Source organism: Natator depressus, chromosome 3 (assembly GCF_965152275.1).
Source record: "Natator depressus isolate rNatDep1 chromosome 3, rNatDep2.hap1, whole genome shotgun sequence".
In the NCBI taxonomy this organism is placed as follows: domain Eukaryota; kingdom Metazoa; phylum Chordata; order Testudines; family Cheloniidae; genus Natator; species Natator depressus.
Window position 1 is genome coordinate 31,848,456 of NC_134236.1, and position 144,179 is coordinate 31,992,634.

General features: G+C 42.7%; 1 protein-coding gene across 1 annotated transcript; it reads left to right on the forward strand.

Moving 5' to 3' along the window:
* Positions 1-3,686: 3,686 nt before the first annotated feature.
* On the forward strand, positions 3,687-96,931 carry NOL10 (nucleolar protein 10). The gene is made up of 21 exons (XM_074947658.1): positions 3,687-3,864; positions 13,303-13,348; positions 15,986-16,084; positions 17,236-17,313; positions 18,713-18,750; positions 22,596-22,732; positions 24,333-24,398; positions 25,002-25,062; positions 25,645-25,730; positions 26,112-26,190; positions 28,172-28,321; positions 32,144-32,210; positions 37,532-37,584; positions 73,362-73,488; positions 77,571-77,650; positions 77,792-77,890; positions 78,942-79,028; positions 81,397-81,570; positions 81,991-82,238; positions 89,198-89,300; positions 95,571-96,931. Exons 1-21 carry the CDS (start codon positions 3,799-3,801, stop codon positions 95,685-95,687), a joined length of 2,061 nt encoding a protein of 686 aa, XP_074803759.1. The 5' UTR covers positions 3,687-3,798; the 3' UTR covers positions 95,688-96,931.
* The last annotated feature ends 47,248 nt before the right edge of the window (positions 96,932-144,179 follow it).

The following is a 144,179-nucleotide window of genomic DNA, read 5'->3' on the forward strand; positions in this document are numbered from 1 at the left end:
AAGAATTCTTCCATCGACCAAGCTACTGCCTCTCATGGAGGTGGGTTACCTACGACAGGAATACTCCTCCCATCACTTTAGTGTCTACGCTGAAACACTAAAGCTGCGCAGCTTCAGCTGTATCCTTCTAAGTGTAGACATAGCAAAGTGTGGTGTACTGCTTTAACTATCCAGCATAATTAAATCAGTACAAGTTTTGGGTGTAAATAGCCCTTAGTGATAGCATTACAATAGCATTTAAGACCCTAATTCTGACTCAGAACAAAATATGTTAGGTGCTTCATATACATTAGAGTCAATTCCTGTCCCAGAGAACTCAGTCTAAATAGACATGACAAAGAATGGGAAGAAGGAATTATCTCCATTTTGTAGAAGAGCAACTGAGGCAGAGAGAGTAGTAAACTTGGCCAAGCTCAGGCATGTCTGTGGCAGAAATAGGAAGAGAGGTCTCCCTACTCCTACTCGAACACTGTTCATAAAACTATGTTTCCTCCCTCATCTTTTTTAGGATCATTTTCCTCAGGCGGAAATGTTGGAATAAGACTTCAAAAGGGACCAACCAGTCTTATTAGGTCAGATCTTGGACATTAATTGGTGTTAGAGCATTAATTTAAAGTGGCTTATGTTGTTACATTTTGGACTTGTCTGTGTAGATGGGAGAATACCTATGTTATAATTATGTTACAGTCTTAGCAAACTATTTGATAGCCACACTGGGTACACTGCTTTGCCTGGAGGCATCATGATAGCTGTCCTATTTTGGCATATGGTACACCCTTTTGTTCTACTGAATGATACAAATATGGGAATGATCAGGCCCTAAATATTTCCCTAGATGGCAAATAAACCTAGATTAGACTAATCTTCACATCAACTGCTGAACATTTTGAAGAGCTTCTTTTCAGTCAAGAATTTAGCAAGAACAAACTTTACTTTTTATATATTTCTATGTGGATGCATCTGCACTCGGGTAGATCAGAGACCTCTGTTTTCAAGATCAGCCTAGTATAGGAGCTTCAAAAGACTGAAATACCACAGCACATTTTAGTACCAGCAGCAGCCTCTTTTCCAGTGCTATTAAACATGATTGCAAACTTGAATTCATGCACCTGAATGCTAGCAGTGATTGGACATTCTGGGTATCAAACTCTTTCTGTGGAGAGAACTGAACTGCATTTTTAAATATGTTCTATGTGCAGGGGCATATACTAACCTTAATAATATAAAAAAGATCTTTCACATGACAATAGTTCACTTGTGCATTCAGATATCCTAATTACATGTCGTCATGGTAAGCTGTTTATTGAAAGAGAAATATCCTGAAGATTAGACTCCTCATTAGGAGTCCTTAGCACTATTGAAATGAATATGGCAAGGAATGTCTACATGGGGAATTTTACCAGCAGAATTATACTGGTGTAACTCCCCACATGCATGATTATTTTGGAATACGCGTGTTCACATGGAGAGGTATACCAATATACTTATACCCCTTGTGGACAAGCCCTAATGTCTGGTCTACACTACAGAATTAGAGCAACGCAAGGCAGCTTACATTGACCTATGTAAGTGTCAACAGTTAAATTTCACTCCTGCTGATGTAATTGCCCTCCTATACCAATGTAGTAACTCGACCTCCATGAGCGGCATAGAGTCAAGGTTGATGCGGCTAGGTTGATGCAGAGTCAGTGTAGACACTGCATTGCTTATATTGACTGTTACTGGCCTTCAGGAGTCATCCCATAATGCCCTACACCAACAGTACAATTGATACAAGTGCTCCTGGTGAGGATGCACACACGCCAACACAAGAAGCAAAGTGTAGACATGCCCAAGAAATGTAATTACTGCGGTACCTGTATGCTGACATAAATTAGGTGAATTTAATTTTGTAGTGTACACCTGGCTTAAGTCTTACATCTTTACAATACTGTGTCACTCTATTTCCTGCAGGAGTGAATTGGAGCCGGATCAACAACCTCTGGTTGCCAACCTGTGCTCCTGGATGTAACTTTTTTTTAAAAAAAATTAAACCTTATGGTTGCAAGATTACATCTGGTTACATTTTTGAAGGTTAACAGACAACCTGAAACAACAGGTCACAGAAAAGTGTGAACTGCTCCATTTATCTCACTAGGTGTTAACTCTGAAGCATAATTATGGCATTAACAAGTTCACCAGTGATCAAAGCACACAAGAAAGAAAAGGAAGTTGCACTATGGAGTTCTGCAGGCTCTACTGTCAGCAGTATTTTGTTATAGTATCAGGAGTGGGTAGAACTGGAATTGTAGAAACTGAACATTGGGAAAGTAACATCGCCCACACACAATTTGACCTCTGGTTTCTAGCAATTTGCATGTCAGGTACTCTGATCTCTTTCCTCCCTGTACTTGGCTTGTTGTTTAAACTCTTGAAGACACTTTGTTTAGGTGTCAAAAATTTCCATTAGTATGTTCTCCTCTTATCTGTTCCTTCAGTGGGTACTTTGGAAGATCCTCCTCATCCTCCCATCAACTTTCTGAGGGTGTTCCTGCAACATACTTCTCTCTGGCCTTGACAAACATAACCTTGCCATACTCATATCCATTCAGAATGGTTCTGCAAAGAACATTTTCCTAACCCACTGCTTTGACCATTTCACCATCCTTTTGCATCCTTACAGTGGCTTGATCTTCTCTGCTGTATCAAAGGGCTAATCTGCACCCTATCATCTCTCATTCACTTCAATCAGCTCATGATGTCAGCCTCCATAGCTTGACATAGACTATCAGGGTTGGAAGGGACCTCAGGAGGTCATCTAGTCCAACCCCCTGCTCAAAGCAGGACCAATCCCCAATTTTTGCCTCCAATCCCCTCAAGGCTTGAACTCACAACCTTGGGTTTAGCAGGCCAATGCTCAAACCACTGAGCTATCCCTCCCCTCATTTGTTAAGTTTTTCAAACAAGTTACTGTGTGCTTTAATCCACCCTGCCCCTCACACTTGGGAAGAGCTGCCTGTAAATATCCACAAGTCTAATTCATTATCCCTCTTAAAATTTTCCTGTTCTGTGATACCCAAAGAAAACCCCTGACAACAGTAAAGCTGTTAGCGGCCTGAGGCCGCTGAGCAACGCTATTTCCTTGCGTCCTATCTGTCATTTCCTCTTAGACTGTAAACTCTGTATGGCAGGGTCCATGCTCTTGGTCTGTGTGCATTTGTACAGCCCCTAGCACACGGGGGTGCTGGGCCGTGACTGGGGCTCATTGGCCCTGCAGCAATGCAAATAAGGAGACAGGCGCGCTCTTTATCCCGCTGCCGCTTCCTGACTCGCCCTTGGGGCTGCAGGCGCCTCCACTCTGATCCCAGTGACTTGTACCCCCTGCTTCGCTCCAGCTGTTGCGCTCTCAGTTCCCGCCCGCGGCCCCCCACTAGCGGGCTTCCCCCGCTCCGGCTCTGACTCCTCTAGCGCCCTCCCCGCCCTCTGGTCTCCCCCGCGAGCCCAGCCAGCCCCAGCTCGGCGGAGCGGCTCTAGCCACAACCAGCGGCTCAGGGCCCCGGCCCGCGCTCCGAGGCACAAGCCGCCACTAGGCCTCCCCGGGAGAGCCGGGCTGGAAGGAGGAATCTGGAGGACCAGCACCTAACGGCTACTTTCCGCCCCCTCGGCGCGGGGGGGCGTCACTCGTCACTACCGGATCAAAGGGCAGCCGGAAGTCCCGGCGCGAGGGATTCCTTCCGGGTCGTTGATCCCGTCGCGTGCGCTGACTGCAGCTTGGCCGAAGCGAGAGGCGCGGGCCGGCAGTCAGAGAAGGCGGCGGCCATGCAGGTCTCCAGCCTCAACGAGGTGAAGATCTACAGCCTGAGCGCGGGCCGGAGCCTCCCCGAGGTGAGATCCGCAGCGGGATCCTGCCTTTTCTCCGCGGGTAGGGGGTGGGGCGCAGTCTCTGCTCCCGCGTGGGGGGCGCGGGGGAGGGGGGAGCTGCACGGAAAACACCCCCGTGCTCCCCCTCCAGGACCTGGACAGGCGTGTCTGCGGCAGGGGAGCCGCTGCCTCTGCTCCGTCTCATGTCCCCTCCACAGCCGCCTGGGCGCTCCCCTCCTGGCCGGGCCCACGTCGGCGGGGGAGGGGGCGCTCAGGCTGGGAACACGGTTGCTGAAACCCCTTTAAACTTTGTGCGTGAACCTGACAGAGCGACGGAGTTTCGTCTAGAACGGCTGTAGCTGCCAGTTTGGCGGGGGGGGCGTGTTCAGGCCTGTTTTTCTGACTCTAAAGCCTGCCCCTGTCCGGTTGAAGATCTGCTTGAACAACAGGCGAAACGGTGAAACTTTCTCGACAAAACCTGCTGCCAAATGTGCAAACGGGCGGGGGAGAGAACTCCCTACATCAGTGGTTTTCAACCTTTTTTCAGTTGCAGATCCCCTAACAAATTTCCAGTGGAGATGGCGATTGGGGCTGTGTACACACTACAGTTTAAGTCTGTATAAGTTATGCCACTCTGGTGTGAATAAGGGTTTGTCTGCACTGGCAATTAACAGCGCTGCAACTTTCTCCCCCAGGGGTGTGAACCCCCACCCTGGAGCGCAGCAAGTTGCAGTGCTATAAAGCGCCAGTATAAACAGAGCCCCAGTACTGGGCGTCATGCTCCTTGTTGAGGTGGGTTTTTTTAGAGCGCTGGGGGAACTCTCTCCCGGCGCTGCGCCGTCACCGCACAAGGCACATTAAAAGTGCTGCCAGTGTACGCTAGCCCTAATAAGCTACCCCCCTGAGTGAAGTACATTACACCAACGTAAGCACTGGTGTGGACAGCGCTGTCCCGACGACATAGCTGTTACTGCTCATGGGGACTGGAGTAATTGAGTTGATGGGAGAGCTCTCTCCCATCAGCTTAGCGCGTCTGCACTAGCAGGGGTGCAGCTGCAAGCTCTGTAGTGTAGCCATAGCCATAGTCAGTGAACTTGCAGGGGTGTGCGGACCACAGATTGAAAGCCGGTGCCCTAGAACTTTCTTCTCTAGTCTCTCTGGGATCAAGGTTTCAGTAGCCTTCAGAAGGAGATTAGACCTGTATGCAGATAATATTAATATGCAGAATTATATTAGTAAAAACCTCTAAAAAGTAAATGTTTATGGGGAAATATAATACCTCAGGCTTCAGAGATTAAGACAACCTCTAACTATTAGAGGCTGGGGAAAAGGTGAGCCGGGGTAGATTATCCCCTTTTTTATGCCTTCCTGCATCATGGTTTTTTTGCAGCGCTTCCGAAGCTCATGGTATTGACTACTGTTGGTGATAGGATACTAGGTTAGCTGTACCTGTGGTCTGATCCACCTCTGCAATTCCTCTGTTCATACAGATGTTATAAATTGTGGTAATAGGTCTTAAAAATTGGGTTTTAAGTTGATGGTGTCCCCTTAATATTTTTGTCCGTCTCACACGGATATCTGAGAAACAGAATCATAGAATATCAGGGTTGGAAGGGACCTCAGGAGGTCATCTAGTCCAACCCCCTGCTCAAAGCAGGACCAATCCCCAATTTTTGCCCCAGATCCCAAATGGCCCCCTCAAGGATTGAATTTACAACCCTGGGTTTAGCAGGCCAGTGCTCAAACCACTGAGCTATCCCTCCCCCCAAGGAAAAAGTGGAGTGGACAAATAGGAATAGGACAAAGTGAAGAAAACTGAAGAAAAAATATTTTGTCTCATGACAAAATTGTAATAATTTTGAGTGAAGTCTGTGCTTGTTTTACCTAAATTAACTGCCCCAATAATAACCTTTTACATATTTGTGGATTATATCATTCTCTCCCACCCCATTCCTAGTCTCTTTCTTGACTGCTATCCTAATCCTTGGAATTGTAACTTGTAGGGCTTTTAGACTTAGATAAAAGTTGTGTTGCCAGTATGTTAGCTAGCACATGCTAACTAATACATGTGAAAAGTTTAGTGTAGACTATGAAGTTTATATACTTTAACGTGTGCTAAACTGTTAGAGTTACAGCTAGGTAGGAGCCTTGTCTACACTAGGCTGTTAAAACTTGTTAGTTAATTAGTTAACGTGCTAACAGCACATCTTAAAGCCTCATCTAGACAAGGCTAGATTTGATGGCAAAGCTGGTTTTGGGAGTGTAAAGGGGCTAAGCCAGGGCTCGACCATCTCTGGGGCGGCGGGGAGCCACACCGGCTCACTACACACAGTTATCTTTGGGGAATTTGTCTGGCCACTGGAGTCTCCCTCGGCAGCCCTTGCGGTAACTGGACTGAGCACTGTAGGTCTGGGCGGGGAACCTAATAGTCAGTAGCTCAGGCCCTCAGGTAGGGGCTGAGCAACATAGCATGTGTGAATTAGCCCAGGCCTCCAAGGACCTGGAAGAGGGAGAGATTGCCATCCATGAGTTGGGTGGCAGGAGGGACACAGGCCCACCCACTCCACTGCGTCCCAGCCCGGGGCCCTAGCAGCAGCAAACAACCCGCTGCTGGGTCAGTGGGGATCCTGACCGCAACACACTGACATGGGTTCTGGCAGAATTACAGCCAGACTAGGGTCGGCTGTCCCCAGGCTACTTCCTAACTCCCCTCCTTCTGGTACCTGGGTCCCAGCAGTGGTCTCCGGGGAGGTCCAGCACCATTGGTTCCTTGGGGCAGTGGACAAGCAGCCGGACTGGTAACTCCCCTGGATAGCTGGCGCAGGGCAGATCCGGCCAGTCTTGGTGTGGACCTGAGGCCGTGGGGTTTTCCCAGTCGCGGGCTAGTCTGGCTACATCTGGCCTCCCCGGCGGCTGGTCCTGTAGTGAGCTCTGAGGGCCCACCTTTCTACTTCTGGGTTGCCGCCTGTCCCTCTGAAGGGCGAGCTCAAAGCTTCCTGGCTCCGTCCACTCTGGTGGCTGGAGGGGCTCGACCCTCTCCGAGGAGCCACACCACCTTGATACCCCTCTCCCCCAAGTCTGGCTCCCGCTCGTCGGGGTCAGACTCTTCCATCCCTCCTAGGCGGGACAGGAAGTCTGCGTTCGCATGGTCCTTACCAGCCCTATGCCGGATGGTGAAAGCGTAGGGCTGTAAGGCCAGATACCACCGCAGTAATCGATAGTAGTTGTTTTTCATTTTTGTTAACCATTGGAGGGGGGGGGCATGGTCCGTGACTAATGTAAATGGAGCCCCGAGGAGGTAGTACCGCAGGGCGTCACAGGCCCACTTCACGGCGAGTGCTTCCGTTCAGATCACGGCATAGTTCTTCTCGTTTGGGAACAGTTTTTGGCTGAGGTATAGGACCGGGTTGTCATCTCCATCCACATCCTGGGATAGGACAGCCCCGAGCCCCACCTCCGAGGCATCGGTGTGGAGGATGAACGCCCAGTCAAAATCTGGACTGTATAGGACTGGCTCCTGGCAGAGACATGTCTGGAGTGTCCGAAAGGCCTCTTCACAGTTTTGGGACCATTGCACTCGCTGGGGACTGTTCTTCATCAAAAGTCCTGTTAAGGGGGCTGTGATGGAAGCAAACTGTGGAATGAACCGCTGATAGTAGCCAGCGAGCCCCAGGAACTGTTGTACTTGGTGTTTCGTAGTGGGAGGCGGACAGGCTGCCAGGGCTTGCACTTTCCCCACGAGTGGTCTCACTCGTCCTTTCCCTATGATGTACCCAAGGTACATGGCCTCCTGCCACCCAATGCAACACTTTTTCGGGTTGGCTGTCAGTCCCGCCTGCTGCAGTGATCTCAGGACCACCGCTATGTGTTCCAGGTGGTCCTCCCAGTGGCAGCTGTATATCACGACATCATCCAAATAGGCCACCACATAGGCTTGACGGGATCGCAACAGACGATCCATCAGTCGCTGGAACGTCGCCGGGGCCCCGTGGAGGCCGAAAGGCATCCGGGTAAACTGGTAGAGTCCCGAGGGGGTCGCGAGTGCAGTCTTCTCCCTAGAGGTGTAGTCGAGCGGGATCTGCCAGTACCCTTTACTGAGGTCGAGGGTGGTAATGAAGTGGGCCTCCCCCAGGCGGCCAAGCAGTTCATCTACACGGGGCATAGGGTAGGCATTGAACCGTGAGATGGCGTTCGCCCGCCGGAAGTCTATACAAATGCGCCGGGTGCCGTCGGGCTTGGGCACAAAGACCACCGGACTACGCCACTCACTCTGCGATGGCTCAGTGACTCCTAAGGCTAGCATGGCCTGTACCTCTTCCTCCACCTCCTGTCGCATTTGGTATGGCAGCGGCCTGGTCGTCTCCCAGATTACCTTTCCCGGCTCGGTCTGGATGGAGTGATGGACCAGGGTCGTATAACCGGGTAGGGCCGTAAAGGTTCTCCAGAACGCCTGTAGCAGACATTGAGCCTGCTTGTGCTGTTCCTCCATGAGGGTATTGCCGAGCTGGGGGCTGGCAGGGTCCTCGGTCAGGGGTGCGCAGGGACCCAACTCTGGCTCTGGCGGGCAAGGGTTAATCAGCAGACCCTCCCGCTCTCGTCATGGTTTCAACAAATTCACATGATACAGTTGGGTCTTTTTGCGCCGGTCGGGCTGGTGGATCTCGTAGGTGACAGGCCCGACCTTCCGAGCCACTCATAGGGTCCCTGCCAGCGGGCCAGCAACTTCGACTCGCTCGATGGCAGGAGGCGCAGGACCCGATCCCCTGGTTCAAAGGCATGCACCTGCGCGTCCTGGTTATAGGTTTGTTCCTGTGTCTCCTGCACCGCCTTCAAGTTCTTATGAGCTACGGCCCCAGCCTGAGCGAGGTACTCCTGCAGCTGGAGAACATACTTCAGGAGGCCTCGGGTAGGAGAAGGGGACTGCTCCCATGTTTCCTGCATGAGGTCCAACAGGCCCCGTGGATGGCGTCCATATAGCAGCTCAAACGGGGAGAACTTTGTCAATGACTGGGGTACCTCTCGAATGGCTAGCAGCAAGGGAGGGAGCAGCTGGTCCCACCGGCGTAGCTCCTCTGGGGGGAACTTCTGCAACATCTCCTTCAGGGTCCGATTGAACCATTCCACCAGCCCATCCATCTGCGGGTGATAGACGGAGGTGCGTAATTGTTTCACCCCTAGGAGGTTGCATACCTGCTGCAACAACCGGGAGGTGAAATTGGTGCCTTGGTCCGTTAAGATTTCCCGGGGCAAGCCCGCTCGGGCAAAGACCTTCACCAGTTCACCAGCGATGGTCTGGGCTGTGGTGCTCCGCAATGGCACGGCCTCCGGGAACCGGGTGGCATAGTCAACGATGACCAAGACATACCGGAACCCTGAAGCACTTTTCAGAAGCGGGCCCACCAGGTCCATGACCACTTGCTCGAATGGTGTCTCTACTATGGGCATGGGAACTAGAGGGGCCCTGGGTACTCGCGGGGGAGCGGCTAACCGGCACTCTGGGCAGGAGCTACAATAGTTCCTCACTTCCTGGTGAACACCGGGCCAGAAGAACCGCGTCAAAATCCGGGCGAGGGTCTTTTCATGGCCTAAGTGCCCGGCAGTGGGGATGTCATGGGCAAACTTCATCACAGCCCATCAGTGACACCGTGGTACCAGCAGCTGCGTTCGTGGTTCCTTCATGTGGGGGTCGCAGTCAATCTGGTACAGACGGTTCCAGCGTAGCTCGAAGTGGGGCCACCTGATTGCGCGCTGAGGGTTGACCATAGTCCCATCAAAGGCCGCTAGGTATTCAAAGGCCTGGCTCAGGGTGGGGTCGGCTTTTTGGTCCTGGCAAAAATCAGTATGGAGTTGGGGTTCGGCAGAGGGCCCCAGCAGGGGGCCGTCTGTTTCCTCGGTCCCTCCTCCGGGTTCCGGGGTCCCATCCTCCTCCTCTGGTAGGGCCTCGGGAAATTCTCCTTCCAGCGTCGGGGTAGAGCGGAGGATCTCCTCGAAGGCGGGCCAGTCCTGCCCCAGGATCACCGGGTATGCAAGTCGAGGGGCCAGGCCAACAACGATTCGTCGGGTGACCCCGGCCACTGTCAATGGGATCCAGGCACTGGGGTAGGGCCGAACATCGCTGTGGATGCATTGCAGCTGAATTGTTCCCAAGTGGGGGTCCACCCGGGGTCCCAAAGCCTGGCGAATCAGTGTCTGCCCGCAGCCGGAGTCTAGCAGGGACTGGGTGGGATGGTCCCCGACAGCTACCGGAACTGTGATCTTGGGAGCCTGTGGTAGCCGGGCCCTGGTTTCCCCCGCACAGACATGGCCGAAGCTGCAGTCCATTTCTGTGCAGTCCCGCTGCAAATGTCCATACTTCCCACATAGAAAGCAGGGCCTGAGTTCAGGGCGACCACCCCGGGTGGGGGCTCCTGACGGGCTCCTAGGTGCACTCCAACTGGTCCCCGGGAAATTCAGCATAGTGGTTGCAGACCCTTGTTGAGGGGGGAGCTCAGGGCGTTTGGCCTGAGGCCCTGAGCGAGCCTTTTGCCTGCGGGGGAGGTTCCGTCGCTTGGTCGGGGTGCCCCCTTTTCTTTCGGTGTTAGTGCGCTCTGGCCCAGGGGTTTGGGTTCGGATGACGGGCCTCACCAGCGTTTCAGCCGCAAGGAAGTCTTCCATCAGCGTGACGGCGGCTGCTAACATTGCTGGCCGATGGTGGAGCACCCAGGCCCGTCCTCGGGCCGGGAGGATGTGTACGAACGGTTTTAAAATGACTTGTTCCGTGACCTCCTCTGCTGTCTTCCTCTCCGGTTGTAGCCACCGCTTGCACGTTTACTTCAGGGTTTGGGCCACCAGCTGGGGTCGGGTGCCTGTGGGGTATGTCTGACTTCGGAACCGCTGTCAAAAGGTGTCTGGGCTGACATCCTGTTGGATCATATTAAAGAAGTTCTGTATTAAAATCACAAATGAGTTTGATTCCCCATAGTTTAAATTCCAGGGTATTACTAATTAAGAGGTCTCTTGGGTTGCAAGCTGCTAATTGTGTTAGTACATTCTAAGACAGAATCTGTTCTCAAAGCAATTCACAGAGACTCAAAGCAATACTCTAACAACAGAAACAGCACCCAGAGACTCCCCGCCCTTTTGTTGTATTAACAATTGTGATTAAAATAGAGATAGAGGATGTATGTGGACGGATGCTTGGTGTGGATAACAACTGAATGATCAGGGAGGTGCCAGCCTAAGAATCCAGTGTCCATCGGCTGAAGAAGGCGTCAAGTGGAAATAACCAGAGGACCCCCGGAGGGCAGACTGGAATCCACCCAACAGCCTCAAGAATGGGAGAACCAAAGAACAAGATAACATCTAGCAGCACGGAGCCGTCAGGAATGTGCCATCTGCTGATTGATTCAGCAACAGCATGATGAAGCAATTCCCACAGACTGGCCTAGGAAGAAATTCCTATAAAAAGAGACTCTAAAAAGTGAGAACTTTGGGGTCTGATTCTGCAAACCAACTTCCAGGAGCATCAGATGAGCATCTGACAAGGCCCTGCTCCCTTCTCATGTCCAGGCCACCTGGCCAGTGGCTTGGCATGAGCAACTCTAAGGCTGGTAACTATGATGACAACCTTGCAGAACCTCTGTGTGTGTGTGTGTGAATGTGTGAATAAATATGAGATTGAATGGAATGTTATAGCTATAACTAACTGCTTACTATGATTCTTTCTGTATTCACAATAAATGTGGTATTTTGCCTTTTTCCCTTTAATAAGATCCTGCTGGTTTTTAATTTATTGGTACAACAATCCAAGGCGTCCAAGATCACTGCTTTTAGCTGCTTATAATCCCTTGCCTCATATGTAGCCAGCCCCCGGTATGCCGTTTGGACAGTTCCGGTCAAGTGTAGGGCCAAAAGAGTGGCCCATTGGTCAGGGGCCCACTCAGCAACCAGTGCCACCCGTTCAAATGTCACCAAGAAAGCCTCAGGGTCATAGTCAGGTCCCATCTTGGTTAGCCGGACTGGCACTGTGGTGCGTGAGGACCCGGCCGCATTTCCCAGCTGCGGCTCCGCGGGGCGTGGTAATGCCATCACTAACTGCTGGAGCTGGGCTCCTAGCTGCTGCTCGAGCTGGGTGGCGGCTTGCTGTCGCTCCTGGGTCTCCATCAGGAGCTTAATTAGTCGATCCATCTCCATGGTTCTCTCGGGGTGGCTCTCCCCCTCAAACCCCTTCTCACAGGGGCTGAGGGATTGTGCCTGCATTCTCCACCACGTGTAAAGGGGCTGAGCCGGGGCTTGACCCCCTCCGGGGCAGCGGGGAGCCACACCGGCTTGCTACACACAGTTAACTTTGGGGAATTTGTCCGACCATGGGAGTCTCCCTCGGCAGCCCTTGCAGTAACTGGACTGAGCACTGTAGGTCTGGGCGGGGCACCAAATAGTCAGTAGCTCAGGCCCTCGGGCAGGGGCTGAGCAACACAGCATGTGTGAATTAGCCCAGGCCTCCAAGGACCTGGAAGAGGGGGAGATTGCCATCCACAAGTTGGGTGGCAGGAGGGACACGGGCCCACCCACTCCACTGCGTCCCAGCCCGGGGCCCTAGCAGCAGCAAACAACCCGCTGCTGGGTCAGTGGGGATCCTGACCGCAACACACTGACATGGGTTCTGGCAGAGTTACAGCCAGACTAGGGTCGGCTGTCCCCGGGCTACTTCCGAACTCCCCTCCTTCTGGTACCTGGGTCCCAGCAGTGGTCTCCGGGGTGTCCAGCATCATGGGTTCCTCGGGGCAGTGGACAAGCGGCCGGACTGGTAACTCCCCTGGATAGCTGGCGCAGGGCAGGTCCAGTAACTCCCCTGGATAGCTGGCGCAGGGCAGGTCCGGCCAGTCTTGGTGAGGACCTGAGACCGTGGGGTTTTCCCAGTCGCAGGCTAGGCTGGCTACATCTGGCCTCCCTGGCAGCTGGTCCTGTAGTGAGCGTGGAGGTCCCACCTTTATACTTCCGGGTTGCGCCTTTCTATTTCCGGGTCGCCACCTGTCCCTCTGAGGGGCGGGCTTAGAGCTTCCTGGCTTCGCCCACTCTGATGGCTGGAGGGGCTCGACCTTCTCCGGGGCAGCGGGGAGCCACACCGCCTTGGTACAGGGAGGCTGTGATTCTTAAAATTTTATGTGGGGAAAAAAAATGTATAACTGCTCTGATTGCAGAGATAAACGTTCTGAATTTAAAAGCTGTAATAATCAGGTGAGTGTTGAGAGACTCACAGCACACTCAAGTTTTCAATTACTTTTTTTCTTAAGTGTGAAATTATTAAATATCTTCATGGAAATGCTTGCTTTGCTATACATAGCACGATAAACAGAAAAAGAATTAATTTGACTGTTAGATCCCAGCATTGTTTCACTGGCAAATTTGATAAGTCTAACTCACACTCTCTTTTCCTAGCACTTTAAATTAATACTGACAGCAATTATTTTCCTTTTCTTACAGTGGCTTTCCGATAGGAAGAAGAGAGCACTACAAAAGAAAAATGTGGGTAAGTTGTCCTTAACACATACTGTTCAGTAAAAATGGGTTGCATTTACATAGCATCCTAGTCCAGAAGTAGATCAAAAAACTTTACAAACTGATTTAAGAGCTACAATTGTATCTTGCTTATGTACGTAGATAGTTGGCAGCCACCTTTGGATTGAAGAGGCACAGCTGTAAATTGTTGTAGATTATGGGGTCAAGAACTAAACTTTCTCATGCGCAATATTGTACAGTTGACTGGATGAATTATGGGTTGTTCTTGAATTCCTATGAAGCATCAGGTGTTGGCCACTGTAGGAAGTGGGACAGAATATATGCTGGACTCCTTTTACATATACATTTTGATAAGATTATATCTGCATCAGAAATGTGACAATTATGATCCTCAAGGACCATGCAGTTGGTTATACTCACATTTCTCAGCACTGAGTACTGATATCAGAGCATTCTTTTCTGGCAAGAAGTCCTGTCACCAAGATCTGTTGTTTAATTAAAATGTGGATTTTACATTTTGAGTTGAAGCCTCCTCTTCTTGTCCCAGACTCTATGCTGTTAAAAAATGCCCAGCAAACAAAAAAACCTGCAAACAAAAATTCCTACCCATGCGTAGTCATGCTCCTCTGCCTAGAGATCGGGAGAAAAACAAAACACCTTTTTACTCTGGATTTTTATGCTCTTTTGTTTTTGGTATAAATACCATAGTGATAACTGCCATACGGAAAGCTAAAATAGACATATATATTGGATTTTATTGCATGAATCCATAACAGAGGGCAATGTGATACACTATATCATGGTTTCTCAGCCCGTGGGTCGGGACCCAAAATTGGTTCGCCAGAATGTTTCAGAGGGTCGTGTGGCAACTCCTGTGGCTACAATCCTGTGAAGCTGGCTGGGCTGCCTCCCTACTCCAGGAAACCTCCGGGGTCCCGGTGCCACTCAAGTTCACTGCAACCCTAGAAGTTGCAATGCCTGGAGTGGAGAGCCATGCCCAGCCAGCCCCACAGCACAGGAGCTGCAAGAGCCGCCACTGTGGGGTGAGTGCTGGGCAGAATCTGCCTGAAACTACCCCAGGGCCTCCATCCCCAGATTATTTACTGGGTCATGACAGGCTATAAACATTTACAGCCCAAAAAGGTTGGGAACTACTGCACTATACAATGTCTCTGCTATATAAGGTAAAAAGCTATTTAACATACTGTCTGTACTATAATTATACTAATGTACCATAACTGAAATGACATGATTTGTTCTATATTGATATAGTCTACTTCTGAAAATTCACAGAATTTACTGATCTGTAAATGTATCACTCAGCATATTTTTGGAAGCAGTATTAATTACTCCTAGGGGAATTCTGCGCATCTGTGGACTAGCAGAATTCATTTGTCTCTCATAATTTTGTAAAAAGAAAAGGAGTACTTGTGGCACCTTAGAGACTAACAAATTATCCGATGAAGTGAGCTTTAGCTCACAAAAGCTTATGCTCAAATAAATTTGTTAGTCTCTAAGGTGCCACAAGTACTCCTTTTCTTTTTGCGGATACAGACTAACACGGCTGCTACTCTGAAACCTGACATAATTTTGTATTTTCCCACATAAAAAGCACTTCGCCTAAGAGGTACTGAAGTTCCGCCTTTTGCCCAGAAGAGGCCTCTGTGGCGCTAGAACAGCCAGCATGAAAGCAGCTAGCTGTTCTGGCGCCACAGCGACTTCTGGTGGACAAAAGGTGGAACTGCAGCACTTCTTAGGCAAAGTGCTTTTTATGTGGGAAAATACAAAATTCTATGCCCAGTGCTGCAGAATTCTCCCAGGAATAGAGTTCATCACAGCACCCTGCCCGCAGAGCTAGGTTAGGACAGAGTGGGGCACACAGGGCTGCTGGGGGTCACAGACTGGGGTTCAGAATGGCTCGTGGGGGCGGGGGGACAGACTGGAGCATGGGCTTAGGAGCTAGTGGGGTGACAGCGTTGAGCCTGGGGAAGGGGCGGGGCGGGGTCAGGGGCAGACATGCCTGACTGAATGAGAGAGGCTTGGGGTCAGCCAGGGTCTGCATGGTGGAGGCTTCCCAACACCCTAACAATCTTTTCCCCCACCCCTGCAAAGAAAAACCTCTCATCAACACCCTCCAGGTTCACTCCTAGGCTCCTTCCCTCTCCCTCAACTCCCTGACTCCCCCAAGCCTTTGCACTGCTTCTGACAGGTGCAGGAAATACAATTCTGTATTGTAACTTAAATGACTTACACAAAGTTCTGTATTAATATGCCTCATAAGGAATCTGTCAAAAAAAATTACCAGAATCTTTTTTCTTTTGTCTGTGTTGTTACAGACATACTTTCTGACAGATATTTTGAAACAAATTACCAAAATAATTGTAACTGGCTTAATTATATTGTGTTATTTTGACAAATAAAATATGCAGAATTTCAAATATTCTGTACCAAATTTTAAATTTTTTGGTGCTGAATTTTTAATTTTTTTGCCCAGAATTCCCCCAGGAGCATTATATTAAATGTTAATCATGCTTAAAATGAGGATTTTTGTCCTTTGTTTAGTTACTAATGATGTTGCCTTAGAAAACTTTGCCTGTCAAACAAAAGATGTTACCAGTTTTCTTTAATAGGAATGTTTTCTCTTCAGATGTTCGCAGAAGAATTGAACTTATTCAAGACTTTGACATGCCCACAGTTAGCACAAAGATTAAGGTATCAAGGGATGGACAGTATATTATGGCAGCTGGTGAGTTAACTAAATGTTTATGTATGCCAAAGGCTAAAATATTAGAAAACCTTGACCTGGAGCTACCTTACTGAAGGAGAGAAGACTTTCTAGATAATTTTTAAGTGTCAATGTATAGGTGCTTTTTCAGCTTACTGTTACCAGGTGGTGATCCTGGTAGCTCACATGTCATGATGCTCCGTGAAGCACTTCTTTGTAGCACATGGGTATTTGTAGAATTTAATTAAGTTATTTTTTACAAATGGAGGCTGCCCTTGACACTTCTATTACATGTATATGAATCTGGCTTTCAAAATAAGTTTTTAAAGTTTAATTGATTGAAAATCCCAGTGGCCACCAAACTATTTACTGATCCAAATTTGCATAAATAATGAAACCTGGTTTTGATTGTTTTGGTTTTTTTTTTCCAAATCAAAAGTAAAAATCAGTGAAACTCTAAATATTTAATGGATTGGCCCAGGTAAACCATATATTATTTGATATTAAATGTACTATTTTAAGACATGATAGCTGCATGTCTGACTTGGTGAATGAACAGTAAATGTTGTCTTTAGTTATGAATCTCACTTTAATGGTAAAGTGTAAAGAAAATGTTATCTTCCTATTCCTTTCTATGGGTACTTCAGCCATTTTGATTAAAATGCTCCTGTTATGATTATTATTCTTGTAGAATAATCATATCTTCTTTTAAATTAATCTGGTATTCTTTAAAAGGATGGAGGTATAGTACTACAACTAAACTTCACAGAGAGAACAACTGAGAATTAGTTATTTAAGCAGACCTGGGCAATCTAATACAGTACACAGGCTTAGCCTTTCAGACTGATTAGAAGGTACTATTGTTAAATCCAGTCACAGAGACCGTTATCTTCAGCTTAGATGTGTTTGTGTGTGGTTTTCAGAATAAATCTGCAGCACCAAGATCAAGGTTTCCAAAAACGGGTCCCTAAAGTTATGTCCCTACGTGGCTTGATATTTAAAAGTTGCAAGCTCTCAGCAGCTACCATTGATTTCTAGGGCTAAAGGTCCCAACAGCTGAAATAATGGCAAAAGTAAACACTGTGCATACTTTAGACCTGACTCTGTTTAACTGATTGTTTTGAAAACATATTCTCTGGTTTGCTTATGTCAGTGATAAAACTGTTTTGCAGGAACATATAAGCCAAGGATCCGGTGTTTTGATACCTATCAATTATCCCTGAAATTTGAAAGATGCTTGGATTCTGAAGGTCAGTAAATGATATGGCTTTAAACTGTATATGGGAAACAGTGTAGACCTGTGAGTAGAGCACTGAAGTGGAGTAAAGAGACCTGTGTTCTGTCATTAACTTATTGTGATTTATGCAAGTCACTTTTTCGTACCTCCATTTTCCCATCTGTAAAAGGGGGATAATGTTACTTAACGTATGTTGTAAAGCATTTTGAATTCTGTGGGAACTTAAATAACATATCTAAAGCAAAGCACAGGCTATCTGATTTACCTTGTAACTTAAGTTTGTAAGATCATAAGGTTTTACATTGCACTTTTCTTGGTAATTGTTAGATCCAAATGTCCTTGTGTATCTTTGGTCAACCCAAATGGGATTTCCGTAATCAATAAGATTGCTAGAAAGTGAGCCATCAATCCTAGATAAACATGCTTTTATGGCTGGCTGGCCTTTTACAAATTTTTTTTTTTAATTACAAAAAAAATCTAATCAAATAACCTTTATCTAATCAGCTATCAAGAAAAGCAATAAGTACAGAGTAAAACTTACTAATTTGCCTACTCCTGTCTTGAATAGTAGAAACTGTCACACCAGTATTGCAGTTTCTTCTTTCCAAGTGAATCAATCTAGTTAATGTTCTAGAAAACTGTAAAAAGCTTTAATTTTTTTTATTCGGTATCAAATTTAAATCTGTAAGCTAGTTAAGGTTATTAATTATATGTTAATTGCTTACATTCTGAATGGAATTTGAGCTTATTTGCCTTCTTTCCTATCTGAAAAGCACTTTACATGTTGTGAGTGCTACTAGAAATGAATAAATAATTTCATCTAAAAAACTAAATTAAGATATTGTTAAAGTTGTATGGTTAAGTGCTCAAGATATGACAAAGGCAAGGTTGTACTTTGTGCATATTCGTTATGATAACCTTTAATTTCATGATTACATCTCCATTTGTTTTAAACACGTGTATAGTCTTCTAGTATTCCAGAAAAAAAATCTGTGAAAGTCATTAATTTACAAAGAACTCCTTCAGAGTAAGTACAACAGTTTAATAGTGGACACCTGCTGGCATATAAAAGCTGCCTAAATTCACCAAAAAAAATTGCCTTTCTCTGACTTAACTAGCATCTAACTAGACTTGAGTCAAAAAAGATATACTTGAGTATTATTTTAAGGAAAATACATTGTTTACAAGAATGATAAAACATTACGAGATGCTACATGTGTATCTCTAAGGCTTTAGAAAAGTATATGAAGATTGTATTTGATCATGTAATTAAAGATTGCATACATAACGCATTGACGTCAGTGTGAACTACTTACATGATGAAAGTTAAGCATCAAAGATCTAGGTCACTGTTTGTAAATCATGTTTACATAATTGATTCTTAAACTTCCTTTATTCCTCCTCCTCCCCAGTGGTTACATTTGATATTTTATCAGATGATTACTCAAAGGTATGTTTAATATTTTATTTTTAATGTCTATTGAGAACTGAATTATTTTAGACTTCTGTATATTAAAGGGATACTGCCAATACAAACTTTTGAAGTTGATGAGTTAAAAAAATGAAAGTCCAGTTTCTTTAAATAGCATGTCCTGACTCTTTAAAATGATCTTTAAAATGTTTTATTTTTTTCTGCCTCTGTTGTTTGGATGTCTTCTCCTGAATAGTCAGGATACAGGACAAAGAACAAAACTGGAAGTTAATGCAAAGTTTGGTCAAAAATACAAAAAAATGAAATGTGAAGAAGGAGGAAATGTCTTTACTAATTTCTTTCAGTTATAGACATTTTAGGCTTCGTCTATATTAGTATCGGGTATGTGTACCTATATGCCTCAGTGACTAGCAGGCTGCATCCACACTGCAGTGTACAGCTACACATGACAGTGGATGGTCCTCTCCTCACTGCTTCTCCCCTTTCCCTGCTGCCAGAGCCTTCAACTTTGACAGGGAAAGGCTCCCACAGCAGGAAAGGGGCAAGGCAGTACACTGCTAAAAATAGCAGGGTAGATGTGGGAGGCATTTCTCAAGTGTGTAAAGAGCTGTGTAGGATAGATACTCCCACGATTCTGGTGCGTCTTTACTCGCCTAAGCAGTTCCTCACCATCTACAGTACTGTTTATACCCATGCTAGGGGGCTATTCTCTACACACCACTGTAAATATAGACATTGCCTTAGTCACAGTCATTCACAACTACAAGGTAGGTACAAATTTTTCAGACAGAAATGTGATTTTTTTTTTTCAAATTGACTGTTCCTTTAAATGTGAATGTATTTAAGGTGCTGATTGATCAAGTTGTTAACATGTGTCTAATGTTAAGCATGTGAGTAATTTTGTTGACTTCAATAAGACTACTCAGATGTTTAAATTTAGACATATGCTTAAGTACCTTGCTGAATCAGGACCTCCGTTTCCCTGGACAGACATTGCCATTTTATTGGATACGTAATCTTGTTGCTTTTCTAGATTCAGAATGTCTAAAATTCTGCCACCTGCTAGATAACTAAGAATAACTGTGTCGGCATTGAAGGGGAAAAGGAGGGAACTGATTCTATGAGTTACAGCAGTCTTCCACCTGCTTTCTCTCTAAAGGTACGTCTACACTATGGAGACTATAGTGGCATAGTCCAGTAGTGTAGACGCAGCGTATGTTGACAGAAAGGGGTTTTCTGTTGGTGTAGGAATACCGCGTCCCGAGCGATGTTAGCTGCATTGATGGAAGCACTCTTCCATTGACGTAGCTGCGTCTACACTGGGGTTTATGTTGGCATAGCTGTGTTGGTCAGAGGTGTGATTTTTTTCATACCTGTGACCAATGTAGCTTTCTAGACAAAGCCTAAGAGAAAATGCTGGCCATCTTAAGGACTGAAAAAAGAACTTGTGAGGTTATCAGAAGACATTTTTGTTTACAAATTAGTTTCCTGTCTGGTTACTAAATATAGTCTTGCTTTTTTGTGTTTAGCTGAAATTGCCAATATATTCAGATGTAGAAAAACTATCTAGAGAACTTGTCTGTCTTTTTTTAACTTTATTATCCAAAAACATACTATATAATCAATAAGGAGAAAAACTGAAAACCAGTCCAAATAATCCTACCTACTTTAAATTAGCAAAAAAAACTAGGAGTACTTGTGGCACGTTAGAGACTAACAAATTTATTTCGGCATAAGCTTTCGTGGGCTAAAACCCACTTCATTCGCCCACGAAAGCTTATGCCCAAATAAATTTGTTAGTCTCTAAAGTGCCACAAGTACTCCTAGTTTTTTTTGCTGATACAGATTAACACAGCTACCACTCTGAAACCTGTCACCATTTAAATTAGTAGTGCATTCAAGATATTTTTAATCAAAGAGGCATTACTCTGGAAGTATTTACTATTTGATGTTTTTATGACTCACTGTGTAGGTTTAGTAAGGAATGGTGTTTTTGTTCCATGACCTTTTCAAAGAAGGTTGTCTTTCCATTTGTCTGTTACCCGTACCAGTAGCCAGATACATTAGGGAAGTTGGTCTTGTCATCCAGTGGTGTTTTATTTTCTAGGAATAACTCAGTGGTGGCAGAAACTGACATGATGCTAAGGGAAAACTAACATAAAAAAGTTCCACTGAGTTGGATCTATTTATTAATAAAGGAAAACCTGAGTGTTTTCCGTTCCAGTATTGTAGAGACTTTCCAAAAATATCTAAAACAACAATTATTAGAGATTGAGGGAAACTTCAACATTTGTATGTCCTTTAATTACTCTAAGCTTACTTTATAGAGGCATGAAATTTGATTGTGTTTTATTTTTTAGGTACATTTTGAAAAGTCTTTAAAAATTCTTTTTGTGTGGGAAGTAAAGGAGGATGAATATTCAGATTTGTCCTTGAAAATAAACTGCATCTCTGCTCCCCCTGAGAGTGATCCTTTGATGTCTTTCCCCCTGTCCTTCTGTCGGTGGACTTAGAACATGCTGTTAAAGCTTAAATTGAATATGATCTCATTTTGCGTTAATCTCTTTAACTTATTTTCTGTACCACTCCATGCTTCAGAAACTTCCTTTAGTTTTACTAGACTGTCGAGTTAGAACAGAAGAGATTCGAGTTAGACTAGAGAAGAGAATTGACCTGGGCATCATTGTAAAAAGCTGAATGAAGAGCTCTGCTTAATGTGCAGTTGCGGTCAAAAGCCAAGCAAGATGTTAGGCTGCATGAGGAATTGGATGGAGAATAATTTGGAAAATGTTGTTATGCCATTATATAAATGAATGGGGTGGCCTCATTTGCATCACCCACGTTGTAAAAAAATAAATAAATTGCAGAATGATCAAGGATGTGGGAAAACTATGTTGAAGAGAGATTGAAAATATCTGGATCCTTTATGTTAGAAAGGAGATGAATAAGAGGGGACATGATAAAATTATGTAAAATAATTAATGGTCTTGAGGATGTAGATCAGGAATTTCTGTTCTCCCTGTCTCATAACTCAAGAACAACAGATATTCAATGAAATTAAAAGGTGGCAAATTCAAGTAATTTTTCGCACAACCTGTAATTGAATTCTGGAACACATTGCCACAGGAAATTGTTGAGGCCAAGAATTTAGCAAAATTCAAAATGGGTTTGGACTTCTATGTGAATAACATGAATATCCAGAGTTGCTATAATTAATGGTGGTAAATTGTGGGGAATGGATATTCAACCTCTAGCTTCTGGGTTTAAGTCAGTCTCTAGTTCTTGGATCATGAGACCTAATGTATGGGGCAGATTATCTTGCATCTGTCTGCTGCAGCATTCTTACACCTTCCTCTCAAGCATCTGGTGCTGGCCACTCTGAGACATGAAACATGATATCAAAGGTGCTCATCAGTTAGACATCGATCCTTCCCTTCCCTTCAGGGAGTGGTGATGGTAGGGGAGCTATTCATATATGCATACAAATTTCAGACAAATGAACAGAAAATGCCACCACCATTATGCAACTTTTTAAACGCATGTGTAAATTTCACTAAAAATATTGATCAAAGGCTACAGAAATCATTTGGAAAGATTCTCTTCAAATTAATTTATCAAACTCTCTCCCCATACCCAATGAAAATAGCAAGTTAGGATCAATGTTAGTAAATTTTACCATTGTTAGTGAAATACAATGTTATTTAAAAATAATAGCCAAATCAGTTGGTTTTGATAAAAACCTGTGAGTTTGAAAAATCACTGGAGTTTTCTTTAAAGAAAAGAGTAACGAGGGTGGGGAAGGGGAGGAAACCATCAGGAAAAAACCAACCAGCCCCCAAATCCTTTCTGCTTTGTGTTTTCAGATTGTCTTCTTGCAGTGTGACAGATACGTTGAGTTTCATTCACAACATGGCCGTTATTACAGGACAAGAATACCAAAGTTTGGTAGAGATTTCTCCTACCACTACCCATCATGTGACCTGTATTTTGTAGGAGCAAGGTATTGATCCAGATGGGCCGGTCTTTGTTTTCATTTTTCTTAGGACTGTTTTTTTTTTCTTCAAGTATAAAATGAAGCTAAAAATATACTGTAAAAATTGACAATTCCATCTACATGCATAGTGGAAAATACTATTCTTCGGTGAAGAGTAGAAAATGTTGGTGATAGAAAATCTAAGTTGGTTCATTAAACAGAAGACTTTACAAAATTAATTGCAATAACACTCAGGAAGGAAAAACATACACAAATACTAATTTGGGAATAACTCTGTAGACAATAATACTGCAGAAAAAGATCGGGGGGGGGGATATTGGATCACAATTTGAATATGGGCCAACAATGTGATGCAGTTGCAAAAATGGCTGATATCATTCTGGGGTGATATTTACAAGATTATCATATGTAATATATTGGAGGTAATTGGCTCTTCTTAGCACTGATGAGACCTGAGCTGGAGTATTGTGTCCAGTTCTGGGCGCCATACTTTAAAAAGATGTGGACAAATTGGAGAGAGTCCAGAAGAGAGCAACAAAAACAATAAAAGGTTTAGAAAAACCTGACCTATGAGGAAAGGTTAAAAAAACTGGATACATTTAGTCTTGAGAAAAGAAGATTGATATGTCTTCAAATATGCTAAGAGCTGTTATAAAGAGGATATTGATTGATTGATCTCCATGTCCACCGAAGGTAGGACAAGAAATAATTAGCTTAATTTTCAGCAGTGGAGATTTAGGTTAGATATTAGGAAGCACTTTCTATAAGAGTAGTTAAGTTCTTGAATAGGGGACGCCGTGCAATCACCATCACTGGAGGCTTTTAAGAACAGGTTGGACAAACACCTAGCAGAGATGGTGTAGACATACTTGGTCCTGTCTCAGCACAAAGGGCTGGGCTAAATGTCCCCTCAAGGTCCCTTCCAGCCCTGCATTTCTGTGATTCTTTAAGTCCCTTCATTTCCTTAGTCTGTTACCATTGGATAGTTCTCTGCCCAGTTACGTTATGTTTTTGAAAATAGCTGTCAAAAATTACAACACAACATACTGTCGTTGAATCATGTGTATTATGTAATTTAAAAATCAGAAAAATCCAAAAGTCAATTTATATTTTTCCATGTTTATCCTTGTTGAGGATTTTGTTACAATTTAACTCAATTTAGTAAAATTATGTAAAAGCATGAATTGTAGAGTCTCTAGGAAGGCAGGGGAGTGAAAGCCATATGTAGACCTTCAAAGTTTCAAACCAAGATGAATAGTAGGTTGTGGGTTTTTTTAAGGAAATAATTTATATTTTATCTATAAAATAAATAACAAACAACAGAAAATGCTGAGAGTTGCTAAGATAACATGTTAGAAAATTAACACATTCCTTATCTGGGAAGGTGTAGTTTTTAGTATAGTACCCACACTTTTTATTGGTGAACATTTGGAGATGGGAAGAAAGATTAGTCGGGCATAGGAGTTTCCCTGTGCTATTCAAATTAAGTTCTGAAAATTTATATTTGCTGTAAAAATGAGATCTAAACAAGAATTGTCTTATGGTTTTCACTCATTTAAAATATGCAGCATTTAGAGAGAAATAATTAACTTTAGCTTCTTTGTAGTTCTGAAGTATACAGATTAAACCTGGAACAAGGAAGGTACCTGAATTCTCTACAAACAGATGCTTCGTAAGTAACTACAATTTATCATGTTCATTACAATTTTTTCCAGCAGGGGGAGCCAAATATTTATCTTGCTCATTATCAATAGCACATTCCATGCGCAATCCAAATGCACTTTAATGTAAATAAAAGTATAGTCTGGAAGAAGCATGGTCAATTCTGAGCTTCATACTTTAAAAAAATCTTCACTCTGACAGTTAGACGTGTTCAGTTTATTTCTATGGATATTTTTTAATTGTCTAATCTGCTCTTTAAAATAGATTTTATGAAACTTCCTTTTGATTAATGTGCCCTCATATAACCATCCCCAGTGCTCTTCTGTCTAGCGATCGTATGTTGGCTGATTTCTTGCAGTCTTCATGGCAGAAGTGGGTCTTGAGAAGGGACTTGGAGGAGGTGATAGACTTGTAAATCATTTCAGGGAAAATTTCAAGTACAAGAGGGGATGAGAAACAATAAGATATTTATGGAAGGAATGAATAAGCAGGCAGTTGAGGGTGGGATTGCTGGTAGGATCTTGGTTTTGGGATAAGCGTGATAATTAAAATTGTTGAAGTTCTTCTAAGTCATTTTGTGGGTCATTAAACTTTGCCCCTCTTTCTATTCTAGGGAGAATAATGTCTGTGACATAAATCCCATACACTGCTTATTTGCTACTGGGACAGCTGAGGTAAATGTTTAAATTAACCTTTCTAAGAACTGTGGTAGTATTTCTTTCTCATTTCTTGGAGATCATATGCAGATCATAGAAGTAAATCATAATATATAGCTGAAGAATTAATTTGATCTAATGTATTACGTTAAATGTGAATTGATTAAGATGTTGGACAGCATGGCTGTTTTCAGAGCATAATGCAAACACAATTTCTTGCAGTCTATTGGATGTGGAGACACTTATGATTCCACAAGAAAACAAAGAAAATAATCATCACATTTAATTTTAAAATATAGACATATGTATAACTTAAGTAACCTACGCATATCCTGTTACTATTTTAGGATTTAACATTTTAAAGATATTCAGATCTGATCGTATTTTTTAGAAAAAGAAGAAAACTAAAATGTGGCAATTAGCATGTTATCACTTAAATCCAATTCTTCCATGAGCTGTTCGCCTTTACAATTAAAGTGGCTTGTCAATAGATCCAGCATCCTCTATAATTTTGATTTCTGGCTTCTGACAGGGCTAAATAATTGCACTGTAATCTTGAATTATATATTTTTTGTCATTGATTGTTTATACTGTATTTAGGGGAAAGTGGAATGCTGGGACCCTAGAACAAGAAATCGAGTTGGTGTGTTGGACTGTGCTTTAAGCAGTGTAACAGCAGATACAGAGTAAGTAATGATTGGCTGTTAGTGCATAATGTTAGGTCCTGATCCTATATTCCAGTCCTACTACACATCAGTAATCTCATCAACGTTAGTGTGTAAATGCCGTAGAATTGATCCTTTATCTGGAAAGTTAGGTCTCTTATTTCATTGGTCTGACAGGCAAAGGCTAACTATTAAAAATGCACATCAACACAATGCTTGTGAAGAAGAACAATAATATTTCTGAAAAATGCATGTCATTGGTGTCCCCATTAGTTTTTGTATCTAATTTCTGAGTACATAAACAAACATTCAGTATTTTAAGCCATTAACTATAGGCATTTTAGCAAATATTCACAGTCTTTACTAAAAGGAAAATATAATTATAAACATTGTTCTTTTCAGGATAGATGGCTTACCATCTATTTCAGCACTGAAGTTTAATGGAGCTTTGAATATGGCTGTTGGCACATCCACTGGGCAGGTAGGCATGCTGTTGAATTAACTTTCTTTGCTGTAGATCTTGAGAGATACAGTTCTTCTACCAAAGACCTGGATCTTTTCAGACATTCAGTATAGTTGTTTTGAAGCCAGTTTGTACTAGCGAAGGAGTAAAATATACACAAACAAACATTTTTGTTTGCATACAAGATAGTAATACTCAACCTTAAGGCACAGAGTAACTTCATCAAGAGGAATTAAAGAGCTACAAAATAACAATGTAGTGATGTCCTGATGGGATGGCGCAAAATCCCCCCCACGTGTACAACATCTCAGTGTAACTTTCGGTTGACTCAGTAGTGTGAGGAAGTTACTGTTTTTTGTGGTTCTGCAGCTTTTCAATTCAATATATCATATCCACTCTCCTCCTACCCCACCTCCTGGCTATTGTAGTGAAAGGGGTTATTTTTCATCTTTCTTCCAACTGCTCCCGGGTGAAGTTAGGGATTGGCCAACTCCAGTTCATTGATTCAGTATTACTTTGGCTGTCCATGTGTAGTGCAGTGTTACAATTTCTTCTGTCTTCAGTATTCTGTTTGACTGTAGAGCCCCAGGTTGAGTATTGTTTGTGTACATCTGCTTTCTGAGTACCTGTTCTGTATGTTTTGAGAGAGCCATTGACCTGAATGCTTGGGGTGCAAAGTCTAATGTTGCTGAACCAGAAGAATATTTAGTACTAGCATAGCTCTGCTCATGTGTAGAACTGGGTGCTTTACAAAGGTAAGTTAGCATTAGTCTCCACACTTTACATTTAGGAAATTGAGACACTGTCCAAGGCCCAATGACAGATCAGTGGGAGAGCCACGACTAGAATTTAAGTCGCCTGAATCCCAGGCCAGGGTTCTTACCTACTGGACCACATTACTTCCCATAAAGGGAATGTGAACACTAATGTTTTCAATGAAAGAGTGAAAATGAAATTCCCAGGTAGTAAGTTGATTAAAAATTGCTAAATCCCAAGGGGCTTCTAAGAACCTGAGTTACATATTTTACTTGAAGTTACCTTGCCTTATCACCATCTTGTGCCATAAAGGAAAAATAGCACTGGAATACACTAGGCAGATGACAGCACAGATAACACTTCATTTTCGGTATTTACTAGGAAGTATGATAAATGCTTACGTTCATATATAATTATCATAGTACTGAAGCATCCGTGTGGTATTGGTTTAAGACAGAGGTGGGCAAACTATGGCCTGCGGGCCACATCCAGCCCGCGGAACCATCTTGCCCAGCTCCGGGCCGGGGAAGCTAGCCCCAGACTCTCCTCTGCTGGCCACGCCGCCACGTGGGCAGTGCTCCAGGCGGCGGGGCTGTGCGCTCCTGCAGCGCAGAGCAGCAGTGTGTCTAGCTCTGGCCGGGCGGCGCGGCTGCCAGACATGCTGCTCTGAGCAGCATGATAAGGGGATGGGGGGTCCTGTGGGGCAGTCAGGGGACAGGGAGCAGTTGGATGGGGGGCAGGGAACAGGGGGGTTAGATGGGGGGGTCCCAGGGGGTGGTTATGGGCGGGGGTCCTGGGAGGGGGCAGTCAGGGGACAAGGAGTGGGGGGTGGTTTGAATGGGGGGGATTCTGAGGGGGGCAGTCAGGGGGTGGGAAGTGGGAGGGGGCAGATAGGGGGCGGGGCCAGGCTGTTTGGGGAGGCACAGCCTTCCCTACCCAGCCCTCCATACAGTTTCGCACCCCAGTGTGGCCCTTGGGCCAAAAAGTTTGCCCACCTCGGTATAAGAGATTAATTCAGAGTAAACCAGGCTTGTTTCATAAACAATAATCCATTCAGAACTTCAACTGCTTCTTAGTTATATTTTTACAGACTTGTCTAAATACAAAAGTTGTACCAGTTTAACCTAAAGGTGATGTTGTACAAATTTAGTTTAACCGGTACAACATTGAGAGTAGGCCAGGTCTAGATTGAACCCTCTTGATTAGATAGTACAGGGAATTCCTGTTGTCTTTATTTTTCCAGGTTTTGTTGTATGATCTCAGATCCAGTAATCCATTAATAGTCAAAGATCACCAATATGGCCTGCCTATTAAATCAATCCAGTTCCAGGATCCATTAGATTTAATAATATCTGCAGATTCACGAATCGTAAAAATGTGGAACAAGGACACAGTAAGTCTATTAAATTATTTTTCTTAATTTTGTTCGTGATTTGAACTTATGTCTTATGTCTGCATTTCAATATAGTGAGGTTTTTTTGTGTATCCTAATTTGCTTAGTATTGTTAGATTCTGTTTGACTTTACAAACGCAGCCTTGGGAAAATCTTCAGTAAGCTGTTGTGTATTCAGATGCACAGACTGTTTTCAACGATTATATATAGTTGCTTATAAGCCTTTTTTTAAAAAAGTAAAGGTCTAAAACATATGTAAAATTGGTGAGACGTAAAAAAAAAAACAAAACACAAAATGTTTTCCTTCCTCTGTCCTTTTGGCACAAAGTCTGTTTTGCCCAAATGCCCTTAATTCATTTCTAACCCCTGTGATCAACATTTTGTAATTCAAGGAGTCAGATGCTTATATTTATATAACTATGCCAGTACAAAGAAGGAGAAATTAAGCCTACACTCAAATTGCAATGTGCAATATGTTATATATTGCATTAACTGACTCATTTACAGTAGATCTTTTTAACCTTATAAGCTTAAAAGGCAGAGATACAGTTGAGCTTTCAGCCTGAATATCCATATGATGCAGGAGATGTCATGTTTGTTGGATGTTTGACAATCTCTTTGTCTTAATCTGTGCATTCATACTAATGTTTTGTATGGAATTTACTATGCGCAAATTAGCAGATCCATAATAGTGCTGTTGTAACTTAGTTTCATTTCAGGGTCTTGCATTATTTGCTGTTTTTCTCTTACCAGTGCTTGCATTACACTCCTCAATGACTCACTAGCTGTTCTGCTCCTGTACACCTCTTCTGACTTGATGATGGACTTTATCAAGAGACGTCACAGCCCATTCAGTAGTTTCCAAATGCTTTATAGCCTATTTCAGTCAGTCATCTAGGGTTGCATTATTATTTCTCCACCATAGGAAAACTACTTGCCTTTACAAACACTGAGAGGCCTTTTAGGTTCACCAGCTTTCTTACAGTTTTCTATGATCACACATGGGTTGGTTGGTAACAAGCCCCTTTGCAGTAACTGTATAGTTAGTTACAAGACTTGATAAATCCTTGACTAGTGTGTAAACACCAGTGCTAGCCTCTCTCCATTTTTCTTAATTTCATACATTTCTCTCAACGACAGTTAAGCACCATAAAGCTTAGTAGGTGGCTCCTGAGGTGGGAAAGAGAGAGTTTCTTACTGCAGGAGGCAGCGCTGGGTTTGGACTCTTTCCTAGAGTGGGTGCCAACTGGCCCCACCTCCACCAGATGTTGGTTCCTGAATATCTCTGGCTGAGTGCCAACTGTGCAGAGGGAGATTGGGGTGGAGAGTCTCTGGCTTTGATACCAGAGTAGCCCCGTGCTGAGACGTGCCTTCAGGTGGGGAGCGGGAGGCTTTTGTCTGCTGAGATGGGGGTGGGAGAATGCTCTTCTATTAATCATCAGGGAAAAGACCAGAGGTGGGTGGGGTAACAGCATTCGCCTGGGAGGTAGGTGCGACTGCTGCAGGGAAGGAAGAAGAGACGAGAAATGGGATCCAAGTTTGCTCTGCTTTTGTCCCTCATTTTAGAACACTGAGGACGTGTATGATCATGCTTTTAGTACCATGGCCCAAGTCTTAGAGGCTTCTTTCTTACTGGCTGTCTTATATGTTTGCTTATAAAAGCAAACATATAAGTTTGTCAGGCTTGACAAAGCCCTGGCTGGGATGATTTAACTGGGAATTGGTCCTGCTTCGAGCAGGGGGTTGGACTAGATGACCTTCTGGGGTCCCTTCCAACCCTGATATTCTATGATTCTATGAAAAGCACCTAACTGTGCTGTCTGGGTTTTCCCACTCTTAAAATAGTCTTGCTTCTGAGTCCCTCTAAATTTGCGCAATAATTCTGGATTCAGTGCAAAACAGGTTCTGACCATCGTGGTCATTAAAGCTCACTTGGCACGTTTCAGGTGAGGAAGAGTAGATGTGCCATTTCTTCAATGATAACAGAAAGGGAAAGAATAATAGGAATAACTATAAGCTGGCAAGGAAGGGTATGAACCAAATGGGTGCCAAATGGCTATTTCAGAGCTACAGCTGCTTTTCTCTGTCCAACTCAAAGGACCAGTCATCAGAAAATTATGCTGGGAAAGTTTTCTATGAACGAGTGACCCTGTACTCTGTGCAATCGGAGAGAGGTGCTTGCAGAGAAGGGACTGAATTCCTACATTTTCAAGCAAATCCTTTGCCTTTAGACATCCGCATCTTTGGTAGTAACCTAATGCTTGAAATATTTTTATATATTAGAATTTCAAGCGCTATGTTTCAGTGTGTTTTTTGCTGATGTTTCTATAATGAAAACGGAGACTGACATCAACTGCTTCCCTCATTCAGTGCCCTGCCACACACGGTAGTTTCATTGTCCCGGCACCATTCTAATTGGTAATCACATTCTTCCTAGCTAAATTCCCCCTGTAGATTCTACATACGGTTTTCTTCACGTTGTCTAAATTGATGTGTAGTGTTGCTATGCATTGTTAAACAAATCACATTCCACTCAAGAACAGGCTGTCTTTCAGTTACGGGTGAAGTGATCGGCATATATCACTCATGTATCTCAGTTCGTGGTTGAGGATTTGAGATCCTCAACTGAATGGCATTGTATAAATGCCAAGTGGTATTAAATGGCTATTTATGATATAAGATTATACCCAGAATATACTGTATACCTAGTTTTCACCTCAGTGTAATTAAGAAGCAGGTTTGGCACCCTTCTATGTCAATTTGTTAGAACAGGCAGACGCTCATTCCTTCTATGCTGTCAGTAAAGGGATCCATTTTAAAATATTTAAAAACAAAACTTTTTTTTTTAATTAAAAAACCCAACAATTTGGGTCACAAAATTATTTTAATGCCTATCTTGCCTATCAGTGGGATTATGTGTAGCAACATGAACTGAAAATGGCAAGGTTGTTCAACAACAGATCTTACCCTTTTCTTAATGTTGTGCAGCATTGTTTCCTGTTTATCTTTTTCTCCTGTTCTGTTACTTTGGATATTTTTTAAAATAGTGTCCTCTTGTCTTACTTCACTATAGTAGTTTGGCTGTAAACTGAGATGTCTTTTTTTTTTCTTTTTTTCTTGATATATCGAGTCAAATTCCTGAAGAGACACACAATCCTTAAACTGCGTACTTTTAATATCATTATTAAATGACTATTAACCTCTATTCCAGTCTTTCTAAGTTACTTACCACTGGATCCTTTTATTCAGACCTCTTTAATACAACGTTAATAAATTACAGGTAGTGTAAACTGCTATGCCATGCCTTGTGTTACACACAAGAATAGGGTGGGAGAACCAAAGCCCACACCCAACCTGTCATTTCAGCTCTCTAGTATAGATGGGTTACTTATTAAAATGAGACTACATAGAACTGGCACATTCAAACTTTGCCGAAACGAGGGCTACATTGGCAACTTGCCTTGAACCTGCGAGCCCCATCCAACTTAAATAAAATGGAGTAGATTGCTGACATCCCCATCTTCAATGCAGCAGTTCCAAAAGGGAGATTACAAGTCCCAGCATGCAGTGTTGTATTTTGAGTTGAGCAACCGGTAGGCCACGTATTCTTATTGAAGAGCTGGTCAGCCAGGGGCTACAATGTAGAATTCCTTGAGCTGCCTTTGCCATCATAGTGCAAAGCCGTGTTTGTACCATGCCTTGCCTGCTGTACTCTTCCACTATATTTTTAATTTCCATAAGGGCTACTTTTTAATCGGTTTGTTTTATTGAACTTTGTAATTGCATCATTTGAAATCTAATGTTTTCTTCCTACTATTTCAGGGGAAAATATTTACTTCCATGGAGCCAGAACATGATATCAATGATGTCTGTCTTTATCCTAATTCAGGTATTTAAAATACCCTAAATACCTATTACATTCAACAGGTAAAGCACCTCCTGCCTCAGGCTGTGATCTCCTTAGCTGTCATAGTGATGGAGAGTCAGGCTAGGTTGACTTTGGTTGGTAGACTTTTTATGGAGCTTCATGCGGTCTTATTTGTATCCTCCTTTCCTCTGAGTCGGTAATGAATCAGTGGACACTATGGTTATAGGCCACTGTACTGTCATTCGGAGGATCAGCTGCTTTTGGCCATTGAAAATCCCATGCCATTTTTCATAAGAGTAGCGGTTTTAGCTCTGTGTCCAGGCCAGGACCTAATCTGAGTCAGGAAAGTTTTCTTTTCAGAACTGGACAAGTTTTTTTTTTCATTAGTGTTTTGACAAAAAAAAAACAAAAACATGTAAAATGTTTGGGTTTTGTCATAATTTCCCATTTTAAAACCGACAATTTTGATTGTTTTGAAAAAGAATAATTTATTTTCCCATTCTGTCAATTCTCCATTCCCACAGATGTTTTTTCACTGTGTGTGGGAAGTTAGATGGGTGGGGGAATCTCAAAAAATTAAATGTTTGAATCTCAAATGAAAGGTTTTTTAGTTTTTTGTTGTTGTTGTTGTTGTTGAAAAACAAAACAAATTTTTGAAAATTTTGATCAGATTGGTTCTCTGGCAGCGGGCATATCCTTTGATTCGCTATTGTTTTGCGGGAGGGTAAGAGGACTGACTGTTTTCACAGTAAAATCTGCTTTGTCATTGGCGTGTTAAGTCATGACTATGACACTACTGTCTTACAGTTCAGTTTGGTCTTGCCTGTTATACGGCAAGCCAGCTCTGCTATAGTTAAGATTCAGGTGCACTTTATAATCTGCATGTCTACTTGGATTATCTTAAAATTTACTATGCTTCATAGAGGTGTAGGTGGTGTTAGTTGTCCTTGTTTGGGCTCAGAAGAGTAACGGGTTCCTGAGATACAGCCCCCTTGGAAAAAACAGCATTTTACAAAATCTGGTTCTTATAATATTTTTTGCATGCACACCTGGGACTCTACCTACATCTCTGATCATCCTCCAACTGATCTTAGTCTGTATTTATCTCACCTAGTGCATGGCACCCATTGCTTCTTTGGGGAAGCAATATTGACGAAGTTATTAAAGAAGAGTTTAGATCTCTAGAATGGCACATACCAAAACTATCAAGTCAACAAGACTGAAATACAGATGTGCAGCAAAAGTAGGACTAGAGGGTTTCCAGATACCTTGTTGACAGTATCTGGGTAGCTCAAGAGAAGATGCTGTGGTTATTGAACAGAGCTACACCCATGCACTGAGAGTTCAAACCCTAGCCTTATCAGGAATCTGAGAATGATCTGTAGGCATACTGCTACTGTCTGTTTCTGTCTCTATTAAGGGTTTTTTGACTTTTGGGAAATGTGCCCAGTAAATTTAGAAGGAGCTCTGTTTTCTGAATGATAATCAATTACACATGCGCTGCGTAAATATATTAGAGTAATTGCTGGATACTTGCTACTTTTCCACCTGGGGATTATTATAGCAGAGTGCTAGCATTGATTAACTGGAAGGAAGATGAAAGGCCTTTAGGATAATGTAATCATGTTTCCTGAACAATGAAACTGAGTGTCATTAAAGGAAACCAGGTCACAGGATCATTTGATCAAGGTGTACCTGATACACAGCCCTCTCATACAAGGTGCTTATAACATTGTTACATTCTCATAACTTTGTTGGTGCAGAGCTAGGGAATACAAGGGGTCAGAGCAGTAAGGTGGAATGTAGGAGGGTGTTGGAGTATTGCTGGAGGTGTGGGGGATGAGAGGGCAAAGAAGTTGGGGGAATAGGAGGAGAGAGGTCTAGGTGATGAGGGGGATAAATGGAAGGGCGGTAGGGACAAGGGATTGTGGGTGTCAGGCCAAGAGGAGGGAGTGGGGATTAGGGGTGGCAGGAAGTGGGTGGGGGATTAGAGGTTGGAGGCTTGTCAGCTTCACATTCTCCCCTTCTGTGTTCTGAGTCCCCACTGACTCCATGCTAGTACCTATACTGTTCCTGCAGCCTCTCCCCAGTTCCTCAGTCTGCAGCTCCCACCCTGACACCTGGCTCTCCACGGGAGGACTCTTGTGGAGGGAGAACCAGGCTGTCTTGGACAGCAGAGACGGACAATGAGAAGATAGCACAGAGGGAGTGAAGGGATTAACAAGCAGCCAGTGCATTCTGTGGCCAGAGTAATTGTTGACAGGAATCCAGAGGCAGTGCAAAGGGAGTGCTGGCCTGTGGTACATGGGGATGCTGAGAAATAATTTTTTTTATAAAAACAAGGAAATTAAATGTCCCCAACGTCCATTACCTCAGAATTAAGATTGCCTAGTGGAGCCTCGTACCTTTCTGGAACATGGAGGCTGGCTAAACTTCTGAAAACCAGGAAATAGAGTTACAGTAATGCAAACTTCTGAAAACTAGGAAGCAGAGTTAAGGTGCAATCCATTGCAGTCTTAACTCTGCCCTTGGAGTGATGCTCCAATGTGCCCATAATATGCCTACTAACAATCTGCCTTTGCAGTTAGTGTAGAACACTCGGGGAACAGGGCACATGATTACTGTAGCACAGAGTTTAATACCTTATGTTTGCTAAGGCAAAACTTGTATTCGGGTGAGGGGTACTAGCCAGGAGCTACCTATACCTGCCCTGCACTCAAACACAGCCTTCTCCACAGACACAACAAAAAACTTGCTAAAGTGTACAATCCCTTTGTCCTTATGCACAGGATTCCATCAAACACTGTACTTTCATTTACCCATCATTAAACCTACAGACCACTTTCACATCCCACCTCACTATGGCAAGAAGGGCCCCTATGCACCACTACTCACACAACTTCAGAACTAGTGCTGAAATGAGGCATACTGCGTCCCTCAGGCTACACATGCACCTCTTTCCTTTTATATCACACACAGGGGGTGCCTTGGAGAGAGGCTCAGATCACTCCTTCTGTATATCTCCTTACATCACAATCACAGTTTTGCCAAGCTACTCAGCTAATCCCTCCGCCACTCAATATAACTTCTCATAACACAATGAAGGCAGCTGGAACACATGCACATAATTCCCAGTGACTGTTGCCATCTCAGGGGTGGGGGTGCAGAGTTAAGGTTGAGTTGGCATGTACCTTATCTGTACTTCCTGGTTTTCAGCGGTTTATATTCGGCCATTCTCCACGGTTTTGGAGGGCATGAGGTACCACTGGCCACCCTTAACTCTTCGTTATCTAAGTTGTGTTAACTAAGTTTTTGGGTGTATAATATTGATTGAGACATAATCATATTTCCATTGAGTAGAAGTCTCTCTGCCCCATCTGCTTCTGTTCATTGCAAGTTTCTAAAGAACTTGTTTTTTTCAAACAGGCTCCAAATTAATACTTCCCATTGAAAAGAGAGTTCTTGCTTATTCCAGTCTGTGAAATCTCTTGCATATAAGAAGATTAGTCTGGTCTGTGGTTTGATAGGTGTGTCTCTGTTCTCATGAAAGATGGTCAAGGCTAACAAGCTGAGACAGCAGAAACATGCATAGGAGACTTCTTTGATCAAGACTTTCTTTTTGTGTTTCTCAAATTTCCCCTGTGGTATACACCCAGGTACTGTCCCTGAGACAGTTTCCTCCTCTAATTGTTGGTGGAAACTTCCCAAGATGCTTACCTTTACTGTCTTCTTTGAAGCATTAGGCATAATTGGTAAACTGCTTCTACCGTTCTGTCTTTGGGGTTTTCCCTGTTCACTGAATGAACGGTTTTTCCTTTTCTAGTGGTAGTGAAATGCTAATGCTCCAAGGCACTGTTAATCCATGAAATAACCATAAATCGTTCTGGTTTTGTTTAGGTTGCCCATAAACTTTTCTGCGCTTGGTTTTTAACCTTGCTACTGTGACTCTCTTGGTGTTCCAGAAATATTCAGCCCTTTTTCGGTCTTCTAGAGTCCAACTGCATTGTGTATTTTTAATAAAGGGATTGGCTGGAAGGGATTATCCCCACCCATATTAATTGTGTACCTCTATTTGGGTATAAATTGTATTTCTCCCCTCTGGCTACATGATGATTGATTGCATTATTCATAGTCTCAGTGGAATCTTTTAGAATGTTTTTAGGTCAGAAAGTTATCTAAATTGATTGTCCCGTGTCCCCCCCCCCCCCCCCCACACACACACACACATACTCCCCTTCATGCTTTTTCTTACTTGTATTATTTAAAGGTCATTTACGTAGGAAAGTCAAATGACATAAATGCAGAAATATATGCTGAATGCCCTTACCTACTAGTTTGGGGGGGAGGGGAAGGGAGGGGAGAAGTGTAGCATATCATTTGTCACATCAAATTTGTACAAAGCCTGTTGCCAGTTCCGGGTTTGCTTAGATTTAATAATACTTGACACTTGTACCTCACTTCTTGTCTTCAAAGCATTTCAGTTTGCACAATACCTCTATAAGAGTAGGTATTTCCCATTTTAAAGTTGCACAAATTGAGGTACAGCGATAAACTGGCTTGTTCAACAATACCATAAATACAATTGATATCTGTGTCACAAGATCCTGGCTCCCACTTCTGTACTCAGACCATACATCTGATTCCCAGAATGATGTATTCTGGGCCATCACCAATACTGTAAATGGCAGTTGCTTCACTGAGACGGTCTATAGATCCCCAAGTAACAGGAAACTAAAAATTGCTACCGATGAGGACCCTATCAATGCGAAGGAAATTTTTCGAAAATTTCACCCCAGAATTAACATTGTTTCATCTCCATTGGTGCTGACCACCAAGTTAAGCACAGTATTAATTAGACGCCCTCTGAGCAGAGTGAGAGGACTGTAGCAGCCCCTGGCAGCCCACACACAGTAGGGCTCATAACAGTGCTCACATCAGTGGAGATGAACCAGTATTAACAATAATGGGATTTTTTTTAAATAGGGCAATGAGGCAGGGATAAGCAACTTACTTGGGGCGCAGTTGACAGGCTCTATTCAAGTCCTAATCAGTTCTGTTTAGATATGCTGTAGTTAATGCTTTTTTTTTCCTCAAAGATCTTTCATGTTTACTCAGATTGCTATTCTAATAACTGTTCCTTTTTAGTCTTATTTTATTTTAATAAAATTTGCAATTACAGGGCTTTAGGAAAAAATAATTTAAGGGAAATGGAATTGATGTACAAATTTGCTTTGTACTGAATAGGACCTATTTTCTTAAAACACTTCTAAATAAAACAATAAAATAGATAAGCTAGTCTTTTATGGCCATTGGTTACACCATGTAATTCTCTCTCTCTTTAGGAATGCTGCTGACGGCCAATGAAGACCCTAAAATGAACATCTACTACATTCCAGTAAGTAATGCAAATAAGTTTGGCCCTGCTAGAAATATTTATGAAATATTGTTTTAAAACTGTCAGCACTTTAATGTAACACATTTTCTTGTCCAATTGTTCTATAGTAAATTTTGTGTGCAGACTGAATTAATTCTGGAAATCTATAAATAAGGCTTCTACGCATGTGTAATAATTTGTAAAATCTATTGCGTAATCTCATACTAAACTAGGTATTGGAAACAAAGTGTGGTGTATTTATATTACATCATTATTTTATTGAAAATCAATCCTGAATCTTGCCACACTCTTAACAATTCCTAAATTGACTAGTGGCAGTGGGGAAATTCAGTCAGAGCCCAAGAGAGAGAATCTATCAACTTGTTAAGATAGATCATTAAATATAAAATGTGGAACTTACCGTCAAGATATAAACTGTCTTTTGAAATAATTACCCTAGCATCATAGTTCAGCTATAAGCACTATATCCATGGCTGCTGCTCTGACAGCCATCTTAATTTTGGTGGCAGTTCTTAGCACCTGGTTACCCAATGTCCTATTTGAATTGGAGCTTTTGATTTCAGAAATTTACGTATATCCTCAATCTTGAGGTATATTTTAACCAGGCTTGTACCCAATCTCTAGTTGCTCACATACAGCTTCGCCTGCATTTTAGTCTAATGCATGCGTGTTTGGATTCTCTTTAAAGTGTATGCACACGTCTTTATCTCTACAGTGTTCAGGTGCTAATATACATGTGAACAATTTTACATGCAGAAAAGGAGGCCACCTCTGAAAATAGATAGGCCTTTCACCAATCATTATATTCATGTTGGCTCTATATCATGCATATAAACCAAAAATGTTGGTATATGTGACCACAGAGAGGGCCACCAAGCCTTTTCAACATTCTGGCAACGCTGCCCTTCCACAAATCTGACTTGCTCTACAGATTATCATTGTTCATTCAATAATTTGTTCCTTCTGAGTCCAGCATGTAGTTTGAAAGCTTTCTGTGGTAGCATATGAGTTATTGCAAAGTTCTCTCTTTAGGAAGATTGAAGTTGTGTTAAAAATGTTTCAATCTAGTGTCTTGTCAGTGTTTTCAGTTCAACTGAATAATTTGGTGACTGTACTTCTTGTCTCTAAAACAGCTTGAAAATTTCCTGAGTATGTTGCAGTATCTTTTTTTGTGCATGTTATGAATATCACATGTGCTTTACAAATGTAGTAACTTACCTATATTCTGTTGTGATGGTGCTGGGTTTTGGAGTGACAAATCCAATGTTGTTTCATAATGAAAACATTTGCATGTATGCCTTCTTTTTCATAGACAGGCATGCTATGTTACAAAATGCTATACTCAGACTTATTTTGGTTAATTTCCTTTTCAATGAGTACACACGTATAAATTGTAAAACAACTAAAAAGAATCCATTTTGTCCATCTCAAAAGTCTGAAATTTTAAAAATCCTCCTAGGACTGTTGAATTTACACAGTGTTTCTGAATGCAACATTTTGCATTATATTTTAGATTATATCTGAGAAATGTAAATCACACATAGCCAGACATTCCCTAGTGTAGAGCATTTGTACTTCTACTTGTGTAGAGCACAAATTATTCCAGTTACAGTCAGCATTAGCCTAGACTCAGAATATTCTCCTTTGCCCCATTTTCCTGTTAGCATATGTCTTAACTGTGTGTGAATCTATCCACTTTTGATTAGACCATGCCTTCTTTTGGAGTTTTCCCATCACAAATACAAAATATGGTCCTGGAGAGAGAGACTAGCGCTTAGACACCCAAATGATAAATGTTCTATAAATACTTGTAATAGATGAAGTACGGGTTTTGCAGGACTGTAGCATTAGAGGAAATTGAATTTTGGTGTGGAGATCGTTGTCCAACCATATAAGAAATTTAAATTGAGTTCTCTCTTTCACCTCAATGAGGCTGTTGAGTTTGAGGTCTACTGAGGATAATTTAAATACCAACATATGTTTTTAGTACAAAAATCTGATCCATTTAAAATGGAAAGTTCTGGTACACCATAAAATATGTTTAATTTAATATCGAAGTAAACAGCTGGACTAGAGGGGAAGAAAGCCTGGAAAGGCAGTGCCACATAATTCAGGGGGTCCATGATGCATATTGAATCTAACGTGTCACGTGCTGAATTTGCGGTGAACTATTTCTTGAAGTTAAAAATGTGAAAATGTTTTTACAGGCTTCATAGTTAGCAAATGGAAATATAAAAGACAGAGATCAGGTTAGTCCTAAAATATTTCATGGCATTTATCACCAGGATTAACTCTGTCTTCATGCTATAGCTTTACTTTTTGAGCAGTCTGGCTCAGAAACAGGCGGATTCACATATCCATGTTTCCTGTAGTTTGCATGTCAGTAGATGATTTAAAAACAAAAGTATTTTTTCATTTTTCTTTACACTTCTGGCGTCCTAAGTAATGTGATGGTTCCCTTGCAGAGAGACAAAAATTGCTTTAGCCCTGTGGCTACTCTGAGCAGATCTTAACCTCCAAGACCCAGCAGCTTGCTGTTCTAATTACTCCAGTTTTCCCCAGGCAAGTTTTTTGACGATTCTGGGATTGGTTTGAGCCAGGATTCAATTTTACCAACAAATAAGGGCTTAATTTATTTGTTTGTTTGCTGCAAGTTAGGCATGAATAGTGCTTCAGATACCCTGTCTTTTTGAGATGCAGACAAGAGCTGATTTATTATCCTTTAGTTTCACAACCAAATAAATGCCCTCAGAAAGGGCTTACTAATGTACAAGGCAATGTTCCTTCAGAACCTTTCGGGATAATTTAATGTGCCACACTCGAATAAAATCCATTCAACTGATCCTGTCTCTTAATTATTTAGCATGTGCATAGTCATCTAGCCAAGTGATGGCATCTTCAGTGGCGTGATCCCATTCTTCTACGCCACCGCTGAAGCTAGTGAGCAGGCATTCATCAACGATGTGTGTCATCGTCTGTATTGCGCCGCAGCTGCATAAAGGGCTGTCACAAAGGCCCCAGTGATACTGGTTGGCTGCACAGAGACCTTGCCCGGTCCAGAACCTGTTCAACAGGGACCATTGGCAATGGGGCAGCTCATAACCAGGCAGGGAGATTGTGGGGTCGGCGACGAGGGACTGGTTGGGGATTATAACAGATATCCATTCCTCTCGCCAGAGTGTTTCTGCCCTAACATCCTGGCGTGGCGAATGAGACCATAATGGGTGACGTGACCACATACGTGCAGCTGGTGGTTTAAAAAGGTCATTTTGCAGCAGCAGGCTTGAGCTGGCATGTACTTTCTCCAGGCTCCGGGAGGTGCTTAATTCAGGCAGCTCCCAGAAGTTGCCAGCATGTCTGGCTGCTAGGTGGAGGGGTCAGAGGGCTCTGCGTGCTGTCTGTGCCTGCAGGAGCCACCTCTGCAGCTTTCATTGGCTATGGTTCCTGGCCAATGGGAGCTGTGGAGCCGGTGCTCTTAGTGCAGGCAGCACACAAAGCCCCCTTGCCACCCCTGCACCTAGGAGCCAGACATGCCACTGCTTCCGGGAGCCGCACGGAGCCAGGGCAGGCAGGGAGCCTGCCTCAGCCCTGCTGTACCGCTGACCGGACTTTTAGCGGCCCGGTCAGCAGTGCCGACCGGAGCCACTAGGGTCCCTTTTTGACCAGGTCGAAAACCAGATACCTGGCAACCCTAGATAACATTTAGTCATGTCCCAAAGGGAGCACAGAGGCAGGATGCCTTCAGGAGCTCCCTGGTACACCAGAACATAGATGCTGCTATGCTCATATATGCAGCAGGGATAGTAATGGATGTGTCTGCTCTCTACCCCATCGTCACCCCTTTTGGGGTGCAGCATGTACCCCCAGAATAGTTGTAAGGGAGTAGTGCCTATATGCCCCAGGGCCCAGAGACTGCAGTACTGTCAAGGCCTTGTGCAGACCTTTAAATGGTTCCTTACTCCCTCCCTGCACTGCATAAAGGCCAAGTGGAATTTGGCCCTTGATGAGACGTTTTAATTTTATTTGGCTTATATGTCAAAGGGCCTGGCGTAGAAATTCTATTCTTGTTTTATTCTGTTGGCCTTAATGAGGGCAAGTGCCTCTGAACTGTATTGGGCAGTTTGGCAGAGGCTTAATAGTTACCTACAGCTTATGCAAACATTCGGAACCTGCATCCCATGAGCCGGTTTCCTGATACGTAGTTTGATGTGTGCCTCAGGAAGCTTGAAATCAAAGGTATGTGTGCTTTGGGATATTTGAAGGCTATTGATGTTAAAAGTGTGCACTGAGACTGCTGCTAGGGAGATGAGGAGGAAAAATCTGTTGGGGCAGTGAGGTCCAATGGACTGAGATCTGAAATTGGAACCAGGAACTCTTTCGCTCTAATTGCAGCTGTCCGATAAATAGATTCATAGGTTTTAAGGCCCAAAAGGACCACTGTGATCCTCTAGTCTGTCCTACGTTTACATAATGCCTTCTGTTAAGGATTTCAGAACCCCTAATATAAGGGTTTGAGAGTCTTAAATTATCACTGAGTGAGAAAAACACTGTTATTGACATTTAAAAATGAGATGGGGAAATTGAGTCTCTGAAAGGTCATATGATGAGTATATAGGGACAAACAGGGTTAGAATGCAGGGCTGAAGCCTTGGTTGCATGCCTAGTCCTCTAGCCTCATTGGCAAATTACTTATTAGTGTCTGTTTTCCCCCATACAAATTATGGATATAAGATTGCTGACATGTAAATCCTCAGGGCATTTCTGTGAGGCAGATGTTTTACCACTGAAAATGGGAAGCTCTATATCAGGGGTCTCAAACTCAAATGATCACAAGGGCCACATGAGAACTAGTGCATTGGCCCAAGGGCTGCGTCACTGACACCCCACCCTTGCTGCCTCTGGCCCCGCCCCCACTCTGCCTCTTCCCACCCCTTCCCTGCCCTCATTCCAACCCCTTCCCCGAAGTCCCCAACCCAACCCTGCCCCCGGGGGGTGCAGGAGGGGTACGGGGTGTGGCAGGGCTCAGGGCAGGGAGTTGAGGTGCAGGAGGTGTGCAGGGTACAGCAGCGGGCTCAGGGCAGGGAGTTGGGGTGAGGGGTGTAGCAGGGGGTTAGGGTGCAGCAGGGGGCTCAGGGCAGGGAGTGCAGGAGGTGCGCAGGGTGCGGCGGGGGCTCAGGGCAGGGAGTTGGGGTGTGGGATGCAGAAGGCGAAAGGGGTGCAGCACGGGGTCGGGGTGCAGGGTGTGGCAGGGGGTTGGGGTGCAGGAGGGGTGTGGGGTGCGGGCTCCGGCCCGGCGCTGCTTACTTAGAGCGGCTCCGGGGTGGCAGTGGCACGTACCGGGGCCAGGGCAGGCTCGCTGCCTGCCTGCCTGCCCTGTCCCTGCTCCCGCGTCTCCCTGCTCCGCTCTGCACCAGGAAGCCGCTGGAACCACATCCGTGGGGGTGGGGGGCACACGGCTCCGTCTGCTGCACTTGCTGCTCCTCCAGGTATAGAATCATAGAATATCAGGGTTGGAAGGGACCTCAGGAGGTCATCTAGTCCAACCCCCTGCTCAAAGCAGGACCGATCCCCGACTAAATCATCCCAGCCAGGGCTTTGTCAAGCCTGACCTTAAAAACTTCTAGGGAAGGAGATTCCACCACCTCCCTAGGTAACGCATTCCAGTGTTTCACCACCCTCCTAGTGAAAAAGTTTTTCCTAATATACAACCTAATTCTCCCCCACTGCAACTTGAGACCATTACTCCTTGTTCTGTCATCTGCTACCACTGAGAACAGTCTAGATGCATCCTCTTTGGAACCCCCTTTCAGGTAGTTGAAAGCAGCTATCAAATCCCCCCTCATTCTTCTCTTCCACAGACTAAACATCTCCAGTTCCCTCAGCCTCTCCTCATAAGTCATGTGTTCCAGTCTCCTAATCATTTTTGTTGCCCTCCGCTGGACTCTTTCCAATTTTCCACATCCTTCTTGTAGTGTGGGGCCCAAAACTGGACACAGTTCTCCAGATGAGGCCTCGCCAATGTCGAATCGAGGGGAACGATCACGTCCTTCGATCTGCTGGCAATGCCCCTACTTATACATCCCAAAATGCCATTGGACTTCTTGGCAACAAGGGCACACTGTTGACTCACATCCAACTTCTCGTCCACTGTAACCCCTAGGTCCTTTTCTGCAGAACTGCTGCCAAGCCATGCGGTCCCTTGTCTGTAGCGGTGCATTGGATTCTTCCGTCCTAAGTGCAGGACTCTGCACTTGTCCTTGTTGAACCTCATCAGATTTCTTTTGGCCCAATCCTCCAATTTGTCTAGATCCCTCTGTATCCTATCCCTACCCTCCAGCGTATCTACCACTCCTCCCAGTTTAGTGTCATCTGCAAACTTGCTGAGAGTGCAATCCACACCATCCTCCAGATCATTTATGAAGATATTGAACAAAACCGGCCCCAGGACTGACCCCTGGGGCACTCCACTTGATACCGGCTGCCAACTAGACATGGAGCCATTGATCACTACCCGTTGAGCCCGACAATCTAGCCAGCTTTCTATCCACCTTATAGTCCATTCATCCAGCCCATACTTCTTTAATTTGCTGGCAAGAATACTGTGGGAGACCGTGTCAAAAGCTTTGCTAAAGTCAAGGAACAACACGTCCACTGCTTTCCCTTCATCCACACAACCAGTTATCTTGTCATAGAAGGCAATTAGATTAGTCAGGCATGACTTGCCCTTGGTGAATCCATTCTGACTGTTCCTGATCACTTTCCTCTCCTCTAAGTGCTTCAGAATTGATTCCTTGAGGACCTGGTCCATGATTTTTCCGGGAACTGAGGTGAGGCTGACTGGCCTGTAGTTCCCAGGATCCTCCTTCTTCCCTTTTTTAAAGATGGGCACTACATTAGCCTTTTTCCAGTCATCTGGGACCTCCCCCGATCACCATGAGTTTTCAAAGATAATGGCCAATGGCTCTGCAATCACATCCCCCAACTCCTTTAGCACTCTCGGATGCAACGCATCCGGCCCCATGGACTTGTGCTCATCCAGCTTTTCTAAATAGTCCCGAACCACTTCTTTCTCCACAGAGGGCTGGTCACCTTCTCCCCATGCTGTGCTGCCCAGTGCAGTAGTCTGGGAGCTGACCTTGTTCGTGAAGACAGAGGCAAAAAAAGCATTGAGTACATTAGCTTTTTCCACATCCTCTGTCACTAGGTTGCCTCCCTCATTCAGTAAGGGGCCCACACTTTCCTTGACTTTCTTCTTGTTGCTAACATACCTGAAGAAACCCTTCTTGTTACTCTTAACATCTCTTGCTAGCTGCAACTCCAGGTATGATTTGGCCTTCCTGATTTCACTCCTGCAAGCCCGAGCAATATTTTTATACTCCTCCCTGGTCATTTGTCCAATCTTCCACTTCTTGTAAGCTTCTTTTTTGTATTTAAGAGCACCAAGGATTTCACTGTTAAGCCAAGCTGGTCGCCTGCCATATTTACTATTCTTTCTACACATTGGGATGGTTTGTCCCTGTAACCTCAATAAGGATTCTTTAAAATACAGCCAGCTCTCCTGGACTCCTTTCCCCCTCATGTTATTCTCCCAGGGGATCTTGCCCATCAGTTCCCTGAGGGAGTCAAAGTCTGCTTTTCTGAAATCCAGGGTCTGTATTCTGCTGCTCTCCTTTCTTCCTTGTGTTAGGATCCTGAACTCGACCATTTCATGGTCACTGCCTCCCAGGTTCCCATCCACTTTTGCTTCCCTTACTAATTCTTCCCGGTTTGTGAGCAGCAGGTGAAGAAGAGCTCTGCCCCTAGTTGGTTCCTCCAGCACTTGCACCAGGAAATTGTCCCCTACATTTTCCAAAAACTTCCTGGATTGCCTGTGCACCGCTGTATTGCTCTCCCAGCAGATATCAGGGTGATTGAAGTCTCCCATGAGAACCAGGGCTTGCGATCTAGTAATTTCTGTGAGTTGCCGGAAGAAAGCCTTGTCCACCTCATCCCCCTGGTCTGGTGGTCTATAGTAGACTCCCACCACGACATCACCCTTGTTTCTCACACTTCTAAACTTAATCCAGAGACTCTCAGGTTTTTCTGCAGTTTCATACTTGAGCTCTGAGCAGTTATACTGCTCTCTTACATACAGTGCAACTCTCCCACCTTCTCTGCCCTTCCTGTCCTTCCTGAACAGCTTATATCCATCCATGACAGTACTCCAGTCATGTGAGTTATCTCACCAAGTCTCTGTTATTCCAATCACATCATAATTCCTTGACTGTGCCAGGACTTCCAGTTCTCCCTGCTTGTACCTCCCCTGAAGCTCCCATTGGCCGCGGTTCCCTGTTCCCGGCCAATGGGAGCTGCAGGGGTCGGTGCCTGGAAGTGAGAGTAATGCATGGAGCCCTCTGCCGCCCCCTCCACTCCCCTCCCCTCCTGCAGAGGCATGGTTCTGGCCACTTCAGGGAGCAGCACGGGGCTCACGGTGCTACGGGGTAGGCAGAGGGGCGTGCCGGAGTTGGGGCACGGGGAGCTTGGCTGGCCGCATGAAAGAACCGCGGGCCGCGTGTTTGAGACCCCTGCTCTATATTATGGAGGGATAACAATCGTTCCACATTTGAGGTTTTGACCAGCTTTCTGTTTAACACAGTCTTTACTCCCTGATGTTGCTAAAATTACATTAATCCACCTGTAGCTTCTTGTATGGTGTAATAAAATGACTGTGTGACTGTCATTCTCCAGCTGCTAGCTCAGAGCAGTCAGAATACTGCTGCAGCTCCTAGAGATTGTCATTTCAGTTGTGGAGCCAAAGGTCCTGGATTCCCATCCTGGCTGGTGAAATATGTGGGATGTTCTCAGTTTTCTCCCATTTCATAAATTTTGTTTTGTAAAGTTTGGGAGCAATTGTATAAGGCTCATCTTAGCTGACAATTTGAAAAAAATCAGTGTGTTGTACATTTAAAAAAAGTTTTTAATGTTTTCCTACCTTGTAACTGAAAGAGCTGTGCAGATGCCAGTTTGACAGATGCCTGCCTACATCATAAATTGGTGCTGAACTTAATTGAGATCAGAAATCCAGTTACAAATATCCTGGAGTCCCTCTAAGGTGAAGCAGTTCATTAATAAATTCTAAGGCCAGAAGGGACCATTGTGATAATCTAGTCTGACCTTCTGTATAATACAGGCCATAGAACTTCCCCAAAATAATTTCTAGAGCAGATCTTTTAGAAAAACATCTCGTCCTGATTTAAAAATTGTCAGGGATGGGGACTCCACCATAACCCTTGGTAAACTGTCCCAATTAATTAGTTGAATAGTTAAACACTGTTAAAAATGTGTGCCTTATTTCCAGTCTGAAGTTTTCAACTTCTGGCCATTGGATTGTGTTGTACCATTCTCTGCTAGATTGAAGAGTCCATTACTAAATATTTGCTCCCCGTGTAGGTACTATAATCATGTCACTCCTTAATCTTCTCTTTGTTAAGATAGACTCATGGAGCTCAATCTATTTATCACTAAAGGCATGTTTTCTAATTGTTTAATCATTCTCCTGGCTCTTCTCTGAATCCTCTCCAGTTTATCAACATCCTTCTTGAATTGTGGGCACCAGAACTGGACACCGTATTCCAGCAGTGGTTGTACCAGTGCCAAATGCAGAGGTAAAATAGCCTCTTTACCCCTACTAAAGATTCTCCTGTGTATGCATTCCAGGTCTGCCTTTCCCTTCCCCTCCCTTCCAATAGCTAGATTTCATGGCAGAGGTCTGATTTCATGGTCCGTGACACATTTTTCACAGCTCTGAATTCGCTAGGGCCCTAGCGATTATATTGCTCCTGGTGGTCTGATCTATGGACCAAGTTCATTTATGTGTTGAGGTCAAGGCTGAAGTAGTCTGTGCAGGTGCAAAGGATTGTGCCTCTTTGATGCTATGGAAGAGGTTCCCGCAAGTAGGTTCCAAATCCTACAAGAAGGTTGTGGAAAAATTGGAAAGAGTCCAGCGGAGGGCAACAAAAATGATTAGGGGGCTGGCGCACATGATTTATGAAGAGAGGCTGAGGGAACTGGGATTATTTAGTCTTCAGAAGAGAAGAATGAGAGGGGATATGATAGTTGCTTTCAACTACCTGAAAGGGGGTTCCAAAGAGGATGGATCTAGACTGTTCTCAGTGGTAGCTGATAACAGAACAAGAGGTAATGGTCTCAAGTTGCAGTGGGGGAGATTTAGGTTGGATATTAGGAAAAACTTTTTCACTAGGAGCGTGGTGAAGCACTGGAATGGGTTACCTAAGGAGGTGTTGGAATCACCTTTCTTAGAGGTTTTTAAGGTCAGGCTTGACAAAGCCCTGGCTGGGATGATTTAGCTGGGGATTGGTTCTGCTTTGAGCAGGGGTTTGGACTAGAGGACCTCTTGAGGTCCCTTCCAACCCTGATATTCTATGATTCTAAGTTATCTCTGCTGAACAAAGTGCTAAGGAAAGCAAGGGGCTGAAGCTGTTTAATACTGATGCCTCGAAACTGGATACATGGACATACTCAATCCTTGCTTAAGTATCTCAAAGCAGACTGATTCTCATTTCCTAGACTTAAAGACAACTGATGTGGGGTTACATACTTGTACCAAATCTGGATACTTTAGTGTATTGGTCTGGTTGTTAAAAGAGGAGTGTGGAATTTTTCTAAATTAGAAGTGTGTCTCCTTTAGAAGTTGTTGACTTTCCTAAAGTCTTGGCATACAGCCACATAGACTGGCTTCTCTGACTGGAAGTAGTTTAGCTTCTGGTGCAAGGAAGAGATGTTAGTCTCTAAAACTTCCTAGAACATCTTTGACTTTCAGGTGGCTTTGGAAAATAACTTGATTCCTTAACTCTTTCCTGGTTCAGGGCTGGTGTTCTACATGAAACTTGAAAATGCTTCAAGATCACCTTGTGGGGATTTTTCCCCTTGATTCATTTCTTCAAAGAAGTATCTTTAAAAGGTTCTGGTTTTAATAGAATACTCTCTTTCAGCCTCAGTTTTTATGTTTTGTTATGTGGGCATGTCTCCTTATGGCTCCATCCTCTGAATGTCTCTTCATTGTGATTTCTTCATTCCTGGTTTCTTGCTATGGCCAAATCCCACAATCCTTGGTTGGTGCAGAGAGTTTGCATTGCAGGAGGAACCTTTAAGTGGTTGGGCCCTGTGTGGAAAAAGTTAAGAAACACATAGTGAAGGATGCAGGGCTTGCATCCATTTACCAGTTGATACTTTAATAGAAGTAGACCAGCAGAGAGTGCCAGAAACAATATTGATTGTAGTTGTTGCTTCCTGTAGATGGCAAGAACTGCATCCTATTTGTTACGTAGTGCAACGCAAAAAAGTAGTCGTCTTGAAATAGACTTTATCAGTTACATTGTGCATTTATCAAATGTTAGCCTATTCTCTTTACAAAAGAAAGCTAGCTATCAATCTGGATCTTAATTCTCTGGGCTTTCCAAGTCTTTTCTAAAAACTCATTTTTTCTGCAATACTCAAAGCCATTGACCTGTGTCAGTGAAATGTCGAGCTTTATGTCAAGGTGGAGAGATCAAATTCTCATTCCTTTCTCTGTTTTTCCCATTGTGCTCTCTTACTTGTCTTTTGTAAATTGCAAGCTCATTGCAGTAAGATGGTTGTAGAACTAAGCACATTGACAATTCAGAAATAGTTAATAAGTTGGCATCAGCCACGGTAGACTTTGATTTTTCTTTAGGACATTCTATTGTTTTGTACTAGGTAGTATTAGATCACTGTGGGATCAATACTGTCACTAGGCCTTTTTAAAGCACACACTGTTGGATGAACTTTAGAAGACCAGTGATGTGTATCCTTCAATGTAATCCCTACTGTCCTAATTTTAGGTGAGGTGAAAGGCAACCATGAAGCAAATGAATTGTACCATAAGCTCATCAACTTTGATGAAGCACTAGGAAATGTAGAACAGTCTCGAATCCCCAAATTAAAATCACTGGTAACATAAAGTTAGTGCAGTAAAGAAGATGAGATAAGAATTAAAATGCTATCCTCCAAATGGAATATTGTGACATTCTGTAAAACCACTTAAACATGTCAGTGGAATTCTCCCTCCCCCCACTCCATTGTAACTGTAGTTAACTGTAGTCATCAGGGGCCTTAAAATCAGGATTCTGTTCCCAGCCCTACCATTGAATCTCTGCTCTTGCCGAGTTTTAGGCCAAAATTTTCAAAAACTGACCACTAATTTTGGGTGTCTAACTTGCCACATCTGGGCCAAATTTTTAGAGGTGCTGAGTACCTTCAGCTGAAGTAAAAGCAAATCAATTCTCAACATTTTAAAATAAATAAATAAATAAATAAATATATATATATAAAATATAAATAAATATATAAATAAAATATAAATAAATATAAAATCAATGTCAAGTTGAACTTCTTCCAAAATAAGTGGATACTTCTGAAAGTTTTGGCCTTAACATTTCTTCATCAGTAATACAGCTAATCAGTCCCTTGGGAGTGACCCTTTTAATGTGCTGAGCCCAGGAGTCCACACAGTTTCACAGGGGCAAGCCTGCCACCTCTACAACCCCAAACTGGGCCTTTGGGAATCCGCGATCCCTGTCTTTTCTCCGTGGCTCCCTGCAATGAATCCAGGCAAGCCAGATTCCTGTGGGAGGCTTGCTCTGTACCCCTTCAGGATTCAGTGTTCTCAGTAAGTATCTGAGTATCTCAGTAAGTAAGTAGCACCACTACTACAGCCTTTTCAAAAAGAAGGTAACAATTTATTAGTCATCTGGCTACAGAATCTGAAAGTCCATAGGTTAACATAGAGAAACTAAGGTTAAGACACAATCTGTACTGGCTAAAGCCAGGGCGCCGTTGAAAGCTTTGGCCTTGGGCTGTGCTAGGAACCATCTTGGTTTGCTTTCTCTCTGTCCCTTTGTTAGTCTCGGTCAGAGCTGCTGTCTCTTTCCAAAGGCCAGCTCTTACCACAGCCACCTGACGCCTTTCAATTTTGTTCTCTGGCTCAAGGCCTTTCTCTGATTCCCTGCGGGTGGGGTGGCCATGGGGGCAATCTCCTGCCTCTTGGCTGTTGGTTGCTAGGTGTGATTGTCCTGGCGATTGAGGTTACCATTGTCTTTTGGGATCCTCTGTTGATATGGGTTGGTTTCAGCCAGTCCTTAAGGACCCATTCATATCATCCCAGGCAGTTGCATAACCTAAACACCTCATGACAGGTTTCAGAGTAGCAGCCGTGTTAGTCTGTATTCACAAAAAGAAAAGGAGTACTTGTGGCACCTTAGAGACTAACAAATTTGTGTCTAAGGTGCCACAAGTACTCCTTTTCTTTTTGCTAAACATCTCATGTCTCCCACTGTGCTCCAGGTGCATTTTAACTGTTTTGCCCCCACTGGATAGTCATGTAAGTCACTGCGGTGCATACCCTTCATAAAAATGTTATGGAAAATTCCCACCTCATCACAGTTTAGTGCTGACAGAGATGTTTTGGGAGCCTTGAGCTAAAGGGTGGTGGCATTAGAAGCACAAAATGTTTTAGTATTAAGAAAACCACTTCCTACTAAAACCAAAGATGAACTTGTTTTAAGACTTAGTACATCATCCTCTTTAAAGAATTTGGTTGTTGTGTAAACTTGAAAATAAGTTCTATCATATCATCCTTATATCTTAAACATGAGTTTGAGCAAATACACTATGAAATGTGTTTTAGATGAACAATATGTAGCCTGTTTTACAGTATGTTAACAAATTTAACACAAAAAAAATTGTTTGTCCATGCAGACGGAAGTGTGAGCTTCCTATCTTTAACCTGAAGGTTTTCAGGCTGAAAAGTAGCACATTGGGCATATTCCCAACAAAGGAAATCCTCTATTTCCCATCAGCATTAATTGGTTCAGAAGAATCACACCCTTGCAGGCATGAATACCCAAACCATCAATGTGTGACATTCAGGAAGCAATTTCCTGGTCATCCTGTGGAATCTTTTTGGTGTCGATGTTCAGCTAAAATCATGTGCCTGCATTATGAAAGTATATGAAGCCTTCATATTATATCTAATACAAGACAATCCAGTAATTAATTGTCCATTTTAAATTGACACTACTACACTGACTCATGACTATAGCCCATGTCTCATTTTGAGGGAAGTAGCCAGTCTAAATACAGACTACACCAAACAGCTCAGGTAGCTTAGTTAAGCGGGACAGCACTCCTTACAAAATACATTACGCTATGGCCGCTATTTTTTGTGCTCTGATTTTTACATTAATAACAATAATTGAATATTATAATATCAAAAGTCCTTCAGACTAAATTCTATACAATTAGCAAATTTTACTGTAACAGTGATAAGGAAAAAGCAAGTATCTTCAGTCATCCTGTGAGTTAGAAGGGACCAGTAGTGTGGTTATCTACTTGCCCTCTTGTTTCCTAGTAAGCTAAATTAGTCCAGGTAAGACTTCCCTTTATGAGCTAGATCATATATCCATACATTCTTAACTCTAATAATAATAAAGAGGTTAAAGAAGCCAACAAGAAACTGCCCTTTTGGTTCATTAACCCTCTGCTGTGTAGCTTCCATTTTCTTCTTAGCTCTATTTGAGTCCTTAATTGCAGTGTTCTCTATCATTTCTCCAGCAGATTTGATATTCCAAATTGTGCTCAAATTTTCATTGCAGAGTGCTCCTGCTTTTTGAAGGTTAAATAATGTGCATGAGAATTTTTGAATTGAACTACAGACTCCACCTTTCGCTTGGTAGCAGGGAGGGGGCTTGAGATAGAAGTAAATTCTCTGCCACTTACATGGTATATTTCCTTCACCACCATACATGCAGATGCTGATATTCTGAGAGATTTTGTGTTGTGCTTCTAGAGGGGTGAAGCATAAAGTTGAGAAGGGTAAGGCCCCCGGAATAACTTCAGTAGTCCAGGAGGGCAGCCTGTCCCTGGCTGCTCAGAGGCAGCAGTACCACCCAGAATCCTGACAGTGCTACATGCTGTGGCCCTGCTCGCAGTCTTGTCTCGGACGCCCACCCCACTTCACCCCCAATGCACTACAGCTTGTATGTGGAGCACTGTAACTGGGCTATTGCAGAGAATAGAATTCCTTGGACAGTCTTTGTTGTAAAGTTTGGGTAGATGGACAGTCATTGACCTACAGATAGTGGTTGCACCCTGCCAGTTGATTCTGTGGGTCTGACTTAGTTGAATCTTTTCCATAGATGTGGTGAGAGTTTGTTTGCAAAGGAATCAGTAGTATAGGGACCTCTATTCTTGGGTTCTCATTTTAAAAATAAAAAATGGTTTTGGGTTTTTTTCCCCCCTTTTCTTTCTCTAAGGAGGCAGAAGATTTGAACTTCAAGGATCTCTTTAAAAGTTACACTTGGTAGTTCAGTATATCTGACCTTGTACACTGTGTGTGATTTTTCTTTGTCATGTTATATAGAGACAGTGCAGTAATTTACTTAGCCCTAGCCAATGAAAGGGTAAAGGAAACCATCTGCAAGTATTTGAAGAATGTAATAACGATGGAGGGAGAGTTTAGAAACTGGTCTTGTCTAGCAGTATATAAAAAAGAGTAACTGGATACTTGTCATGGTAGACTCCTTCTAATAAAAAAAGCATTTGTGATTTTTCTCTGCAGGGTAACTTTAAATGTTTGTGCTGCTATCCAACCTCTACATTGTTTCAACTCATATAGGTATCGAGTAGATTACTCTTTTTCCTGTGAGTAATTTATACAGATTATACTGTTTTACAGTGTATGTAACTATTAAGCTAAATCCTTTCTCGGTTATGACTCCTCATAATTATAAACCAACAGTCACAGAATTATGAGGATGTAAAGATGTGTTCCCGTTTCTAACGTTTAAAGCTGTGAGCTAAATACAATCAGCAGATGCATGAAAGCCAGCTATGGTGACCAGACAGCAAATGTGAAAAATCGGGATGGGGTTGGGGGATAATAGGAACCTATATAAGAAAAAGACCCCAAAATCGGGACTGTCCCTATAAAATCGGGACATCTGGTCACCTTAAAGCCAACATTAGGAATTATATATTTTGTTTTCATATTGAAAACTGCTTTTATATTCAGAAAAGCTATAAAAAGAACTTACTGCAAATCACTAACTGGTCCCTAACTGAAACTTAGCTATGTACAGTTGCAGGAATAGACTTTTACAGTTTATCAGTTTATCCTGGACATCTCTACATTGTCTGAATAGATGAATTGGAGACCCCAACAGTTACCCTTCCTTCCCTGTATATTATCAGGCAGGAGTTGTGAGAACTGATATGCCAGTCTTTCTTCCTTCAAGGCTTATAAGATAGGACGTTGTAAGGGAAGAAATTAGATTGCCATGCCAGTGATTTAGCACACACTTGCTCATCGCAAGATTCCCAACTAATTTTCAGTTACACAAGCTAGAAAACATATCACTAGACCTGGCATTCCTGATTCTTTCTTTGTCATCTTTCTCTCACACACTTCCCATTATTCCCCCCCCACAGGATTCCCTTGAATGCAGCCAACACTTCAGACTCCACAAAATATGTAGACTAAACTTTTTTGATAAATTTAATTCCAGTAGAAAGTCTAATATACTTTAGAGTAGTCTCAATAAGGAAAGTGTCATAACCCCTATTGCTCTAAATGACTTAAAACTGAGCTAGACAAGTCAGTTGATGATGCAGCACATGAACAAATTTGTATTGTCAGGGCTAAGGGCAAGATGACCTGATGGAGGTTTCCATTTCTGGTTTCTAGAAATGACCCGTAGCAACTTCTATCAGTTAGTTTATATTGTATTATAAAGGCCAATACAAGCTTATTGAAATCAGTCTCTTGTGTTTGTGTTTTTAGATTTTACTGCTTCAGGTTGGGTTCTGAGCTACCCTTAGTCTTAATGTTGCTCTAAAAATACTCGTCATGGAATTCTTTTGTATTTTGAGATGACAAATTCTAAAATTTAGAACAGCTTTAAAAAGTGGAATGTTGAAAGAAGCTTTTTTAAAATAAATTGTGGAGGGTCTTCATTAAATGTGTTCTGCCACAACCTGTGCCATGTTCTATCCCCTGGAATTTTAAAATACTGTTAGTGGAGAAAGGTCTCAGAAAATTACATATGAGCTGGGTTGCTGCACTTCATTATGAAGAACAGTGGGATGAAATAGTCATAGAGGCTATGGAAGCGCAATGCTAATCAGGAAACAATAACACACAAGTTTCATGGATAATATTCTAAAGCCATCTGTGTGTTTGCTTGCATTAAAAATGCAAACTGTGTCTTGGTATAAACATTACCATGCAGCTGGTGGTCAAGATAAATGAGACACACGTTTGGGCCAGGAGGTACTATCCTTGTGCCTCTAACATCCTGTATGAGCATGGTAGCCTGGGCACCCAAGGTTTTCTTCAATATACTTGGAAAACAAGGTAAAAGTTCTCTGCCAATGTCCAAAGTTACTGTGTCAGATTCTCCGGTCTGTAAAGGCTTCTTTGCCTTAATTCAGCTGGAGGTAGTCTGTGGAAACTTCCCACCTTAGGGGAACCCTCTCCAAGTATAATACTTGTGAGAATGGATCCACTGTGTCCTGTACCAACAACAGCCCCTAGAGTAAGAAGGAGGTGGCATTGTGGGATTTGTATTCCCACAGAACATTATAGTATACTTGTGTGTCTAAATAGGATCAAACAGAAGGAAATAATTTCCTTCATTTTCCTCTTTTCATGGGTAATTTGGTTAACTAATACCAATTATCAGTCCTTAACATGAATATTCTGTTCAGCACAGCAATCAGAAAATACACAGGATACAAATACCCTAGAGGTTGTAAAAAGTAGTAATTATTTTTATGAGTGCAGTGCCTAGGAGCTCTAGTCAGGGACCAGGACCCCATTGTGTTACATACGGTAAAAGGTAGAATGGAAAGCTGGTCCTCGCTCCAGAGAACTTACAATCTAAGACCATATCGACCCAGAAAGGAGAATACAAGAAAACAATGAAACAGTATTGAGCAGCATGAAGGGCTATGCGTGGTCTCTACAAATTGTAAAATCATCCGTTTTAAAATGTACTAATCTTGTGCTTCAAAATGACACTTATGAAACTTGTGTGCTTTTTTTAGACTAAAGTGCTTCTATTGATGCAAAACCAGTGTGTCTCCTACTTTAGTTTAGCAATTTCATCTGCTAGGCTTTCCTGCTGTTGGTGTGTCACTATCAATTTTTAGATAAATGGCTGGCAGCAAGAAGAAATTCAGAAGTAAGTAAATATAAATAGTTCTTTAGGTGCCAAATCTAACTGGAAATGGAATTTCTGCAAATTTTAAATGTGGTTACAAAAAAAGCTCACTTAGGGAAACTTATTGATCATAAGGGTTGTACAAAAAACGCTCACTTAGGGAGCTCACTTAGGGAAACTTACCTATCATAAGGTTTTATATTGGAATCCATTATCATAGTGTTAGTGCTTCCCAAGTTCATTAGATTGGATTAATGAAGTCTTTAGTGAGCCTTTGACTCTCCTTCCACTTCTGTTTATGTGAGTCTCTGCTTGAAGCTTGTGGTCAGGGTTTGTTTTTGTTTTTTTTTTTAAGTTCACTGTCAGCCTGTACTCCAACCAGCTTGCTTGGGTGCTCTCACATACCAGTTCTTGTAGCTGCATCTGCTGAACCGCAAGTGTGTGAAAGCACACACAGTCATAGGTGTGGCTGCAGGGCATAATGGTCTAGTAAGAGGATCTGCATTTGAGGCCCAGGTCAGATGCTGCACCTAGGCAAGCTGGGGATGGTGCGTAAGTAATGATCTGGTATGCGGTAAAAGGAATGTTGAGTGTCACACTCAGGCTAGCCCTGGAAAAACCATTTTTTCATGGTTTGTGTGTATAAAAAGATCTTCTGTACTTTCCACAGTATGCAGCCGATGAAGTGAGCTGTAGCTCACGAAAGCTTATGCTCAAATAAATTGGTTAGTCTCTAAGGTGCCAGAAGTACTCCTTTTCTTTTTGCGAATACAGACTAACACGGCTGTTACTCTGAAATCTAGCAAATAAGTAGGGAGCTACTCCTCCTTGGATGTGTGGCAAGCCCAGTATGAATGGGAAAGAGTTTGTTTTACTCTCAGGTATATATCTACATAGATTTTCCTTTTCCCTTATCTTCATATTGAAATCTGAAAGGGATTATGGTGAAAACTTAAAATCCTGTTGATGATCGCTTAAAGCCACTTCTGGTTATACTGAGAAGCAAGACATAAAAGATGAAAACTGAATCTGGTACTATAGAAGGACAAAAGAGTTTTCAATGGACTTGCAGCTTCTGACACCAATGGTGAATTTGGCCCCAAGGTGTTCCTCACAAATAGAGTAACATTTAAAAACTTCTTGAGGGAAAAGAAAGATCTGCAAATCCAAACATAATGTAGGAAACAATGAAAGTGGTAGCAAGATGTTGGATGATAAAATACTAGAGACCAGGAACCAGATCTAAAACTAAAAAGGTAAGACAATAAACACAAAATGTCACCAACCAGGGCAAACGGGGTGACAACAAAAAGGAGAGAGCAGAGTTGACGATGACAGAGGAATAAAAAGATTGTTTTTTTTTTTTTAATTAATGACTTTGTTACTGTGGGGACACTTGAAGATCTGAAAAGACAGCTATTAGACCAACTAATAAGAGTAGAATAAATGATGCATTAAAAGGAAGAAACAAAGGGAAATTGCCTTGAAAAGAGGCTTCTATCAATTTTATTTACCTTTTTTAAGGAGTGACTATCCTGTCTACTCTGGAAAAACTATTACTTAAACTCTTAGTGATTCCTGTTCCTCAGGGCTGCTCCCACAGACGATGAGCAACACATCCATTGTCTTAATCAGAATCCCAGAAGTCACCCACAGTATGTGAAGTTGGTCCTGTCAACGAATGACTGACTGCAAAACCCTGGCAGAGCGCAGGATATGATGCATAAAACTGTAAAGTCAAACTGGGCAGGATTAACAGAAATAATGGTTATTATCAGATAATACCAGAATGGGAAGATATTAAATATTACACATTACACTAAATCTGTGCAAGTTCTTGCAGCAGTCTGTGTATCAATGTAGAAAAACTTTTTAATAAGAGTGTGGCATTCTTTGACATGCTGAATAAGCAAATACAAAAAGTGGTGTTTTGGCAAAACTCCTGTACACATTGTCCAAGTTTTCAGTATCTGAATGTTTTATGCATGGGGGAGATTTGCCGTGGGGTTAGCAAGAACATAGCAATGCCCACTGCCCCATCTTATTTGTTATGACTATTGAGCTAGTGACACACTAACTTAAACTACAGAGAATGAACTTTTGGCAGGTGAGAAAATTAAACTGGACCTACTTTATAAACAAGTGACTTGTTACTCTCTTGTAAATCCTCAGAAGTCTGTCTCATGCACTGGACAGGGCATATCAAAGAATTATGGAAGTCAGGTTTTACTGTGTGATGTCAAAACATCTGCAGCAATGTCTTTGAGAATACCGTGTAAACTAATTAAGAAGTAGAAGGCTTAAGAATCACATAGGGGAAAAAATTGTCTTCTAATGCAATTCCATCCTGAGATAGAAAACTGAATGGTGTCTAAACCAGAAGGTGGAAAGGATAAAAAGATTACTGGAGAGATCGGGTATAAAAGGACCAACAAAAATGCTGCTATATGCTTTTAGCCAATTTAAATTTCTCATTTGACTGGAGGAAGGGGAGCAAAGGATATAGATCCAAAGAAAAGTGTGGTTTTCTGGGGGAAGGTGAAGTCTGGTTTTCCCAAATGTAGAAAAATTGTGATTGGGTACTAATGTCTGATCTGTCCCACCTATTCTAAGGCTGTGTCTACACTACGAAATTGGGTCGAATTTATAGAAGTTAGTTTTGTAGAAAGTGTTGTTATACAGTCAATTGTGTGTGTCCCTGCACAAATGCTCCAAGTGCATTTAGTCGGCATTTAGTCAGCGGAGTGCATCCACAGTACCGAGGCAACAGTCGACTTCCGGAGCGTTGCACTGTGGGTAGCTATCCCACAGTTCCCGCAGTCTCCGCCACCCATTTAATTCTGGGTAGAAATCCCAGTGCCTGATGGGGCAAAAACATTGTCGCGTGTGATTCTGGGTACATATCGTCAAGCCCCCTCTTCACTCCCTCCCTCCATGAAAGCAACGGCAGACAATCGTTTGGCGTCTTTTTTCCTGGGTTAGCCGTGCAGACACCATACGACGACAAGCATGGAGCCCGCTCAGCTCACCGTCACCGTACATCTCCTCGGTGCTGGCAGACGCGGGACTGCATTGCTACACAGCAGCAGCTCATTGCCTTTTGGCAGCAGACCGTGCAGTATGACTGGTAGCCATCGTCGCCGTACTCCAGGGTGCTCTTTTAGCTGACCTCGGTGAGGTCAGTCAGGGGTGCCTGGGCAAACATGGGCGTGACTCAGCCAGGTCATTTCCCTTTTATGTTTCGTCTCATGGCGATTCAGTCCTGCCAGCCGTCCTACTGCACCGTCTTCTAATGAGCAGCCAGGAGATGACGATGGCCAGCAGTCGTACTGCACCATCTGCTGCCAGCAAGATGTATAAAGATAGATGAAGTGGATCAAAACAAGAAATAGACCAGATTTGTTTTGTATTCATTTTCTCCTCCCTCCCTCCGGGGAATCAGCGGCCTGCTAAACCCAGGGTTTTGAGTTCTATCCTTTAGGAGGCCATTCTGTTTCTCCTTGAAGCAAAGCCATCCCCTTTGTTGATTTTAATTCCCTGTAAGCCATGTTGTCAGTCGCCCCTCTCTCCATCAGAGCAATGGCAGACAATCGTTTCACGCCTTTTTTCAGCGCAGACACCATAGCAATGGGAACATGGAGCCTGCTCAGATCACCGCAGCAATTATGAGCACTATAAACACCGCGTGTGTTATCCAGCAGGGTATGCAGAACCATAACCTGCAAGAAAAGCGAAACCAGGCGAGGAGGAGGCGACTGCAGCGCGGTGACGAGAGTGATGAGGACATGGACATAGATTTCTCACAAAGTACGGGCCCCTGCAGTGTGCACATCATGGTGTCAGTTGGGCAGGTTCTGGGCCACAGAAACAAGCACAGACTGGTGGGATCGCATACTGTTGCAGGTCTGGGACGATTCCCAATGGCTGCGAAACTTTCGCTTGCATAAGGGCACTTTCATGGAACTTTGTGACTTGCTTTCCCCTGCCCTGAGGTGCAATAATACCAAGATGAGAGCAGCCCTCACAGTTGAGAAGCGAGTGGCGATAGCCCTGTGGAAGCTTCCAATGCCAGACAGCTACTGGTCAGTCGGGAATCAATTTGGAGTGGGCAAATCTACTGTGGGGGCTACTGTGATCCAAGTAGCCAATGCTGTCACTGAGCTGCTGATATCAAGAGTAGTGACTCAGGGAAATGTGCAGGTCATGGTGGATGGCTTTGCTGCAATGGGATTCCCTTACTGTGGTGGGGTGATAGATAAAACCCATATCCCTATCTTGACACTGGAGCACCAAGGCAGTGAGTACATAAACCGAAAGGGGTACTTTTCAATGGTGCTGCAAGCACTGGTGGATCACAAGGAACATTTTCACCAACATCAACGTGGGATGGCCAGGAAAGGTACATGACGCTCGCATCTTCAGGAACTCTGGTCTGTTTCAAAAGCTGCAGCAAGGGACTTACTTTCCAGACCAGAAAATAACCGTTTTGGGGATGTTGAAATGCCTATAGTTATCCTTAGGGACCCAGCCTACTCCTTAATGCCATGGCTCATGAAGCCATACACAGGCAGCCTGGACAGTAGTCAGGAGCTGTTCAACTACAGGCTGAGCAAGTGCAGAATGGTGGTAGAATGTGCATTTGGGCGTTTAAAAGCACGCTGGCGCAGTTTACTGACTCGGTTAGACCTCAGCAAAACCAATATTCCCATCGTTATTACTGCTTGCTGTGCGCTCCACAATATCTGAGAGAGTAAGGGGGAGATAGAGTTAAATCGCCTGGCTACTGATTATGCGCAGCCAGACACCAGGGCGGTTAGAAGAGTACAGGAGGACGCGGTGCGCATCAGAGAAGCTTTGAAAACCAGTTTCAGGAATTGCCAGACTATGGTGTGAAAGTTCTGTTTGTTTCTCCTTGATGGGAAACCTCCCCTCCCCCCTTCGATCACCACTTGCAGAGGCAATAAAGTCATTGTTGCTTCACATTCATGCATTCTTTATTTATTCATCACACAAATAGGGAGATAACTGCCAAGGTAGCCCGGGAGGGGTGGTGGAGGAGGGAAGGACAAGGCCATACAGCACTTTAAAACTTATTGAATGCCAGCCTTCTGTTGCTTGGGCAATCCTCTGGGGTGGAGTGTCTGGAGGCCCCCCCACCGCGTTCTTGGGCATCTGGGTGAGGAGGCTATGGAACTTGGGGAGGAGGGCAGTTGGTTACACAGGGGCTGTAGCGGCGGTCTGTGCTCCTGATGCCTTTCCTGCAGCTCAACCATACGCTGGAGCATATGAGTTTGATCCTCCAACAGCCTGAGCATTGACTCCTGCCTTCTTTCAGCAAGCTGACGCCACCTACCATCTTCAGCCCGCCACCTCCCCTCGCAGTCATATTGTGTTTTCCTGCACTCTGAGATTGTCTGCCTCCACATATTTTGCTGTGCTCTGTCAGTGTGGGAGGACAGCATGAGGTCAGAGAACATTTAATCACGAGTGCGGTTTTTTTCGCCTTCTAATCTTCTCTAGCCTCTGGGAAGGAGAAACTTATGCAGCTGGTGGAGGGGGAAAAAAAGGGAGAGTGGTAGTTTAAAAAGACCCATTTTATAGAACAATGGGTACACCTTTTCACGGTAAACCTTACTGTTAACATTACATAGCACATGTGCTTTCATTACAAGGTCGCATTTTGCCTCTTATTGAGGATATGCCGGTTTGGTGTGAGAAATCACACACGCAGGGCCGGGCAGCAGAATTCGGCTTTCAGGCAGCCCTGGTAAGCCACAGTCTTTTGGCTTCTTTAACCTTCATAACATGTGGGAATAGCTTCAAACAGCAGCGCCCTCATTTCCCATATGAAGTAGCCGTTGGGTTGGCCATCTAAAATGGGTTGGCAATTTAAAAGGAGGGGCTGCGGTTTCTGAGTTCACGTGCAGCAGAAACCCAACTAACTGCTTCCCCCCCACCCACCCCCACACACACACACACAATTCTCTGGGATGATGGCTTCACCCCTCTCCCCACCACATGGCTAACAGCGGGGAAGATTTCTGTTCAGCCACAAGCAAACAGCCCAGCAGGAACGGGCACCTCTGAATGTCCCCTTAATAAAACCACCCTATTTCAACCAGGTGACCATGAATGATGTCACTCTCCTGAGGGTAACACAGAGAGATAAAGAACAGATGTTGTTTGAATGCCGGCAAACACCGGGACCATACGCTGCAATGCTTTGTTCTGCAATGATTCCCAACTACGTGCTACTGCTCTGGCGTGGTAAAGTGTCCTACCATGGTGGACGGAATAAGGCTGCCCTCCCCAGAAACCTTTTGCAAGGGCTTTGGGAGTACATCCAGGAGAGCTTTATGGAGATGTCCCTGGAGGATTTCCGCTCCATCCCCGTACACATTAACAGACTTTTCCAGTAGCTGTACTGGCCGCGAATGCCAGGGCAAATTAATCATTAGACACACTTGCTTTTAAACCGTATATAATACTTACAAAGGTACACTCACCAGAGGTCCCTTCTCCGCCTTCAGGGTCCGGAAGCCCGCCTTGGGTGGGTTCGGGGGGTACTGGGTCCAGGTCCAGGGTGATAAAGAGATCCTGGCTGTTGGGGAAACCGGTTTCTCCACTTCCTTACTGTGAGCTATCTACAACCTCCTCCTCCTCCTCATCTTCCTCGCCCCCCAAACCCGCTTCCATGTTGCCTCCCACTCCTTGGACGGAGTCAAAGCACAGGGTTGGGTTAGTGGTGGCTGGACCCCCTAGAATGGCATGCAGCTCATCATAGAAGTGGCATCTCTGGGGCTCTGAACCGAAGCGGCCATTTGCCTCTCTGGTTTTTTGGTAGGCTTGCCTGAGCTCCTTAATTTTCACGCGGCACTGCTGCGGGTCCCTGGTGTAGCCTCTGTCCTTCATGCCATTGGAGATTTTTTTCAAATATTTTGGCAGTTCTGCCAGCACGGATTCGTCTCCCCATACAGCGATCAGATCCCGTACCTCCTGTTTGGTCCATGCTGGAGCTCTTCGGCAATTCTGGGACTGCATGGTCTCCTGTGAGGATGAGTTCTGCATGGTGACCTGTGCAGGTGAGTTCGCCATGCTGGCCAAACAGGAAATGAGATTCAAAAGTTCGCAAGCCTTTTCCTGTCTACCTGGCCAGTGCATCTGAGTTGAGAGCGCTGTCCAGAGCGGTCACAACTGAGCACTCTGGGATAGCTCCCAGAGGCCAATACCGTCAAATTGCATCCACAGTACTCCAAATTCGACCCAGCAAGGCCGATTTCAGCGCTAATCCCCTCATCGGGGTGGAGTAAAGAAATCGATTTTAAGAGCCGTTTAGGTCGAAAAAAGGGCTTCGTCGTATGGATGGGTGCAGGGTTAAATTGAGATAACACTCCTAAATTCGACCTAAACTCATAGTGTAGACCAGGCCGAAGAAAATAGAGTATGCAGGCACAGCAGGTCCATTTCCTTGAAGAGTAAGTTTGGTTCCGTTTCCTGCATATGATTTACAAATAATCTAAAGGGCTGCTAATCTAATCTAAAAGGGCTGCTAAGACACACTGGACATAATTGGATTGAGATCCAAATCGATCCAATTTGGAATTGTTCCCTCGTTTATAATGGGAAAGTTATGGGACCATCAGACCTAAGCTCACATGGCCTGAAAACCAATATTGCTGCCAGTAGTATGCTGCAAAAAGTGAAATGTGGGGTTCCCACAACTGATTTCTTGTTTAAAACTGCGTTCCAGTATGTTTCTGGCTGACTAAAGAGAAGCTGTGATTATGGTTATAGTGTTAAATCTCCCAGATATTGAGGCTGATGAGAATGTGAGATGTTAAAAAAAATAGAAATTTATGGGAGAGAGCCGTGGGGCCAATCCCGCAAACCCTTATTCAGGCGGGTTGCTGCTTTAAACTAATTTCGAGTACTTGCCAAAGTAACCGTTTGCAGAGTTCGAGCTGGTTTTAGAGATTTAGTTGGAAAGAGCATATTTGAGAGAAATCAGGGACGAGCCTGCGGAAATCAAAGGTAGCAAATTACAGTTGATATCTGATTTTTATTATTCCGTGTGATTTTGCAAAATTCTGAGCATGAATGTAACAAGTGTTGTATCTGGGCTATATATGAGATGCAGTCAGACATATGCTAACAAAGCCACAATATTCTTAGCTTGTAGGCTCTTTTGGACAGGGACAGTTTCTTATGTGTCTTTGATGGAGATATCTCATACTGGGACCCCTTGGGGCCTCTGGTTCCTTCTACACTGTAAATATAAATGAAATATGGAAACATACATTTCACACTTCATTGGATTTTTGTAAAAATTACTGAGCAGCCTGACTCAGCAGTGCCAAAAAGATGGGGTAGCAGGACAGAGAATTTAGAACCACAGATGTGTCAGGGTTTTGAGGTCAATCATGATATGATTGCAGAGGTACTCTTGATTGGAATGGCGATTTTGATAATTTATACCATAGATAGGGAGAGATGGATTTATAGAGATTATTATGAGATGGAGAACTGGAGGTCCTGGTGATGTCAAGGAATTATGACGTGATTGGAATAACAGAGACTTGGTGGGATAACTCACATGACTGGAGTACTGTCATGGATGGTTATAAACTGTTCAGGAAGGACAGGCAGGGCAGAAAGGGTGGGGGAGTAGCACTGTATGTAAGGGAGCAGTATGACTGCTCAGAGCTCCGGTACGAAACTGCAGAAAAACCTGAGTGTCTCTGGATTAAGTTTAGAAGTGTGAGCAACAAGAGTGATGTAGTGGTGGGAGTCTGCTATAGACCACCAGACCAGGGGGATGAGGTGGATGAGGCTTTCTTCCGGCAACTCGCAGAAGCTACTAGATCGCACGCCCTGGTTCTCATGGGTGACTTTAATTTTCCTGATATCTGCTGGGAGAGCAATACAGCGGTGCATAGACAATCCAGGAAGTTTTTGGAAAGCATAGGGGACAATTTCCTGGTGCAAGTGCTAGAGGAGCCAACTAGGGGGGGAGCTTTTCTTGACTTGCTGCTCACAAACCGGAAAGAATTAGTGGGGGAAGCAAAAATGGATGGGAATCTGGGGGGCAGTGACCACGAGTTGGTTGAGTTCAGGATCCCGACACAGGGAAGAAAGGTAAGCATCAGGATATGGACCCTGGACTTCAGGAAAGCAGACTTCGACTCCCTCAGGGAATGGATGGGTAGGATTCCCTGGGGGACTAACATGAAGGGGAAAGGAGTCCAGGAGAGCTGGCTGTATTTCAAGGAATCCCTGTTGAGGTTACAGGGACAAACCATCCCGATGAGTCGAAAGAATAGTAAATATGGCAGGCGACCAGCTTGGCTTAACGGTGAAATCCTAGCGGATCTTAAACATAAAAAAGAAGCTTACAAGAAGTGGAAGGTTGGACATATGACCAGGGAAGAGTATAAAAATATTGCTCGGGCATGTAAGAATGAAATCAGGAGGGCCAAATCGCACCTGGAGCTGCAGCTAGCAAGAGATGTCAAGAGTAACAGGAAGGGTTTCTTCAGATATGTTGGCAACAAGAAGAAAGCCAAGGAAAGTGTGGGCTCCTTACTGAATGAGGGAGGCAACCTAGTGACAGAGGATGTGGAAAAAGCTAATGTACTCAATGCTTTTTTTGCCTCTGTCTTCACGAACAAGGTCAGCTCCCAGACTGCTGCGCTGGGCATCACAGCATTGGGAGTAGATGGCCAGCCCTCAGTGGAGAAAGAGGTGGTTCAGGACTATTTAGAAAAGCTGGATGTGCACAAGTCCATGGGGCCGGATGAGTTGCATCCGAGAGTGCTAAAGGAATTGGCGGCTGTGATTGCAGAGCCATTGGCCATTATCTTTGAAAACTCGTGGCGAACGGGGGAAGTCCCAGATGACTGGAAAAAGGCTAATGTAGTGCCAATCTTTAAAAAAGGGAAGGAGGAGGATCCTGGGAACTACAGGCCAGTCAGCCTCACCTCAGTCCCCAGAAAAATCATGGAGCAGGTCCTCAAAGAATCAATCCTGAAGCACTTTCATGAGAGGAAAGTGATCAGGAACAGTCAGCAAGGTTTCACCAAGGGAAGGTCATGCCTGACTAATCTAATCGCCTTCTATGATGAGATTACTGATTCTGTGGATGAAGGGAAAGCAGTGGATGTATTGTTTCTTGACTTTAGCAAAGCTTTTGACACAGTCTCCCACAGTATTCTCGTCAGCAAGTTAAAGTAGTATGGGCTGGATGAATGCACTATAAGGTGGGTAGAAAGTTGGCTAGATTGTCGGGCTCAACGGGTAGTGATCAATGGCTCCAAGTCTAGTTGGCAGCCGGTGTCAAGTGGAGTGCCCCAGGGGTCGGTCCTGGGGCCGGTTTTGTTCAATATCTTCATAAATGATCTGGAGGATGGTGTGGATTGCACTCTCAGCAAATTTGCGGATGATACTAAACTAGGAGGAGTGGTAGATACGCTGGATGGCAGGGATAGGATACAGAGGGACCTAGACAAATTGGAGGATTGGGCCAAAAGAAATCTGATGAGGTTCAATAAGGATAAGTGCAGAGTCCTGCACTTAGGACGGAAGAATCCCATGCACCGCTACAGACTAGGGACCGAATGGCTAGGCAGCAGTTCTGCAGAAAAGGACCTGGGGTGACAGTGGACGAGAAGCTGGATATGAGTCAGCAGTGTGCCCTTGTTGCCAAGAAGGCCAATGGCATTTTGGGATGTATAAGTAGGGGCATAGCGAGCAGATCGAGGGACGTGATCATTCCCCTCTATTCGACATTGGTGAGGCCTCATCTGGAGTACTGTGTCCAATTTTGGGCCCCACACTACAAGAAGGATGTGGATAAATTGGAGAGAGTCCAGCAAAGGGCAACAAAAATGATTAGGGGTCTGGAACACATGACTTAGGAGGAGAGGCTGAGGGAACTGGGATTGTTTAGTCTGTGGAAGAGAAGAATGAGGGGGGATTTGATAGCTGCTTTCAACTACCTGAGAGGTGGTTCCAGAGAGGATGGTTCTAGACTATTCTCAGTGGTAGAAGAGGACAGGACAAGGAGTAATGGTCTCAAGTTGCAGTGGGGGAGGTTTAGGTTGGATATTAGGAAAAACTTTTTCACTAGGAGGGTGGTGAAACACTGGAATGCGTTACCTAGGGAGGTAGTAGAATCTCCTTCCTTAGAAGTTTTTAAGGTCAGGCTTGACAAAGCCCTGGCTGGGATGATTTAATTGGGGATTGGTCCTGCTTTGAGCAGGGGGTTGGACTAGATGACCTCCTGAGGTCCCTTCCAACCCTGATATTCTATGATTCTATGGTTGAAAAATATTTAATGGAAAATGAATAAAAGACTAGTCCTTCTGATCATTGATGGTATCTGAAAACAGGAATGCCTTGACCAACTGTTCGGGCTCATTGCACTAAATGAGTAGAAGATTGTTTTGTCCTTCATTAAGACTGCAACTAAACAAAGTAGCGAACGAAGGCTGTTCTTGTGCTTGAAGTCAGACCCATGCCATGAATTGCAGCCTAAAAAGTTAAAAAGAAATAGAAAGCAATGCTGTCAAAGATATAACTTGGAAACATTAAAGGCTTGTTTGCATATTGGTTTTATTTCAGACTAACTGCCATTTTATAAATTAAAGTGGACTGCGTCCACACAATGCAATTCTTCTTCTGAGTTCACTGGCTAGTTAATGTAAATTGGATAATTCATGTTGAAAGTTGGTTAAGTTCATTTCAAAATTAAATTAGTGTGGGAGAGGTTGTGTGGTCTGTATTTTGTGTTAACATTTCAGTCCTCCCTCTGATATTCCACAGTGCATTGTTTCACACCAAGATCAGCCTGTCTTTTTACATGTGCTCTCTACTGCCCCAGGGTCATGATAGCGGGATGTTACCTCCCTGTTTAAATCTGTTCTTGGCTAGTAACTGTGTTAAAGTAAAAATGCCTTCTCCCTTCTCTTGCCTTTTCAATACAGATGATGGGAAATTGTTGGACATTCAGATCGATACCTCTGTTAGGAAGTAGAGAAGAAAACATTAAAAATAGTACTCTTTACGTGAGTCATAATTAATCACTCATACAAGTGCATTGACTAAACTTGGTTGTGTAATTAGAGAACTAATTATGATGAAAATGCAATTGCACATTTAAATCACCACCCATACCCTGAGGGTCACCCATTTGTTTCTCCTCCCTCATTTAGGCTTGCTGTAGTCTCTCTGCAATTAAGCAGCACTACTGAAACCTGAAAGCATGTGCAAGTGTAATTATGTGCCCATTTAGACATACTTAACCTTTTTAACAAGTGCATCCTACTGAAAATTTAACAAGTAATTTTTTAATGTTAATTAAAAATATAGATACATTTAGACAAGTTTTGCATGAAAGTCCTAATCCAGTAAGCTCATATACATGGATTGACTCTGTTGAAGTCACTGGGGCTCTGCCTGGGCATATGAACTTGCACCGTCAGAGTCTAAAGCATATATACCTTTCATAACTATTCTAGTCTGTCAGGCTAAATACACAGTAAAAACTGTACAAAAATCCACCTTTATTAGAGAACCTTCTGTTTTAAAAAGATTTCCTCAATGTGTCCCCCAAACATAATGGGCAACGTTTTCATTTACACTAAGGCTCCTTTTAACCACATTCTGGGAGTGTAAAGAGGCCTTGCCATGAGAGTGTCTTACTTTTGCATCCATTTTAAGACCCCTGTGTGTTACCAGAGCAATGTAAAGTGGCCACAGGGTATGTCTGTACTGCAGTGTAAGCCCAGGGTTAGTAGAATTCAAGTTAGCAGAGCCTGGGTCTAACTTAGGGCTTGAGTGTCTGTCTATGCTCACTTGTAACCCAAGGTTTGGAATTGTTGAAACCTGGGACTCCAGCATCAATGCTGCATTATGTGGGTCTGAGTTCGTCTGTCCCCTCCTCCCCCCTATCCCAGACTTCCTAGTGCCCTCCCAAAGTGTGGTTGCTGTAGCCATTTGTTTGTGGCTGTGCCAACACTGCAAAGCAATAGGGATTGAACGCTGGGTCCCAGCTTGACTCAGGCGTGGACCCTCCACCCCCAGGGGTACTGGGACCCTGGGTCCGATCCCTGGGTTAGCACAATTTATGATGGAGCGGGGTTAGGCTTGAGCCTGAGTTCGAACCCTGGGCTTACATTGCTGTGTAGACATAACCTTACTATAAAGGAGAATCTGACCAACCAAGAACAATTCTGTTCCACCTTAATTTGAAGACCACCATTAGATAATTTTGTGTGTTGCCTGTTCAAGACTAGTCTGACTGCATAGTCAAGCTGTAGTAAAAGGCTGTCTTTGTTGTTTGAACTAGTTATTCAAACCTGATGAAGTCAACTTTATTCTGTTTATCTCATAGGGCTTGATCATGTGCGGTACTGAGCACCCTCAACTTCCTTGTGAAATCAATAGGAGTTTAGAGAGTTCAGCACCTTTTGGGATTGGTTCTGTTGTTTCTATGGTTCAGATGAAGCTGTGGAACTGACTAATTAAACAGCATTTAACTGCTCAGTTGCTATCAAATGTACCAAATACAGGTTCGCAAGAACGTGCTGTGCTTTTAATATCTGGTATATCCTAACATTTCATTAACTTCAGTGGAATGTTAATGGGATGACAATAGCGTGGTATTATCAGGAGAGGTCCGCAGGGATTTCATACACTTTCTTTAAATTCATCTACAACAACATAGATTAACAGTTGCATTGTATGAGAGCTGTACCACATGAGGCTCTTGTATTACAATATCATTCTCTTGGTGTTAGTTTAATTGCCCTTTAAAATACAAAGAATAGTAAATCTAAAAAAAAAAATGTAATTTACAGTAACAGTCTTTTTGGGGAGGTTAATCCCACCAGAAATTTTTTCCCTTTTATAATTAATGTTTGAACAAGTTTTAGGCATATTTAAAACTCAGTTGAACATCTCAGAACATTTCAGTAATAGAGGACCCATTACATTTTGTCTTGTGTTAACAATGAAAAAGCTGATAGAATTCTTTGCCCAAACACTATAATGTGGACTAGGAAAACTAGGCACTGTCTGTTGATTTTTGCATCTTTGCCTGGTGAATCAGAGACGTAATGGCTAGATATTTTTGTCCATATTAGACTGTAGGGGGGAGACTTAGGTGTCCGGCTCTCATTGATTTTTCACTTGGAGTTTGGTGCCTAACTTCCCTTTGTGCCGTTGAAAATCTTCCACTTCTTGACGAATATTGCTAGTGATTTTGAAATTTCTATGTTTATAGAAATATAGAACACGAATAAAAAATGAATTTAAACGTGTACTGGCTCAGTGATTTACAATTTGCTAACTTTATTAAAATTGGCATTTTAACAGATTAGAAATGTCATTTGTTAATATTGTACAACTGGGAACTTTCTACTTTGAGTCTAGTTTCATCACATTGTTTTCATTTCTTTGTGTATCTGCAGTTGCATCAGCTATCCTGTTCTTGACCTAATTGCAAATTTCAATGCATTTTTCTCCATTTGGATTTTGTAGAATTATGTATCTCCATGTTGGCTCGCAGGCATATTAACCACTTAGTCTAGGCAGTCCTCCCGCTTAACCTCTCTCAGTGCAAAGCCTGATCTCCCAGGTGGGGAAGGAGTCTCTGTTCCCCTGGCTGTGGCATTGGTAATAGGGAACTGGACAGTCAGACCCTCTCAGCTCCCAGAACACTTGCTGACCCATCGATAGTCTATGTGTTTGTGCCAGGGGAGGATTTGTCTCTGAATAGGAGAAACATAGAAACTCTCTAATGGTGCCTAGGGCCCTGTGGAGATGGAAAGGCCAAGGCTGTTTGAGTGGTTGCTGGAAGAGAGGGGAGGGGAATGTAATGTGTTTTAACGGAGAGAGGAAGTAAGAGGAGGAAAGGAATTAACAGTTAAAGAGGAAAATAAAACTGCTGTAAATTTATTAAAATGGAACATATGCTATAAAACAAAGGGAGGATGGGCAGGAATTCAGTTTCAGAGGGCTTTAGGGGAGAAACAAAAGTGGTAAAACTAATAAAAGAATATCTGTATTTAGAGATACAGTACTGTTAAATGTAAACTAGATAAAAAATAGAGTCTTTAAAAAAAAGATTTGACATGGTAAAGAAACTGTTTCTGTGCTTGTTTCATTTAAATTAATATGGTTAAAAGCAGCATTTTTCTTCTGCATAAAGTTTCAAAGCTGTATTAAGTCAATGTTCAGCTGTAAACTTTTGAAAGAACAACCATAACGTTTTGTTCAGAGTTACGAACATTTCATAGTTATGAACAACCTCTATACCTGAGGTGTTTTTAACTCTGAGATTCTGCTGTATTCAAGATGTCCTTTGGAGCTCACTGTGCATCTGAAATAACCTGTGCTTTAATGGATAAATCTGTAGTTTTTAAATTTTGTTGGACACAGCCTGAGGATGTGGTGTGGTAGCAATGGGTGATAGCTATTTTTTTAAAAAGTTGTCCAAGTGACAAGCAGGAACCTTGCATTTGTTAAAGCAATGTGACAGCAAGATGTTATGAAGAGCTAGTTTTCTGTGGGATTCAAATATACATGAGTTAAGAACTCCACTTATTTCAAAGACTCTTCAGGAGACAGACTAAGATCATGATGAAAGAAAATATTTCTCAGCAGTAACATAGGAAAAGAAAAAGTGAATAGAATTGTGTCCAAAACAAGAACTTAGGTAACCACAAAACATATGACTAGGAAAAATCCTTTCTTTTAGCTATGGTAATGAAGCAACATTTAGCAGTGACCATTTGAATTAGCATGAAAGACTGGAACATTTGTACTCAGTTGACTGAAATCTAGTTTTATTAAAAGCTTTTCATTTAGCTTTGAAGCAGAGAAAAAACAGGAAATATAATTGGAGATGTTTAAGATCTAAAAGGAGGAAAAAATGTCTAACAGGAATGATGACTGTAAGATTTTTCTGAATGTTACCCATGTTAGTCAAGTGGTTACTGCTGTTCAGACAGCCATGGAGATTTGGTTAATCCAACCTTATTGATTAAGTAGGCAGCTGTTTCTGTTGTCCGAGACAAGTTAATTGTGATCTTCCGAGGAAAGAGCTAATCTGTGTAAAACGAATGGCATGGTTAATGATGCCAGTGTACATCTCCAGTTGCCGTGTTTGTTGTGGTTGCCAACTTTGATCACAGTCTGACCTTATTCTTATGACTTTAAAAGATAGTGCTGCAAATTTCTAAACTGCAAAGGATATATATAAAGCCAGTTAAAAGAGCAGATTAAACAAAATGAGGAAACCCTGCTAAATCTGCCCGACATTTTTCTTGATGAAGGAAATATTGCATCAGGGGCATTTAAATGTTGTTGAATAAATTTGAATGTTATGGTGTGGAATGCACTACTGCTATTTTAAGGCAACTATAGTTATTTGAAGAAAATACATTTTTAAAAAGGGAAATTACACTTTTCTAATTGGAGCAGAGTGTCTTGTCACCATAGACTTTGAGAGATCCTTATTGGTGTAATGCAATCTTCTCATTAAGAACAAATTATATGTATTTCATTATCAAATGTTGCCTAAAAAATTCTTTTGAACTGCATCCACTGCCGTATCTATTGCGACTTTTTTTCTCCCATTTCACATATTAGTAATGATGGAACAAAAAAGAAAATGGATTATTAAAAGTTCCACTCTGCTGGAGTTAGTGACCTCCCTTACATCCCAAGCTTCCCATTGATTCTCCACTTTTCCCCCTGGAGAGAGGACCTTCATGTTGACCTTTTTTCCACAGAGCTAGCACGCCTACTAAAATAATAGGCTCAGCACAGTGGCTGTGACTGTATGCATCAAGATTGAGAAGGATTCGTATCAGCAGTGGAAAAAGTGAGGGGTGTTAAAAAAAATAATAATAATAATAATACATGCTTTTTGGGAGGAGGAAGCATGAATTGAAAGTACATTGATAGTCTAGCAAAACTGAGTTCAAATCTCACACATTGGTATTTAAATTTTTTAAATGTTTCCAATTACCAGCTCAAAACAGTGTGCTTTTCCTCAAATGAAAGTATGTGAAATGCGCACAGGCATCTTAATTACATGAACAGGTCAAAATGGGATTTAACATAATTGCCCAGTGAGCTAATAAATTCAAGATCCAGCTGAGTGTAAAAGATTTGTTTGATTTCTAGCATTATTAGGTAAGTTCAAAACTATCCATCATGTTTGGCTTTTAATATATAATCAGCTCAATTTGTCACATTTTGAAGCAATTAAACTAGAAGCCTCTAAATTGTTGACTTAGATTAAATTACCTAGATTGTAACAATAGTGCTGTCAAAGAGTATACAGGATTATTTCTGTTTGTACTACAAGCAGTAGGTTTGACTGTGCTCTCAAGATGATGTCTAAGCATATTTGGCTTCAGTGTTGTTTATTTACTCTCATACTGCAGTAGAGCAGCAGATGTGAGGAGCTGGCTGTGCTTTTATCTTTTGAGTGTATGTATAAATTCAGAACTCTTCTTAACATGCCTACAGGTTTTAGGTCCTGCCCCAAGATGGTGCTCATTCTTGGACAACTTGACAGAAGAACTGGAGGAGAATCCGGAGAGCACAGTTTATGATGATTACAAATTTGTTACCAGAAAAGACCTTGAAAATTTAGGTAAAATTTAAGAGACCTCCCCCCCACCCTTTCTTTTTGTGTATGTGTTTCTTGTCCTCTTTTCCTTGTTCAGTTTTAAAGCACTCACATTGCTGCATGTTGCAGGTCTGAAGTTTGGGTGTGCTGTATAGCAATAAAAGGACTGTTAGAAAGTTACTCAAAGTAGTTCTTCCTAACTCTTGCCACTGTTTCTAACATGCCAGTCCTGATTGCCCTAATTGGTGGTAATCTTTGTCAATTTAATGAGAACCTTTGCTCACAGCTTGTCTCCTGAGGAGAAGGTTGACGTACAGTGATTTAGTGTGTCTGAGGAAGTGCTTTGAGGTTCTTTTAGCCCAACGTTTCTCAAATGGCGGCATGCAGCCACCCCTGCGGCCAGGAAGAGCGGTGATGCGGGGGAGAGGCAAAGCATCGTCCCTTCCCAGCTCCTTCCCTGTTCCTCCTGGATGCGCAACCCTGCCCAGGTGGTGCACAATGTTGCAGGAGCACGATGAGTTCTCTACTTGGGGAGGCACAATGAGACTTAGGGCATGTCTACACTTACCTCAGGAGTTATCGATCCAGTGGGGGTCGATTTATCGCATCCAGTGAAGATGCAATAAATCGACTGCCAAGCGCTCTCCCGTCGACTCCAGCACTCCACTGAAGCGAGACTCAAAGGCGGAGTCAACGGGAGAGCGTCAGCAGTAGACTTACCGCAGTGAAGACACCATGGTAAGTAGCTCTAAGTATGTCAACTTCAGCTACGCTATTTTCATAGCAGAAGTTGCGTAATTTAGACAAACTTAGCTACCCTCCTTCCCTCTCCCACAGTGTAGACCAGGCCTCAGGCTTCAGCCCTGAGGTGCTTGGGAGGCAGGTTCCAGTGGCGGGACTTAGGGAGCCTCGCTGCGTGGACCAGGGCTCCGGGCATGGGGCTTCAGGTGCCAATACCCGTCTCCAGCTGCAGGGTTTCAGGCGCTGACCGCCAGCTCTGGCCATGCATCCCCAGCCTTCGGCCATGGGGCTTCAGTTCAGGCTCCAACCCCTGGCCACGCGGCGGCAGGCTCCAATCCCCATCTCCGGCCATGCGGTGTCGGTCCAATGCCCCGACCCCTGATCCTGGCAGCAGCTGCTGGCCCTGGGCACCAATCCCCGACCACGTGTTCCGACCCCCAGTCCTGGCCGCTGACCCTGGGTGCTGACCTGTAGTGGCAGCTGCGTGGCAGCAGGCATCGCTCTGGGCACCAATCCCCGGCCCTGGGTGTGCGACGATTCCCAGTCCCAGGTGCGCAGCAATGGGTGCTGGCTTTCGCCTTGTGGCGGTGGGCACTGACCCCCACATCCGACCACGTGGCCTCAGGCTCTGGCCACGTGGTGGCGGGCACTGGCACTTTGCTCCGATGCCCTGCCTCTGCCATGCAGCTCCTGCTCTGGCCACGGTCACTGACTTCCAGCTGCACAGCAGCAGGTGCCTATCCCCGGTTCCAGCCGCGCAGCTGCAGGGCTCACCACCCACCCTCCTCTCTCTCATCCATGCCCTCTCCCCATCGCCGCTGGACCCCACTGTCTTCCTGGCGCTGCATCCACCCCTCCATCATCCCAGACCCCCGCTGCCTTCCCCAGCCCACATCCATCCCACCTTGTCCCCCACTGCCTCTGTCTCTGACTCTCAACCCACCCCCAATCCAGGGTTTAATTTGTCCTGAGACTTGCTGAGAAAAGTGATATTAACAAACATACAAATATCACTTTTCACTGTAATATTTTTATTATTGAGTCTGCAAAAAATCCCCTACATAAATAAATTACAGTGATGTGGATGTGTATATGTGCTATGGATTTGTTTTTCCTGAAGTTAATCAAGTATTTTAGGAAAAAGCGTCAGTGCTGCCACCAGCAAGAGTTGGTGGCCACTCTGTGAGGCCGCCAAAAAATTTGTTGCGAGAACCCCTTAGCCACACAATGAGAAACACAGGAAAGGAAGAGAAGTTGTTTCTACTTTTAAATACTTATGAGATGCTCAGATACTGTGGTGCTGAGGCCATAGTAAGTACCTTGATAAAGGAATCCACTTGCAAATGGTATCCTCAATAAGGAGTATATTTTGGACTTTTATACAATGAAATTCATACAGATGTCAATGGAAACTTATTTTTATGGGCTTTTTTATGTATACACCACCCATAACGCTTTATCTTCATAACATCACTGGGAGATAGGCAGGTATTATCCCGCCCTCCCCCCTTTTTTTTGTTTTTTTTGTTTGTTTGTTTGTTTGTTTGTTTTTTTAACAGATGGGGAACTGAGGCACAAACTAATGTCTGGTCTACACTGGAAACTTAGGTCGACATAGCTACAATGCTCAGGGTTGTGAAAAATCCCCAGTCCTGAGTCCTGTAGCTATGCCAACCTAATCCCTGGAGTACACACAGCTAGGGTATAGAAGAATGCTTCCAGTGACATACCTGCTATTGCTAGAGGAGGTAGAGTTCCTACAGCTATGGTAAAAACCCCTTCTATCACTGTAGTCTCTGTCTACACTACAGGGTTACAGTCTCATAGCCACAGTGCCATAGCTATGCTGCTGTAGCGCTTGTAGTGTAGACATGATCTTAGCAACTTGACCAGCATAATACAAAAAGTTTGTGGTAGGCCCAGGAATAGAATCAGATCTCTAAGACTGTGTCTACACTACAGAGTTTACAGTGGCACAGCTGTACCCATGCAGCTGCGCCACTGTCAGATCTCCCACTTAGCCGTTCTGTGCCGATGAGAGAGAGCTGTCCTGTCGACATAATTAAACCACCCACAGTGAGCAGCGACAGCTATGTTGCACTGTGCACACTTCCACTTATGCTGGCAAAATGTATGTCACTGAGGGTTGTTGTTTTTTCCACACCCCTGAGCAACATAAGTTTTGCCAACATAAGTGGTAGTGTAGACATGGCCTAAGACCTAGTCCAGTGTCTTAACCAAAAGACCATTCTTCTGTGAACTTGGAGAGGGTTCAGAATGTCCCTTTTGAGCAACTAAGCTGCAGTTTGGGATTTTCATTAACCTGCAGAAGCTAAACCAAATTCACCTAGGATTGACAAACCAGGTTTATTGGGACATCTTGCACCTAGAACTTACAGGTATTACTGTTTTGTACCATTAGATGTCAATTGATGTAGCGTCTTTCGGAGCTATACATCTGTATAAGTTTAAGTCCCTTCTATGACTAGTAGCAATCAAGTTTATAAAATTTAGTTTCATGTTTTACAATGATAGCATTGTTTTTTGAACTCAGTCACTTTTTCCTCTCGAAGATGATGCCTGTGTCTTGTTTTTAAAAACAAAATTAGTTTGGGAGATAAGAGAGAAACTCAGTGTAAATCTCTTATTTTTGAAATTGTCTTTTAGCCAAGATTTATTAATTTCTGGAACTATTGGATCTGTAGGTAATGTTTGCTTTAAAGAAAAGTTCTCCTTTTTCTCAACTATACAGAGTTGCCTGAAGATAAATACTCTCACAATCTTCTCCCATTTGGAGATTTTCATTCTTTCTTCAGGTTAGGGCCTAGGGTAACAGTTTTATGAACTGCTGTGGTATCTATATCCGTGCTGTATTTATATCTTTCAGCATACCTATTCTTCAAAGGTAGTGACCCAAGGCAAAAACTCTTAATTAAAACATCAGTATGCCACACCAAAACCTGTAATTCAAATGTGTATATCAAACACGTACATACCTTCAGAAAGCTCTCTGCTCACAAATAATGCTTCTTGGTAAACTATCCATAGATTGTGGGCTAGTGGGCATCTTTAAAAAGTGTGCAGTAAACATTTACTGCAGCGAAAAGAAAAGACTATTTCTGTTGTGGAGCTGCTCAAATTCTTTGCTAGCTTAACATAATGGTTTGTGGTGCTACAGTCTCGATAGAATGGACATGAATATGGGTAATTTTGATACTTTCAAATCAGTACCGTTGTTTTGCTTTAGTCAAGTATTCAGTCAGCTTAATTGGGAGAATTTCCTATATCCTACTCTCCTTTGAAGTCCTTTGATAACATTATGCTGTTTTGTTTTTGTTTTGTTCCACCTCTTCCCCCACCCCCAGGCCTTGCCCATCTCATTGGCTCACCACTGCTCAGAGCATATATGCATGGCTTTTTCATGGACATACGACTGTATCACAAGGTAAATAAGGTTAATTCATTAAGGCTGATCCTTATTTTGGTACATTTTTGCCATTATGTATACTGTATATTTACTAATTTATATATTTACTCCTTCATTATTTGTTTCCTTTCTTTAATGCCTTCTATTTGTGTTTAAAAGGTGAAAATGATGGTCAATCCATTTGCCTACGAGGAATATAGAAAAGAGAAAATTAGACAGAAGATAGAAGAAACACGTGCACAAAGAGTTCAACTAAAGGTAGAATCCTATTTATGATGATTAAACTTTTAGAGAAAATTGTTCATATGGAATAATGTAAAATAACTACACCACAGAGCTGTAACTGGATTAGGAGTTTATGGTGTTTCGCCTCATACATGAGTTTGTTGATGTTACCAGAGCCATGAAATCAAATTGCAGCCTCAATCTATATACCATGTATATGGAACCCAATTTGATGAAAAGAAACCTGAGATGAAGCAGTAGAAGAAAATGGACACTTTAGTCTTGTCATGCTTCAAAACTTCCACAGACTACTCAAGGCATAAAGCTTGCACTTTTTTTCTACTTCTACATGTAAAACTGGAGGTTTACCAAATGACTCAGATCCTTAAAATGCAGTTATGCCCTGAAAAGTGACGGTTGAAAATGGTATCATGGGCTTCCATGTTTGTTTATCAAGGCTTTACAGATCAAATCTGCTCAGCATACAAGTAGAAAAAAAAAAAAATGCCCCCCCAACTATCTGTCCTGATATCTTATCCCTGCCCAGGCCAAAGATGCTTCAGCATTTCAGTACAACCCTACCAATTCCTTTGGACTAGTGATCAGAGAGAATATACAGCTTCTGCAGCTTTCTAGGTGCTGTGTTAACACTGCTTTTGCCCTGTGGTTATGGCAGATGAATGACCTCTTCTGAAACCATGATATGGCTTCGCAGTCAACAATTAGAAGGTGAATGCATGGTATGCCATTTGCCAGAAGACTCAGTACTGCTTTGGACCTTGACCTTTCTTATTAACTTGACAGGGAATAGTCCCGTGACTGTTTCTGTGCTTAGGTCTTAGGAAGCTGTTAGGTTAAACATTTTTTATAATAATGCCTGTAACTATATTGGATGGGTAAACCCAGTTTTTCATTAATTTGGGTTGAACTTTGTGATCACAGTGAGGAAAAAAGTAGAGATGGTAGAGATTATTTTTGTCCTTGGAACTAAATTCATGATTGTCAAATATGTAGTGTAGCCAAAATTTCTTGGGCACGAAAGAATAATATACTGATGAGTTCTACATTTCCTTTTTTTCATTAGAAACTTCCAAAGGTTAATAAAGACTTGGCACTCAAGCTGATTGAAGAGGAAGAGGAACAGCAGCCTACTAGAAAAAAGAAACAAAAGGTAAGACTTTATGTAGGAGGTGTCCAAAACTCTACAGAAGCACCAGGATAATAAATTGTTCTGTGTGTTCATTATTATAAACGGTTAGGCAGATTCGTAGGTGAGTGTTCCTTTGTTTTTTAGATGATCATACACTGAATCTTCTAAATAGGTGGCTTTCCAGTGGAATTCATCAGTGCTAGGGAAGCAGGAATACAGTGCAATAACATCTGGCCAATTGTATAACAAACCTATAATGGGGAAGCACTTGCTGTGGAGATGAGGTGGGATGGAGAGTCCAAAAACACTCTAACTTTTGATTAGTAGAATATCCAAAAAAATAAACCTACCTACCTACTTACTTCTCTCTCTCTCTCTCTCGCCTACAATGTGCGAGGCATTGTCCATATTATAGGATGTGACAGTTCTTGTCCCAAAGAGCGAACAGTGTAAATATTGTACTTTGTTCACTCTGATGCAACAGTAACTCTTGTACAATTGATACTGAAAGTGCCATATCTGTTTTAGATACAGGCAGGTCTGAACAAATGTTTAGTATCTGGTGGAAGAGAAAAATAGCATATTGCAAGCCAATGGTGGAGCTGTGTAACACCTTTTGATGGCTCTTTCCAACATGGGCCATATAAAATCTGCCCTGACACTCTCCTGGTATGCAGCAGAGACTCCCTTTACTTTATAGAGATGAGAAGGGTGACTGAGCTGCAACAGAAGAGCATTGGAATTCATATAGTTAGCAGAGAAAACATACGGTTCATGTGGTGTCTGGTCTGGTGAGAGTTTCTGGCTGGCAATTGGGATGGTAGGAAGAGAGAAAGGGGTGAAGAGGTAGATGATGGTGGTGGAGTCTTCACTGCAAACTTTCTGAGCCTCTATCAAAAGTCTCAGCTTTTACTTTCATAGTATATTTGTTTGGAGATATATATTATACACTGTGCATTAAAGTAGAAATAAAATGCCATATAAAAATACAGGTTCTGAATATTTCCCTGAAACAATATTAACAATATTAATTAATTAATATTAACAATAATAATTTTACCAAGGACAGGTGATTTAGTTTTTGTTTGTTCTGCTGTTTATTTTTAGATTAGACCATTAGCCAGACATTTGTAGATACTAAGCTTCTCTAATTTAAACCTATCCCCTTTTATGTTTTTTCCTTTCTAAGCAGCTGTGAAAACAAATAGTTGGACCAGAGAGAGCCCTCCTGGTAGTAATTTTGCAGCTGCATCAGACAAAAGGGTGGTTTTTTTTTTTATTAAAGGAAAAAAGTCTTGAGGAAATCTTTAATATGATGCATATTAATACTAGTTGAAATTATAAATTCCTTATGCCTGATCCCGGGTCCAGTAAAGTCAGTGGCAAAACTACCATTGGCTCCGGTGTTGCAGCATTAGGCCCTTTAATGAGACAGACAAAATTGTCTCTTTCCTTGCTATGTTTGGGATTGGTTGGTGGGGGGGGAGGAGGGAGAAAGTATGCAGGATGCATAGAACCCTTGGCGGGGGCGGGAGTCATAAATATATTTGATACTAAAGCAGTCTTATAAAATATGAATGGAAATGCATCTCTGAGGAATAGCGTTTCATATGTGATGGAACCATCCTGGTCAAGCAGTTTTCTCCACCTGTAAACATGGCTGACTAGCTAACGGATGCAGAGGAATGCCCAAGTTCACACACATTCAACACACTGTCGATGCTAGAGTTGGTTTCATGGAAACATTTTTTTTTGTGTCAAACGGTTTCATTAGGACACAGAGGACTCTTAGCTCTAGAAAAGGAGATATCCTGTCTCAGTACTAAGCACCTGTCCTTAATGATTTCAAAAATAAAAATAGACTATTTTTTTAACTATTTTGTCATCTCAGCAGTAGTAGTGCATAATGACATGTCATAACATAATGTAAAAATGAAGAAAAAACATAAAATAAATTCTAAAATAAATATTTGAAATCCCCAAATGAAATAATCGGACCAAAAAGAAATTTCAAATTTTAAGAGTCAGAATTTCCCATGAACTGGAAAGTTGGAGTTTTGACCAGCTCTAATAGACACTTACCTTGAAATAGAAAACATTGGACCTGAGGTTCCTATAGTTTGAATAGCAGAGTATATATTGTTAACAGATGTGTCAGAATAGTTTTTGTGATTTATATGAAAATAGTAAAACCATACTATAGATAAATTGAATAGATCTTGATGTAAATGGTCTGGGAGAACCAAGCAATCAATACTTTATATCCAGTTGTCTTTTCTTGCTTAATTAAACCTGAGTAGTAATTGAATGAGCTTTACATTTTAAATCATTGTACCAGCATTTGTTTCAAAATTTTGTAACTAACTCTTGTTTTTCTTCTCCATTGTAGAATCTGCCTAACATTCTCACTGATGATCGGTTCAAAGTCATGTTTGAGAACCCAGATTTCCAGGTGGATGAGAAGAGTGAAGAATTTAGGCTGCTTAATCCACTCGTTTCTAAAATAAGTGAGAAAAGAAAGAAGAAACTAAAGATTTTAGAACAGCAAGAAGCACAACAGCAGGTAAAACTTTTTCCTTCTAGGTTAGGATTACTTCTAGTTCTTTATTTTTTATTACAAGCATTCAGGCTTTTCTTTTATGGACCTTAGAAAGGTGAAGAAAACAATGGAAAATTATCAATCTGTCTATAAATGAGTGTGATTAAGATTTATATACATAACTTAATATTAAATTAATATTAATGTCTAAATATACTAATTTATTGTTCTATCTATCACATAGTGTGTCTGTGGATATCTATCACATAGTGTGTCTGTGGATGTAATTAGCGTTTACTCTGCATGCTGTATTTGGTTAATGTATTAGTATTCTAGTTTTCTTCAAATTGGACATATGTAGAGATTGTCACGTACTCTAATTGGGCAAATAGTTTTTAAAAGAATCAGTTAATGGTTCCTTAGAGTAACTATTTTTGTCTGCAGGAAGAGGAGGAAGAGCCAGAAGGGAAACCAAGTGATGCAGAAAGTTCTGAGACTTCAGATGATGAGAGAGGCTGGGTTGAAGAGGTCAGGAAACAGCGCAAACTTCTACGCCAAGAGGAAAAAGTAAAACGGCAGGAAAGGTTCAAGGAGGGTCAGCAAACAACGCTGAAACCCCAATTCCTTGAGCTTAAAACAGGAGAGGAATTCAGAAGCTTCAAGGACTCTGCCAAAAAGCAAAAGTTAATGAAGTAAGACTAACACTTCAGTTTAATGACGTTTGGTTGGCTTGTTTGCGACTGTCTTTTTGTTATGGGGGCCCAGGTTATTTTATTTAGCAGGCACAATGGTCCTGGAAGCAGTTTCTACAGCCAGACTTTTGTAATGAGGGGGCATAATTTGAAGTGACACTCATTTCATCTCTTATTCCCTTGTTATGTGAATGTGGTATGTGTATTCCCTGTGCCTTACTTTAAGGGAAAAGAGTAAGGGTTGGACACTTTGAACTAGATTGGGAGGCCCTTACCCCACACTGGTGAGAAGTTTCTCATATAGATAGTCCCATTGATGTTAGTGGGACTACTCCATGTGAGTATCAGTTCACCAGTGTGAATAAAGGGGCTTACAATTTCACCCTGTGTGATCTCTCCCCGTTAGAAAACATAGAATACCCCACGATTTCTCCGTGTTTACAAAGTAAACCTCTCTTTGCTGGGCAGGGACAGTAAAAACATGTTTTGACCTAGATAGGTCCAAAATGTCTGGATTCTATAAAAAATAATCTATTTTAGTTGTCAGAGTTCTAGTCTCCAGGCTTTCTCCTTGCAGCGCTAAAAGCCATGGTTAAATATTTTGTCTGAGTTTCATATTTTGTTTGTATATAGTGTTGTTCTAGCCTTGTTGGTTCCAGAATATTAGAGAGACCGGGTGGGAGAGGCAGTATCTTTTATTGGAACAACCTCTGTTAGTGAGACAAGCTTTTGAGCTGATACAGAGCTCTTCTTCAGGTCTGGGGAAAGTACTGAGAGTGTCACAGCTAAACACAAGTTGGAACAGGTTGTTTAGCATAGTAGGCCCCAAATTGTGGGTTGCACTCCCCTAGGGGACTTGGAGGAAGATTTGGTGGGGGAGGCGGGTGGGGCCCAGGGCAGCCCCCAGTGCGGGGCAGGGAAGCACACATTTTAAGGGATCATTCAAGGCGAAGTGGCCAGTTGACACTTTTCTAGTCATAGGGTTGAAAGGAGACATTAAAAATCATGGACTGAATAGAGACACTGGATTTATGGCTTATTACAACTATCTATAACCCACTAAGCTGCCTCCTTGTTTTTTTTCCCTCCTTCCTTGCCCCATGACAGGAGACGTGTTAAATACAATTTTGTTTGTATCCTTTAACTCAGCTGTTAGCTAAAGCAGTAGGATTCTGTATCTAGAGCATTTCTGTCCTTTAGAGATGACAGAAAGTGTCCTGATTTTCCAGGTGTTTAGTGCCACACATTATCATTGACCTCACTTAGATATCCGCAGCATTTCAAAAAATCAGACTTTTATTACAATTTTATTAATTGGAGAGCTGTGCTGAAACTAATTAAAAAGCCTTGAAAGACGGCAGCTGCTGAGATAGATATGTCACAGCATGCCAAGTGCTCAGCATAGCTCTGACTAGAATGAATGCTATAACAAGAGGGCGATTATACATGCCAAAACATTTCCCACACAAATAGTGAACAAATGCATCCATCCTAATGTCTGATGATCATTTTGCTACTGTTCAGATTGGGCAGATTTGTCAAGGTACCATTTTGTCACTCAGCTGCATGTTGATGGGCTTTTTAGAAATAGTTAGGTAACACAGTGATGTGCATTGAAAGGAAACACTGAACCCAAAACCTTTAGGACCCGTTTTTTTGTTTTTGTTTTTTTTAAACTATAAAATTGGTTCTGTAATATCAACCTTTGGGTTCTACTATAAGCACTATAGAAATCCCTAAGATAGAAAACAATACAAGAAACAGTTTTCTTATGGAGTGCTATCTAAAACAAACACACAGCATCATAAAAACTCTGCAGTTCATATGCATATGGGGGGTTCTTTGCTCGTAAATGTTATCAACATGTGTGAAGAGGCCAGTGCTCAAAAATCTATGCACTTGGAGGCCAGGTTAAAGAACCTTGGGAAGAGACCAACAATCTACATGTTCTGTCTGTAAAGTGACATACACATCTTGGGCACCATATTATAAATCCTAATTGAGATTAGTACTTTAACCTTTGTTTGTTCTGCAGGTTTGCTCGCATTTTCCCTGCTCACTTTTTATTAGCAAATTTTACACACAGCAGGTTTGTGTTCATATCTTTATTCAGCGTACATGTTCTGGATGCTTCAACTTCTTATCTAGAATCTTCTTCAGCTTACATATTAAGTTTTCAGTTTACTTGCTCCTGGCTGTTTTCCTTCTTTTCATTCCAGGGGATGGGGCTGCTTTTGTGCCCTTTTGAGTTTTTCAGAGGCATACAGATTGTAGTGTAAGGTCACCGGGTGCTCTGTCAGAGGGGAGTGGATTGTGTGCATCTTTGTTTTGCTACTTCAGCCAATGATCTGAAACGGAGAACAAATTGTGATCAGGTGGCATGTGCTCTGATTTCCATTGCAACAGGGGCAGAAATGGAAGCACGTTTCACTGTTGCCAACCTGCTGTTTTGTAAGTGCACGCAATGACCTCTGATTAAGGTGTTCTGTCCCACTGAAGGAAACTTTCAGATGCTTCCTTGATCTTAAATGAAATGACTGTGGAGCAATCACAAACAGATGGGAACCTTAACTGTAAGCAAGCAGACTGAAAGATTCAGTTAACAAGCTAAAGTCAGCTCTAGATAAGACTTAAAAGTTCAGAAGAAATTAGTACAGTGCAACACAGCAGGAAAGAAATTACTGTGGAAATTAAGTAGAGTAAAGAATCTTCCGTGTGGATGGGTGGTTGGGTGTGTGTCTGTGTGCATGTGGGTATATTTGTTTTCTGTTGTAGAGGAGAAAATTGACGGCAAGTACTGTAGATCTCTTCATGGGATAAAGGAGTACCAGTGATGACAAACTGAATAGACTTTAAAACCGCTGCTGTTTGGAAAAAGTGCCTGTTGTACTACCAGTGGGCATGACGTTTTACAAACTTAAACGAAGACATGATTCCACCATGTGGGGCTTAGGCAAAACACAAATAAGACATAGGGACGTGATAGCAAATGAAATGAAGAAGAAATAGGATAATTAAACAAGTGAAGTGGACTAGAGTGCACATCGCATCCTTTTCCTTTTTCAGTGAACTGCTGTTGTCATGTCACGTGAAATTCTTTCTCCGCAGAAAAAAATGTTTAAATTACAAGTTCTGTGAAGCGTGATCCCATTTACACTCAGTCAAGAAGCATTCAAATTGCACATGGGGTACTCCCCAAACTCTTCCAAAACCTTAAATTCTCAGCTGCTGTCAGTTTATAATACCATATAGCTGATCTGATGCAAAGCACGATTTGTCCTGGTCTGTGCTTATCATAAAGGCACAATCGTCATAGTGTCAGCTAGCTTTATTATTTAGAACCATGTTTGAACATGGTAGAATTTTGTAAAGAAGACTAGCCCTAAAGAGAAGTCTACTGGCCCTATAGCATGATAAATGCTCAGCACTTTTATCCTGACTCCTTGAGCAATGTACTGAAAATTGGAAAGATTGTAGTGGCATGTACCATCTGGTGATTCTGGCATGTTTGTCTTTGATTTGATTTAACCAATTTAAAGAATGATGGTCTGTGACCAACATAATTAAGTACCTTAATGCCTCCACTACCCACTTAATGGCAAAGCGTTCTTTTTTCTATAGTTGTATAATGTTCCTGGGGAAACAGTTTATGACTTATATAAAACTGGGTGTTTCTTTGTCAAGTTCCTGACTCAGCGCTGCTCCAAGCCCAACTTCTGAAGAATTGGTGTATACTTAAAAATTTCTTCATAAATGCAAGGATTCTCAGGACAGGAGCATTCTGAAGCATATTCTTAAATGCAGCAAAGTCCTTAAGAGTAGTCTCTAATGACATTTACGTAGCGAGCAGACCGAGCTCAGAACCAGTACTCCATCCTCATTCTACTTTGACTTGTCAGTCATGTTTGACACTGTTGACCATGTTCTTCTTGAAATTCTTCTTTGGTTCCATGACACACTCTCCTGCTTCACATCCTACCGCTCATCACTCCTTCAGAGGATTCTCCTTATCCCCACTCCAACTTTTTGTGGGGATTTCACAGGACTCTGTCTGTGGTCCCCTTCTCTTCTCCCTCTACACCTTATCTCTGGGTACTTTATTTGCAAACAAATTCAAATACCATCTCTGTGCTGACAACTTCACAGATCTATCTATCTACTCCAGGCATGTCTCCTGTCCAAATTAAAATCTTGGCCAGTCTTTCTGACATCTCCTCATAGATGTCCAGCCATTAGCTCAATTTCAACATGGCTAAAACAGCTCTTAATTTTCCCCTTTCCTTTCCCTCCAAAACTAATCAAAGCAAAACAACCAAAACCCTCCCTGCTACTGCCTTTATTGGTCACACTGGACAACACCAACATCCTGCCTGTCACTCAGACCCACAACCTGGGTGTCATCTTCAATTCAGCCTGCGCGTGAGAACATAGACCTCTCTATGTCCAAATCTTTCAGACCCTTTCTGTGTAATATCTCTTAAGATACAACCTTTCATATCCGTCTCCTATAGCTAAGACTCTCGTCCAGACTATCATCATATCATGTCTTGATTACAGTGACATCCTTTTCTCTGGTCTTGACAAATGCAGTCGTGCCCTGCTCATATCCATTGAGAATGCTGTTGCAAAGACCATTTTCCTACCACAGTGCTTTGACCATGTTTTCCAATCTCTTTGCATCAAATATAAGCTGCTTGTCTTCACTTTCAAGCCCTTCCCAATCTATTGCAACCCTATCTTTCATTCTCTGTCAACATGTCAGTGACAGCCTCCATCTTATTAAAATTTCAGATAAACCCCTTTGTGTCTTCTCCCATGTTGCACCTCCTTAAAACTCCTCTGCTCTGATGCCTGCAAAAACTCCACAACTATTAAGCCGCTGGTGTGCTGAGATCAGCCTATTATGCTGACCATTGTTTCCTTGTGCTCCCTTGTCTGTCTGTATCCATCTGTTGACTCCTGTCTTACACTTTGTTTCTGCCCCAAAGAGCTTACGATTTGTCATCTTTTTCTGTCTTTGTACAAAGCCTAACAGGAGTCCTTGGCTGGGACTCCTACGTGCTATGGTAATACAAATAATAAATAATAATTGAACAGCACTCTTAGTGTACCCGTTGGGCCATGTTTTTGGAGGAGATAAAAAGTATGTTTCCTTCCCCTTCGCTATGTATGGAGTAGTTGTATGTCACAACATAGATGTTTAAGCAATATTTTTGTGAGTGCATACCACACAGATACATATATGCACCACCTTATTTATAGAATAAAGCTATTATCCTATAGCATTTTCCTACTATCTCCCCCACATTAATTTTCCTCTGACTGAAGCACCATCCAAGCAGTCATGCTAAAGAATTGCTGGGTAGTAGCCACATTTCTCTCATTCACTTTCAAAGGGGAGAAAAGTGAACTTCAGTTTAAATTAGAAATCCCGCTACACTGTCAGTGACTGATCTCCTGCCATAGTTAGCTCTGAGGCTTAGCTTGTCTTCTCAAATAGCACAGATGGAACAAGTTTTTACAAGTTCTCACTGAAAAATATACTGGAGAAAAAACAGAGTCAAAATAGCTAGTCATGGGGGGGAAAGCAATTCTTGACAGTAATTTTGTATAGTTCATATGAAAAAGCCTTTCATATACATAAATTATTTTTTAACCAACATCCTGCAAACTCCCCTGGCTCCATACTGAGGGCCCAGTCTTTCAGCCATTTGTCTGTCTGTTTTTTCCCTTCATAAAAGTAATCTGTGAAATATATACATCAGTACCTTGCTGATAATTTGCACAAAAAAGGCAGTCTCTCTCCCCATCTCAACAAAGATCTAATAGTGAGATCGTGGATTTCTAAGACTTCATTACAGTTATGAATGAATGAAGTATACTTCATTTATAATGAATGCTATTTAAAAGTAAACTACAATTGTCAGACTAAATGATGCATATTGCATAATAAAGTTTAATCTTCCTTATTGATTGGTCATTTAGGCCCTGTCCTATTTGCAGTTAGTATTACAGTACTGTACTGCATAGGGCCCCAATCATGGATCAAGGCCGCATTGTGCTAGGGACTATGCAAACACATAACAGACACAGTCCCTGCCCCAAAGAGTTTAGACTCTGTTTCAATGGGAGAAGGGGTCTGTCCACATAGAGCTCCTTATGGAATCAGGGTCTGTCTTGCTAATTCAGAAAAATTCAGTCATTCACAAAGGTCTTCCATTCATTAGTGCAGAATCATGAGGTTTGACTCTATTTTTAAATTTTTAAATCTAAACCTATGATAGGTATAGAATATTTTCTCCTGATATAGAAGTAGGATGAAACTTTTAGAATCACTTACATTGAGCTGCCATACTGCCAGTGTTATTTTAAACAGCTCAGGTAGCTGCTACAAATAGGGGAGTCAGAAATGCCTATTATAATGGGGGGGAAAATCAAAATGAATGTTAGTAGTAGTAAAAGGTAGAAAGTATTTTTGGCTTTAGAAACTAAGGTTGCTAAGCAAAATGGGTGCATTTTGCTTTAAAATGCCTGTCTTACATTTTATTTAAGATCAATACACTAGAATATCTACTGCAACTGAATTACTTGGCACCTGCAGATATTCCATAGAAAACTGTTGTCATAGCACATGTTGGTTCAGTGGGAATGGCATGGACTAATTGGGTCTGGTTTGTGTCTGAACTAAGGCCTGAATTTAAAAATTAAAAAAATCTGTCAGAAGTTGAAAAACGGCTGTACAATGAGCAATGCTTGAAGGGAATAACTGAAACTTGCTTTTCATTTGTGTTGGCTGCATGTCTGTTGCTTAATAATGGGGTGCAGAATGACAGAAGTACAACCCAATTGCAATTTTTTTGCACATTATAGGATTTGACTGTTTGCTATTGTAAAGACTGATAATACAATGTGATGGTGACAAGAATAGAAACAGGCTTTTCTTTAATTGTTCTCTGCAGAAAAACTCTTGGAGATCGTTTGAAGCTTGAAGAAAAGCTTGGCACACTCAGTGTATCTGATACCACAGTAGGCAGCAAACAGATGACATTCAAATTAAAAAAGGTGAGTTAAAAAATATCTTCTGTAAATAAGATAATGCACAGGATGATAAATTTGTCATCTGAAAAAACAGGGAGCCCAAATCCATCCAAAACAGATGGGCTTCTTGATTTCTTCATAAATTGACTGCACCTTTACTTTTTTGCACACCCGTGTGTGTGTGTGGGCAGCCCCACCAGACTCATATCGTGGTGGGAAACACTAGTTCCCTCTCTTAGTAGATCATCTGTAGCTATATCATCCAATGCTAGCACCTTGTCAGTTCTCACAGTATTGGGTTTGATCAGTACTTGATTCATAGGCAAAAAATACCCAGGATGCTGAAAGAAGTGGTGGTGATGTCCTATAGGTGAGAGTCTTCCCTCTGAGTCGTTAGTGATGGGAGTGCCTCATATTGATAAAACAGAACTCCCGACGACTTTGATCACTGAAGTTCCATGGCACTATTGACAAGAATAAGAAATGTAGTTCCAATGTACTTGCCAAATTACAATTTGAGTGAGTAACTGCATTCTTCCCACCTAACTTTCCCAAGCAATTTCAGCTGGATGGTGTTTTCGTAATTTCTTTCCGGAAACAGTTGTGTAGTTTCTAAAAAGCTGTTTCACCCTCCAGGTGATTGCATTTGGGGGGATGGGGAGGAGGCAAGGAGGAGGGAAATTGATTGCGTATGTGTTTACATATTCTGTAAACCACTTTGGGATCTCTGGGTGGAAAAGTGATGAACATGTAAAACATGGTTGGAGATGGTGAAAGATAAAGATTCATATTAGTTGATTCTTCAGCTGGTGAAATCTGTTTCAGTTAAAACTGGTCTTCCTCTGGGCAAGTTGTTCATCATCATCCATTTGTGTTCAGCACCTGTCAATTAACTCTCATCATGGAAGTAAAACTACAATAGTGTGGTCAGAATGTCTGAAGTAGTTATTAGAATGTGCCACTTTGGATAATTGGGACACAAAAGGTTAAGTAAACCAAAGTCACTGGAATTTCTTATTGTACTTCCTATCACCAATTTTTCACACGCGTTTCTCATCAACATTTCTCTGTATCCACTTTGGAATTTAAAATGTGTGGACTTTGGAATAAGTCACAGATTCCAGTGAAGCTCTGGAAAGGATCACCATTTCAGGAGCATTACCAGCAGGTGTAATTGATACAGTAACTCCTTACAGCTAATTAAATAAGCGTTGCAGGGCTTCCCATGCATACCCTCTTTATAGTAGCTTTAAATTAGAAAATGCTGAGACAGAATGCTTCCTACAATTGATGATGGGGAACAAAAGAAAGATCAGCTTCCATAAAGATTTTTGGGGGAGGGGAAGATTTGGGAATAGTTGGAAATGCCATTCTGGATTTGATCCCAGCAGAATCAGTATATTACTTTGTTACAATTCTGTTGCAAGTGACTCCATTTAAAAGTTCTTCTCAGTGTGGGTGCTTTATTGAATATACAAATGTACACAATTTATAATGGTAAGAAGGCCTAGTTAAAAGTAAATATGACACATAGTTCAGTGAATGTGGGCCCCAGTGTCCTCTCTGTGAAGTGGGGAGAAGAGAGATGAAGAAAAGTAAAATGGGATGGAAAATCCCCCCTTCCCTGAGCCAATCCCACTGTAGTCCATGCGAGCAGAAAAAAAATAGGGCTGGAAAGGAGCCATGTCATATGATATGATCTTTTCAAAAGATGAAGAGAATGCAGTTGGCAAGCCTAGAGGGAGTTTAACACAGCTAGGACCATCATTAACTCCTGCCTTTTCATTGTCCCATCTCCAAGGTTTAGACGCAGATATGATGTCTTTTTGGAAGAGGGCAGAAAAATAATGCATAGCCTTCATAAGAACAGCTATACTGGGTCAGACCAATGGTCCATGTGGCCCAGTATCTTGTCTTCCAACAGTGGCCAATGCCACATGCTTCAGAGGTAATGAAGAGAACAGAGAACTATTGAGTGATCATCCCCTGTTGTCCATTTTCAGGTTCTGGCAATTAAAGGCTTAGAACACCCAGAGCATGGGGTTACATCCCTGACTATCTTGACTAATAGCCATTGATGGACCTATCCTCCATGAACTTCGTTAATTCTTTTTTGAACCCATTTATACTTTTGGCCTGCACAACACCCTTCGGCAATGAGTTCGACAGGTTGACACTGCATTGTGTGAATTAGTACTTCCTTTTGTTTTTTGTTTTGTTTTGTTTTCAATCTGCTGCCTATTAATTTTATTGGTTGACCCTTGGTCCTTGTGTTATGTGATGGGGTAAATAACACTTCCTTATTCACTTTCTCCACATCATTCGTGATTTTATAACCTCTATCATAGCCCCACTTAGTCATCTCTTTTCCAAGCTGAACACTCCCAATCCTTTTAATCTCTCCTCAGATGGAAGTTGTTCTGTCCCTCTAATAATTTTTGTTGCCCTTCTCTGTGCCTTTTCCAATTCTAATATATCTTTTTTGAGATGTGGCAACCAGAACTGCATGCAGTATTCAAGGTGTGGGCATACCATGGATTTATTGAGTGTCATGATATTTTCTGTCTTCTTATCTATCCTCCATGGGTTTGTATTTTTAGTTCTTGAGGATCAATGTAGTTTGGAGGTTGAACAGGTTTTGGTACCTGAGTGGCTCTGTGGTATCTGCTTCCCTCCAAATCCCAACTTCCCCCCCACAGGAATTGATCAGTGTTAACGTTGCAAAGTTTATCTCCTGGTATTTCCTAGATGGTCTGTCTTTTTCCACTGTTTTTACTGAGGGGTCCACAATATTGTCCAGTGCCTTTCAATTCCAATTGTTTGCAGTGCTGTTGTAGCTGTGTTGTCCCAGGATATTGGAGAGAGAGGGGAGACACACAGTAGTTGAGATAATATCTTTTACTGAATCAACTTACACAGAGTTTTCTTCAGCGCTGGCCTTCTAATGTCCTTCATAACAAGTGACATTTGATTTAATCAGTAAAGTAGCATTTCTAATGTGCTGGATAAAGATGTGAAAGGGACTGTGTGGAAGCAAAGTCTGGTCATCAAAAGAGAAAAGCATGATTCAAGTCAGTTCCATATTAACAAGCTAATGCTTAAATCAATGCAACTTTATTTTCTAAAGAGTACTTTAGAATGCATTCTGGACAATGGTAGGAAACCCCTTTTTATGCTATCACATAGCAAGTTTGATATCTGCTTATAGGGTAAGAACAGCTGATAAATTTAAAAGTCCAAAAAGCAATAACTTTTGGCAGTATAGTAAGTGCTGCAAAGAAATACTGTGTGGAGATTTAAGGTACTTAGGAGAGTTTCTTGAACCAAGAAATGTGTTAACAAGGGTTTTATGGGGTATTCAGATGCTCTCCAGGAAAAAATATTTAAAATGCAAGAACAGTCATTGCAAGTTATTTTAAAACAATTATAATTTGTTTTAGGAGAGCTAGCATATGTTATAAAGACGTCTATTAAATTAGTCAAAATGGAGGTAGCTGAACAGTTAAAGCGAGGGGAATCTCAGGGTATGTTGACACTGCAGTTAAAAAACAGTGGCTGGCCCATGCCAGTTGACTTGGGCTCAGTTTAAGGGGCTGTTTAATTGCAGTGTGGATGTTTGGGCTCAGGCTGTTGCCCAAGCTCTGGGACCCTCCCACCTCGCAGGGTCCTAGAGCCTGGCTCCCGCCAAAGCCCGAATGTCTACACTGCAATTAAACAGCCCCTTAGCCTGATCCCCGTAGCCCAAATCAGCTGTCACGAGCCAGCCACTGGTTTTTAATTGCAGTGTAGACATACCCTTAGTAACTTTTTTTTTTTTTTTTTTTTAAGGAAAATCTTTTTGGCTTAAATTGATCGGTTAATAATACTCATCCCATGCTTTGTGTGCCTTTCAGCAATCAAATTGTATTACTTTTTTTTGCTTGTTAGTGTAAAATGTTGCTAATGTACCAAAATGCTGAGTGGTGTAGTAAGTAAGTTCTTGATACACTCATAAAAATATCTATGAAACTAAAGATACATAACTGGAAGGAATAAACTTCTGAATTAACTAGTTCATATACATTCAAAAAAGTGCTAAAAAGCAAAATGGCATGTATTGATTTAATGAATATAGAAACTAGTTCTTTCTGCATCTCCAATAATTGGCTCTTCGCTGTAGCAGACAAAGGTCTACTGGCTAGAAGCCAAATCTAGACAAATTCAGACTAGAAATAGGGCACACATATTTAACCATTGGAACCACTTACCAAGGGTCATGGTGGATTCTCCATCACTGGCAATTTTAAAATCAAGATTAGATCTTTTTCTAAAAGATATGCTCCAGTTCAAAACAGGAATTATCTCTGGTAAAGCCTCTGGCCTGTGTTATAAAGGAGGTCAGACTAAATGATCAGAGTGTGGTCCCTGCTGACGTTATCTATGAGTCTGAGTATGACACAGGTTGATTAATACAATAATATTAATACAGTGGGTAGTATAGTGTCCCTCCTGTATTGCATTGCATTCCTGACAGAATCTGAATAAAAATAATTCAAGCTTCTTGATTTATTTTCCATGTTATTTATGGTTTGACAGATATAAATAATCTTATCGCATCTAAAGTATACTAGTCATTTTACAGCACACAGAAAAGATACTTCAGTGCTTTGAACAGCTTCCAGTCAAAGGCCCTGATTTTGCAGTGTGAGCCCAGTGGGCAGATTCCTGCTCTCAGGTGGATCATAAGGGTCCACTCATATTAATCAGATTGCAGAAGCAGAGCATAAATATTCTGTATGCATAACTATTAGGTTTGCTTTGGTTTTATTTCCCTATTAATGTGATTTCTCTTCCCCTCCCCCCCTTCTCTTTTGTGTATTTCCATGACTTATTGGTGGTGATATGTATTTTGTGTTCTAAAGGGAAAACATTTCATTTAACACTGTGAATTCACATTCTAGTGAATTTCCAGGATTGCAGTTTATTGCTAAAATACAAAACAGGTGAGGTGGTGCTCGTGCCTCTGCCTCCTTCCAATGTGGGTGGAAGAGAAATTGTCACCACTGTATAACCCATCCCTGTTCTGGCTTGCGTGAGTCTTTGGGGCATGGGGTTATGCAGTGCTGGCCCATGGAGAATGTGCATGCTGGCCTCTCTGCGCATTACCACATTTTGCCAGTCAGTTCTTGGGCAGGCCCTACAAAAGTGCTGACTAGTGAAGCTCTACTATAGTTTCTTGTCTTATAAAGTAATACCTAGTTTTCTTTTCCTGAAGTTACAGATATGATTTGTAGAGAGGCAGTTTAATTTGCACTGGGTAACTACATACCTGCCTTGTTCCTGTTTGTCCTGAAACGTACAGTGTGCTTTTAAGGTTTTGTTGAGCTAGTATTTGTAGTCAATGATAAATGAGAAGGAGGAATAACATTATCAACAAAGCACAGAAACATGCCGTGTTGGTACAGAAATTTAATCAATTTTTATGTAAAAACATGCCTAGTAATGTAGTCAATAGCAGAGCTATTGTGTAACATGATACAAGTTTAAAAATACAAAACAAAACAAAAACCTTTGTTTCCTGGGAGTTTCTCTTATTGTCTTTTGAAATACTTGTGTGTAAAGTGTGTGATAGCCATCTTTAGCCAACAGAGGAACAAACTCTTCTGGGCTTGAACATGAGTAGGTGGAATAGAACACATGGAAGCCTGCAATGAACTGTAAACCGTGTGTCTCCATTCTGAAGTAGAGGTGACGTCAGGAAAGCACAAAGTAAAAATCTTATGTATGTTTGGAATGTAAATAATTTTGAGTTCAAACTAGAGAGGCAGAAGATTTGGAGAACAAAAGGACTGAAGATTTTTTTTTAACCATTACATTAAACTGTGTGCCTCTAAAATACACCACATTTTAAAGCTGCAGTGCTAGAACCTAAAGAGATCATGCTGAACAAACTGCTATAACATCACCTTAATGGTAATATTTTTAGCATTAGAATTCTCTGCTGGAAACATAGCTTTTTATGCTCAAATAACATGATGGATGCATGTATAAGAACCTTAGTTTTACACAAATTCATGCAATGTAGATAAAATAAAAAACATCATTTCTGTGGTACCTGAGTGCTTGACAGTTTAATGGGGAAAGTTTTTGTAAACGGTAAATATTACACATAAATTATCTTGTTCCTTTTCGTGTTTGTCTAGAACTGTGCAGTTTTTACTACATGTAGCTCAGGAACTGTCCTGACTTTGTTAATGTACCATTTTTGCGGGCCAGTTGGAATTCTAACTCAAGTCTGTTTTGTAAATATTCCAGTCAGGGCAGCAGAAGAAACAGCAGGAAGCTGAGAAGCAACATCATCAGGAGAGGAAAAATATCAGGCGTTCAGCAAGCCACCTCAAGAGTAAACGTGGTAGAAGAGGGCCATTTTAATTATGTCTTAAAGAAACTGGTTTACTTTCACTTGCTACCTGGAAGGTGGGACTTTACAGCGCAGACATACTCCTTTTTGTATCTAAAAGGTGGACACAAGAAAACTAGAACCTGTTAAACTGTATGTGAGCTAATGAGAAGTTCACAAAATGCTTGGAGTATTTGGAGAAGACACCATGAGGACAGTGTTACAAACTCAAAGTCTTGATTTTGACTTGTGCATGGAGCAGCAGTGACTGGTTATTGTGTAACCCTGGATGTGATTTATATGAAAGTCCTGTCTGTGCAAACAGGACGTTATCTGTCTCTTTAATTTGAGAAACAGTGATTTTTTTTTTTATAGCATCATGAAATGTTCACTGTTTAAATGTGGATTGAAAAGTTTTAGGCTGCTAAGACCTGAGATCAAGGGTTAAGTCATTTTTCCCTATAATAGCTGACATTATAAACACACAAAATAGGAATCACCATAGCTTTGGGTATTGCTGTTGTCCTGATAGCAGATTAAATCAAACACAACCCTGAGCATTGGCTTTGGTATGTACTGGTAAGTAAGGCCATAATTCAGCAAAGTAGTTAAGTGCCTAAATGTCTGTAAGTTGAAGTCAATGAGACTAGTCGCATGTGTAAAGTTAGGCACATGATTAGTACCTTGATGAATCGAGGCTTAAATTAGGAAGTGACCAGTATGTTCAGTGCTGTGTGAACATGGGGCCTGATCATGCAAACCCTTCATTTATGCAAGCAGTCCTCACCCACATGAATTAGTACCATTAACTTCAAATGTTGCAGGATTGGAATCATGTCAAGGAACATACTGTAAATGGGATGTCTATCAAATGCTTTAAAGAGATCTTAGTTGTAACTTTAAATCCTACACTTTTCAACGGGGGTGAAATTAATTTCAGTGCAGAGAGGGCAAATACAAGGCTCTAGGCAATGGAATGAATTCTGCCTTAAGTGTTTTGAATCTTAAAATAATTTATTAATCATTTAAAAAAAATCTGATACTTCTTTGGCTAGTCCAAATAAATTGTGAACTTTCTGGATAGAGCCAGTTTTCAGAATCTCCTTAATTCAAAGCACTGAGCAGTGATCTTCAAACTTGGGACAATGAGATCATCTAGCCTGATTTCTAAATAACACAGACCATATAACTTCACCCAGTGACTCCTGTATTGATCCCAGTAATGTGTGTATGACTAAAGGATATAATCAAGAAAAACATCCAGTCTTGATTTGAAGACATCAAGAGATGGAGAAACCATAATTTCCCATTTTAGTTTTTTCCAATGGTTAATCACCCTCCATTAAAAAGTTATGCTTTGTTTCTAATTTAATTTTATCTTTAACTTCCAACTCTTGGTTCTTTATATGCTTTTTTTTTTTTTGGTGGGGGGGGGAGTGCAAGATTAAGTACCAGGTATTTTATGTCAAGTTGCCTTTGTCTTCTTTTTGATTGAGGTCCTTCAGTGTCTCTGTGACAGAGTGTATTAGGCCCAGAGGCCCTCGGCTGGAGGCCTCAGGGTCCTACCACACCCTGTCCCAGAAAGGAGCAGTAGAGAAGTCTTCCAGTCTGCCTAAAGGGGCTGTGGGGGATGCAGCTAATTGGAGAGAGGCTGCAGGTAAGCAGCCAATCAGGGCCCACCAAGGCCATATATAAAAGGAGCTGGTGTACAAGAGACAGTCAGTTGCTGCCTGGAGCTGGAGGCATGAAGGCTGTGTTCCTGGCTGATTGCAGGAACGGCAGGACCACAAACAGTTCAGTTGCTGGCAAGATCTGGGGGAGCAAGAGGGAGCTCCTGGCTGGCTGCTGGGACTGAGTAAAAGACTTCAGCCTTATGGAGTTACTTTCACCTAGTGGCATGCACACCTGGTTTCCCACTGGCAGCTTGGAATAATCGCCCAGGTCTCCAGCGGTGATTTAAAGGACCTGAGGCAGCGGCAGCCGGAGCCTCGGGCTCTTTTAAATCGCTGGCCCCGGAGCAGCTGCTCCCTTTGCCCCACCATCGGCGGCTGGGGGGAGAGGGGGAGGCAAAAGGGGCAACGATGTTAAAGCATTGCCGCGGCAGTGCTTTAAGGATGGTCCTTTGCCGTGGCAGTGCTTTAACTATAGGGTTATTATGCCTATTAAGTAAATCTTCGGATTTCAAGAACTGTTCCGTCCTCCAAAATGTGCAGTTCCTGAAATGACAGGAGTAGGCTTCTGTAGTAGGGTGAGGCTACCAACCTCCCCACAACTCCAGTTGCAGAGCCTGGGGGTGGAGTTGTGATTTTTAACTTATGATTCTCTCAGCACTTCTTTCACTGTGATTAAACCAGCTGTGCCTAAGGAGTTTGTGCCCTCTGCCAATGTATTGAAGTTCAGTTTTCAAAAAGTAACATTTTCTGCCCTTGATATTCCAAAATGATTTTTTTCTGTGCTCTGGCACTGGGCTATTTGAGACAACCCTCTATGTCTTGTCCTATTCCGGGCCCTTCGCCCTCTACAAGCTATAATACCGCCAAAGCTCCCCCACACTGCAGAAGCCTGGCTCCCCATAGCTTCTTGCACCGTTACAAGAGGAAGCGTTTGTGTACTTACGTTGACATTCTGGCCCAGGCCAACAGGCAGGTTGAGTACCAAAGGCAAAGCGACTTGCAGCAAGAGGAAAGATATGGTGAGAGCCTGGCTTGGCAGCTTGAGCACAGGGTAGCAGAACAGGAGCAGACATTTGTTTGCAGTTCCTGGAACAGGAATGGTAGTGAAGGGAGGATGATAGAATGCATGAGAGAGAACTGTGAGCAGCTGCTGTCTCTAATGGTCATAAGACATACCCCTCTGCAGTAACCTGGCCTGCATTCCAAGAACAGCTTGGACAATTGCATAGCTGGGTGGGCCATGCAATTGGGCCCTATGAACAGTGGGATAGGGCAAATGAACCCCATGCAGTCCTCAGTGCTGAACCCCTCCCTTGTGGATGCCTCCCCCCTTGCTCCAGCCTCAAGTGTATGGCAAAAGTGGAAGGAATGGAAAGGAGAATGGGAGGACGGGACATTCAGTAGTAATGAGGGGCGGTGTCTTGTACATCATTCCACTGATTGTACTTGTTTATGCACTTTGTGCTTGGTTACTTTAAAGCTTTTTGTGTTGCTGGTGTAATGGCAGCTGGCTTGCCAGGCAGTGGTTTAATAGTGTCCTTGTCCAATATATGTGGGAAAAAATTATAAAGAAATTTTATTGCCCTCATTGCAACACATCAGCTAATGTGTTTTTCAAGTAATAAAGGTCAACACATGATCAGGGACAATTTGGGGGCTGTATGCAAAATCCATGTCTCAGTACAGTTATATACATAAATCCATATGGTTTCCCTTCTGCCCCCCCATTTCATAAGCAGTAATGTCATTCAGAAATACAGTGCAATGCAATCAACACCCCACCCAGACAAACAATGAATGCCTCCCTCTTCCATTGGGCCATGCAAACATCCCTGATTTCTGTTGCTGGACTGCATCCAGCCTCAGCTGTGGTAGGTGCACTTTCTGGCTCAGTACCAGTTCAGCTGTCATAGAATCATAGAATATCAGGGTTGGAAGGGACCCCAGAAGGTCATCTAGTCCAACCCCCTGCTCGAAGCAGGACCAATTCCCAGTTAAATCATCCCAGCCAGGGCTTTGTCAAGCCTGACCTTAAAAACCTCTAAGGAAGGAGATTCTACCACCTCCCTAGGTAACGCATTTCAGTGTTTCACCACCCTCTTAGTGAAAAAGTTTTTCCTAATATCCAATCTAAACCTCCCCCATTGCAACTTGAGACCATTACTCCTCGTTCTGTCATCTGCTACCATTGAGAACAGTCTAGAGCCATCCTCTTTGGAACCCCCTTTCAGGTAGTTGAAAGCAGCTATCAAATCCCCCCTCATTCTTCTCTTCTGCAGACTAAACAATCCCAGCTCCCTCAGCCTCTCTTCATAAGTCATGTGCTCTAGACCCCAATCATTTTTGTTGCCCTTCGCTGGACTCTCTCCAATTTATCCACATCCTTCTTGTAGTGTGGGGCCCAAAACTGGACACAGTACTCCAGATGAGGCCTCACCAGTGTCGAATAGAGGGGAACGATCACGTCCCTCGATCTGCTCGCTATGCCCCTACTTATACATCCCAAAATGCCATTGGCCTTCTTGGCAACAAGGGCACACTGTTGACTCATATCCAGCTTCTCGTCCACTGTCACCCCTAGGTCCTTTTCCGCAGAACTGCTGCCTAGCCATTCAGTCCCTAGTCTGTAGCGGTGCATTGGATTCTTCCATCCTAAGTGCAGGACCCTGCACTTATCCTTATTGAACCTCATCAGATTTCTTTTGGCCCAATCCTCCAATTTGTCTAGGTCCTTCTGTATCCTATCCCTCCCCTCCAGCGTATCTACCACTCCTCCCAGTTTAGTATCATCTGCAAATTTGCTGAGAGTGCAATCCACACCATCCTCCAGATCATTTATGAAGATATTGAACAATATCTTTTGTCCCTCACTGTCATAGTCCATTCAGCTTCACAAAGACTGTGCAGAGCACAGCAAGCTACAGTAATGCAGACACCATTGATGACACTGAAATCCCATTGGCAATGTCTACAGACCTGTTTGGATTCCAGTGTGCAAAACACACATTCCACCACCATTCTACACCCCCTGAGAGAGTAATTAAATCATCTTTTGTCAGGGCCTCTGAGATCAGGGTTTGGTTTCATAAGCCATGGCAGAAGGAGGTCTGGGGGGGCGTCTCCCAGAGTAACAGTGGGGACAGTAACTCTGTTTATGACAATGTCGTGTGGATGGAATAGTGTCCCAGCTTGTCCATGAAGGTAGTCGCCGAAACGTCAGAAAACCTTGGCATCATGAACTTTCCAGAGCAGCCAACACTGGCATTCATAAATCAGCTTCTGTGGCCCACCAGAGCCAGCATAACTATGGAGTTAGTACCCTTTGCAGTTTATATACTCGTGCTCCTTGAGGAGGACAAACTATGGGCACAGGAATCCCATCAATGGACATGGCGCAGCAAAGCCAGCAATTACTTCAGGCATGTCTTTTATGCCTACCACTTTGGGGTAAGCCACATGACTGGTTATCTCAGAAACCCTCTGCCACCATTTTCCTGCAGTCAACTTCCCAACACCAAACTGGTTAGTAACGGACCTGTAGCAGTCTGGGTAGCCACATTCTAGGTGGTTATAGCAACCTACTTGTGGACCAGCGTGGCTGCCCTTATGCGCATCTTTATGCTGGGCAAGCTATTAACGGTGCTTCAGAACCTTTCTTCATGCAAATGTTCTGGACCTATTGCTTGTCATCCCATCCAGTCTGTGCTTGTGACCCTGCCCCAGAAGCACTGGCTGCATACGGGGCAGTGGCTATACTGAGTGTCATAAGCAGCATCAGCCAGTCTGAGTCCTCCATGACTGTCACCTTCCTTCTTCATCATTAAATCTGTCAAGTGCCTTTGGTGGGTCAGGAAACACCACTGAGCTTCCCACCAGTGTCTCATGGAAGCTCTGTTTACTTCCTGAAACAGGAGAAAAAGCCCAAGTTAGAAAAGTTCTTGAAATAGCAAGTCCCCCATGTTGCTGAATCTGGGAGCACTCAGACCAAAATGGTGACTCGGCAGGATGTGTTGACAGCCTGTTCAAACTTCCTGTAACATGCGGGGTGGACAGTCTAATTTTTCAACACTGCACCACGAACGAAGGGTTAGAGCAGCCACATTTTGGGAGTTTGGGATACAGTTGGCTGGACGTGGCAGTGTAGATGCCAGAGCCCTCGGTTCGGGCCTGGGTTAAAAAATTCTTAAGTCTTCCTTAAGTCAACCTTAAGCTAGGGTTGGCAATCAGTGTGCTTAAGCGCTGGCTTCTCAAACGTGGATCCGCTGACTCAAATCCCACTAACCCTGGGATTACATTGCAGTGTGGACATACCTATGGGGACGAGCACTCACAGAAGAAATGGAGAGGTTACTTACCCATACCTGAAGAGTCTTTGAGATGTGTGGTCCCTCTCTGCATTCCACTACCCACCCTCCGTCCCCTCTGTTTCAGATCATTATGATTTGTGGTAACAGCAGAACTGGAAAGACGTCAGCCTGAACTGCCTCTTATACCCTCAGTTCGGAGCATGAGGAGAGCAACTGTGCAGATGCGGACCAATGGACACTACTTGCTAGAAATCTCTGATCTCAAGCACATGCTGCACATATGTGTATCCAGGTCTGGAATTCAGATAGGGACCACACATCTCAAAGAACCTCCAGTTGAAGGTAAGTAACCTCAATTTAAGAAGTAGAACTCATTGCCACAGGAAGTCATTGAGGCCAAGACTTTAACAAGAGTTAGACTGGATATGGATACAGATATCAAGAATATCCAGAGTTGCTATAATTAATAACACAAATTTTGGAAGGGATATTAAACCTCATGCTTTAGGATTTAAACCAAACTCTGATTAGGCTGAGACCTCTGTGTGGGCAGATTATCCCACATCAGCCAACTGTGGGTTTCTTACACCTGCCTCTGCTGCATGTGATGCTTGCCACTATTGGGACAGGATACTGTCCAATGGACCTCTGCTCTGACCCAGTGTGGAAATTCCTAAGAGGTTTTTGACATTTATTGAAATTGCTTTGGGCATCTTAGAGAAATTAATGATTCTAAATGATCTGTGAGGAGTGACCAGATAGTATGGCCTTTTAGAAACCAACTGCTCAGTATGTACTTGGAGTTAGCAATACTGCTCAAGTTTCAAAACTGACTGTAGAAAAAAGTTTAAAATTGCTGTTTAACAATCAGAGAGATGCATGAATGACATACTAGCTAGACAAAGAAAAAGCCGAGGGTCAGATACTGATACCTTTATTCATACTTAGTAGCTCCACTGACTTCAGGGGCATTATTTGTGGCGTTAAATTACTATCCCACTTGGGTAAAGTTCAGAATCTGTCTCTTAATGATTAAAGTTTAATACCCTTCCCAAAATACTTATGAAGATATTTTAATAAATCAAGAAACATGTTGAGCTCCTATGACGCAAAATTCACTCTGAAATCTAAAAACACCCATGGACTTAGCCTAAATAATGAAATAACATTGCCCTCCATTAAGACAATGTCCTTTGCCAATATGCCCCCTTGCTTGAATAATCTTAGTGAAATAGGATCCAAAATATTTTACTCTTTTAAATGTTTGTTTGTAGATGTATTTTATCATAAGATTTTACAGATGAGTAATCCACCAGCATACAGATCTTTAATGTATTGGTTGTAGAACGTAAGGGAGCTACTTTAATTGAAATATGGGTCTCCATAATATATTCCTCCTCTGCCGCTTGCCCCACAGACAGTCCCTCTGAATTGCAAAGCAAACCACTTGCTACTTTTGCCTTCCTACTTTTCTTCATAATAGCACTTTTCTTAGCTTTGTTACATAGACAACGTGCTTTGTGTCTGATCTCAGTAAGCCTAGCTTTTATATGCTAATGGAAGCACTGCAAACTTCTATTATTAGCTTGTAGTCCTTGATCATATTGTTTTCCCTCTAAGCCTTTGTGTTAAATAACTGACTCTGTGATGAGCCTTAAGCAGTCCTGTTGTATCAACAGAGGAGACAATCTGCATTACAGTCTCCAAAATATATATATATATATTAGAATCTAAGGCTTTTGCAGTAAATACATATTTAAAGACCATTTACTGGAGTACACAGAATCCAAGTTGTTTAAGTATTAATGCAACAATGAATAAACATAAAGCTCTTAATACAAAGTGCTTCTTCAGTTATTTTGGCTCTGAAACTGCACAGCAGACTCTCTGGTTTAGCTGATTTTTCTCCCCGTTCCTCCCTAAATCCACATCTGACACTCGTCCTTATTGTTTTCTTTTAATGTTTACTTCCTTCTTCAGTCTCCCTTTTAACTTTTCCTGTATTTTCATCTAATTTTAGGTATAGCTTCCCCTCTGCTCCCTTTTTAAAATTTTGTTTGGGACGTATCCTGGTCCCAATTCAGTCCCAGTGGCAAAATTCCCATGGACCTTAATATGACAGGGTTTGGCCTCATGTGTATGTGTAGGCTTGGAACCCTTTTATTTTCACTTTCCTCTCCTGTTCATTCTTCTTTCATTTTGCGTGTGATTTCTTCTCTGCTCACACAGTGCTCTTTGTTTGTAACAGATATAGCCTATGCTTATGGAATACTTGTGCACAACCTCAGGTACCTCTAGATAGTTTATTAATACGGCCCTGATTGGGGGAAACAGGTGAATTGTATAAACCAGAGTAAAAACTACATTGGTTGAGAATACTCATATTTTAACGTAAACTCCTGCATATTTTTATTTCTCTCCTACAACATCCAAGAAGGAGAAATATTTGTCAGGGAATGTTAATTTATCAATTAGACAATCAGGTGTGCACGTGCAGCAGATTATTACAATTCAGTATAAATGAAGGAGAGAATCTTAGCAAGAAAAACTTAGTGAAATCTAGAGTGAGCCCTCTGTACACAAGGCTCCCATGCCTGGACCAGTGTCTACCGCTATAGAAGGTTTGGATGAGACTATAGTGTTAAATAAGCATTTATTATAATCATTTATTATTAATAAATGATTTAACACTACCGTCTCGTTTAAACCTTCTCTAGTGGAGGGCTCACGCTAATGCTCCCACAGGTTTAGCTGGACCAGTGGGAATGTGTATAACATTGTTTATTTTTCTCAACTGTTATATGGAGGCTATAGTACTTACCTATGGTACGGATGAGTGGCATAAACTTGAGGTTAACACATTTTTAATACTTTAAAAAGTAAAGATGTGTGTTTTCTGTTCAAAAGAGCCTCCAATTTGAAACAGAACAGCTCTTTATTTCTAAAACACTGTATTTGGTGGTTGTTATTGTTATATTGCAATAATCTGCCCAATATGTGCCAGGCACTTTCCAAACAAAGGAGGGGCACAATCTATGCCCTGCAAATTGTACACTAGAATGTGTGCTTTACATTACACTAGAATGTGTGCTTTACATTTAAATAATTTGCAGTCTAAAATAGTGTACAAGCAAAGGAGGAGGAAAGGAGATATCACAAGGCTATTCGTCACAGAATGTCCCCAGAAGTGGGTGAGTGTGATTGTGTGTGTGTGTGAGAGAGAGAGAGAGAGAGACTAATCCACTAAACTAGTTTGAATTTAAGGGAGGAAATGAAAATTATTAATAAGCTAGAACTGATTTCTGGGAGACTGGGTTGTAAGGAGATGGAGAGGAACCAGGTGTAATGTGGTAAAAGGTTCAAATCAAAATTGTGAGGAAACACCAAGGGCAGGGGGAAATGAGAGCTCAGATGGAGGAAGAAGGAGGCAGCAAGATTATCCAGGACTTTGTAGAGGGGGAAGAAAAGCTCAGATGTGATGCAGTAGGAGACAGCAAGTTAATTCAGAGATTCAATGAACAATTGACCTGGCAAGATTGGTGGGAATGAAAGAAAGCTGACTCCAGCGGTAACTTTTTGGATAGACATGAGGGGGAAAGAGTCAGGATGACTACACTGGAAATTGAGATTAATCAAGACAAAGGAATGAGCACTGCAGGGAAAATAATTTCACCAGTGGGAACAATGAGAAGAGGGCAGATTTTGGTGATGCTAAAGAGGAAGGAATCAGACTTCATGAGAGGCTAGACATGTAACTCGGTCACCACTGAATGATTGGAGGTGCAATCTTCCTTAAGAATCTATCTTGTCTCCCATGTTTGAACAACATGTGTGTGAGGCCTCTTGAAATCCTTTCTAAACATTATGAATACAGTATAATCAACACACTGATGATACACAATTGTGGGTATCCTGGCACTCATGGGTCCTGCAAGTTCCCTTTCTATCCTGGTAAAGTGATTAAACTGTATTGTCCTCTAGATGTATGAAGGAGAATGGGGAGGAAGAATACCTTACCCTAAACTCTGGGAAAACAGAACTCTCACTACTCTGCAGAGATTGCCCATCTTGCTCACTCCTTTGTGGGACTCCAAGTAGAGAGAATTAGTTTGACGCTGTGAGTCACTTTCAGCTATGATGGTGAAACAGCTGAAGGGGAAAAAAAGTCATTTGTAAAGCTGGTTAAAATGTTTCCTTTTTTTAGTTGGAAAATGGCTTTTTTATGAAAATGGAAATCTTTGCAAAAAATTCAAGTTTCATCGAACTGAAACAATTTTTTCACTGTTCAGAGAAAATAATTTTCTGACTTGATCTAGTCACTTGTACAAACTGTTCTCAGTCTTCAAGATAGAATTTTGGATTTTTCCAGCCAGCATGCAATGTAATTAGAGCTGATAAGAATCACAGAAACATGCTCAAACTTCTTGTTTCAATTTTCATTGAAATTTGGACTCATTAGGAATTTTCCATTCAGCTCTATGGAATCACAAGATTTGTCAGTCATTCCAATTGGCCACTAAGCTTCCTTAAGCTCCCAGAACTGTCTTCCCATGCACTTCTTTCTGGGTTTATGTATCCACCTTCTTGCACTGTCTGCAGTAGAAAACTGACCAGTTGTTGATAGTGGTTGTTATCAACAGGTCCCCGGTCTCCCCTCAGCTGGTTGAAAACCGTTTGTGTTAATAGCACAGTAGTCCAAAGCAGTTACAGGAAGTTTGATAGGAAACCTCTTCTGTATTTCCTGCTGTCTGTACTTGTTTTGTCCTAGCACCTAAGTGGGATGTAGTGGGAATGAGTTGGTGACAACCACTATCAGCACTGAGGTTTTTTGCTAGTATAGGCAGAAATTGATGACAACTAGCCCTGATAAGCTAGAAGCGGGGATGATTTCATTTTTAAATCACAGGAAGTTGTGGCACCTCTGACAATTACTTGTGGCAGTATTTTTACCTCCAGCTTGCCAAGCATTATCCAAGGTCCATCTGCCCTGTGAAATTGACAAATCCGTATTTATAAAATTCAGTAATTTCAGGGCATCTTGATTCATGCACCAAAATAGAAAAACCACTTAAAAAGAAACGTTTAGAGAATCCAGTGTTGTGCAACATGCTTATACAATCAACAAGCTTCCACTACACTTAAGTTACACAGTCTCTACAGATCTAAATGCTTGTCTGTTAATTAGAAGTGGGTCCAAGCCTTGCCACAAAAATACAGACCATGATCCCAAACTTCTCCAAAGTTCAAAGGTGTTTTGAATCCAGAGCATGGGCCCATCTCTACTATTAATAATAGAAATAAAAGGACACTGTCTAGTACTCTTACAAATCTTTAGCGTAACACCCTCCTAAAAGCTTGAAAATAACATTTATCCATTTGCTTTATCCTGTTCTATTTAACCAGTCATCATTTCTGAATGGATCAGAAGCCAATATTATGTTGTACCTTCTCAGATGGCTCCAAAAAAATTCCTTTGTCAGTTCCAATCTCTTTTTAGGCCTTGTCTACATACACATGTTGTACCACTTTAATTATAGTGGTATAAAGTGCTACAACCCACACACCCACCCCAGTGTGGATGCAATTATAGTGGTCTAAATGTGCTAGACTAGTATGGTAATTCTGACACAGGAAGGGGTATAACTGTATCAAGGCGAGATGTGGTTACCGGTAGAACTGGGGCCTCATCTATATTCAAACCAGGATGATTTTATCACTCCAAAGAGAAGAATTGGCTACAGTTTCCATAACTTTCTAACAGAAGAAAGCTATTGTGAGAACTGTATTATAACCATGTTATAAATCCATGCAATAAGGTTACCTCACTGGCTGATCTGTATCATGGATTGACTAGCTTGTTTTAGCTGTGCTACTTAGACATGCTTTTCTTTAAATTAAAAATACACATTTGTTGGGTGCATAAGAGAGCCTGCCCAAAGGCAGAGAAGTAATTTGAGCGACCAGTACTTCAAATTATATTGGTTCTTATGGACGTTGGTTGCATTAATTACAGGGTTCCTCCCTGCAAAGTATGAACTATTACTGAATCACTTCTCAGATTTATTGCACACAAGAAGGCTTTCATCCTACGTGCGCAGGGCTTTGAACTGTTACTGAATAATTTTTCAATTTTTTTCAGGCTTTCATTCCCGCCAATTCTCCCCTCCCCCACCCCCGATCTTTTCCTTTCCATCTGCATTTTCTCCAAAAACGGGCTTGATCCTGCAGTCCTGACGCAGACAAAACTCCCACTGATGTCAAAGGGTCAGGATTGGGCCCAGCGTGTAGGTATGTTGTGAGGCAAATCACACACTCCGGTTTTCCTATTGCCTTTCTTTCTTGCAGGGTAGAGATGGAAGTAGGAGATATTGTTCCACTGAGGCATTGCACCTATTGGCTGGAGCCAAGGACCGGGAGTTAGGAGTCCTGGGTGTTATTCCTAGCTGATTTGCCCTGTTGGTACCTCAGTTTCCCCTAGGATAAAACCCTTCCCTACTTCAGGAGGGTGATGAGCTTTCCAAACACAAACTGAGCCGCACTTTCAGCTCTTTAGCAGAAAAGTGCTACTGTATCAGAGTGCAAAGGATTAGAAATATGCTCTGTCATCTCTGCAATCATCTCCAGTGTAGCCTTCTAAGCGTGTTACACAGATGTGGGTTATTGCTGATGCAGTAGGGCAGGTTTTTTCCCCCATGCTGTTGCTCGCACTGCTTAGCTGACATCTTTGAGAATTATTTATAAGACCTTTAATGCCAAGGTGGTGTCCTTTGTAGAGAACATATGAAAAATACAGTCCCTCCCCTCAGGAGTTAACAATCCAAATAGAACCAGTACTTCCCAATACATCTGGGTGCCTCCATGTTTCTGAGTATTTATAATATGTACACCTTCCTCCTTGGAGAAGTTCAGCTGTTTGGAGCAGCTCACTTTTCTTTTAAAAGAAAAAAAAACTTTTAAAACCGGCAAGGGGCAATTAATTTACCAACTAGTGTTACTTGCAACATTAGAGATGGTTAGAGCTGAGATAGATGGGAGACGTCTGTATTTTTCAGCTGGTTTGCTCTGTACACTTACCAGCGCTGTGTATAGTCCATTTCACCGTTTCCCTTGGAGAGTAGGTTCCATTTCCCTGGTTGGTTGTGTGAGTCTTTCATACGGCAACAGAGGAGAGAAAAGCAAGCTGGGTTTTTGTTTTGTTTTGTTTTTAAAAAGGCTTGTAGGCTTGCAATATGGAAAAATAGAAGAGGGCTTGTCAAGGTTCCTTCCCCACTCTGAACTCTAGGGTACAGATGTGGGTACCTGCATGAAAACCTTCTAAGCTTACTTTTACCAGCTTAGGTTAAAACTTCCCCAAGGTACAAACTATTTTACCCTTTGCCCTTGGACTTCCACTGCCACCACCAAACGTTTATCTGGGTTTATTTATTAGGAAAGCGTTGTTTGGAAACGTTTTTCCCCCCAAAATCCTCCCAACCCTTGCACCCCACTTCCTGGGGAAGGTTTGGTAAAAATCCTCACCAATTTGCATAGGTGACCACAGACCCAAACCCTTGGATCTTAAGAACAATGAAAAAGCATTCAGTTTCTGAAAAGAAGGATTTTAATAGAAGTAAAAAGTAAAAAAGAATCACCTCTGTAAAATCAGGATGGTAAATACCTTACAGGGTAATTAGATTCAAAACACAGAGAATCCCTCTAGGCAAAACCTTAAGTTACAAAAAGACACACAGACAGGAATATCCTTTCTATTCAGCACAGCTTAATTTTTCAGCCATTTAAAGAAATCAGAATCTAACACGTATCTAGCTAGATTACTTACTAAGTTCTAAGACTCCATTCCTGTTCTGTCCCCAGCAAAAGCATCACACAGACAGACTCTTTGTTTTTCCCTCCCCCCAGCTTTTGAAAGCATCTTGTCTCCTCATTGGTCATTTTGGTCAGCTGCCAGCGAGGTTATCCTAGCTTCTTAACCCTTTACAGGTGAGAGGATTTTTCCTCTGGCCAGGAGGGGTTTTAAAGGGGTTTACCCTTCCCTTTATATTTATGACAGGGCTCCAGGGCAGGATTAGCCCTGTAATGATTTTCATTTCCTTCTTGGAAATTCACTACATGTTGAGTTTATGGTGACCCTTTAAAGTGCTCTAGGAACACTTATTTTGGATGGATGTGCGATAGCTTAAGTGGCCTGCTGGAGAAGTGCCCAGAGGGCTGTTGCTTTGGGACGGTACCATATTTTGCAGAGATGCTTCAGTCTGTTTCATGGACAAAGCAGCAGTATGCCGGGGAGCTCAAAAGAGGCCAACACCTTTTGTTCAGTCATTTAGAAGAGCCCTTCCAGTGATACTGGGCTTTAGGACCGGTATACAGTGGGAGCTTTGATCTGCCCAATCTAGGCTCAGAGCAGGCAGACCAGGTGAGAAGATCAGGCCTACAGTGCTAGAGGTGGTTCAGTCACGGCTGGGCAGAATCTCTCTCATTGCCTTTGCCTTCTGGCCACAGATGAGAGGGAGAAGAACCACTTTCCAAGAACCAGAGCTCCCCCTTCTATGGCCTCCAGCATTGAGAAGGGGAAAGAAACACCCAAGAGTGAAGATGTCTGCTTTTCTTACGTTCCACACCCCTATTCTGTAGTCACCAAACAGGAGTAGTGCTGCTAAGAGGGATCTGGGAGTTGTGTGGATCACAACCTCAACATGAGTCAACCATGCAATGCTGTTGCCCTCCTCCTCCCCCAAAAAAGCAGCAAATGCAAGTGTAGGTTGCATTAACAGAGCACAGCATGCAAGTCATGGAAGGTGATAGTACTGCTTTATTCGGCACCAGTTAGGCCTCGCTGGAGTAGTGTGTCCTATTTTGGTCACCAGTGTATAGAAAGGATGTAGAGAAACTGGAAAGAATCCAGAGGCAAGTGACAAAGATGATCAAAAGGATGCTATGCAAGCCATATGAGCAAAGGCTGAAGGAACTGGGTATGTGTAGTTTGGAAAAGAGGAGATGCAGGAGGTATATGGTAGTGGTCTTCAAATACTTGAAAAGCTGCCATAAAAAGATGGAGAAAAAGTTGTTCTCTTTCGCCACAGAGGGCCGGACGAGAGGCAATGGGTTCAAACTACAGCATAGCAGACTTGAATTAAATCTCAGGAAAAACTTCCTAACTGTAAGAGCAGCAGGACAATGGAACAGATGCCTCGGGAGGTTGTGGAAGCTCCTTCACTGGAGATTTTCAAAAGGAGGCTTGATGGCTTTAATGCAACAAATCCTGCATCTTGGGAGGGGGTTAGACTGGCAGTCCCTTCTAACCCTGTGATTCTGTGAGAGAAGAACCTCTGGATGTTACAGGGGAAAAAAGTAGGATAGCTGGGGCTAGGGAAGAAACTGTGGCAGCTTGTCTGAAGAATGCAAGTAATGGAACTGGCTTGCTCAAAGCCCTGTGAGAAAGGAATTACAATACAATAATCAAGACTGCTGGTCCCATGGACATGTGGTGATGCTGCAAGTTCCTAGTGGATAGACAGAGTCACAGATTAAGCAGTTTCATAACATGTCTGACACTCAAACTTTCCACAGTTGAAACTGAAGCAGTCCATTGACTGAGTGTTCTTAAGTGACACGTAGGCAACCTTATTTCTAGCAAATCTTCACTCTGCACCTTTAATAATGTTCTTTCAGTGCTGTTTTTTGTCTTGGATTTATTATTTAGACTGCATGGCTAACCAGCAGACGCTTTCCAAAGGGAAGGGCCCTGCCCTGAACAATGTACAACGTAAAGGGGAAAAAAGATTAACATTGAGAACTATGTATTTATAGTCAAAGATTAATCAAGCGCTAACGTAATTGGCATAAACATAAGAAACATTAACAATTACAAAAAGAAGAGTAGACATCTGTGAATGTGTACATATTCCTCTAATTAAAGTCCTATCCAGAAAGAGGCTGTGGTTTCTGCTACCCTGTATTTTACCAGTCACGCGGTGCTTGTCTCTTACCTTGCCAAGCTAGGATAACTGCGCCTTTAACACCCAGATCCAGCTAATCAGCCCTATAAGCATGAATATCCACTTCCTTTGGAGACTGTTTGACCACAGACTCCCAAGCCTGGACAACCTTGGGATGGGTAGGATCCCCTGGGGGACTATCATGAAGGGGAAGGGAGTCCAGGAGAGCTGGCTGTATTTCAAGGAATCCCTGTTGAGGTTACAGGGACAAACCATCCCGATGAGTCGAAAGAATAGTAAACATGGCAAGCGACCAGCTTGGCTTAATGGTGAAATCCTAGCGTATCTTAAACATAAAAAAGAAGCTTACAAGAAGTGGAAGGTTGGACATATGACCAGGGAAGAGTATAAAAATATTGCTCGGGCATGTAGGAAAGATATAAGGAGGGCCAAATCGCACCTGGAGCTGCAGCTAGCAAGAGATGTCAAGAGTAACAAGAAGGGTTTCTTCAGGTATGTTGGCAACAAGAAGAAAGCCAAGGAAAGTGTGGGCCCCTTACTGAATGAGGGAGGCAACCTAGTGACAGAGGATGTGGAAAAAGCTAATGTACTCAATGCTTTTTTTGCCTCTGTTTTCACTAACAAGGTCAGCTCCCAGACTGCTGCGCTGGGCATCACAGAATGGGGAAGAGATGGCCAGCCCTCTGTGGAGATAGAGGTGGTTAGGGACTATTTAGAAAAGCTGGACGTGCACAAGTCCATGGGGCCGGACGAGTTACATCCGAGAGTGCTGAAGGAATTGGCGGCTGTGATTGCAGAGCCCTTGGCCATTATCTTTGAAAACTCGTGGCGAACGGGGGAAGTCCCGGATGACTGGAAAAAGGCTAATGTAGTGCCAATCTTTAAAAAAGGGAAGAAGGAGGATCCTGGGAACTACAGGCCAGTCAGCCTCACCTCAGTCCCTGGAAAAATCATGGAGCAGGTCCTCAAAGAATCAATCCTGAAGCACTTACATGAGAGGAAAGTGATCAGGAACAGTCAGCATGGATTCACCAAGGGAAGGTCATGCCTGACTAATCTAATCGCCTTTTATGATGAGATTACTGGTTCTGTGGATGAAGGGAAAGCAGTGGATGTATTGTTTCTTGACTTTAGCAAAGCTTTTGACACGGTCTCCCACAGTATTCTTGTCAGCAAGTTAAGGAAGTATGGGCTAGATGAACGCACTATAAGGTGGGTAGAAAGCTGGCTAGATTGTCGGGCTCAACGGGTAGTGATAAATGGCTCCATGTCTAGTTGGCAGCCGGTGTCAAGTGGAGTGCCCCAGGGGTCGGTCCTGGGGCCGGTTTTGTTCAATATCTTCATAAATGATCTGGAGGATGGTGTGGATTGCACTCTCAGCAAATTTGCAGATGATACTAAACTGGGAGGAGTGGTAGATACGCTGGAGGGGAGGGATAGGATACAGAAGGACCTAGACAAATTGGAGGATTGGGCCAAAAGAAATCTGATGAGGTTCAATAAGGATAAGTGCAGGGTCCTGCACTTAGGATGGAAGAATCCAATGCACCGCTACAGACTAGGGACCGAATGGCTAGGCAGCAGTTCTGCGGAAAAGGACCTAGGGGTGACAGTGGACGAGAAGCTGGATATGAGTCAACAGTGTGCCCTTGTTGCCAAGAAGGCCAATGGCATTTTGGGATGTATAAGTAGGGGCATAGCCAGCAGATCGAGGGATGTGATCGTTCCCCTCTATTCGACACTGGTGAGGCCTCATCTGGAGTACTGTGTCCAGTTTTGGGCCCCACACTACAAGAAGGATGTGGATAAATTGGAGAGAGTCCAGCGAAGGGCAACAAAAATGATTAGGGGTCTAGAGCACATGACTTATGAAGAGAGGCTGAGGGAGCTGGGATTGTTTAGTCTGCAGAAGAGAAGAATGAGGGGGGATTTGATAGCTGCTTTCAACTACCTGAAAGGGGGTTCCAAAGAGGATGGCTCTAGACTGTTCTCAATGGTAGCAGATGACAGAACGAGGAGTAATGGTCTCAAGTTGCAATGGGGGAGGTTTAGATTGGATATTAGGAAAAACTTTTTCACTAAGAGGGTGGTGAAACACTGGAATGCGTTACCTAGGGAGGTGGTAGAATCTCCTTCCTTAGAGGTTTTTAAGGTCAGGCTTGACAAAGCCCTGGCTGGGATGATTTAACTGGGAATTGGTCCTGCTTCGAGCAGGGGGTTGGACTAGATGACCTTCTGGGGTCCCTTCCAACCCTGATATTCTATGATTCTATGATTCTATGAACCTACCTCCAGGCACAGTAAAACTCCAGACCCAGACTGTCTATACCAGTTCAGAAACCAGAAGATGCACTCTATGCCTGCTTCATTGCATATTATGAGCCAACTACACAGCGTTCCAAGTCTACCACAGTGTTCACCACATATAAAATATTAACATCCCAACTTTGAACTACATATAAACCACTTCGGTGCAGTTCCAGAGATATAAATCCTGTTCCTACAGCGACTGCCAGCAGCTACTCCAAGGTTATTCATGCTGCCCATGCTCTGCAAAATCTTGATTTATCTTTCCCTATTGGATAAGGTCTTTCCTTATAGGCGACAATCCAGTGGAGTACAATGGAACTCATTCACAGCACCCTTCATGTGAAAATATCCCTAAATGCTGCTCCACTGATCACAGCCTCTGAAACAAGTAGCAAGGAGGCCTAGCAGAGGAACACTGGGAGGTGAAAGGTTGTGCTTATGAAACAAAAGCTAGCTGGAATAATAATCCTCCTTGTATTGTCCTTTATGACAGTGTTCCTGCAACTACTGGAAAATTCAGCAGAATATTGGCATAATATGTTCAAACAGAGCTGTGTGAGTTTTTTGATTTTTTTTTGGCTGAAAAGATTGATTTGACAAAACCAAAACTTCTCCTGGGGAACGTACAAAAACTTTTGTTGGCAAAGGTTTCTCAAGTCCAGGAAAGGGAGAAAGAAAGGACTTGAATCAGGGTCTTCTGCATTGCAAGTGAGTGCTTTAGCCACTAGGCGCTTAGAGTGTGATCTCTGTTAAGCTCTGCTGTTCAACTTGTTCACCTTCATATGGTGCAAGTGTATGACGAAAGAGTGCAACTCTGTAACCCAGTAGTGAGGGTTCTCAGCTGGGATACAACAGACTTGGGTTCAAGTCCCAGGTCTTTGTGATTCAGAGAATTTTGCAAATTTTTGAAATCTTGAAAATTTTTGCTAAATGGGACAATTGTTTCCTGCCTAGCTCTATAAATAAGCCAGCCTAATAATAAATCTCTATCTTGTTCTCTTGGAGAGGAATTGTATCTAAATATTTGGTTTTGGATCTGGGTCATTGCATCATGGTTGCAACATGGCAGTGAAGTACTATTATTCTATTATTAGGGTTGTGTTTCTGTTGCAGCTCACAGAACTAGTGAAGTCAGAAGATTAGATTTAAACTTGCTGGGGTTTGCTTAAAGGATTATTTAAGATTCTTGAAATGGCTTCTGTTGCAGCTGGATTGTGAGATGATTATTGGGTTGTCACACTTCTCACACACATTCTTGGAATGAAAAAGCAGATCTCAAAAGATTAGCTAACATGCAATTTTATAAAGTTTAAATATTGGACCCACACCAGGTAATTTTTTTTTTTTTTTTTTTAGTGTAAGCTCTAACTTTTTCATTTGGTGCGAAGGTTTTTCCCCTTCAATTTAGATTTCATCATAGATGGAAGAATGTGTATTGTTTCTTTAAATTTATAGAACGAGGAGTATGGGTATGTTTCTAGGAAGAAGTTCTACAGTGAAGCCCAGAGAGAGACAGAATAGTCTTAGGGATAATTCCATAGGTGCTGGAACTAAGGGTGCTGCGGCACCCCCTGGCTTGAAGTGGTGTTCAGCATATACAGGGCTTAAAGTTTGGTTCAATGGCTCTCAGCACCCCCACTATACAAATTGTTCCTGCACCCCTGGATAATTCTGCTTTCTTTACTGTAACAAAGTTCTTTGGTGAATGGTAGAAGAAAGATTCTTCTGTGAGTCTTTACTATTATCACATAGAATCACAGAAGATTAAGGTTGGACGAGACCTCAGAAGGTCATCTTGTCCAACCCCCTGCTCAAAGCAGGACCAACCCCAACAACATCATCCCAGCCAGGGCTTTGTCAAGCCAGGCCTTAAAAACCTCTAAGGATGGAAGATTCCACCACCTTCCTAGGTAACCCATTCCAGTGTTTCACCACCCTCCTAGCGAAATAGTTTTTCCTAATATCCAACCTAGACCTCCCCCACTGCAACTTGAGACCATTGCTCCTTGTTCTGTCATCTGCCACCACGGAGAACAGTGTAGCTCCACCCCACCTCAGGTAGTTGAAGGCTGCTATCAATTCCCCACTCACTATTCTTTTCTGAAGACTAAATAAGCCCAGTTCTCTCAGCCTCTCCTCATAAATAATGTGCCCCAGCCTCCTAATCATTTTTGTTGCCCTCTGCTGGACTCTCTCCAATTTGCCCACATCCTTTCTGTAGTGGAGAGCCCAAAACTGGATGCAGTACTCCGGATGTAACCTCACCAGTGCCAAATAGAGGGGAATAATCACTTCCCTCAATCTGCTGGCAATGCTCCTACTAATGCAGCCCAATATGCCATTAGTCTTCTTGGCAACAAAGGGCACACTGCTGACTCATATCCAGCTTCTTGTCCACTGTAATCCCCAGGTCCTTTTCTCCAGAACTTCTGCTTAGCCAGTCGGTCCCCAACCTATAGAGGTGCATGGGATTCTTCCGTCCTAAGTGCAGGACTCTTAGTGTCACCCGCGAGGGTGCAATCCATCCCATCATCCAGATCATTAATTAATGCCCCCAGGCCACTGCTAGTCACAGCTCCCTACGTGGCTGGTCTCAGAGCAGTATGGGGATGGGGGGAGAGAGTTACAGGGCTCCCACAGCTCATCCCCCTCCCTGCTACTCCACTCAGTCTCCTTAGCTAGGGTCTCTGTGACTGTCTCCTGTTTCTTTACAGCATCTGATTCCACAGGCCACTTTTGCAGGATATGGTCCCACAGTCCCCTTCTTACCCCAATGCACCCTGCAGGCTGCCAGTTGACCTTGGTGGTCTTCAGTGACTTGGGCCTGCAGCCAAGTCTCCAAGTCCAAATGAATCCCTTCTGAGGTATTAAGAAAATCCAATAAACAAACAGTCTATTTTTCCTCACTAGGGTCTTTAGCCCTGGCTCTGGACCCTTTAAATTCAGCCCCTTTGTTCAGGCTCCCAAATGAGCCCTACCCTCTTCCTGGGGTTTATGCCGCTTTACCTGTGCCTGGTAGGGGAACCCAGGCCCACCCGCTACTTCAGGTTCCAACTCAGGGACCCTATGCCCAGCAGCCACATACCACTCACCTCAATCCATCGTGGCTATTTCCCTGGGCCTCTTCCTACAACATCCTCAAGTTCTTCTCTCAGCATTTCCTGCTATGTAAGGTCAGCCTGCCATACTTCTGTCTGGTTGCCAGGCCCCCTTAGAGAGAGAACAGCCCCCCTCTGAGTCCAGCCAGGACATCTCTTTTCATCTGGGCCAGCAGGGCCCTGATTGGCTGTTGCTAGCCCCTCTAGCCCTTGGAGGACCAGGCCTCTTTAGTCTCCAAAATGTCTGCCCTGGAGAGGGCTCTCTACACAAGCTTGGAGGACCTACTTCTGCGGCTCTTTCCCTCTCAGCTTGCTGCTTCTTGCAGGGGGACTGTAATAGCACCACAGAGTCCCCAGCTGCAAAGCCTGAATACGCCCTGTCACACACATACAATGGGGACTGAAGATGAAATCATTTTGCTTTCACTGAGTGAGGAAATAAGAGTAAGTATATTCTTTAAAAGAGTGTTGTGCATTCAGTGTTCAAACATAATAAGCCAATGGGTGTGTAACCCTTCTGCCAGGCCAAGTTGATAGCAGCAAGGGCCGGGTTCAGTACACAGGGGTTCCCTCTCATCAAAGCAAATGCAAAACTGGCTCGAGCCCCCACCCAGTGACCTGGGAAAATTTTACACACCCCCTGGGTGCCTCAAAGAGGCAATACTTCCCCTCTCGCAAGCACAGAATCTCGGTGTAGCAGAGAATCTTTAATAACATGAGGTAAACGACATCAGCATTAAATTGGGGAAACATCACAACTAGTGTTCATTAACCAAACCATGAGCAAAGACCCACCCCAGCAAATTGGGCCACATCCTTTCCCTTGGGTTCTTGAGTCCCAGAACCCAAATGTCTCTTGAGTCCAGCAATCCACAAATCACCCAAAGTTCAAAAAGTCCAGCCCCAGAGTTCAAAAGTTCATCTGCAGAGTGTTGCTCCCCAGTCTGGCTAAAATGTGCCTGTGTGTGTGGGGAAAGAGGTAAGGGGCACCTTATGTGTCCTGAAGCTGACTGCCCCACAGGGCTCCGCTCTGCACAGCTCGCCGTCTCACAAACAGCTCTGCTCAGCTCGCCATCTCACGAACGGCTCCGCTCTGCGCAGCTCGCCTCGCTGTCTCTCGAACACTCCGCCAGCCTGTCCACGAACAGCACCACTGCACTCTAGTTCTTCCAGCTCCCCACTACTTGACACAGTGCTCAGTGATTTCAGCTCATAGTAGTGGGAGCCATAGTGCTGGTGCACCATAAGGCCAAAGTGAATTCAGCACAGTACCTGTAGCAAGACTCTTAATAGACCCAAAATTAGCTTTGACATTCCACAGTGGAGAGAGACAGAGGTGCAATTGGTGTTTCAGGCCCTCACAAAGGGGCCCACACCACCAGGTACAAATACCTGTCTCAAGCCTCTCTCAATTCACAGAGTTTTGGAACCCATGTCCCTTGCCTAGCGAGTGCTACTTAATTGATGGTGAGTCCCTCCATCATAACAAAAGGCCATGTACAGTTCCCAGCGCAGTTCCCATAATCAGGGTAATAACAATTTATTCTTCCCTCCCCAATAACAGAGACACTGGGGATCCCACAACAGCCAAAGTGACCATTTGGGCAGTTATGGCCTCATTCTAGGTGGGGTGGGTGTGCCTATGCAAATGAGATCAGCCCCTGAAGTTCTTTTCCACAACTTGCCACACCTCACCACCAGATGTCAGGGTGGAGCTCATCCTGACTCTGCTTACAGGTGTCCTTTAGCTGGAGGATACAGAGGCCTTGACAAATCATGGGCATCATTAGAAGCGTTGTGGTATTGGTAATGAAGACCACATAAAAATCATTTAGTGGTTGGGATTTTAAATAAGGAATTTTCAGGAAAAAACAGTTCATATGTGAGGTAACTCTGGAACAGGCAGTGCAACTGGTAAAGCAGTCTGAGCTAATGAAAATGCAAGTCACCCAGCAAGGAGAAAATGGATGCAGCTATCTGGTAGCCATTTTTTTCTAGCTTTGTAGACATTTTTCTCTTTACTAGACTCAGACTAGCAAGATTGTCAAAAAGCTGAAAGATACCTTTTCTCACATTGGCGTTCCAAAAGAAATAGTCACAAAACACCTGGCCTAGTTTATCAGCTCTGAATTCCAAACTTTTGTGATAGTCTGATTTAAGTGTTGCTTCCAGCCCCATTGCTTGCAAGGCAGTGGACTAATGGACAAGAGAGCACTGATTTCTAGGAGAGCTCTCCAATAAAATGGCTCCATATTTGTTCTACTGAGCTACAAAATTAATCCATGTACGGCACTAGAGGAAACCCTGCTTAGCTGCTCATGGGTTCACAGATCAGAACAGCACCCCCTAGCATTAAAGACTTCTCTAATTTTTTTAATGAAATAAAAACTACTGGGAATTGTGTGATTATGGGACATGTTAACTTCCCAAATATAGATTGGAAGACAAATGCTACTACTAATAGAAGGGCCCAGATTTTCCTGGATGTGATAACTGACAGATTTCTTGAGCAAATCTATAAGAGGTGATGCCATTTTAGATTTGCTATTGGTGAGTAGCGAGAACCTCATAGAAGTACTGGTTGTAGGGGACAACTTTGGTTGGAGTGATCATGAGCTCATTCAGCCTAAACTAAATGGAAAGATGAACAAAAATAGATCTGCAACTGAGGTCCTTGATTTCAAAAGGGCAAACTTTAAAATTTTAAGGAAATTAGTGGATTGGATTGAAGAAATCAAGGATCTGAATGTGGAGGAGGCTTGGAATTACTTTAAGTCAAAGTTGAAGAAACTTTCTGAAGCCTGCATCCCAAGCAAGGGGTAAAAATTCATAGGTAAGGGTTGCAGACCAAGCTGGATGAGCAAGCATCTCAAACAGGTGATTAAGAAAAAGTAGAAAGCCTACAAGGAATGGAAGATGGATAGATCAGCAAGGAAAGCTACCTCTTGGAGTTCAGAAAGTGTAGGGGAAAAGTGAGAAGTGCCAAAACCTAAGCAGAGACAGACCTTGCAAGGGAATTTAAAACAAATAGGAAGAGGTTCTATAGCCATATAAATAAAAAGGAAACAAGGAAAGAAGAAGTGGGACTGCTACACATTAAGGATGGGGTAGAGATGAAAGATAATCTAGGCATGGCCCAACACCTAATACCTTGACTCCGGTTTTAATAAGGGTAATGAGGAGCTTAGGGTTAGTGGCAGGGTGGCTAATGGGAATGAGGATATGGAAGTTGAAATTACCACATCTGAGGTGGAATTCAAACTGAAACTGCTTAATGGGACTAAATCAGATGGCCCAATTAATCGCCATCCAAGAATATTAAAGGAACCAGCACATGGAATTGTGAGCACAAGAGCAAGGAGTTTTAATGAATCTGTAAACTCGGGGGTCTACCCTGTGACTGGTGGATTGCTAATATAGTACCTATTTTTAAGAAGTGGGGCAGGGGAGGAAATGATCCATGAAACTACAGGCCTGTTAGTTTAACCTCAATTATATGTAAGGTCTCAGAACAAATTTTGAAAGTGAAAGTAATTAAAGACAGAGTGGTAAACAATAACTGGGATAAAATACAACATGGTTCTACAAAAGGTAGATTGTGCCAGACTAACTTGATCTCTTTCTTTGAGAAGCTAACAGATTTTTTAGACAAAAGAAATGCAGTACTAGATTTCAGCAAGGCATATGATACAGTTCCATATGAGAAATCATTAGTTAAATTGGAGAAGATGCTAATTAATATGAGACTTGAAAGGTGGATAAGGACCTGGTTAAAAGGGAGACTACAATGGGTCATACTGAAAGGTGAACTATCTGGAGGGAGGTTAGTAGTGGGGTTCCTCAGGGCTCAGTCTTGGGACCAATTTTAAATAACATTTTTATTAATGATCTTGTCACAAAAAGTGGGAGTGTGCTAATAAAATTTGCAGATGATACAAAATTGGGAGGTATTGTCAATACGGCGGAGGACTGGAATATCATACAAGAAGATCTGAATGACCTTGAAAACTGGAGTAATAGAAATGGGCTGAAATTTAACAGTGCAAAGTGCAAGGTCCATGCGCTTAGGGACTAACAACAAGAATTTTTGCTATAAGCTGGGAGTGTAACAGTTAGAAGCGACAGAGAAGGAGAAAGATCTGGGTGTATAGTTGATCACAGGATGACTATAAGCCACCAATGTCATGGAACCATGAAAAAAGCTAATGTAATCTTAGGAAGTATCAGGCGAGGTATTTCCAATATAGACAGTGAAGTGTTATTACCATTGGCACCGACTCCATGGGTGCTCCAGGGCTGGAGCACCCACGGGAAAAAAATGGTAGGTACTTAGCACCCACCAGCACCCACCCCATCAATGGTTTTCCCTCCCCCCAGCTCCTCCTGCCCACTGGTGGGCCCCGCTGATCAGCGCCTCCCCCCGCCCTAATGCCTGCCATGGATCAGCTGTTTCGCGGCATCTGAAGGCACTGGGGAGGAGGGGGGAGGAGCGAGGGCGTAAGGCGCTTGGGGGAGAGAGCGGAACTGGGTGGGGAAGAGGCGGGGTGGATGATATGATTGGACTGCCTACAATGATGTGTGGCCCATTGGCAATTGCCAGTAGCAAAAATCCCCAATGGCTGGAGACCGGACACTAGATGGGGAGGGCTCTGAATTACTACAGAGAATTCTTTCTCAGATATCTACCTATTGGGTCTTGCCCACATGCTTAGGGTCTAACTGATCGCCATATTTGGGGTTGGGAAGGAGTTTTCCCCCAGGTCAGATTGACAGAGACCCTGAGGGGTTTTTGCCTTCCACTGCAGCATGGGGCATGGATCACTTACATGTTTAAACTAGTGTAAATGATGGATTCTCTGTAATTTGAAGTCTGAAAATCATGATTTGAGGACTTCAGTAACTCAGCCAGAGCATAGGTGTCTATTACAGGAGTGGGTGGGTGAGGTTCTATGGCCTGCAGTGTGCAGGAGGTCAGACTAGATCATGACGGTCCTTTCTGGCCTTAAAGTCTATGAGTCTAAGGTGAATCTTTGCTCTGGCTTCCCAGGGACCAGCCAGATTTTGCGTGGTCCTTGAAGCATTTTCTGGTAGGAGGGAAGGGGAAAACCTCTTCCAGAGCCCGCTTGTTTGGCTTTTATTGAAGAAGATGATTCTCAGGACCCTAGTGTGAATCAAACTTTTGGGAGCCATGTTTGAGCCTTTAGGCTTCAAACACCCTTTTCACCTTCTGAGCTGGAGTTTTAATAGCTGAAATATACTGTAAAATGGGTTAACATTACTGTAAAAATATAAGACCAGATTCTTCCCTCTGCATCATCATGGTAACACTATAGATTCAATATTCAATTTGATACATTCATATAATATTTGCAAATATCATAAATGTCATTGTAGCAATTAGCTGACTTTCCTAATGTCCATAGGCTCCAAGATGCAAATGTGAAATGTAACATGCTAATTTGTCAGAGACCAAAGTGGCATTTACCCATTCATTTTACAGTCCATTAGCTCATCTGTCAGTTTGCTCTGTTTGCTAACTTTCTACCTGATTTCTTTCAAGAGCAAAAGAAAATAATATATTTTTGTATGAAGAGGTTGACTCTAGGGGGCCAGGTTATCAGCTGGTGTAAATTGACCTAACTCCACGGAAGTCATTGGAACTGGGCTGATTTATACCAGCTAAAGATCTGACTTGTGGTATGAAATCTTGTCCAGCCTAGATTTAGTAGCATCTGGTTTTAGGTATCCTTTGATTTGTAAGGGATTTGTTACTGCTCCATCTGAAATGTTTTACTCTTGTATAATAAATGTAGTATTGTATTATCTGAACATAGTTTTTCACTTTAGCCAGTTGCTGTGAAGATGTATTTGTGTACACACGGCCAATCTCAGATAAGTCTCTTATAAAGAGATAATCATAATCAGTTTAATCTGTCGACCCTGGATAATCTAACTACAGGAAACTTTGACAGGTCAGCACGGCTTCCAACATTCTTCTGACTAGCATTTGCTTTTCAAGGCCATTATCTCTAATTTCAGAATCTTTTAAGGCTCTTTAACATCAGCTTGTTCTTTTATTTGCAATTGTTGATTTCACTTGTGTTGTGGCTGGTGTTACAGTGAGCTGTTAGGTAAATGGCTTTATGTGCTTAACTGTGTGAACCAGAGCTAATAAAATGCTGCAAGCATACATATGCTATTTGTTGTAGACAAAACCTAAGAATAACTTGTAAAGATAAATAACAGATTGCCAGCATGCCTTAATCATGATTTAGTACCTTTGAAACTCCATTAAATGACACAGTATAGCAATCTCTCTGCTTAAATAACATGCACAATGTGCACATCTGATATTAATTGGCTTTGCTTTTAATGTCATTAGATGATCCACCTACATGTATCATTTATTATTCCTGTCATAAATGGTGCCAATGGCTCATTGTCATTGTACATTTACCCATATTAATAAGTACCTATTTAACTTATAGGTGCTGTGAATCACACACTGTGCTTGCAACAAGTCCTTTTTATGTGACTTTTTGGTCACTTCTATGGCTTGTACAAAACTCCCATAAATGGATTGATTCTGAGATGTGCTGAGCAACCTGGACTCCCATGGGAGTGGTGAGCAGTCAGCTTATTTCAAGCCCAAAATGGAAGGAAGTGAGAAAGAGGGGGCAGAATTTATGACCAGAAAAACTGGCAGTATTGTTATCCCACTGAAAATCTGTTTTATTTTTTTAAACTTGTTGTTAATACTATTGAAACTTGGCATAGGGTATGTAAAGCAATTGTTTCTAATTATTTTGCCAGTGGTTCTAGTATCTCAGCTATTCGTCTGATACATTAAAAGCATCAACACTCTGGCAGAAGTACGGAAATCAAACACGGTCTTGGCAGTTATGGAGGCTGGGTATAAACCGGCAAAAGATACTTGGGTTGTATATGAAGCATTAATAAGTCAGAATTTGGGCAATCTGATGAGACTAAGAAGGTGTAATTAAAAAGAAAAGATCATCATCACCATGGCAAATCTCAAAGTGACATGGCCTCCTTGCAAATCTAGTGCCACGCAGATTGACCTCTGGCAAGGTGCTTAAGGTGGTCCGATGGTATATTCAGTTTATGTCCATCACTGGCAATCTTGTCATGCCACTGAAGCTTTTGTCGCCCAAGTGATCACCAGCCATGTAGCAGCATTCCTTGGTACGCACGCTTTGGGATTCGTTGGTCTGGCATTCTAATAATAAATCTACACCAAGAAAGCTGCCAAAAGTGAATCAGTGCTGAAGGATGCTGTTGCTGAATTTGGCTTAGAATATCCTCGTTTCTGACCTGGTCCTGCCACTTGATGTGAATCAGCTGACAGAAATGATGAGAATAAAAAATGTCAATCTGAAGGGATGGAAACATGGCAGCAGCTGCTTCTATATACAAATGTTCACACATTTGCAGCATCCTCCTGTATTGCCTGTGACACTGCCCAAATATTTGGTAGCTGCCACCTGCTCACTGTTATAGAATCATAGAATATCAGGGTTGGAAGGGACCTCAGGAGGCCATCTAGTCCAACCCCGGCTCAAAGCAGGACCAATCCCCAACTAAATAATCCCAGCCAGGGCTTTGTCAAGCCTGACCTTAAAAACCTCCAAGGAAGGAGATTCCACCACCTCCCTAGGTAATGCATTCCAGCACTTCACCGCCCATCCAAACAGATTAATATTGAGGTGCTTGTAATCTGGAGCTGAAGGCTGAGAGCCCCAGGCTTTATGGGATTTGTCTAGATTTGATAATGAGACAAAAGAGAATATTATGATTTTTATTTATTTGGTTTATTATTCCTTGATTAATATTTCACCCTTCACAAACCTTAAAGCACCTAACAGAATTACAAACTGTGCCCAATCCTGCAACCCATACTCGTGAGACTAGCTCTCACTTGCCAAAGCGATCCCATCAAAGTGAGTGAGACTGCTCATGTGAGTGAGTTCTACATGTATAAAGACCCTTAATTCAAATGGGGGATCTCCCATCATGTTACATGCCAGTAAAATATAGCCACCTCTGGAGTGGAATGTGGCCAGCGTTATAACAATGATAGCTATGCTACACGACAGATTAGAGTCAGGAAGTGACGGGCTATACAGCTGTGACGGGTGTCAGGCAATTGAGGGCTATACAGTTCTCTGAGAATGGGCCAGATGTGTTGTGTCACAGGATATTAATGTCCATAAATGTCCAGGATTTCCATTTTAACATGGCACCTTCACCAGCACATTGTCCCTAGAAATAGGCTACCAAGGTTGGTTCTATTTTTACTCAGAAGAGTGATGCGTATAGAACAGCCCATGCTAAATAGTGTTTCCTGCATCACAGTACTTAGATATTATAATAATGCTGTGATACATAGCAGGTTTGGTAAAAGATTGCACGTTGTTTAGTGGATCCCATCCCATGGGAAGTTCTCAGAAGGAATGATAGATGGTTAAACACTAGCGTAGGACTTGGTAGATCTAGGTTCTATTCCTAACTCTGAGACTTCCTGTGTGACTGTGGGAAAGTCACTTAATCTCTCGCTGCATCAGTTTTCCTATTTTTCAAAATGGGGACAATAATACTTTCCTGCCTCATAAGAGAGGAAAATTAATTAATGCTTGAGGGTTGATCAGATAATATGTTGATGGAAGCCCAATGAGCATCTAGAGAGAGTTGGGATGGGTTAGGATCATATAAGGTTTTCAGTTTCTGCCCAATGGCAGGTGTCAAATATTTACTGACTCCAGTAGCTACTGTTAATAGTTTCTAATTGTGTTAATAATTTCTAATTATGGTGACTGGCACTATAAAAAAAATCCTTGAGTTTCTTTTTTTTCTTGGAGGCCTCCCATCCAAACACTGAACAGGTCCAACTCTTCTTAGGTTGTGAGATCTAATGATCATACACCCCCAGGAGAGATGGCTGTAGTAGCTCTTTTTATATAAGAATCTTCCAGTGTCTGCATATAGGCATGTGTGTGGGTAGGAAACCACCTCAGAAAGTCTGATTTGTGTAAGCAGGGCAGCATTTACAACACATGTCTGTTATGTCATTGCCCAATATTAATTATTTTTCACCTTCTTTCTGAGCTGAATTTCACCATAATTAGTAGTTTTGATTGATCTGGATTGGTTGCCTTTACCATGCATGTTCCTCTGTCGGCAGGAGGCACTTTAAAGGGAGCATCTTTGTGCCATTGACTATAGCAGTGCTCACTGAATCAGGGAAGGGAGCAACTTACAGATAAAACACTGAGACCCAGCCCAGAACAGGGTGGGCAGGGGATGCCTCGGATATATGTATGTTTGCTGAATTAACGAGCAAAGGATCACAAGACCTTCCAGAAGAGTATTTTATTGTTGCAAGGCCAGATTTTCAGATGGTTTTAATCACTGCAGTTCCCTTGAAGTCTGTAGATGAGTAAATGGAGATCTGGTAGTTGCTGAAGACAGGTAACCTAACAGAGTTGTTGGTGATTTTTCAGAGGGCTGGCGGTTGGTCACTAGTTAAATAATATAACATTTATTGTTGTTTGGTTTTTTTCAGTGGTTTAGGTGGGGATCTCCATAGGTGCTGGAACTAGAGGTTCTGGGGCTGCTTCCGCACCCCCTGGCTCGAATTGGTTTCCATCATATACAGGATTTACACTTTGGATTAATGTCTCTCAGCACCCCCACTATACATATTGTTCCAGCACCCCTGGGGTGCCCCTACTCTACTTGCGCTACATTGATGACATCTTCATCATCTGGACCCATGGAAAAGAAGCCCTTGAGGAATTCCACCATGATTTCAACAATTTCCATCCCACCATCAACCTCAGCCTGGACCAGTCCACACAAGACATCCACTTCCTGGACACTACAGTGCTAATAAGCGATGGTCACATAACCACCACCCTATACCGGAAACCTACTGACCACTATTCCTACCTACATGCCTCCAGCTTTCACCTTGACCACACCACACGATCCATCGTCTACAGCCAAGCTCTGCGATACAACCGCATTTGCTCCAACCCCTCAGACAGAGACAGACACCTACAAGATCTCTATCGAGCATTCTTACAACTACAATATCCACCTGCTGAAGTGAAGAAACAGATTGATAGAGCCAGAAGAGTACTCAGAAGTTACCTACTACAGGACAGGCCCAACAAAGAAAACAACAGAACGCCGCTAGCCATCACCTTCAGCCCCCAACTAACACCTCTCCAACGCATCATCAAGGATCTACAGCCTATCCTGAAGAATGACCCATCACTCTCACAGATCTTGGGAGACAGGCCAGTCCTTGCCTACAGACAGCCCCCCAACCTGAAGCAAATACTCACCAGCAACCACACAACAAAAACACTAACCCAGGAACCTATCCTTGCAACAAAGCCCGTTGCCAATTGTGTTTACATATCTATTCAGGAGACACCATCATAGGGCCTAATCACATCAGCCACACTATCAGGCTCGTTCACCTGCACATCTACCAATGTGATATATGCCATTGTGTGCCAGCAATGCCCCTCTGCCATGTACATTGGCCAAACTGGACAGTCTCTACATAAAAGAATAAATGGACACAAATCAAACGTCAAGAATTATAACATTCAAAAACCAGTTGGAGAACACTTCAGTCTCTTTGGTCACTTGATTACAGACCTAAAAGTGGCAATTCTTCAACAAAAAAACTTCAAAAACAGACTCCAATGAGAGACTGCTAAATTGGAATTAATTTGCAAACTGGATACAATTAACTTAGGCTTGAATAAAGACTGGGAGTGGATGTGTCATTACACAAAGTAAAACTATTTCCCCATGTTTATTCCCCCCTGCCCCTACTGTTCCTCAGACATTCTTGTCAACTGCTGGAAATGGCCCACCTTGATTATCAGTACAAAAAGTCTGTCCGTCCCCGCTGCCCCCCACTCTCCTGCTGGTAATAGCTCACCTTACCTGATCACTCTTGTTACAGTGTGTATGGTAACACCCATTGTTTCATGTTCTCTGTGAATATAAAATCTCCCCACTGTATTTTTCACTACATGCATCTGATGAAGTGAGCTGTAGCTCACGAAAGCTTATGCTCAAATAAATTTGTTAGTCTCTGAGGTGCCACAAGTACTCCTTTTCTTTTTGCGGCTACAGACTAACACGGCTACTACTCTGAAACCTGTAAAGATGATGTCAAGGTTCCTTCCCCACTCTGAACGCTAGGGTACAGATGTGGGGACCTGCATGAAAACCTCCTAAGCTTATTTTTACCAGCTTAGGTTAAAACTGCCCCAAGGTACAAACTATTTTACCCTTTGCCCTTGGACTTTCGCTTCCACCACCAAACGTCTAACACCGGTATTATTATTATTGTTAGGAAAGAGTTTGTTTGGAAACGTCTTTCCCCCCAGAATCCTCCCAAATCTTACCCCCTTTTTTCTGGGGAAGGTTTGATAAAAATCTTCACCAATTTGCATAGGTGAACACAGACCCAAACCCTTGGATCTTAAGAACAATGAAAAAAGCATTCAGTTTCTTAAAAGAAGAATTTTAATAGAAGAAAAAGTAAAAAAGAATCACCTCTGTAAAATCAGGATGGTAAATACTTTACAGGGTAATTAGATTCAAAACATAGAGAATCCCTCTAGGCAAAACCTTAAGTTACAAAAAGACACAAAAACAGGAATATCCATTCCATTTAGCACAAGCTTATTTTCTCAGCCATTTAAACAAACAGAATCTAATGCATATCTAGCTAGATTACTTACTAAGTTCTAAGATTCCATTCCTGTTCTGTCCCCAGCAAAAGCATCACACAGACAGACCCAGACCCTTTGTTTCTCCCTCCTCCAGCTTTGAAAGTATCTTGTCTCCTCATTGGTCATTGTGGTCAGGTGCCAGCGAGGTTATCCTAGCTTCTTAACCCTTTACATGTGCAAAGGTTTTTCCTCTGGCCAGGAGGGATTTTAAAGGTGTTTACTCTTCCCTTTATATTTATGACAGGTGACCTGCAAAGGAAAAATAAACTTGGGCTTGTGCATTAGGTTTGCTTCACTGTGATGTAGAAAGAAGGTCTCTGAAGTAGGGATTTAAAAAAAAAAAAGAATTCTGCTGTTTTTTATGTTAAAACTTGTCTACCTTTCAACCACTTGTGCTGCCATGGCTACATTCTATTTTTAGCATATTAGCTCAATCAGACCTAGTGGGAGTATAAATTCTTGAGCAGGGAATCACACCCCCAGCTTGAATTGTAACTTACAGTTTGTCTTAAATCAGTTTCTATGTCCATTTTTAAACCCATACATCAGTGCAAACACTGTGGGTAGAGATCTTGTATCGGTTTTAGAGCTGGCTTGCATTGGCTGGCAAGCATGTGAAAATCAAGAGTCAGGTGCCAAAAAATCATGAGATTTAATACATTTTCAGTTCTTTTTATTTCCTTTCTGGTTTATGAGCCTTGAGGGCACACTCAGGTCAAGTTTCCAAGTTTTTCCTCTGCAAGCACAAGGCCTAGAAACCTCCTTTTAAAGTGTAAATCAAGATGCTCACCTAATCACATGGCTGCAGGGGTTGGTGATTTAAGAAATGCACCAAACATTGCAACACTTGTGATCAAATTGCAAGAGTTGACAGCATTGCCAGTACAACTGTGTGTGCAGATCAGGCCTAATTTGGCTTAATCTAACTCATTATAAACCAGGTTGATATTGTTTTAAGAGTGTCCGCATAGCCTTTTGCACCAGTTTAATTAAATTGATTTGAAATTGCACCTGTAATTCAACTGGTACAAGTTTGCATGTAGATAGCCCTAAAATAAGCCTCAGGAGCACAGAGGACTGTTCGACGAGGCATGGCAGGGCCCGGGTCAGGCCCCATGGGAAATGGTGAGGAAGCGCTGTCCAGATCCGCTCCTGGCTGGCCTTGGCCCCCAGCTGAGGCTCCTCTCCCACCCCCAGCCTTGGCCCCCTTACCCTATCTGCATCCCCCCCTTCCTGGAGCCGCAGCCCCGCTTCTGGCCCAGGGTCTGGCAGGTGTGGGGGGCACAGACAGAGGTAAGTGGGGGCACAAGGTAAAAAGTTTGTCCCAAATGTACTATGGACAGGCCCAGGGAGTAGCACAGACCCATTAACCCAGTGCAGAGCAGATTCAACCCAGAGGGCAGGAGAGCAGCTATGTTTGTGCCTGTGTGTATGGCCTGTGTGCTAACCCCAGGCACTGGTGATGACTCCATAGTCTCAAATCCACATATTTCTTCATATCCTTAAATTTTCCTTGGCATGGGAAATAGGAATTTTTCCCAACATTTGTTCAGATTACTGAGCACAAACCTTGCCCTAAATATTGATGCCAAGCACGGCTTCAGCTATAAAATTGTGCTTGATGGAGAGTGTGATGTTGCACTCCATAGGTTTATGGAAAAATGCTTCTGAGTGTGAATATAATGTAACTGGAATATGCTTTATGCAAAAGGTCTCTTGTAAGGTATCATTACAGAGCTTATAATCTACTGTGTCAGGTTTCAGAGTAGCAGCTGTGTTAGTCTGTATCCGCAAAAAGAAAAGGAGGACTTGTGGCACCTTAGAGACTAACAAATTTATTTGAACATAAGCTTTCGTGAGCTACAGCTCACTTCATCCCCTTTCCTGGGGAAGGCTTGATAAAAATCCTCACCAATTTGCATAGGTGAACACAGACCCAAACCCTTGGATGAACAATGAAAAAGCAATCAGGTTCTTAAAAGAAGAATTTTAATTAAAGAAAAAGTAAAAGAATCACCTCTGTAAAATCAGGATGGTAAATACCTTACAGGGTAATCAGATTCAAAACATAGAGAATCCCTCTAGGCAAAACCTTAAGTTACAAAAAGACACAAAAACAGGAATATACATTCCATTCAGCACAACTTATTTTATCAGCCCTTTAAACAAAACAGAATCTAAAGCATATCTAACTAGATTGCTTATTAACCCTTTACGGGAGTTCTGACCTGCATTCCTGCTCTGGTCCCGGCAAAAAACAACACAGACAGAGAGAACCCTTTGTTCCCCCCCACCTCCAGCTTTGAAAGTATCTTGTCTCCTCATTGGTCATTTTGGTCAGGTGCCAGCGAGGTTGTGTTAGCTTCTTAACCCTTTACAGTTGAAAGGGTTTTTCCTCTGGCCAGGAGGGATTTAAAGGTGTTTACCCTTCCCTTTATATTTATGACAGGTTGTAAATGGCTCTGTTTACTTGTAAGCCTAACTGTGTTCATGTGAGTCAGGCCAGAAAGAATGGAGGCTTGGGGTCTCACAGGACATGTAACCATGTCACCTGGTACTGGAATCCATCTTAAACCTGGTGCTTTTCCATTTAGAAGGAGAGGTGGGGACCCAGAGAGACAAAAGATTCCCACCTTGTGCCAAAGCCATAAAAGGGGGTGGAACAGAACACAAGGGGCTGCAGTCATGAGAAATCCCCTAGTTACCACCTGAGCTGGAACTAACAAGAACTGTACCAGGGGAAAGGATTGGGTGCAGACTAAGAAGGAGTCTAGTCTGTGAAAGAAGCTTATTGGAACATCTCTGAGGGTGAGATTTACCTGTATTCAGCTTCTTAAATGTATTAGGGAATGGGGGTAAGGAAATTGGTACCATGTTTTGCTAAAAGGGGGAGATGGGAACAGGGAATGGGAGTAAGGAAACTGGAATCCTGTTTGGCTAAAGGGGGAAATGGGATCAGGGACACAGGTGTAAGGCTCTGTGGTGTCAGAGCTGGGAAGGAGGATACTAAGGAAGGAAACTGGAATCATGCTTGCTGGAAGTTCACCCCAATAAACATCGAATTGTTTACACCTTTGGACTTCGGGTATTGCTGCTCTCTGTTCATGCGAGAAGGACCAGGGAAGTGAGTGGGTGAAGGAATAAGCCCCCTAACATCTTGGTGCCGTGACTGACTCGGATGCATCGCATTGGATAGGTGAGTGGCAGCCTGTAAGTCCCCCTCCCCAACAGGCCGCGCAGCTGCTTGGAGGGGGTATCGCGAACTGTCGTGATGGTAGTTGCGGGTTCTGGCAAGCCAGGGTAAAGGATTTTTTGGATAAATGGGTAAGGAAGAACCAGGACCCATACCAGGTGCAGGGGTCAACCTGGGATGAGATTAAAAAGGAAATGGAGGAAGTGTTAGGGGACCCAGAGGTATGGGGGGTGGCTGAGGAGCCCACCCTCCTTGGTATATGGGTAGTGGAAGAAGGTCCCTGCCCATGGGGACTGAATGCCTTCCAGGGAAAGGAGGCACTTCAGTCTGCTTGTGAGAGGTTTGAAGTAAGGGCAGCATTATGGGAAGCTGCCAGTAATCTTTCAAGTTTTGTGCTGCTTCAGCAAGGGCTGCTGAAGGGTTGTAAATTAGTTAGGGGTAGTGAAAGATGATTTGGCACAAAAGGGTTTATAGTCAAAAGCAGAGTTAACAGACCACCTTTAGAGACTGGATCTGGGACTTGGTCCTGGAGGAGTGGGGGGGAAAAAAAAAGTTTCAAAGTGCAACCTGCCTTTCCACACTCTTTTGTTTTTCTGAAGTTTTAATGGAGGGTACTTTGGATACTTATGTGAGATGTCAAGAGGGAAGTTTTTGTTTAATGATAAAACCCAGTTATATAAATGTAACTCTATGTGCAACTCTGTGCAGTCACATTGGATGGAAGCTTGGTAATTAAATTATCCAAGGGGGTCAGGTAGAGTGGCTACTACCACCACTATGCTTCTGTCCCCAGAAGCGTTTACAGCTATTCTGAGGGAAAATGGGCCCTTTTCCCACAGAAATGGTCTATAAGGGACTGCTGCAGGCGGAGAGAGAATCTGATCAAAATTATTTGACTTTGGGGTAATGTAATCAAAATCACTAAAGGATGGAAGGGGTTTCTATTGGAACTTAACTTGGCTGCCCCTGGTTGTGTCTAGTTGTACAAGATGGAAGGGTAATCGGGGTACAATTGTGTAAAAGAGTAATCACAGTGCACGAAATGTTAGGCAAAAGAGAATTTTGTGTGTGTGCACAGGTAAAAGAAAAGAAAAAGGGGAGGAATGATGGGAGCACTGAGCCTTGGGGTGGCTCTGGGGGATCAGATTGTTGCTTTGGTGGGTGTGCATGAAAACTCTGTGGGCATGGGGGAGGCAGTTACACCTTGTGTAAAATTAATTTGGCTAATATGATGTTATGGAGGTTAAACTATATGGAAGGAATGTGCATATTCCCAGGACGTGTGCAGTGTATATTGGAGAAGGGGTAAAAGAAATGCAAATAAAACATGGTACTTCATTAAAATCCTAATAGGGCTCCAAAAGGAGCCACAATACGTTGTGCTTTCTTTTTCAGATCTGTGTATTTTGGAGCAGGAGATGAAAGTGGAAAGTAATCAGAACTCTAGTGGAAGTGGAATGTTTCCCTTTTAAGACACTCTCTAAACTGCTAACAGCTTTGGATCCAAAAGCAAGCTAGTAAGCCTCTGTGTGTAAATGCAAATTACCTAGCTGATGGGCACAAAGGAGTTGCAAATAACGAATACATCTGGTCAGCAAACAAGCTACTAGAAGACTCAGATTAAGGCCCTCCAGGAAAGGGAGGTGAAAAAAAAACAAGTCAAGCCTGAAAATAAGGGGGACAGGTTAACCTTAAGGGGTGGGTGGGTGTGTGTGTGTGTGTGTACAGTGCTAAAATCTGAAGCTGTGTCTCAGCTATTACCTGAGAATAAACTTAAAGCTTGGTACAGCAGAGAAACTATTGCAAACTTGGTCTGTTGTACAAGAGGGGAAACTGAGGTACACCACCTCATGAATTTCATAAATGACCAGTGAGTGGGGTAATTCACTGGCCTGACTATAGAACAAAATAAGGACAGCCTGGAGGTAATTCTTCTGTTTTTCCTGCAATTAGCAAGGAAATTTGTAAAAGAAAGGGGTATTATTATTAAGCAATAATCTGTCCCCACCAGGGGGGTGGAAACTGTTTCTTTTGTTTTTCAGACACTCTACAAGCAAGCTGGCGCCAGCAGAAGAATAACTCAGAATACCATGGATCTGTGTTTTGTGTTTGTCTGTGGTGTTTGTCTTGTTGCTAGCATTGCTGTGTTTTAGTGAACAGAAAATCTCATGACATGGGTGGGGGATGGCTTCAAAAGGCTAACCTTGGTGGGGGGGAAGATGTGTATGGGAATGCAAAATGCTCCACTAGGAGGCCAGCACCTGTGTAATAGCTACCGTGGTACCTGGAAATGGAACAGCAACTAAGGTGGCCCCCACAAGCCCTATGGAACTAATGAGAAGGGGAGGAGCTCACTGGGAATCAATGGAGGGGTGTGTAAATAGTGTAAATCAACAGAAGATGTTTGGATGTGCCCCTCTCCTATGACTATAGAGGAGCAGGATCAATGGCCTATGCAAGGGGTGGACAATTGGGTGTACTGTGTATAAGGTGTTTTGCTGAGAATGTACATATTACTGGGGGCAAAATTACACCAGCCCATAACCAAACTACACCCATCTATATGCTGCTATCTGGACTTTGGTGCACAAATGGATCTGTGAATCTTATTGCTGTGAATAATCAAACCAGGGCATACTTCCTGATTCCACACCAAGTGGTCAAGCTGGTTTGGACAATATCCCATTTCTCTGTGAACATTCAATGGACTTATGATATGGACAAAAGCAAGCAAAACCTCCAGGGGCAGCTTGTTGCAACTGCCAGCAACTGGACACAAGATCGTGACCCTGTCGAAAGAGGAGAGGCAGTGTTTTGGGGGTGTCTCAGATGTTGGACCATACTGCAGTGGTCAGGACTTGGTGTTGCTGTGGATTTTGTATTGTTAACTGTACTTATGTTACGTTGCATAGGGAGATAACCTATAAGGAATGTAATAAGCCCTCCAAACCCTATAGTGTACTAGACAACCCGGACTCAACCTTCTCGGGCCCACTATAATGGGAAGTCTGGAACACTAATTGGAATAGGTGTGGTATGCCCGTACGAGAGAAGGTGCAGGGCACTATACTACACAAGGGGCAGTGGGACAAATGGAATATCGACACCTTCCACCTTAATGCCTGGCCCTATCAGGAAATGTGTCGCCATATGTCCTATGCTTTTCCAGGGATACCTGGGCAGGAGGATCCCAAAAGAAAAAGAAAAAAAAAAAGGGATGGAGTGTTAGGATATAGATATTCAGGCCTGTCTGTAAAGGCCTATACCCTAAGAATTTATGTGTATTCTTATCACTTGGCTAGTTATAGAGGTACAAAAGAGAATCAAAATCACTGTCTGCCGGTGAAAGGGCCTTTTCTTACTGTGACAGTCTGAGGCCCTGTGCTTAGGCTAAGGCCTTTGGCTAAGCAGCAGAGGCAGCCATAAGCTAGGAAGCGACCGGTCACATCCTCACATTCCAAACTAGTCACATTGAAAGAAGGTGCTATTGGGCTGTTAGGAATACAATCCTGTCCTGATAATGCCTATCACCTCCAGAGAAAGGGAAGTGCCTAGAAAATGTAAAAGGAAACGGCATCCTGTCTGGCAAGAACTCACTTATCAATACTGGGATGTGAAATCCTCACTTCTGTATTGTTTTGTCATTATAGTTCCCACTTCGCTATTGTTTGTCTGTATAATCTCTGTCTGGTTCTGTATAATTAATTTTGCTGGGTGTAAACTAATTAAGGTGGTGGGATATAATTGGTTACATAATCATGTTACAATATGTTAGGATTGGTTAGTTAAATTTCAGGAAAATGATTGGTTAAGGTATAGCTAAGCAGAACTCAAGTTTTACTATATAATCTGTAGTCAATGAGGAAGTGAGTGGGCGTGGGTGGGAGGGGGTGTGTGTGTGTGTGGGTGGGTGGGTGGGTGGGTGGGTGGGTGGGGGAGATGGGAACAGGGAATGGGGGTAAGGAAATTGGAACCATGTTTTGCTAAAAGGGGGAGATGGGAACAGGGAATGGGAGTAAGGAAACTGGAATCCTGTTTGGCTAAAGGGGGAAATGGGAACAGGGACACAGGTGTAAGGCTCTGTGGTGTCAGAGCTGGGAAGGAGGATACTAAGGAAGGAAACAGGAATCATGCTTGCTGGAAGTTCACCCCAATAAACATCGAATTGTTTGCACCTTTGGACTTCGGGTATTGTTGCTCTCTGTTCATGCGAGAAGGACCAGGGAAGTGAGTGGGTGAAGGAATAAGCCCCCTAACACTTAGACTTGCGTGTTTTGTTTTATTTTGCTTGGTAACTTACTTTGTTCTGTCTGTTATTACTTGAAACCACTTAAATCCTACTTTTTATACTTAATAAAATCACTTTTTTCTATTAATTAACCCAGAGTAAGTGATTAATACATGGGGGAGCAAACAGCTGTGCATATCTCTCTATCAGTGTTATAGAGGGCGGACAATTTATGAGTTTACCCTGTATAAGCTTTATACAGAGTAAAATGGATTTATTTGGGGTTTGGATCCCATTGGGAGCTGGGTGTCTGGGTGCTGGAGATAGGAAACCCGCTGAGCAGTTTTGGTGAAAGTCTGCAACTTTGGGGGCAAGGTTCAGACCCTAGGTCTGTGTTGCAGCAGGCTAGCGTGTCTGGCTTAACAAGACAGGGTTCTGGAGTCCCACGTTGGCAGGAAAAAACAGGCTCAGAGGTAGTTTCAGCATGACAGGTGACAGTCCGAAGGGGGTCTCTGTGGCCGAACCCGTCACAGAGAGTAAATATAAAAATGAATAAACCCATGTGTGGAAGCAAAAAAAAGAGAAAAAGGAGGATCTGGGGGTAGAAGTCTTAGTCAATGTAAGGATAGAGTGAAAGGAAACCCTGACCTTTACCCTAATAACGCGGGAGTTGTGAGAGATGCTGTTTTCGCCTTGCTTTTAGTTTTTTAAATATGGAATGCTGACTTAAGCAGAAACCTTGAGATAAGGTAGCATCTAGAGGGAATTTGTATAAACAAAGGATAACTGTTAGCCGTTGATGTATGTCACGGGAAAGTATAAATACCTGTCTTACACTGCTTGTAGGAGGAAGATCTGCCTAAGATCAGGGGACCCCCTGTCTGACCACAGTCTTCCCTTGCAATTGCTCATAATAAACTGTCTGACTTGTTGCTAACAAACACAGAGGACTTGTTTCCTTCCACAGTTGTCACAATTTTGCAATATTCAGACCATGCACAAACTTAAATTCCTGGCTTTCTCTAGCAATTACATTTGCTCTCAGCCATTGGTGTTGATTTCTGTGGTTCTTGGTGCTGCTGATGTGGACTTAAATCAACATGCTAAAGATTTTTCATCCATTACTTGATCTGAGTCATGTTCAGCAAACTTCCCTTCAAGGGTGCGGGGGGTGGGGGGGCAACACAGTTAGGATTTGAGAATTTCTATGGGTTTGTCACTTGCTACCTTTTTTTTTTTTAAACACTTTGGCCTCTCTGATTGTTTCCTTGTACTGATCCCTTGCTGTCCTCCTTTAACTCAGGTCACCATTTGATGGCCACAGATGTTTTGTAACCCAGAAAAACAGAGCTCTGCCTTACTAGGGGTTGTGACAGGCTCCACGTGAGGCAGTTCTCCAATGTTGTGCCCCGTATTAGCATGCTCCACTTACAAGCCATTTTGTCAACAGAACAAATCTCCCTGATACCATGAGGATCTTAGGCTATTTAAGGCGGAGAGTTGTTGACTAGAACTGTACTGGCATGTACATGCCTCCTGATATGTGCAGTCCCACGTCTATTTTTTGTGAGGTCTTTGCCAGTAGAATGCAATTTGCTAGAGCACTCTCTATATTTTTGTTGATATCCTAATAAATTGTTTCATACACCAGATTCTTTAGTGGCCAAATTTCTTCAGTTAAAACAATATTTGAAGTGAACAAACAGAGGTCTCAAAACCCAAAATAGTGAAATTTAAATTTCAAAGGATACATTGACTGAAACAATCAATGAACAGCACGTTTTAATCTAAGACATGCACAGAAAAGCAAGTGTTATGCTACTGGGAAATTAACAATTAACCCCAGATGTTGTATTACACCATATTATTCTTGGCCACAGGCAAACCAAGAAGTATTTTGTGTGGTTTCGTTTACGGGAATCAAGTTTGGATGGACAGTAATACACCTTCATGTTCCAATAGCTCATCTTTGTCCTGCATGCTCAAGGATGATTCTGTCTGTCCACAGGCTGTGCCTAAGCTGCACAAATCTACAAACAGCTGGGCCAGTAATTTTAATTATATTTAACAACTAATCCCTTGTTGATGCCTTGGCAGCATGCCTAGCATAATGCTGGAGCATCGCACCATGACTATAAGATCTCAAGTCTTCACATTTTTAAAGGACTCCAGTGAACAATTATAAAAATGTCTTGTTTCAAGACTAGTGAATTGAAATTACTCCAGAATGTAGTAGGCTATTCTGTTTGTCAAGGGAGTGTTCTGGTCCACTTTCTAGCCTGTGCTGTCTACAACTAGAGCGTAGCAATCGGAGCTCAGACAACTCTGGGTACTATGTGTATGCCAAGCACTTCCAGCCACTGTGTGTAACTCTTCTACCAGTCAGAGTTGGCAGCAACAAGGGCCGTGTTGAGCATCTAGGGGTTTCTTTTCAACTGTACAACACAAAACAGGCTCAACCCTCCCCCTCCCCCCGTGACCTGGGACAATTATACACACCTCCTGGGTGCCTCTAAGAGGCAATACTTCCCCTCTTGCAAGCACAGAGTCTGAGTGTAGCAAAGAAACTTTCAATAAAAAGGGGGGAAGTAATCCGGTGTCAAATTGGGAAAACACCACAACTAGGGCTCATAAACATAAAGCATGAGCAAAAGACCCCCCCCAGGTAAGATGGGCAGTGCCCTTTTCCCTCAGGTTCTTAAGTCCAGCAACCAAAAGTCTCTTTAACATGCCCATCCCTTCTCTGCACCCCACTCACAGTTGCTGTCCTTGGTCAGTGCAGACCCGGAGTTCAGAGGTGCATCAGCAGAGTTCACCTCCCACCCTGGGTGGAGGGTGTGTGTGTAAGAAGGAATCTTACTTGCTCCGCTGCCCAGGCACTCACTTGCTGCTCCTCTTCGCCAGCCACCCTGCTGGCCAATCACCATGCCTCTCTGCAGGGCTCCACTCTGGTGGCTGCCCTGCCCGCCAATTGCCATGCCTCTTTGTTGGCCACCCTGCCAGCTGATCACTGATCCACCCCAATGTCTTCAGGTCCCCATAACACTTAAGGTCCCACTTAACACAACTCTCAGTGATTTCAACTGTTAGGGGGAGAGCCTCACTATTGGTACACACTGGGCAATCTGTTGCATCAGAGACACTGTCCCAAAGCAGGTCTAACACTTAAACCTAGATATCAGTGATTTCAGCTCTATAGTGGGTAACAAGACTCTTAATTGAATCTAAATTAACACTTTTATTACACAATGGAGAGCCACATTGGTAACTAGTACAAGTGCCTATCCTCCACCCTCTCTCAACTCACTGGGCTGCTGCTTTGGAACTCATGTCCCCTACCTAGCAAATGCCATTTAGTTGAGGGTGAGTCCCTCAATCAGGGCATGCCAAGCACAGTTCTGCTGCCCTTGATTCACACAACAGGGATAACAATCTTTTATTACTCCTGCCCCAATAACAAGGAAACTGGGGATCTAACACCAGCCAAAAGTGATCATTTGGGCAAGCAGTCCCATCATACTGAGCACCTAGGTAGAGTGGGTATGCCCATGCAAATGAGATCAGCTCTTGAAGTCCTCTTCCACAGCTCATGACTAGATGTCAGGAGAGAGCTCATTCAGACTCTGCTTATATGTGCAAGATCTAGTCTCTGACTTACAAAGTGGCCTGCAGAATAAAGATGAACATCATGGTCCAATTAGGGCACTGTTGGTGGAAAATTATTATTTTCAGGGGGGAAGGAGGAAGGCATCTAGTAAAAAAAACAAATGCACACTTGCTTCCAAGTATTGGACAAAAAATGACCCCTATCTCCCCCTTTTTACTTTTCAGGTAGTGTTTGTGGCTTAGCAAGGCAGTGTGGTCCAGTGGCTAGTGCACTGAATAATAGATAGGGCACTGGGCCTCTCAACACCAAGGTTCTATTCTCATTTCCACCTGCTCTGACCTCAGGCAAGTCACATCCCTTTGCTGTTTCTTTTGAGATTATGAACGCTTTGGGGCAGGGATCATCTTACTATTTGTTTGAATGGTGCCTAACCCAGTGGAGCCTCAGTTGTGGTTGACAGATCTCGCCTTTAAACATGCTTAACACAGACACACACCGTTACTTCTGCCTATTAGTTGCTACGTGGAGTTTAACCTATAAAGCCCTGAATGCCCTGGGATATGTCTGCCTGCAAGACAGTCTTGTTCTCCATGCTAAATTGTTGCATTTACAATTGTCAGAGGTACTGAGGCCCCCTCCATGTATGAGAGAGGAGGCTCGTGGCAGGGTATTCTCCCAAGAATTGGAACTTTCTCCCTATTGGCCCAAAAGAGCCAGACTCCGTTCACCTTTAGGGGGTACTGCAAAGTCCATATATTATTCTTCCTGACTTTTGTGGAGGAGGGAGAACTCTGAGGTGCTGAGTGCTGGGAAGAGGAGTGGATTTCCCATTGTTTGTTTCTGTTTGCCTGGCTGTGGTTGGTTTGGCATTGCGGTGAAATCAGTGGACCTGTAAACTTGATTAGTTATTTTGCTAAGTAATTTTGTCCAGGGCACCTAGAATACAGCGTAGAATAGAGACTTTTTGTTTTATCTTGGTTATAGATCAAACTCAATCAACACTGTGGCTGTGAAGAATGTTATACTTTTAGGGTCTTCTTTTCTCATTGTGCAAACATGATGCGTGGTCTTCAGGAATGTTATATATCCCCAAAATATTAGAGTTAATAAAGGCATGTCCTAGACTATAAACTCTCTGGGGCAGGGACTGTCTGTTTTATCTGTAGAGCTGATCAAATATTTTCCAACTGAACACTTTTACATCGGAAAATACTGATTTGATGGAATTGAAACATTCTATTGAGAACATGTTGATTTTATCAAAACTTTCAGTGGAAACCAACCAGCAGGCTGCCTGCCTCACCAATTCCTTGGAAGCCTGCCTGATGGGCCCCCCAGCTTCCTGGACTGGCTGACCGGCAGGTGGGCTGCCTTACTCCTTGGGTTCCCCAACAAGTTGGCGAGGAAGTTTGGGGAAGCAGTTTGCCAGCTGCCTGAAATTTTAAATAATTCAATTTTTCAAAAATTTCCATCCCAGGGAAAATTCTGTATTTCCAATTTTTATTCCAATTCAGAACACAGTTACTTTTGAAAATGTGAAATTTTCCAAATGACAGAAATTCTGATTCCTGCACAACTAGTGATGTATTTGTGCAATTTCTGGTATGACTGGTCTCTAGATGCTACTGAAACAGAATCAACACAAATGTTTTTTTCTATTGTCACTATCTGGATAAAGCTGAACTTTAAAACAACAAACCTTCCTGTAAAAGGCACATTAGGGGTGAGGTAGGTTAGTTTTGATATTATGGCTGACTGTTTCTCATGGCAAGAAATAGGAAACGCAAAAGAGGCTTAGTCATACCAAAAGATGCAAGTGTTATATAATGTTAGTGTTATTTAAAAAAAAAAAAGAGAGAGAGAATGTTCCTTTTAGACAGAGGTACCAGTAACTTTTAGTGTTTGTTTAATATTCTACCAAACAGTCTGATCCAAAACCCACTGAAGTCAGGGGGAATCTTTCCATTGACTTCCATGCTGTCTAGAACCAGCTCTTTCTGATTATATGCAATGACAATGTCACATGATTTTAAGTCCTGTGGAAGGCTTTTTCCCACGGCAGCCAGTTTATCTTCTGGTGAATGCCTGTAGAGCTGTGGAGGTAGCTTGCAGGGGCTGTGGAAGGAAATCCATAGCATTTCTGGCTCCAGACAGCCTGGAGCTTGCATTTTATCAACAGGCTTGTGGCTTCTAATTTCCACCTCCATTGTGGCTGGCAACTGACCTCAATATTGCGAATGCTGTAACCAGGCCTAACAAGCTCTGCCACGTCACTCAGGCAAACAGCAAATCACAGTGAGGAGATGATAATCCTTCTGCAAGGGAGTGCAAATTAGAGAGGCAAATGCTCATTTTTGGTAAATGGCTTTCAAATAAAACATGACAGGACTGTTTAAAGGCCTTTAAATCAGTCAATTTCCCTTCCACTGTTTCGCACTTTTTTTTTGCTGCTAAGCTTTTTATTGCTTTGTGTCTCTCTGCCAGTTCGCATGGTAATGTGGTGATCCACACAGCCTCTGATGTTAGCAATGTTCATTGTTGGCCAAAAGCAATTGACAGTTTTTTAAAAAGGAACCTCCAGAATTTTCTCTGTGAAACAAAAACGCAGGAACAAAGGGAAGTTCGGTTACAGTGTTGAGAAAAATGCTTTGCCTGAGCTGTACTTTAGAGTTATCAATACCCTGCGAAGAAACCGGGAATGAGGCTAGTTCTCTCTGTGTTCTGATGACATTTTGGGAACTACCAGAACAAATCCCTCTTTCAAGGGACACCACTGACCTGAAAATCACATTTCTACTGGAAACAATGCACCTCCTTGTGTCCAGATAAAACAGTAAGGAAAGGGTTAAGGCAAGGGGTGTCCCAGCAGAGGGAGCTGAAAGGGGCAAGAGGAAACCTGGGGGCTGCATCCTGCATTGGTCAGGGCAAAGGCTTTGGTTTTGTGTTATTCATTAGTTTGTGGTGTTGAGTAACGAAAAGGGCCCTGAAGCAAGGGTGTGAAATGGACTTGGGTGTGGTGCTGACTCCCTTTCCGGGATGGTGAAAGCACCTACCAGCTTACTCTGTACCTGTGTCCATTTTGTCATTGCTGTCCATTCTCAAACCATCCAGTGACACATAATATTACGGAGTCTCTGCTGATTCCCTTCTTTCTCTAGGTGCAGATTTTCCTCATTTACTTTTTGATGAAAAAACTCTTCATTTTTTTTGGTGATTCCTTATATTTTGAGGAAATATCTTTTCTGACATTTCCTCATATTTCAGACCCTGGATTAGAAAGTGCCTCTCTGTCTACATTTCTTCTCAGGTGTGACTTTGGTTACAAACTCACACCCCCTTCAGGGTTTGGACTGGACTTTGTGACTCCCAATTTCCACCTCTAGTTTAAGGTATTTGGTGCCATGGTTTGGCACATTAACTGCGGTAAGGGAGTCTGCTAGTACAGTGGTTCTCAAGCTGTGGTTCGCCCAGGGGCTCCATGAAAATGCCAGCAACCATGGGCAGTGCGTGACTCCTGCATTTGGGGAGACTGGGAGTGAGCGCCGGAAGCTCCCTAGAAGTGGGGTAACCACCAGTGCCCGGATTGTTTGAGAACAAAGCACAGGAATACAAGTCTGATGTATTTAAATTACTGAAGTAAAAGCTGAGGTTCTGCATTTTTTAAATTTATCATGTGCCAATCACACATCTGGTTTACGCCAGTTGAGTTAGATGTTGGTTTAACATGGACCTTGTAATTCAGCATGGGAAGAAAAATGCTATTTCATGCTACAAAGATACTATATTTTTCACAACTGTGAAATATAATTAATTCGTTTAATTTCTATAATGTATAAATTTTGTTATTTGTAAAACGACTCCATCTACTTTGGCAGTTCATGAAGCAGAAAATGTCTCAAATAGGACAGGAGAAAAAAAAAGCAAAATTGAACCACCTTCAAAAAACCAAAAACTGAGGAAATATGATGACAGCTACATTAAACTTGGTTTTATGTGCATATGTGTCGGAGGAGAATCAAGACCCCAGTGTGTAATTTGTGGAGACATACTTTCTAATGAAGCACTTAAGACTGCAAAACTTAGAAGACATCTGCGATCTTTGCATGCGGAAAGCATTGACAAGGCAGTGGAGTATTTTGAAATGAAGCGGGATTGCTTACTAAAACAAAAAAAGACTATACAAACTGTGTCAACTGTACAAGAAAAGGCTCTCAGAGCATCCTACTGGGTTGCAATTAGAATTGGTAAAAACAGAAAGCCACATACAATTGCTGAAACTTTACTGATGCCAGCTGCAACTGATATGTGCCATGAAATGTTAGGGGAGGAAGGTGCTAATAAATTGAAAAATGTGCCAGTAGCAAACAAT

Bases quoted from the DNA above. Each gene is read 5' to 3' on its own strand.
- NOL10 (XM_074947658.1), top strand. From the start codon at position 3,799: ATGCAGGTCTCCAGCCTCAACGAGGTGAAGATCTACAGCCTGAGCGCG. The intron at 37,585-73,361 runs GTAAGTAATGCA...ACATGCCTACAG, and splicing joins TGAACATCTACTACATTCCA to GTTTTAGGTCCTGCCCCAAG. The intron at 89,301-95,570 runs GTGAGTTAAAAA...TAAATATTCCAG, and splicing joins TGACATTCAAATTAAAAAAG to TCAGGGCAGCAGAAGAAACA.